This window comes from Macaca mulatta, chromosome 4 (assembly GCF_049350105.2).
Source record: "Macaca mulatta isolate MMU2019108-1 chromosome 4, T2T-MMU8v2.0, whole genome shotgun sequence".
NCBI classification, from domain to species: Eukaryota; Metazoa; Chordata; class Mammalia; order Primates; family Cercopithecidae; genus Macaca; species Macaca mulatta.
Window position 1 is genome coordinate 132587738 of NC_133409.1, and position 144179 is coordinate 132731916.

Here is a 144179-nt window from a genome sequence, read left to right on the forward strand (position 1 = left end):
CACTTGAGCCTGGAAAGTCAAGGCTGCAGTGAGCCGAGATCATGCCACTGCACTCCAGCCTGGGTAACAAAGCAAGACCCTGTCTCTAAAAAAAAGAAAAAAAGAAAAAGAAAAAGACTTTGATTTTGGTATATTTTCAGGTCACTGAGTCAAGGTGATAAAGTAGGTGAAAAACTAAATTAATTTGTTTTGTTTGTTGGAAAAAAGTAGGCACTAGCCCAGTTCTGCCTCCTGTGATATCACATGAATAAATAAAAAGCTCTAGAGAATAACGATCTATATCTGTTTCCATTATGTGAATTCACACATCATATAATATAATCGCTTAACTCTCTGAGTCGTAGTTTTCTAAGTGAGAAAATAAAAATTCCTGCCCCATTACTTCAGAATCTTGTAATGTCACAACATTATGTTTCTGAACATTTTGTGATGGTAAACACTGTGCAAACATTACACATCATTATTATACTGCTTAGACTACATGAAGATATTATTTTCTAATGAAGGCATTATTTTCTAATGTATGATTACATTGGAAGTTTTTAATAAAATATGACTTAAGGGAAAATACTTGAAAACCATGACCTATTACAAATTCTTTTTTTTTTTTTTTTTTTTTAATTTATTTATTATTATTATACTTTAAGTTGTAGGGTACATGTGCATAACGTGCAGGTTTGTTACATATGTATACTTGTGCCATGTTGCTGTGCTGCACCCATCAACTCGTCATTTACATCAGGTATAACTCCCAATGCAATCCCTCCCCCCTCCCCCCTCCCCATGATAGGCCCCGGTGTGTGATGTTCCCCTTCCTGAGTCCGAGTGATCTCATTGTTCAGTTCCCACCTATGAGTGAGAACATGCGGTGTTTGGTTTTCTGTTCTTGTGATAGTTTGCTAAGAATGATGGATTCCAGCTGCATCCAAGTCCCTACAAAGGACTCAAACTCATCCTTTTTTATGGCTGCATAGTATTCCATGGTGTATATGTGCCACATTTTCTTAATCCAATCTGTCACTGATGGACATTTGGGTTGATTCCAAGTCTTTGCTATTGTGAATAGTGCTGCAATAAACATACGTGTGCATGTGTCTTTATAGCAGCATAATTTATAATCCTTTGGGTATATACCCAGTAATGGGATGGCTGGGTCATATGGTACATCTAGTTCTAGATCCTTGAGGAATCGCCATACTGTTTTCCATAATGGTTGAACTAGTTTACAATCCCACCAACAGTGTAAAAGTGTTCCTATTTCTCCACATCCTCTCCAGCACCTGTTGTTTCCTGACTTTTTAATGATTGCCATTCTAACTGGTGTGAGATGGTATCTCATTGTGGTTTTGATTTGCATTTCTCTGATGGCCAGTGATGATGAGCATTTTTTCATGTGTCTGTTGGCTGTATGAATGTCTTCTTTTGAGAAATGTCTGTTCATGTCCTTTGCCCACTTTTTGATGGGGTTGTTTGTTTTTTTCTTGTAAATTTGTTTGAGTTCTTTGTAGGTTCTGGATATTAGCCCTTTGTCAGATGAGTAGATTGCAAAAATTTTCTCCCATTCTGTAGGTTGCCTGTTCACTCTGATGGTAGTGTCTTTTGCTGTGCAGAAGCTCTTTAGTTTAATGAGATCCCATTTGTCAATTTTGGCTTTTGCTGCCGTTGCTTTTGGTGTTTTAGACATGAAATCTTTGCCCATGCCTATGTCCTGAATGGTACTACCTAGGTTTTCCTCTAGGATTTTTATGGTATTAGGTCTAACATTTAAGTCTCTAATCCATCTCGAATTAATTTTCGTATAAGGAGTAAGGAAAGGATCCAGTTTCAGCTTTCTACTTATGGCTAGCCAATTTTCCCAGCACCATTTATTAAATAGGGAATCCTTTCCCCATTTCTTGTTTCTCTCAGGTTTGTCAAAGATCAAATAGCTGTAGATGTGTGGTATTATTTCTGAGGACTCTGTTCTGTTCCATTGGTCTATATCTCTGTTTTGGTACCAATACCATGCTGTTTTGGTTACTGTAGCCTTGTAGTATAGTTTGAAGTCAGGTAGCGTGATGCCTCCAGCTTTGTTCTTTTGACTTAGGATTGTCTTGGAGATGCGGGCTCTTTTTTGGTTCCATATGAACTTTAAAGCAGTTTTTTCCAATTCTGTGAAGAAACTCATTGGTAGCTTGATGGGGATGGCATTGAATCTATAAATTACCTTGGGCAGTATGGCCATTTTCACAATATTGATTCTTCCTATCCATGAGCATGGTATGTTCTTCCATTTGTTTGTGTCCTCTTTTATTTCACTGAGCAGTGGTTTGTAGTTCTCCTTGAAGAGGTCCTTTACATCCCTTGTAAGTTGGATTCCTAGGTATTTTATTCTCTTTGAAGCAATTGTGAATGGAAGTTCATTCATGATTTGGCTCTCTGTTTGTCTGTTACTGGTGTATAAGAATGCTTGTGATTTTTGCACATTAATTTTGTATCCTGAGACTTTGCTGAAGTTGCTTATCAGCTTAAGGAGATTTTGGGCTGAGACAATGGGGTTTTCTAAATATACAATCATGTCATCTGCAAACAGGGACAATTTGACTTCTTCTTTTCCTATCTGAATACCCTTGAGTTCTTTCTCTTGCCTGATTGCCCTAGCCAGAACTTCCAACACTATGTTGAATAGGAGTGGTGAGAGAGGGCATCCCTGTCTTGTGCCAGTTTTCAAAGGGAATTTTTCCAGTTTTTGCCCATTCAGTATGATATTGGCTGTGGGTTTGTCATAAATAGCTCTTATTATTTTGAGGTACGTTCCATCAATACCGAATTTATTGAGCGTTTTTAGCATGAAGGGCTGTTGAATTTTGTCAAAAGCCTTTTCTGCATCAATTGAGATAATCATGTGGTTCTTGTCTTTGGTTCTGTTTATATGCTGGATTATGTTTATTGATTTGCGAATGTTGAACCAACCTTGCATCCCAGGGATGAAGCCCACTTGATCATGGTGGATAAGCTTTTTGATGTGTTGCTGAATCCGGTTTGCCAGTATTTTATTGAGGATTTTTGCATCGATGTTCATCAGGGATATTGGTCTAAAATTCTCTTTTTTTGTTGTGTCTCTGCCAGGCTTTGGTATCAGGATGATGTTGGCCTCATAAAATGAGTTAGGGAGGATTCCCTCTTTTTCTATTGATTGGAATAGTTTCAGAAGGAATGGTACCAACTCCTCTTTGTACCTCTGGTAGAATTCAGCTGTGAATCCATCTGGTCCTGGACTTTTTTTGGTTGGTAGGCTATTAATTGTTGCCTCAATTTCAGAGCCTGCTATTGGTCTATTCAGGGATTCAACTTCTTCCTGGTTTAGTCTTGGAAGAGTGTAAGTGTCCAGGAAATTATCCATTTCTTCTAGATTTTCCAGTTTATTTGCGTAGAGGTGTTTATAGTATTCTCTGATGGTAGTTTGTATTTCTGTGGGGTCGGTGGTGATATCCCCTTGATCATTTTTAATTGCGTCGATTTGATTCTTCTCTCTTTTCTTCTTTATTAGTCTGGCTAGTGGTCTGTCAATTTTGTTGATCTTTTCAAAAAACCAACTCCTGGATTCATTGATTTTTTGGAGGGTTTTTTGTGTCTCTATCTCCTTCAGTTCTGCTCTGATCTTAGTTATTTCTTGCCTTCTGCTAGCTTTCGAATGTGTTTGCTCTTGCTTCTCTAGTTCTTTTAATTGCGATGTTAGAGTGTCAATTTTAGATCTTTCCTGCTTTCTCTTGTGGGCATTTAGTGCTATAAATTTCCCTCTACACACTGCTTTAAATGTGTCCCAGAGATTCTGGTATGTTGTATCTTTGTTCTCATTGGTTTCAAAGAACATCTTTATTTCTGTCTTCATTTCGTTATGTACCCAGTAGTCATTCAGGAGCAGGTTGTTCAGTTTCCATGTAGTTGAGCGGTTTTGAGTGAGTTTCTTAGTCCTGAGTTCTAGTTTGATTGCACTGTGGTCTGAGAGACAGTTTGTTATAATTTCTGTTCTTGTACATTTGCTGAGGAGTGCTTTACTTCCAATTACGTGGTCAATTTTGGAGTAAGTATGATGTGGTGCTGAGAAGAATGTATATTCTGTTGATTTGGGGTGGAGAGTTCTATAGATGTCTATTAGGTCTGCTTGCTGCAGAGATGAGTTCAATTCCTGGATATCCTTGTTAACTTTCTGTCTCGTTGATCTGTCTAATGTTGACAGTGGAGTGTTGAAGTCTCCCATTATTATTGTATGGGAGTCTAAGTCTCTTTGTAAGTCTCTAAGGACTTGCTTTATGAATCTGGGTGCTCCTGTATTGGGTGCATATATATTTAGGATAGTTAGCTCTTCCTGTTGAATTGATCCCTTTACCATTATGTAATGGCCTTCTTTGTCTCTTTTGATCTTTGATGGTTTAAAGTCTGTTTTATCAGAGACTAGTATTGCAACCCCTGCTTTTTTTTGTTCTCCATTTGCTTGGTAAATCTTCCTCCATCCCTTTATTTTGAGCCTATGTATGTCTCTGCGTGTGAGATGGGTCTCCTGAATACAGCAGACTGATGGGTCTTGACTCTTTATCCAGTTTGCCAGTCTGTGTCTTTTAATTGGAGCATTTAGTCCATTTACATTTAAGGTTAATATTGTTATGTGTGAACTTGATCCTGCCATTATGATATTAACTGGTTATTTTGCTCGTTAGTTGATGCAGTTTCTTCCTAGCCTCAATGGTCTTTACATTTTGGCATGTTTTTGCAATGGCTGGTACTGGTTGTTCCTTTCCATGTTTAGTGCTTCCTTCAGGATCTCTTGTAAGGCAGGCCTAGTGGTGACAAAATCTCTAAGCATTTGCTTATCTGTAAAGGATTTTATTTCTCCTTCACTTATGAAACTTAGTTTGGCTGGATATGAAATTCTGGGTTTAAAATTCTTTTCTTTAAGAATGTTGAATATTGGCCCCCACTCTCTTCTGGCTTGTAGAGTTTCTGCTGAGAGATCTGCTGTTAGTCTGATGGGCTTCCCTTTGTGGGTAACCCGACCTTTCTCTCTGGCTGCCCTTAAGATTTTTTCCTTCATTTCAACTTTGGTGAATCTGGCAATTATGTGTCTTGGAGTTGCTCTTCTCGAGGAGTATCTTTGTGGCGTTCTCTGTATTTCCTGGATTTGAATGTTGGCCTGCCCTAGTAGGTTGGGGAAGTTCTCCTGGATGATATCCTGAAGAGTGTTTTCCAACTTGGTTCCATTTTCCCCCTCACTTTCAGGCACCCCAATCAGACGTAGATTTGGTCTTTTTACATAATCCCATACTTCTTGCAGGCTTTGTTCATTTCTTTTTCTTCTTTTTTCTTTTGGTTTCTCTTCTCGCTTCATTTCATTCATTTGATCCTCAATCGCTGATACTCTTTCTTCCAGTTGATCAAGTCGGTTACTGAAGCTTGTGCATTTGTCACGTATTTCTCGTGTCATGGTTTTCATCTCTTTCATTTCGTTTAGGACTTTCTCTGCATTAATTACTCTAGCCATCAATTCTTCCACTTTTTTTTCAAGATTTTTAGTTTCTTTGCGCTGGGTACGTAATTCCTCCTTTAGCTCTGAGAAATTTGATGGACTGAAGCCTTCTTCTCTCATCTCATCAAAGTCATTCTCCGTCCAGCTTTGATCCGTTGCTGGCGATGAGCTGCGCTCCTTTGCCGGGGGAGATGCGCTCTTATTTTTGGAATTTCCAGCTTTTCTGCCCTGCTTTTTCCCCATCTTTGTGGTTTTATCTGCCTCTGGTCTTTGATGATGGTGATGTACTGATGGGGTTTTGGTGTAGGTGTCCTTCCTGTTTGATAGTTTTCCTTCTAACAGTCAGGACCCTCAGCTGTAGGTCTGTTGGAGATTGCTTGAGGTCCACTCCAGACCCTGTTTGCCTGGGTATCAGCAGCAGAGGCTGCAGAAGATAGAATATTTCTGAACAGCGAGTGTACCTGTCTGATTCTTGCTTTGGAAGCTTCCTCTCAGGGGTGTACTCCACCCTGTGAGGTGTGGGGTGTCAGACTGCCCCTAGTGGGGGATGTCTCCCAGTTAGGCTACTCAGGGGTCAGGGACCCGCTTGAGCAGGGAGTCTGTCCCTTCTCAGATCTCAACCTCCGTGTTGGGAGATCCACTGCTCTCTTCAAAGCTGTCAGACAGAGTCGTTTGCGTCTGTGCAGAGGTGTCTGTGTGTCTTAGTTTACTGTGCCCTGTCCCCAGAGGTGGAGTCTACAGAGACAGGCAGGTTTCCTTGAGCTGCTGTGAGCTCCACCCAGTTCCAGCTTCCCAGCAGCTTTGTTTACCTACTTAAGCCTCAGCAATGGCGGGCGCCCCTCCCCCAGCCTCGCTGCTGCCTTGCCGGTAGATCACAGACTGCTGCGCTAGCAACGAGGGAGGCTCCGTGGGTGTGGGACCCTCCCGGCCAGGTGTGGGATATGATCTCCTGGTGTGCCTGTTTCCTAAAGCGCAGTATTGGGGTGGGAGTTACCCGATTTTCCAGGTGTTGTGTGTCTCAGTTCCCCTGGCTAGGAAAAGGGACTCCCTTCCCCCTTGCGCTTCCCAGGTGAGGCGATGCCTCGCCCTGCTTCAGCTCTCGCTGGTCGGGCTGCAGCAGCTGACCAGCTCCGATCGTCCGGCACTCCCCAGTGAGATGAACCCAGTACCTCAGTTGAAAATGCAGAAATCACCGGTCTTCTGTGTCGCTCGCGCTGGGAGTTGGAGACTGGAGCTGCTCCTATTCGGCCATCTTGCTCCGCCCCCCTATTACAAATTCTTGAAACACCAAGGGAAAAGATTGGTTTTGTAGGAATCTGAGAGCCATCTGCAAATCTCATTATATTGTAATCCCTGTCTACTCATTATGATTGTGTTATCTCCACAAATTCAGTTCATCATGTACACTGCTACCAAACTATTCTTCCTGGCTCATACTTATTATGTGTTTCTCTTCTGCTTAAAAATCCTCCAAAACATTATCTTTCCTATAGAATAAAGCATTTAACTGGAAATATTATGATCGTTCATAAACTGTCTATAAACCCTATTCCCAACCTTTTCCCCTTCCCAATAGTTCCCAATGCAACAATTTGGGAGTCTATACTAGTCCTTTCTCACACTTTTATAAAGAAGTAACCAAGACTGGGTAATTTACAAAGAAAAGAGATTTAATTGACTCAAAGTTCCTCATGGTTGGAAAGGGCTCAGAAAACGTACAATCATTGCAGAATGGGAGACAGGTTCCTTCTTCACAAAGTGCCAGCGGAGAGTGAGAGCATGCAGGGAAAACTGCCATTTATTAAATCATCAGCTCTCATGGTAATTCACCCACTATCATGTAAACAGCAAAGGGGAAGCTGCTCCATAATCCAATCACTTCCCTTCCTCGACACCTGGGAATTACAGGTTCTCCTCTCAACACAATGGGATTACAATTCTAGATGAGATTTGGGTGGGAGCACAGAACAAAACCATATCAGAGCCCCTGTCAGATAGCATAGTAAGAATAAGTAGTTTCTTCTTGCTGTAGTACTCCAGGTTTTTCTGCTTTATCTCTGAAAGGAACGATATGATGTTCTATTTTCCTTTTGATGTCACCAATACCTAGAACATAACTTGCTTTTAATACATGTCTGCCGAATCCAAGATCTGTAATAGATAGCCTATAAATGTGAATTTTAATCTTACCCATCACAGTGTCCAATTTCAAAATATCTTCTTTAATGTAAGCTCCTAATTAACTACATAGATATATTAATGCTCTTTTGTTGTAAAACTCAGAAAACTTAATTCCAAATGACTTAAACAAAGCAGGAGCTTTTTCTGACTTCATATGACTAAAAAGTCCCAAAGTGGGCACACTGTTGGAGCCAAAAGTTTTCAACATCATCAAGTCACCAGATTCCCTTCCCTGTGGTCCTATTGATTCTGTCTTCCTCCATATATTAGATTTACCTGAACATTATGTTATAATCTTATTTAAAAACATGTAATTTTAAACATGAAACAAAGAGCAAGATATTTGACTTTTCAGTGAGTGGATTTTTACACAACAGCATGGCATGAAAAAAACAGATTTAATATCATCTCCCAGCCTCCGTAGGCCAGACTTCAAAGAAATAAGATCTTTAACTCAAGGGTGAAGCAATATAGCCTTTCAACACTTTAGACAGGGCACGAAACTGATGGCAGAGAACCATATAGGTTAGTGAATATGTTCAACATTCTACTGATTCTGAGAAACTGAGGTGTTCCTGTCTAGTTAAAGGACAAAAAGAAAGGTCACCAATCCATGTTAACTGATCTAAAAGGACAGGCATGGGATTGAGTATCCTACTGCCTCAGACTTCCTAGAAAACACAACCATGGCGCCATGGGAGACAAGAAGCAATGGACTTCTTTCTTCTATGAGACTAATTATTACATATAGTCACAGCTCTTACAAATAATGACCTAGCATTAATAAACCAGGTCATCCATGAACATGTGATCCCTCCATTTTTTAAATTATATTTTTAGTAATTGCATTACATTTTAAACAGTATTCACCCTTACGTTATTATTATATTCTAATAAGTAGGTCAGCCTTCATTTAATACAAAACCTAATGATTTCAAGTAGTTAAGGGGACACTTTGGTGATCCAAGAGACGGTGTTTTCAACAGAAGTTGTATATACAAGCAAGGCCAAGACACACAAAACGTTTTTGTTTTTTCTTTTTTTTAATTTTATTGCACTTTAAATTCTAGGGTACATGTGCACAACATGCAGCTTTGTTACATAGGTATACATGTGCCATGTTGGTGTGCTGCACCCATCAACTCATCATTTACATAAGGTATTTCTCCTAATGCTATCCCTCCACCACCCCCACCCTCCCAACTGGCCCTAATGTGGAATGTTCACCTCCCTGTGTCCATGTGTTCCCATTGTTCAAATTCCACCTATGAGTGAGAACATGCAGTATCTGGTTTTCTATCTTTGTGATAGTTTGCTCAGAATGATGGTTTCCAGCTTCATCCATGTCCCTGCAAAGAACATGAACTCATCCTTTTTTATGGCGGCATAGTATTCCATGGTGTATATGTGCCACATTTTCTTAATCCAGTCTATCATTGATGGACATTTGGACTGGTTCCAAGTCTTTGCTACTGTGAACAGTGCCACAATGAACATACATGTACTTGTGTCTTTATTGTAGAATGATTTATAATCCTTTGGGTATATGCCCAGTAATGGGATTGCTGGGTCGAATGGCATTTCTAGTTCTAGATCCTTGCAGAATCGCCACACTGTCTTCCACAATGGTTGAACTAATTGACACTCCCACCAACAGTGTAAAAGTGTTCCTATTTCTCCACATCCTCTCCAGTACCTCTTGTTTCCTGACTTTTTAATGATCACCATTCTAACTGGTGTGGGATGGTATCTCATTGTGGTTTTGATTTGCATTTCTCTGATGAGCAGTGATGATGAGCATTTTTGCATATGTCTGCTGGCCATGTAAATGTCTGCTTTTGAAAAGTGTCTGTTCATATCCTTTGCCACTTTTTGATGGGGTTGTTTGGTTTTTGTTTTTGTTTTTGTTTTTCTTGTCAACTTGTTTAAGTTCTTTGTAGATTCTGGATATTAGCCATTTGTCAGATGGGTAGATTGCAAAAAGTTTCTCCCATTCTGTAGGTTGCCTGTTCACGCTGATGATAGTTTCTTTGGCTGTGCAGAAGCTCTTTAGTTTAATTAGATCCCACCTGTCAATTTTGGCTTTTGTTGCCATTGCTTTTGGTGTTTTAGTCATGAAGTCTTTGCCCACGCCTATGTCGTGAATGGTATTGCCTAGGTTTTCTTCTTGAGTTTTTATGGTGTTAGGTCTTACATTTAAGTCTTTAATCCATTTGAGTTAATTTTTCTATATGGTGTAAGACAGGGATCCACTTTCAGCATTCTATATATAGCTAGCTGGTTTTCCCAACACCATTTATTAAATAGGGAATCCTTTCCCCATTTCTTGTTTTTGTCAGGTTTGCCAAAGCTCTGATGGTTGTAGATGTGTGGTGTTATTTCTGAGGGCTCTGTTCTATTCCATTGGTCTATATATTTGTTTTGGTATCAGTACCATGCTGTTTTGGTTACTATAGCCTTGTGGTATAGTTTGAAGTCAGATAGCATGATGCCTCCAGCTTTGTTCTTTTTGCTTAGGACTGTCTTGGCAATGTGGGCTCTTTTTTGGTTCCATATGAACTTCAAAGTAGTTTTTCCAATTCTGTGAAGAAAGTCATTGGTAGCTTGATGGGGATGGCATTGAATCTATAAATTACCTTGGGCAGTATGGCCATTTTCATGATATTGATTCTTCCTATCCATGAGCATGGAATGTTCTTCCATTTGTTTGTGTCTTCTTTTATTTTGTTGAGCAGTGGTTTGTAGTTCTCCTTGAAGAGGTCCTTCACATCACATCCCTTGTAAGTTGGATTCCTAGGTATTTTATTCTCTTTGAAGCAATTGTGAATGGGAGTTCACTCATGATTTGGCTCTCTGTTTATCTATTATTGATGTATAGGAATGCTTGTGATTTTTGCACATTGATTTTGCATCCTGAGACTTTGCTGAAGTTGCTTATCAGGTTAAGGAGATTTTGGGCTGAGATGATGGGATTTTCTAAATATAAAATCATGTCATCTGCAAACAGGGACAATTTGACTTCTTCTTTTACTAATTGAATACCCTTTATTTCATTCTCTTGCCTGATTGCTCTAGCCAGAACTTCCAACACTATGTTGAACAGGAGTGGTGAGAGACGGAATCCTTGTCTTGTGCCAGTTCTCAAAGGGAATGCTTCCAGTTTTTGCCCATTCAGTATGATATTGGCTATGGGTTTGTCATAAATAGCTCTTACTATTTTGAGATACATTCCATCAATACCTACTTTATTGAGAGTTTTTAACATGAAAAGCTGTTGAATTTTGTTGAAGGCCTTTTCTGCATCTATTGAGATAATCATGTGGTTTTTGTCTTTGGTTCTGTTTATGTGATGGATTACATTTATTAATTTGAGTGTGTTAAACCAGCCTTGCATCCCAGGGATGAAACCAACTTGATCGTGGTGGATAAGCTTTTTGATATGGTGCTAGATTCAGTTTGCCAGTATTTTATTGAGGATTTTTGCATTGATATTCATCAGGGATATTGGCCTAAAATTCTCTTTTTGTTGTTGTTGTGTCTCTACCAGGCTTTGGTATCAGGATGATGCTAGCCTAATAAAATGAGTTAGGGAGGATTCCCTCTTTTTCTGTTGATTGAAATAGTTTCAGAAGGAATGGTACCAGCTCCTCTTTGTACCTCTGGTAGAATTCGACTGTGAATGTTAAGAATTTATAAGTAAACAAAACACACATAAATCCTTGTCCTTGTGGATTTGGAGTTGGAGGGAGATAGACAATTAAGAGGAAAAATTCAGGAAAATACATGATTCATGGTAATAAGCCACAAGGAGAAAAATTGAACAGGTAAGGGAGATAAGGGATACCTGTGGTCTGAGAGGAAGTTACAGTATCAGGATATCCTGGGAAGTCCTCACTGCAAAGATAACATTTGAAGAAAAAGCTGAAGGGGGATAAGGCAATGAGCCACGTGGAACTCCTCGGAAGAAAGCTATAGGGAAAGAACAGCAAGGGCAAAATACTCAGGTAGGAGAGTGTCCACAGTTCAAAGCAAGGAGGCTGGTGTGGCCGGAATAAAGTAAGCAAGGTGGAAAATAGTGGGAGATCAGAGAACTCGAGGGGGGAAGGCAAATCATGTAAAACCTTGAGGGCCATTTGTAAGGACTTTGGCTTGGTTTCACAGTGAAATGGACGCCATTGGAGAGATTCAACAGAGGAATGACATAATATAATTGATGTTTTCATAGGATTATTCTAGTATTATAAGATTGGGCTATGTTCAGGCAAGAGCTGAAATAAGGAGACAAGAAAATATGGTAAATATTATAGACAAGAGATGAAAGTACCTAGGACAAAGTAGTTGCTGTGCAATAATTAGAAAGTGTAAGATTCTGAATATGTCTTGAATGGAGGCTTATCAGGATTTGCAGATGGATCTGATGTAGAATGTAAGAGGAAAAAGAAAAATCAAGGTTACATTTAAGATTTTTGGACCGAGCAACTAGAATCGGGGGATTGCTATTTCATGATGGAGAAGACTAGAGGAGAATTAAAGAATAGGACACAGGGACATTCATAAAAGATTGCAGATCTTGATTTAGTCCAGGTGAGTTGTACAACTTTGCATCCCAATTGAGGGAAATTTAACCTATGAAATCAATTGTGTTAAATTTATTGTTGTATATCCCATGTTAAGGGTTTAGGAATTTGCAATCTTCCCTAAAAGGAGATATAAAAGATGATTGGGGTTGGAAGTCTCTAGGCTTTGCACAGAATCAAATTATATTCATAATAAGAAACACAGACATGCCTCACAACTCCTCTGTGTCTCAGTTTCTTCACACTTAAACAGAGGGGTTTGGGTTTCAGAATTAACGTAATAATCACAGGCTGTTCTGATCATGTGCTAAGGTGAACACAACTGATTTCAAACAATATTATCCAGACTAACCTTTGAAGTAATAATCATTACTGGGCAATATGATGAAGAAGGAGCTGTTTATATACAACTTTTCAAACCAGTATTCTCTGTGCCCTTTTTACAACTGTGTATAAAACCCTTTCTCTCTGGTATTTGACTACTAGGGCTTTTGTGTTGTAAGAGATCAAATAAAAAATTTCTTTACTACATAACCTAATATTCTCAATAAAGGATCCAAAAATACTCACAGTAACATTTTAGACACTGTGTTCTCTCCCAGGTTTATTTGCATTTTTCTTCTTCTTTTCCTCCTCCTTTTTTAATGTCACTAAACATTAATTGAACCCATGCTGTAAGGTAGACACTGTGGTGTGTACTGTAGACATGAAGATAAATGAGATAGACATATTAATAGCTCCTGCTCTTAGGCTGTTCCTGTATTATAAAAGAGATGAACATATTGTCAGCTAATAATAACAAAATGTGAGTGAGGGAAAGGGACAGGGAAAAGAGAATTCTTTTTTTTTTTTAATTTTAAGTTTGAATGTATATTTTGAAATAAAAATGGAACATAAAAAATTTGTACAAAATTGTCACACAGGAACACACTTTAAGATACCATTACATGCTATGTGTATTTAGAAAAGTTACACATCTAGTAAGAAAGAAAACAAACTGTCATTGACAAATGCAAGTTCATTTTTTTAATTATTATTATTATACTTTAAGTTCTAGGGTACATGTGCATAACGTTCAGGTTTGTTACATATGTATACTTGTGCCATGTTGGTGTGCTGCACCCATCAATTCGTCAGCACCCATCAAACAAACAACCCCATCAAAAAGTGGGCAAAGGATATGAACAGACATTTCTCAAAAGAAGACATTTTTTGAGCAACAAGAAATCTCCCGTGAAATGTCAGACTGAAAGCCAGTGAGACTCGGTGAGTGACGGCTCAGCACCTTCTGAGGCCTGGAGCTTGCCTCCCAGGCTGGGTGCTCAGCTCTGGTCTGTGGCTGGATGCCATCTAGAGTCCTATATGCCATGGTCTTTTTCTTTCGGTAAACAGTATAAAACATACTATTTTCCTTTGATTGTAAACTTCAACAGAAAATAACACGCTTAAGAATTGTGCTACAAAGAGTATTATGATTTTTATTGTAACTCACCACATTTAGAACATTTCCACTTCACAAGTTTCTGATTTGCTTCACTTTCTTACTTGGCAATGGTGCCCTGGCAGCATCGTCCACACACACCCGTGTGTATGGAGAAGTGGGCTGCAGGCCCTTCCTGAAACCATGGTCCATGGCTCTGCCTTCACGGAACAGGCCGAGTCATGTCTCTGCTCAAGATCAAACCATCTGTTCTCAAATTAAAGGCAGCTCAGCCCATCCATGTATTGCTTTCCTTATATTCCACTTTATATTATTTAAGTTGTATTTTCATATGTTCCTATAGAATTTATTCACATTACCTGGCTAATAATCAATAGTTTGGGCTTTTTATATAACAGCTCTTCAGATATATTGCTGGTATGTGAACCTCAATCGATCTGCGTAGGGACAAATCAGAAGGTATTTATGCTGGTAGATCAGCTGCATTGCAGCACCTTACAGTTAAAAGTCCACCCCTCTACGAATGTTATGTTTTAGCCTTAAAAGAGTTAAGTTTGCTCACACTTCCTCTCACATAAAATACTTAGTTTCTTTCTCAATATTAAATATTATTATAATTTTTTTTTACAACAGAAGTGTTCAGGACAGACATCACAAAACCATAATCCCAGATAAATAGTCCAAAAATGCGGTTAGGTCATCTTTGTATATCAATACAAAAAAAAAGGTTTGAGCCTTTGACCATGCCCATAGATGCCTAAGTTCTTCCACATCTTCATTTCTATAGTTTGACAAAACTAGAATACACAGTCTTAAGTGGGGGGAATATCATAAAAATTCATTACTTCAGTGTTTAACTTTTTCACGATTACTTGAAAATTCATAGCACAGCATCACTGTAACTTGCTAATCATGAAAGCTGTAAATTAATAATCATTGCCTCTCATAATGACTGCACCAGTGTCCATTTTTATTTATTCCTAATTTAATTCAATTGCAACTACCTGGCTGTAAATTTGAGGTAGCTTCACAGTGGTTCCACCTGATGGAAGGAGTATGACTTAAAGTACCCTCTGCGGCATGAGACTAGGTCAAAATGAGAGGGAAATACAGTACCAAATATACCGTCTTCTCACCTGGCATACAAACTAAAAACAACCACCAACCAACCATTTCTTTAGTGATAAAAATACAGTTCTTTTGTGAGCATGGAAACAATACATGGAATCTATTTCTTTGCATGAAAAGTAGCATCAAGGGAAAAGGACTCAAATTCTGTTGCCACCTTTCGGTTAACCCGGGTAAGAATGTGCATAAATTCAAGCTTGTCGGCGTACTGTTTCAGCATGGCATAAAGTGACTGGATGAACCAGGAGTCATCCTTTGAATTTCGCCAAGAATAATAACCAGGTGCTGTGGAGTATGCATACAAGAAGTCGGCCTCCACTGGTATTTTACGACACGCCATGTCATCTCAACACCACTGTCTGTCTCAATGCCACAGTCCAGTTCTGTACCACAGCAGGCCTGAATAATGAAAAGTTTGGGTTTTCCAGTTAGACTTCTACAACAATCCCCTCTGAAAAAGCTTGTTATTTTTTTCAGGTCAACAGGTCCATTTGTTCCAAAACTTATTCCTTCTTCACTATGGCTCAGAAGCACACAAACAAAACTGCGCCTTCTGCTGTGATCTTCTCTAGAAACATTGCGCATCAATTCCACAATTTCTTCACATGTAAGATCGTTTTTATTCCTGACTTCATATTTCAAGTTTATGAATGTTTCCCTGAGGTTTGCTGCATCAACATCTGTACCAGACCGAGATCCCATTCCAGTGCTTTTATGAAAATTCTTCTTATTAATTATTATACATAAACCCATCTCAGGATAATCCATTTTATAACTGTCGTCCAGGGATATTCCAGAGTCCACTGATTTGCTTCCATGTATGATCTTTGGTTCCAAACTTTTAATGGATTTTGAATCCACTGAGTTTTCAGTGTTCTCCGTGGATACCTTTATTAACTTCCATAACCGCCTTGCAGCAGCAGCCACCCCCTACGATCCGCGTCTGCCAAGAGAATTCTTAGAAATACAGAAAGGAGCAACCATGAGAACAGCAAGAATTCACAAAGAAATCAACATTTAATATTGAACGATGTGAGGCAGCTTATTTACCAGGAAATGAAAGATCTATGTGTGTCTTAGAGAGTGAAGGTAACATTACCATAGGAGGGAAAAGCATGAGCAAATATTTGAAGAACGACAAGTATTTTGTTGCAGTCAGACCTTAGATTATGAGGCCAGATATCAAACTTAAAAGATTGTAAGTAGATTTGCATGGCATGCTGAGTAATTTTTGTATGTCTTACAGACAGTAGGGAACAAGTAAAAGTCATTTACATACTGTATTTTTATAAGCATACCAGGAAGTAGAATGGGAGACGAACAGATTTGAAGAAACTGACAGGAAGCTATTGCACAAGTTTAGGTAAGAGGCAGTAGTAAATGGTGCTATTTAAGAAATATCCTTACAGTAGAACAATGTGCTGTGACCTGAGGATGAGGGAGAAAGAAAAAAGACAGAGCAAAGATGATTCAGAATTCTAACTTGGGAGAATAGGCGGAATGGGATGCCATCAGCTGTGACTGGGAATATGCAGAAGAAGCTGGTCTGAGACAGAAAATTGGTGACTTTGATTTTAGATACCCTAGGTTTTAACTGTCTGCAGAATATTCAGTAGTTAATTAGACAAAAGACTCTGGGCCTCAAAAGAAATGGCAGAACAGGAAATTTAGGTTTTTACATTAAAACCACAGAAGTAGATAAAGTGTGCCTGTAGAGAGGAGAAGGGAAAATGTTGAAATGATAAGGAACTACAAGTTTCTCTTTTTCTAAATGGAAAAGAATGCAGTTCTTTGTAAAAAATTCACACTACACAAAAGTCATAATCTAACCATCTACCTTTCCATCTCACCCAGATATAATTCCATTCTTCATAAACAACGATGACTCAGTACCCATGTTTAATTAATTTTTTCTCGGATTGTGGAAGAAAAGACCCCTTACTAACAAGAAATTTGAGGTTCTAGAAACTGGAACCAAAAGTAAAGATAAACTCCAGTTTCAAGTGCCCCAGAAGTCTGAGTTTTATAAAATAGGAAGCTATTTCCCCTGCCCACCGCTAATACAGAATTATTCATAATAAGTTCTGAGGGGCATCAAAAACAGAAAGAGATCATTTCTCTAACTGCATATGAAAAAAAGAATAACACATAGCTTCCTAGATATAAATATGAATTCAGACATTAGAAAGCTGTATTAATTTTTGCCAAACTTGTGGGAAAACATTAGGCAGCAAAAATCTTACTTTTCAAGAGTTGTCATAATTGCTTTTACCTCTGAGGCAAACTTGTCTGATAGTGGTCATGCCCTGCAAGGTCCTAGATGATGAAACCCCACCTAAATCTCTGACCTCAGCTCCTAACATCCTTCCTTGGTTACCCTCTGCAGCCTAGTTTGTCCTCTTTGTGTTGCTCTAACATGAAAATTTCTTTACTGTTTTAGGACATGTTATTTCCACTACCAGAAATACCTTTCCCCAAATATATGCATGTTAGCCTGCTCAAATGTTAATAATCTCCTCAGACTTTCCTTGATACATTCTCTCTCTCACAGGTACATAACATACACACACATACACACACTCATACACTCCCTCACTCTCTTGCCCCTTACCCTTATGTCACTATTATTGCAAAATTCTGTTATAAAATGTTTGTTTGTTGTGTTTCTTGCCCACAAAACTGTAAGTGGCAATAGCATGAGGATAGCATCTTTGTCTTAATTCACTGTTGTATCCCCAGCCCCTTGGCTCATAACACAGGCTCACTGGAGAAGTTTTTGAAAGAATGAATGAAGAAATGAATGATAATTTATTGCATTTTAAACCTCAAATCTCCCTCCATGACTTTGTATGCACTATGGAAAAAATAGGTTTACATTTGTACAAAAATTAACAAAAACAGTTCTCGCCTCATTTTGCCTCTAACTTGTAGAATTTAGATATGTTCAACAATGAGCCCCACTCTAAGTGAAGACAGACTTGGATATACAACTTTTGCATATACTCCTATGACAAAATAATTAAAATGCAAACTCACTGAAAAGTGAAATGGAACCCTCATTTGTTTTTTGTTACTGTGTATTTTCTTAATTAATAAATTCTAAAACTACCATATTGTATATAAGTCGGTGAATATTTTTAATATTAAGGAGGTGTCTTTACACTGAAAATGGTGGTGATCAGCTAATGATTAGTACTTTTAGAATCTATACAATGAAACCATACTAATATACACTCAGCTGCTGAGCTAACTTGCCTTTTCACATGATTTGGTTTTCTTGTTTGTATTCTTTCAACATTAATACAGCTAAAAATGCTATGCTGATCAATTTTTGGTTTAGTTGTTTGTTTTCAATAAGAGTAGTCATGACATCTATATATAACTAAATTAATTTAAATACATCTCAGTTTTCATTATTGATACATCAGTCCAATATTAATTCTGGTTCTCCAAGTATATTAATATATATTATAGCCTCATGTGTTTTCTTGAGACCACTAAAAATGTGTAATGGGAAAAGTAATGAAAATTACCATCCCCTGACAACTTATTTTATGACAATCACAATAGAACATCTCCCAAATTTTTTTATTTTTATAATGTAAGTATTTTCAGCTTAAAAAATGATAAAACTCAAAAAAGTTATCTAACTTGTCCAAGTTTTTCAAAACTGGTAAATTCCCAAATTGATATCTTAAGAGTGTTAACTTAAGAAGGCTTACCTCTTTATATAATTATCATGATTTGTCAGGAGAGAAAATTGAGGCACAAATTAGAGAAATTACTTACATGAAATGACAAGAAGGGTCAGTAATAAAACGAACCGACATTTGCTTTTCTCCTGTGGATTTCAAATCTGTATGCATATGTGTTCAAAAATGTCATGCTCATCTTCCTCATATGGGACATAAACTTTAAATAATTTTTCTGATAATCTTCCTGTGTAAATGCTATAACACCACATTTATAAGATGACTGTGTTGAATATGCCTCCTGTGTCACAGGAAGAGTAAAAGGTAACAAGAACTCATAGAATTTAGCTTCATCTGAGTATCATTCTAAAACTCAGAGCTAACCTGCCCCATCAGAAAGCATTCTCGCACCTTCCTCAGAGATTTCAGAAAATAAAAGAGGAAAGTTAACATTTGTAGGGCAGGAGATTTTTTACTTGGACTTTTTTTTTTTTTTTTTTTTTTTTTTTTTTTTTTAGAATGGTCTACAAAGGGGCAGAGTGATTGTCTATTACTTGAATGTTCTTAAACTAAAGTGTCTCCCAGACAATTTTATGTGTTACCACATTAGTCTGCCCCATGTTTATACTCTAAGAAATATTTTTCCAAAAGCAGCCTGAGATAGAAGAGATTAGGAAAAGATAAAACTCTTCCTAGTCCCAGGATGTGCAAAGCCATACCTTTTTACCTCACACGGTCTCAGGAGAGGTTTCAGAACCATCAACTGTTTCTCCCTATCTCCCCAGCCAAATAGGCGGCGACAACAGAAACAGGCATGATGTACCTGCAATCTTTGCTCCTGTGTCATTACTGTTGTAAACAGTAGGAGGACAGAAAGTTCTTGTACATTGGAGTAAAAAAAGATGCAATTACAATTGAGCCAATGTAATCAACTGTGATTTTTAAAAAAACCTAGTAAGGTTTGGAAAGAATTCAATGTTAATTAATTTTTTTTATTCTAAATGCAGTTTCAAATAAAGAATCTCATATGCTATATATACACAATTGCAGAAACAGAAAATGACCAACTCATGCTAACTTTCCAGAGAAGCTCAAGGAATTTTTGCTTCATTCGTAAAGACAACATGAATAGCATTTTTATAAATGATGGACACTAACATCAGAATCAAACCAAGGATGGTATTAGTTGAAAACTTCATAAATTTATTATTTAAATAATCCTGGTGGTAACACATGGAGGTTTGGAGATTAATATAAAATCTATTTTCTTCAAATTGTACATTTAATTTTAAGCACTATTTCATTTTCTCTCCTAGGAAGATAATTACAAGGCATATTATTCTCAATGGGTAAAATTAAAGTCCTTAACTGACTCTTTAAATTTATAAATAGTAAAATACTCCTTTGGAGTATACATTAAAATTAAAATTTTATAGCCAATCTTATGGCCAAACACAATTCTCTCAACTAAACAAAGAACCTTGGAGAAAAAGAGAAAATAATGTTTTTAAGGCCAAAAAACCCAAAAATATTTTGCTGAGAATGATGGTTTCCAGTTTCATCCATGTCCCTGCAAAGGTCATAAACTCATTCTTTTTTATGGCTGCATAGTATTCCATGGTGTATATGTGCCACATTTTCTTTATCCAGTCTATCATTGATGGGCATTTGGGTTAGTTCCATGTCTTTGCTATTGTGAACAGTGCCGCAATAAACTTACTTGTGCAAGTGTCTTTATAGTAGAATGATTAATAATCCTTTGGGTATATACCCAGTAGTGGGATTGCTGGGTCAAATGGTATTTCTGGTTCTAGATCCTTGAGAATCGCCACACTGCCTTCCACAATGGTTGAACTAATTTACACTCCCGCCAACAGTGTAAAAGCATTTCTATTTCTCCAGATCAGAAAACCAAACACTGCACGTTCTCACTCATAAGTGGGAGTTGAACAGTCAGAACACATGGACACAGGGAGGTAAACATCACACACTGGGGCCTGTTGGTGGTTGGGGGGCTAGGGCAGGGATAGCATTGGGAGAAATACCTAATGTAAATGACAGGTTGACGGGTGCAGTAAACCACCATGGCATGTGTATACCTATGTAACAAACCTGCACGTTCTGCACGTGTATCCCAGAACTTAAAGTACAATTTAAAAAAATTACAGAGAGGCTGATATATTTTAAAGAGTTAATTATAATTTCTATTACTTTTTTAAATAACAAATACACTTGTATGGGTCATGTACAATCTTTAAAATAAAATTAAATGTCATTTTAAAAGAAGTTGCATTTCATATTTTCAGAGCTTAGCAACATTTCTCTCTTAACAGTTCATTGAATGTTTTGATACAGTATTTGTAGAGTAAAATGCACAGTACAGTAATTATATAGAAAAAAAGACTTTTTAAAATGATAATCTACTCCACTTTAAAATTCCATTATTATAATGTCCCAAAACACTTTATTTGGTTAAATGTAATCATTTGCTGTGCAAACTATGCCTATCTTGTTTTTTAAAGAAAGAAAATTGCAGGCAGGCAGTAAAAAGGGATGGAGGGAGCGAAGGAAGAAAGAGAGGAAATAACTTAAAAAAACACAAACGCAGTGAGAAAATAGCAATACTAGGCACTTCTTTGTACTGGAATGGAAACATGTTCTGAAATGAGTTGTCGGAATTATATGACACGTGTGAGTGATGAATGATAAAAACCATTCCAATAGGATTCTTAAAACTGTCAAGTTTAGAATGCCACCAGAATTTTTTTTTAAGTATGAAAGCCATCTTGATGCAAAATTCAAATTGCAAGACTTCTTTTTTTATGTTTTTAAGTTTCACAATCCCTTGCTCCACTGCTGGTGACAGTTTTTCCTAATGTGAGACAGTGGTTTGTTGAAAATTTTTATTTTCTTCAGAAAAAAATTCTAAACTGAAGGAACTAAGTGACACCAGCAGCCTGCTTCCGTGGTATTATCTGGACTTTAGAAATAAAGGAGCCATTAATGGAAGCTCTGACAGGTGATAGAAACAGAGCAGTCATTAACAAAAACTTTGTCCAGAAGGTAACAGGGGGTGCTTTATTTTGCAGCCCCAAACAGTACTATTATGAGAAAAATGTACTAAATTAATTATTGATAAAATGCTGTGTTAAGGGAGTATTTTAAGCTCTACTTGTGATCAGAAGATACCTCCAGCTATTTTGAAGGTATGTGGAGCAAATTGCTGGCGGGGGCAGGGGGAGCAGGTTTAAAGTTGTGGTAAATTATACAGAACATGAAATTTGCCATTTTAATCATTCGTAGATGTATGGTTCAGTAGCCTCAAGTACATTTGCATTGTTGTGCAGCCACCACCATCATCCATTTCCAGAACTTTCTCGACTCCCCAAACTGAAACATTGTAGTCATTAAACAATAACTCCTCATTCCTCCTTCCCTCCAACTCCTGGCCACCACCCATTTTCTGTCTGTAAGGTTTGACTACTCCAGATACCACATCTAAATGGAATCATATACATACAAAATTGTCCTTTTGCATCTGGCTTATTTCATTCAGCATAGTGTCCTCCAAGTTCATCCACATTGTAGTATGTGTCAGGATTTCATTCCTTTTTAAAGTTATATAATATTCCATTGTATATAATACCACATCTGCTTATCCACTCATCCATCAATAGATATTTGGGTTGTTTCCACTTTTTGGCTGTTGTAAATAGCGCAGCTAGGAACATCTGTGTGAGAATATGTGTTCTAATTCCTGCTTTTATTTCTTTTGAGTACATACTCACAGTGGGATTGCTGCATCATGTTACAATTTCATGTTTAATTTTTAAAGAACTATCATATTAAACATATCAACATTCCATTTTTGATTGTTTATTTTCCAAAGTGGCTGCACCAGTTTACATTCCCACCAGTAATGTGCACGTGTTCTAATTTTCCCACTTCCTTACCCACGCTTCGTATTTTCTGGGTTTTTGTTTGTTTGTTTCATTTTGTTTTGATAAGAGCTACCTTAAAGGGTATGAAGTGGTATCTCATTGTCGTTTTGATCTGCATTTACTTAATCATTAGTGTTGTTGAGCATCTTTTCATGTGCTTATTGGTCATCTGTATGTCTAAAATCCTATTTCTCAACTGGGTTGCTTGGGATTTTTTTGTAGATTTGTAAGAGTTCTTTATATATTCTAGAGATTAACTCTTTATCAGCTATGAGTTGTAAATATTTTTTTCTCATTCCACAGGAAAAAAAAATCTGATAGTGTTCTCTGATAGACACAAATTTTTATGAAATACAATTTATCTATGTTTTGTCGTCATTGCCTGTGCTTTTGGTGCAATCCAAAAATATATATATCATAGCCAAATCTAATGTCATGAAACTTTCCCCTGTTTTCTTTGAAGTTTTACCATTGTAGCTCTTGTATTTAGTTAGTTTGTTTTATATGGTGTTACATTTTAATTTTATATAGGGGTAAGGGTTCAACTTCATTATTTCACATGTGAGTATCTAGTTTTCCCAATATCATTTGTTGAAAGATTGCCCTTATCCCATTAAATGGTCTTGGCACCCTTGTTGGAAATCATTTGCCCATCTGTGTGAGAGCTTATTCCTCAACTCTCTCTTCTTTTCCTTTGGTCTATATGTCTGTCATGATGCCAGTACCACCTTGTTTTGATTACTGTAGCTTTGTAAGTTTTGAATCAGGAAATATGATGCCTTCAACTTTGTTCTTTTTGAAGACTGTTTTGACTATTCAGAGTACCTTGAGATTTTACATGAATTCTAGGATGAATTTTTCTATTTCTGCCACAAACATCATTGGGATTTTCATAGGGATTGTGCTGAATCTATAGATCACTTTGGGTATTATTGACACCTCAAAAATACTGTTGGCCAATCCATAAATACTGATATTGTGAAGTGAATTCACTATGCACTTGTAACCAACTTGTCTGAGTCCAGTGAGACAGAACACTCATACACATAACAAGTTACATAAGGCAGGCTTATTATTACTTACAAATAGGCAGGAAGGGACAACAGAAGACTAGGATTCATTACAACCCAGCCTCCAAGGCTCAGGAAAGCCACCTAGGGTAAGATGGAATCTTGTCAGAACATAATCCTTTTGTACCACAGCTGAGAGGCCCAGGAGAGTAGTTCATCTCTGGCTTTAAACTCTAAGGGTAATAGAATTTGCGAGGCTAAAACATTGAAGGACATCCTGTTTCTAGAGGAGGCTGGCACAGGGCCTGTACTATTCCAGTCACTTCCTCCTCTATTCGTGTGTTGCATCCCAGTACATTCTACAGTTATTCTTGAGAACTACAAGTGAGAATAGTGGAAGAACTGGGTTGGTTCAAGGCTGCCTGGAGAAGTTTCCTGTGGATATCTTTCCATTTATTTACACCTTCTTTAATTTTTTTCAGAATTGTTTTGTAATTTTCAGTATACAGTCTTTTGACTTCTTGGCTAAGTTTATTCCTGAGTATTCTTTTCGATACCATTGAAATGGAATTGTTTTCTTAATTTCCTTTTGGTATTGTTCCTTTTTGGTGTATATGAATTTAATTGAATTTTTGCATGTTAATTGTGTGTCTTGAAAGTTTACTGAACTTATTTGTTAGTTCTATCAGGTTTTATTATGTGTGTGTTGTATTTTTAGGGTGCTCCACATGTAAGACGATGTCACCTTATTATATAATTTTATTCTTCCTTCCAATTTAGATGCCTTTTATTTATTTTTCTTGTCTAACTTCTCTGATTAGGTCTTCCAATACTATGTTGAGTAGAAGTGGCAAGGGTGGGCAACTTTGCATTTTTCCTGATGTCAGGAAAAAAGCTTTCAGTTTCTCCTCACTGAGTATGATGTTAACTCTAAGCTTTTCATATATAGCCTTTGTTATGCTGAAGTAGTTTCCTTCTATTCTTAGATTTTTAAATTTTTAAATACAAGGGAATTAAATTTTGTCAAATGCTTTTTTAAATGAATAACAATATTTACTTGTTGTCTTCATTTTGGTTATGGTTCATATTACACTGATTAGTTTTAGTATGTTGAACTATTGTTGCAGTCCAGGAATGAATCCCACTTGGTCATGCTGTATAATCCTTTGACGTGAATTTAGTGTGCTAGTATTTTGTGCAGATTTTTGCATCAATATTTATAGATGTGTTGCTCTGTAGTTTGTTTTCCTGATGTGTCTTTTTTTGCTTTAGAATCAGGGTAATTCTTTTTAGATAATTATTTTAGTAGCAGCTCTTTCTTATAATGTTTGTAATAAAATGTTTGAATGTATATAATAATATATATATAAGTAATTATATAAGTAGTTTTCTTCTTTTTTTTTTTTCCAGACAAGGTCTCACTCTCTCAGCCAGGCTGGAGTCCAGTAGCACTATCTCGGCTCACTGCAAACTCCACCTCCCAGGCTAAAGTCATCCTCCCACCTCAGCCTCCCAAGTAGCTGGGACTACAGGTATGCACCACCACGCCTGGCTAATTCTTGTGTTTTTTCTAGAGATGTGGTCTTGCCATGGTGCCCAGGCTGGTCTTGAACTCCTGAGCTCAAGTGGTACGACCACCTCAGCCTTCCAAAGTGTAGGGATTACAGGCATGAACCACTGCACCTAGCAGTGGTATAATTTTCTAAATTTATTTCATTTTATTATATTTAGATAGCTAACACAAACTAACCATGGAAATTGTAAGGGAACTGACAATATGATTTAATGCCCAAAGATGTGGGACCCTTACTGCTGACTTAATTCTCTAGAAATGGCCAAATTTCCAAATGCCTAATCAGATATAGTTGTAGGTAAAACAATTAAATTAATAAAGTTTACTTTATATCTTCTCTCTCTCTCTCTCATCTCTTAACAAAAAAAAATCCTTCTCCTTTTCAGAGGCTCTCTCATCTGCTTTGTCTCAATCAGTTACCTGGGAGCCTCAGGGTTCCAGTCCCACATCTGCTAGGTCCCTAAGAACTTGTTGGGAAATTGTTGGCTGTATCATCCTTCCCAGAGATATTTTTTACAGTCTTTGTGTTGGCAAAGAACATGAACAGGCACTTCTCAAAAAAAGACATACAAGCAGCCAACAAGCATACGAAAAAATGCTCAACATTACTAGTCATTCTAGAAATGCAAATCAAAACTACAATGAGATACCATCTCACACCAGTCAAAATGACCTTTATTTTAAAAGTCTAAAAATAACAGATATTGTTGAGGTTGCAGAGAAAAGGAAAAGTGTATACATTGTTGGTGGGAATGCAAATTAGTTCAGCCACTATGGAAAGCAGTTTAGGATTTCTCAAAGAACTGAAAATAGAATTACCATTCCAGCCAGCAATCCCATTACTGAGTATATATTCTGTATATGTGGGATTGCTGGGTATATACCTAAAGTAAAATAAATTGTTATACCAAAAAGACACCTGCATGCATATGCTTATTGCAGCACTCATCATAATAGCAAAGACACGGAATCAACCCAGGTGTCTATCAATGGTGTTACACATGTGCTATACAATTCTATGCAGACATAAAAAAAGAATGAAATAATGTCCCTTGCACCAACATGGGTGCAGCTAGAGGCCATTATCCAAGGCAAATTAATACAGAGACAAAACCAAATACTGCATGTTTTCACTTATAAGTGGGAGCTAAACATTACGTACAGGTGAACATAAAGACAGAAACAATAGACAATGTGGGACAATAGATATTCTGGGAAATATTGTAAATAATTCACGGAGTGACAGAAACGAAGAAACAGAAAAAGAATCTGTATAAATCTCAAATGCACAGAAAGTTATTTCCACCTAAAAATACTTTTTGGCAATTCATGAAGATAAGAGAAATATTAAAGGTTTTGTTGTTAATTTCTATCATTAACTTTATTAAATTTTATAGACTTTCTTTTCAACTCTGTTGTATTTTGGATAGCGTCTTTTTGTTTCCTAATCTCTCATTAATTTCATTTTTTCTACTATCATTACCACATGGATATTTATTGAACACATACTATGTCACAATAATGTTGAAGAGTTGTGTAGATTATCTAGTGACAAATAGGTTTGGCCTCTTTGGTGAAAAATCTTACAATCAAGTTATGGTATACATTAACACAAGAAGACATGAAGGTTGGGGTGTGCAAGTGACAATTATAGTAATCCTTTTCTGAACCCGTGATTTTTTTATGCATTTAAAATTATAAAAATATGATATTTTGTTGTAAATTATTTTACTATGTCAATTGCCTGTCAGTGGGTTAATACCATGTGAAAAATAACATATTGGTAAGTAAAAAGAAAACTATCTTTGTAAAGTTTTATTTCTAAAGAACATGAGCAGAATTTTTGTCATTTGAGAACTGAAATACTGGAAAAAACTTTCCCAAACGCCCACACTATCAAATTTAGTTAAGAATGAACATGTTTAAAATATAATCTGGATGATATTTGCCTTTTCTCATAATCTAGAAGGTAAAAATTGTTCAACAAAGAGAAATGTTTATAAATTTCCTGCAGTTGCCTCCAAAAATTGTGCATGTAAAAATATTTTGCTATACAGCTAAAAGTAAAGGGCTTATCATTTTAACCCAATAAAAGTTCTAGCTGTTTTCAGGGAAATAGTATCATAGGAATGTGAAGAGAGTATTTAGGGTGTCCTCTTGAGACTTTTTGATAATTCTTAAAATTAAAATAACCTGCTAGAGATAGCCTCCAGTTTTTGACATTTTACCACAACCTGTTTCAGAATTATAATAATTCAACCTCTTAATTGGAAAGATAAAAATTTAAAGTTCAGGGTTGCTGACTCTAAAATATCACACAGCCAGACAGTATCAGTGCTGAAACTCAAATCTAAATGTTCCAGTTCAGAACTTTTCTCATTATACCCATCCATCTTCTGCACATTTAGAACTGATATTCATCTTCATTAGTATACAGGCTTAAGGAGGAGAAAATTGCACATTGATAGCAAATTGATAATTGAAATGTACACATTGATAGTATACTTATCATTAATTTTTCAAAAATGTCAAAGATCATAAAGGAAGATTCTGCTTTATACATAATCTATCTCTTTGCTGCTGAGCGTTTGAAGACTCTTTAGAGAAAGTCTTCAGTGCTGTCAACAGAAGATAACGTATTAGCCTGTGATCTGAATGATGTTTAAAATATTCTCTCCAATAGTATGCCATTTGAAGTATCTTTTTAATTTAAGCAGGAAGTGTAGGCAACTACAATTTTTAGAGGAAGTAATTTCTTTTTTAACCTAGTTTACTGTTATTTCAGCTGTTTCAATTCAGCTTAGCAAATATTCATTGAGTGCATATTTTATAAGAATTCCAAAGATGAACATGACACAATTTTAGATCACAAATTTATCAGCAGCTAAGAAACAATTATATATATAAATGTATATAATATATATGTGCATACATATGATGACATCAGTCTTTCTGATCTCTTCTGAGAGTAATACAAATTTTAATGAGTTTTAAAATATGGAAATAGGTAATAGAATTATTTTAAGCTCTAATAGGGTAAATATTGGCGGCTGTAAGCCACGTAAGCTAAAGCTCTTTGAATCCTCACTAATTTTAAAAAGTATGAAAAGGTTCTGAAACCAAACGTTTGAAAACCACTGCCTTAAGGCATTCATCATGCGTAAGAAAGTAACCTCATTTTTATGCATCTAAGATAGGAGAATAGAGAAAATAGTCCCTCTAATTTTCTGTCTTCTTCCAGAAACACAGGCATACAGTGCCATAGTTTGCCAGTATGGAGAATACAATTTATTTTAAAAAACTTTCTAGCACATGGCTAATGTTCAAGAAATATATTCAGGAAAAATATATTGACTTGGAAAACAAATTAAAGTAAGAAAACAAAACCTAGATGAGAAAGAACGAGTACTTCAGAACTTCTAAAAATCCAAAACACATCCAGGTGGATTTATCGCTGCAAATTACATATAAATAAAATAGCTCTTGTGGTTGAGGGAGAAGCCATGGGAGGATGTAAGCACACTGAGATCTGAATGTACTGTTCAAGTAGCTATCAACCTTGAGTACGACTAAAGATTATGTGAGGAATTTGTTTAAAATTCATGTTTGTCATCTTCAGAAATGTTGATTATGTAAGATCTAAGAATCTGTTCAGAAATGTTGATTATGTAAGATCTAGGAATATGTACTTCAACAGGCATCCTGAATGTTGCTGATGTGGGTTCTCTATAGACTATACTTTGGGAAACACTGTACTATACTCAGCAAAATTGAGATAATAGCTTAATAAGCTCATGAGACTCAAATGCTGAAAAAAAAGTTATAAGTTGTGAAGGATTATTACTTTTAGTGTTTGTATCTAAGAAGAGGTAAGTACTAGACTGACATCAAAATGATCATCATCATCATCAGTGTATTTCTCATTAGAGAAGAATAATGAAATGAATTGTTTGTGAGGGCATATGTGGGGTTAAACTGAGTGATGGAGGCTCTGCGTGGAGGAAGGCTACTGTCGCTACTTGTTCCTGGGGGATGACAAATAGGTCATTCTGGGAGAGGTGCAAAATAATTGCAATTATTAAAAACAGGTTTCTTCCCCTCTTTTGAGGATGTCTCTATTCCATCTGCTACTATGTGTGGTCTCTGTTCTTCGTTACTCTATGCAACAGGTAGGATCCAAGAATATAACACAGAAAAACACATTGAAATTGTCTCTTCACAAAGTCCCTTGAAGGGGTGGGAAGCCCCTATAAATGTTTTGTCATCTCCTAATTCTTACAGCACACTTTATTAATCTTTGAGGAGAAATAAGAAGAAAGATATTGAGAAAGAAAGGATGAAAATGTACAAATTTATATTTTAAAATAGCAAGCAAAATACATATGGCGTATATATACACAAAATATATGCAACACATATATATACAGAGTACTATAAATCTAGTTCAATCTAGTAGTATAGATTTAAATCTAGTACTGTACTTTAATACTAGATTTTAAACCGAGAATTCAAAAATTCTGCCTGAAAGGAATAATTTTACATCCCTGGCTTTCTGCCTCCTTTCTAGCAATAATATGCCTATCTAATTATTTGATAACTTAAAATTATCAATTTTATAAAATGTGGAATATATACCAAATGGAATATTATTCAGTTTAAAGTACTCCTGCCATTTGTGACAACATGAATCAATGTGGAGGACATTATGTTAAGTTTAAAAAGTCAGACACAGAAAGAGAATTAGTGGATAATTTCACTTACATGTGGAATCTAAAATAGTCAACGCCACAGAAGCAGACAGTAGAATGGTGGTTGCCAAGGGAAAGAAGGAGGAAAAATCTGGGAGATGTTGTTTTAAGGTACAAAGTATCAGTTAAGCAAAATAAGTAAGTTCTGGAGATCTAATGTATAGCATGGTAACTACAATTGACCACTCTGTGTTGTGTGCTTGAAATTTGCTAAGAGAGTGGACTAAGTATTCTCATTACAAAAGAAAAAGAAGAAGAAGAAAGAGATTGGACGTGGTGAAGAGAGACAGAGAGAAAGAAGAAAGATAGAAAAGAAAAAAGAAAAGAAAAGAGAAAAGGGAAGGGAAAGGAAGTGAAAGAGTTGGAAGGAAGGAAGGAAGGAAGGAAGGAAGGAAGGAAGGAAGGAAGGAAGGAAGGAAGGAAGGAAAGGAAGGAAGGAAGGAAGGGAGGAAGGAAGAAAGTAAGGAAGATTATTTTTAGAGAATAGATTATCTAAAAATGTATTGAATCATGATAACCTAAACTTATTATTTTGTGAAGATTTAATGGCTCTTGATTTTAAAACCAAAGCTGGGCACAGATATAACTGAGTATCCCAAAATCTTATAATATTTTTAAATACAGCCATTTACCTACTGCTTTACTCTATCAAGAACTTGGGACTATCTTATAACTTTCAAAGCCTACAAGAATAGTAATATTGAATAAAATACAGAGAATGCTAAATTTAGAGTCAGAAGTCTTTGCTCTTTCAATTATCCATCACAATTTTCCCTTTTGAAGTAAGAGTCAGTAAAATTCCCTGCACAGAACTGCACAAGAGAAAAGGAAAACTACAAAGTGATTTTAAAATGAAAGGCATATTTTGTACTAAAGGGCACTGACAAACTTTCAGGAGTACTGCGATAAGTGCTGGTCTTCTTCCTTCTTTCACGGTAACAAAAAACTCTTTCAGTGTAGGAATGACAGTGCTATTCTATAAATACTGATTAATTTGAGGGCTGTGAATGATTGTAGCTAGAGCTAGATTAAGGACAAAATGTCTTCTGCCTAAACAAATAGAATTGCATTTCATGGTACTCAGGATACAATGGTTATGCAAACATTTCCTGTATATTTGGTTCCAGAATAAAAGATGGTCAAAAGGAAAGGGGTGCGTAAAAGAGTGTGCACTTTCTGTCCAAACACATGTTCTCTGAGTGCAGAGTCATTCAAAATCAAAGTGGTAATATAGCATCATGATTATGGGAAGAGGCTCCAGAGACAATTCAATGAGCTCAAATTCTAATTCCAACATTTACTAGCACTGTGACTTAGGTCAAGTTCCTCAGTTTCTTGGGCCTTGAGATTCTTTATTTAAGAAAAGAGAGTAAAATAATGCCTATTGTATCAAGTGGTTATGAGGATTCAGTGAGAGAATACAGGAAAAGTGCTTATCAGCTAACAGAGTTATAAGTGCTCAATAAATTATCATATTATTCTTAAACTTTAATCTCACATGGCACTGATTGTCATTTCACCTTGAAAAACAGTTTCCTCAGGTAACCTTTTATGAATGGGCAGTGTTCCAAGGCATGTACAGTCTGTAGTTTTGCTACAAGGGGGAGTGTTTTTCATAATCAATGTTATTAAATAATTATTCATCAGTGGTATTTAAAAGTCTCTGAAAACCAGATCTGAGACAATCTTGCATCAAAGCAAGTTCTATGAGTCATATCTGAATAGACAAAATATAGAGAAAATTGTCATATTTCAATAGACAAAATAGAGATAAAATTATGAAGATTATTAAGTCAAGAACTACTTACCCTATATGCTCTGTTTCAGAGGTTTTTATGCCAAAGTTCATGGGAAAGTTACTCTGAAAGATTCATGAATCCTTTGATAGTGTATGCAAAATATTGCAGAAATGAATATTTGACAATTTCTCATGAAAAGCAATAAAACTTTTCATTAGATTCTCAAAAGTCTCTACGGCACAAAAAAAGGTTAAAAAATCTCTGGCCTAGCCTAGTTTTACAAATTTTCCCACCTGTGTCTGGATTGGTGTAAGCAATAGTGTTGAGAAATGTAAAAGTGTTTTAGCATTCCTTGGAATGCTATACTTACTATCTAGTTCAACGTGAGCAAGATAAATGCATAACACATATTCTGCTTCTCAAAGTCTTTAAACTGATTTGGAACACTAAATATATATGCAAAATAATAAACAATATCAAGTGGTTATGATTAAATGTTAAAATTGAAGAAAAATATAAAAGGGGTAAGGGTGTAGTAGGTCATTGAAGGGAATGGGGAATGGAGCACAGCCATCCCTTGGTGTCTATGGGGATTTGTTCCAGGACCCCCTCAGACACCAAAGTTTGCAGATGCTCAAGTTCTTATGTAAAATAACCTAGTATTTGTATATAACCTGTACACATCCTCCTGTAAACTTTAAATGATTGCTAGATTGCTTGTAATATCTAATACAATGCTTACACCTCATTTCATTTGCATAGATTCAATATGGAATTTTTTTCTTAATATTTTCAAATCCACAAATGCCGAACCCACAGATACAGAGAACAGATTGTAATTAGAAAAGATACTGCAGAGGATAAAAATTGAGTGGGGACAATGATAAATGGATGGAAGATAGTTTTTTAAGAGGACAGTGATGGCCCTCTTAGACAGTAAAAGTAAAGATTTAAATCCAAAACAAAAGTCACGGAAAAAAGAAGTGACTCTGGCCTAGCTTTATTGTGAACAGCATACTTAAGAAGGTATGTGTAATGATTTGACTAGGTAGAGAAGATCTAGATTTTGAGGAGCTCATTGTTACACTTAATTATTTTTGGCTTAAAGTGTTAAGGAGCAGAAGATGCTGAACACGAGACTTGTAAAGGGAAAAAATAGTATTTAAAAGAATAGAACATGGTTGGACTGTGAAGAATAAACAATTATTCCTGAGAGAGGGGAAGTCTGGAGTAAGTTAAGAGAGTAGCAGTTTTCAGGAGTGTTCATAATTTATACAGTATATAATGTATAATGCAATACATTTCTGTATTTCTGTAAGGGTTGGACATCTCAAGCTGCTACATCAGCTCAGAATATAGTAGATACATATAGCATGGCAAACAGTTCACCAGATGAAAGACAAGTTGATTGTAAGTCATAGCAGTCTCCAAGGCACTGTATGTTGCAGATCACTAGCAATACCTTGAAAAAAGGCCTTTTTGGAGGAGGATGTGTAACTCTCCATTGATTTCACACACATCCAGGAGTCAAGCAATACCAAAAAAGCCTTGTCCCAACATTTGATATCATTCAGAGTAGTAAAAGAACATTACTGTTTTGTCTATGAATATTATGTGACATTATCCAAAAGTCGCCTTGCCTTCCCTCTTAAGTCCCCCGCCTTGACAGAAATCAGCTTTCAGAAGATAAAGTTATCATGTATTCAAAAGTTTAAAAACAACGATGAAACTAAGGCTTTAAATCATCTCTTTTTTTCCTCAACTTCAAATGTTTTAATAACTTCATTCATCTCTTTCTCCTACCTTGCTTACTTTGAGTAATAGACCACTGTCTTGCACCCTTTCAAAGATTATTCTCTACTTTTATTTCTTGACCAATCAGTATTTTGGCATGACTCTTAATGCACACAAAAGTTTAAATTGGGAAGTAGAATTACCCAAGTAGAGAAAAATTTAATTCATGTTTTAAGCAATTAAGGCACAGTTATTAATTCGTTAAATAGTCTTACTGGGCTTTATATTAAATTAAGACCTTGCTTTCCATTTCACTATAAAAGATGGGGGGCAGTAGGCAGGAAAGATATTACCATAACTTTTCTGTATGTGTATGTGTGTGTGTATATATGGATATATATATATATTATATATATGAGTATATATATATATACTCTTAATAATAGCACATTCTGAAAGGCCTTACTATGTGCTAGGTTCTGTGCTAAGAACTTTAAATGCATTTTCTTGTGTGCACAATGCTAGATGCATCAGTCACATGCACTGTCTCACATGTAATAGCCTTTTAACGGCACAATAAGTTGAAAACTATTATTATTTTCATTTCAGAGATGAGGACAGATTAAATATTGTGCCCATAGATACTGAGCTAATAAGAGACGTAATCTAGATTTGAACCTGGAGTCCAACACCAATGGCTAACTGATATGCAAATCTCTCCTTACAATTCTTGTCTTTTAACAGGGTGATTCACCTTCTGTTCAAAGTTAACCTGTGTTCTGAGCCCCAACCCTCCTCTCTCCTGGAGTTTACTTCATCCATTATCTATCCTTTCTCCACTCTCTTTGATATCTCCAACTTTACTGGTTTCTTTCCAACAGAATAAAGGTAATAACTGTCCATTAAGTTAAAAATGAAAGATCTAATTCACTGATTTCCATAAAGCTCCATTATAGGTAGCACCTTGGGAACACTTGTATTACAAAGCAATACAGAGGATAGAGGAATCATTCTGTGCCCACCCTGACATCTGCTCCTCTGCTTTCATCACTAACAGTGGCATGGGCTGAGCAAAGCACCTAGTGGGAATTGCTATACCTGGTGAAGCAGCACTGGTGCTGCCATGCCTGGAGGAAGATGCTGGCATCAGGAAAGACAACAGGGCTTGGTAGAGAAAAGCAAAGTAGTAACATGATGGAAGACCAACAGAAACTATTAGGGACTTCTGTACTCAGCAGGGGATTGGGAACCACCAGGTAGAAACTGTTGTCCTAGAAGAACAGCAAGAAAGGTGACAGTATTCAGGGGAGTATCCCTTAATAGCTGTAACTAACAAGAGTCATGGGTTTGCAATATCCCCTGGGGCACTATAACCACAGCAGAAACTACAAGGTGATTACAAAGGAAGAAAATTATTGCGTCTGAGCGAGAACACAGGTGAAGTAACAGCAACACTCAGAAACTACAGGACCCAGTAGAGCCACTACCATTCTATCATGTGAAGCAGAATAGTGACTACTGCTGGCAAAATTTTCTTCATCACTGTAGGTGAGACACCACCCAGAAGGTCCTCAAAATTCTTGGGAGAGAATGTATAATATTAAAAAAATTACTGTTTTTATAAAATAACAAAACATTAATCCTTAATAAAATAGTTCATGATAGAGAAACTTTTCAAGGAAGCTGATACACTAGAAGAATTTATTTCCTAGTATGACTCTACATGTCTTAATTTAAAATTGTGTCTGATTTGTACAGTAAATCCAAAGATGAAAAAAGTTTTGTTGTAGGATTTCCCAAATTGTAGATGCTGCTTCTGTCTGGAAAAGACCCATTTCAGCAAGGGAGCCCTGAGAAGTATTCCATGCTCTTTCTTTTGAAGACGAGGACAGGAAAACTATGAAACTGGGTAGCTGCCATGTTAATTTCCTAGGGCTGCTGTAACAAAGTACCACAAACTGAGTGGCTTAAAACGACAGAATTTACTCTCTCACAAGTCTAGAGACCAGAATCCAAAACCGAAGTATAGCAGGATAGTTTCTTCTGGAGGCTGTGGGGAGAGAAACCATTCATGCTTATCTCCTAACTTCTGGTGACGGCTCTTCTTGGCATTCCTTGGTTTGTAGCTGCTTCACTCTGGTTTCTGCCTGCATACTTCACCTTGCTGTCTGTCTACCCTCTGTGTGTGTTTCCTCTGTTTCTTCGAATCTCTCTTTTTAGAAGGACACCAGTTATTGGATTTAGGCCTACCCCAATTCAATATTACCTTATCTTAATTTGATTACATCTGCAAAAACCCTATTTCCAAATGAGGTCATTCTCACAGGTACTGGGGGTTAGGACTTCAACCTATCTTAAGGGGTGGAGACAGAGGCACAATGTAACCCACAACAGCTGGTTTTCCTTCTTCTTTTCCTCCCTCTCTCTCTCTTTTTCCCCTGTCTTTTTCTCTTTTTTTTTTCTTTCTTTCTTTCTTACTTGTTACTGAAACCAATTTTTCTCCCATAATCCCTGCCTCCCAATGCCGCTATCTCTCTGTTAGCTGGGCTTGTGGGTAAAAACAGTAAGTCACAGATTATAATTATGTTGATCCTTTCAACTGGTTCAGTAAATTGAGTTAGGTGGAGTAAATTTTGAGTAAATTGCTGGTTTGTTTAATTAGCCAGTTTAGGCAAAAAGGTCAATACAGTTGTAGATATAAACAAATATAATTTTAAAATAATAATGTATTTACTTTTTTAATAGTTATCTAAAACAATAAATTTGATGTTCTTTAACTTTTAAGTTTTCTGATAGCTTGAATAAATTAACTAAACTGGGTAGGAACCAGACACAATCAGAGGATGAAGAATCTTGATGTTTCCATTCTAATTTTCTCTTATTGTTGTTGTTAGGAAACAAAACAATATATTTAGCCTCTTATTTTCAACTTAAATTGAGGATAACTGTAGACCTTGATGGGGAAAAGGTAAACTCATAAATAACTATTTGCTAGTTATAGATCTGATAAATGGACTTTTAAGATATTAATCAATGGTACATATAAGCAAGAGCAGTCTTTCTTTAGTAAATCTATGCTCACTGATTTTTATTTAACTTACAAATTGTCCAGAAACATTTCATTTTTCCACGTGGCCCTTGTATTTCTTTTCCAAGTAGTTGGCCCTCTCTTTCATAGTAGCTAAAAGCCAGATATAGAGATTTATTTGCTTAAAATTAAAAAAAAATGCCTTATATTTTGCTGATATCCCATTTGCCTAAATAACAGCCAAATTCATTGTTGTATTAATGATGATTCAGTCACATTGTGACTTGCAACTGAAGGGGTCTGTCATAAATGTATTCATTAACTTAAAACAATCTGTTTTCTCCAACTTCAAGAAACACAATATGTTGTGTATCCACAAGCCTAAATATGAAAGAGTAACTTCCTGTGTTTGCCTATGGGGATAATAGGTACACTGTTAAATGAGATGATGAATCAAGGTGTACTGCAAGCCATGGAGCTGTTCCAAAGTTAGGCACATTCCTGGGCTAAAGAAGGCACATAAAGATCTTTAAGTATTTTTATGTGACTTCACAATTTTGGTTCCAAGGCCTTTCATTTTTGCCACGAATGAGAAATAAAACGTCCTTTTGAGTTAGAGTTTGCAAAAATTTTAGCTTATTTTTATATCCCTACTGGTTCCTCTAACATATCAATGTTTTTAAATGTTTATAGTGTCTTCATTACTATAAAAATAATGCATATAAGTTTAAGAAAATTTGAAAATATAAAAATATAAGAATCACATTTATGATTATCCATAATCCTGCCACCCAGAAATTATAATCAAATTGATCACTGGTACGATTTTCACCCTATGATTAGACCCCATCCTACAGATTGTGGGAACCAGAGCAAATCAACCAGCGTGTTGACTTCTTTCATTCAAATATTTGGATAAAATCTGGTTTATAATAACAGTACAGGGAAGCATTAAATGGACCACAAAAACTCTAAAGGAAGTGATCTTTCCAAGCAAAAGGTAGAGGAAGCATAATGGACAAATTAATATCAGTTTTTCACATAAAATCTGAGGTTTCCTTTCTGTAGTTGAGAAGTTGGGTTTGAGTCAGATAAAAGGGAAAGAGTCTTAAGCTGATGCATTGTGTCGGCAGAAGCCACTGTAAATTTACAGACTGTTCTAGCCATAAGAATAATCCAATGCCAATTTGAAAGGGAGTCTGTAGAAATTCAATCAAAACCAGAAATTACAGTTATTACACCTGGATAATACCTACTAATTTGCTTTTCCTACATGCAAAATGATTGCAAAACAAAATTACTGAATTAAAAAAAACTTTTTAAAAACATTAATAGACAAAATTTTTTATTTAGCTTAACATGACTTTCTTTTCTCCAGAAATGTGTGTTTATAGATAAACAATCTCTTGATTCTGACTTGCAAAAACACCCTAAATTCAACCTCTCTGAATTTGTTATGGAGAGGCAATATCATATACTGTAGATTTTTTTTTCCAATACAGAGGAAGTCCTCAATAAATGTTTTGAGTGAATAGTGAGATTACAGAGGGTACAGAGACGATACTGAATCACCAATATTCTTAGTTACAAACTACAGAAACCAAATCTCTGTGGAGAAAATGGCGTTTGTTGGGAGGGTACCAGGAAGCTCACAAAATCAACTTCAGCCTTGAAACCCAAAGTCACGAAACAAGTCCCACCAAAGCAAGCTGATGTCACAGGCTAATAATACCATAAGAATATTCTAGTTTACAAAAATGCCACTACTGCTGTCACAAACATCCCCCAAGTTTTCAATTCCCATGCATTCTTCATTAACTGCCTTTGAAATTCTCTAAGTTCTAGACATGAGAATACAACTAACCAAGCTAAAGTCATAGATTTTAACCTGGCAAATGGCTGGAGGCGAGGATTGGAAATATCTGCCCCAATGAGAGACTCAACAGTAGGAAACAAGGCTCTTATTTTAAAATTCCTTCAAAATAGAAAGAGTCTTGAATGTGGGTAGCCAAAAATGACAAAATAAAAGTAATATTGCACTTACTGTGTCCCTACTGTGTCTCAGGCTTTCTTTGTAATTTTGTACTCAGTAACATTATGATCCTTATTGTGACTTCATTATGACTCTGCAAAGTCATTATTATTCGCATGTTTTAGAGAACGAAACCAATTACAGAATTTGTGACTTGCACAGATTCACACATCAAGTCAACACTGTAGTTAGGATAGGGAAATAGGAAGTCTGGGTTCGAGGTCTGAGGCTCTAAGCATTGATTTATACTGAAGGCTCCAAAATACTCCTAAACGTCTCCCTTCCCTGCTTGTTATAATCCCTGAAGTTTCAGCATGCGTTGTAATCCTCTAATAAAAACCTTTATTGATGTTCTATCAAAATATCAATACATGTGACCCATCTATGCCATGAAATATGTTTACCATCTTTAAAACTAAAAAGGTAAAACTGATATACCAAGACACGTGGTGAAGTTTTTAAAGTATTATATTATAATGTTGATATTATAAAATCAGAAATATGTATATGAGAACATATTTATGTATAAATGTATAGAAGGAGATCAGAAAGATGAATATCAAACTCTTGCCAGCAGCGTAAGAGTGAATGAGTGGACATTCATACTTTACGTTGTTCTGTATGGTATGAATAATTAAAAAAAAAACTTTAGATTTTATCATCTAAAAACTATAAATATATGTAAATATAGATCTATAGATCTATGTAATTATTTATATTTCTATTAAGAGAAGCACTTTTTCTAGGATATAAGTAATATCTGAAAGACAGTAGAAGAGCATTAAAACCAATTTAGTCGAAGAAAAAGAATGACACAGTTTTAGAGTCAGACTGACTGACTTTCATTTTAATGTGGATACTGGAATTTTCTAAATGGCATTAGACTTCAACAGTCATTTCATGTCTTAGTTTTCTCATTTGTATAATGACAATAGGAGAAAAAAATTTAAAACCCTATTTTGCTGCACTGTTTTAAGGATTGTAGTTAGCATGGGTAAAGAGCCTTGCAGGTATAAGGTGCCAGTAGATGTTAAAAATGCCACCAAATGCTTACTCTGAAGACACATCTGTGTCTAAGGCTCAGCAAGCTGAGGCATGCTGATAAAATACAGTGGGGAATGAGACCAAGTTCTGGAAGAAAAAAAAAGAAATAAAGATCTGTCATATTTTCTGGGAAGTCCTTCCATTCTAACCTTATCTTTGAAAAGCAGCTTGCTCAAGGCCGTGTCTGGTTTATGTGACTTCCCCTTCACTTAAGCTGTGTACTCCCATGGGCCCAACTGCCAGGACACTAATCAGGCGGGATCTCTCTGGAACCCACACGTAGGTTTCTGTCCCCTTGCTCTCCTTCTCTACCACTTTCTCTTTCTCTAGCTCCTCTTTCTCTTTTGTTCTTTATTTTATTTTGTGTAGTGGTTACCACAGTCATTTATTATTAGTAAAATTAGGAATATATGTTTGGGACATAATCCTCTCTTGCCAAGGCTGTGGAGAGAGAATATTTCAAAATTAAAACTCTTCTCTACCTTGACCAAGTAATCAAGATTTATGTCACCAATGGTAATGCATATTTATATCAAGTACCCCCTGATATGATATGATGACAAGGGCATTCCACCTCTGTAATTGTCAACCCAAAAATGTATAACCCCAGTCCAATTATGAGAAAATATCAGCAAACCCCACCTGAAGAATATTCTACAATATATCTGACTAGTACTCTTCAAAAGAGTCAAGATTATGAAAGACAAGGAAAGACTGAGGAACTGTCATAAAATATAGGAGACTAAGAAATTGTGGTGACTAAATGCAGTGTAGGACCAGGATTGGACTCTGGAACAGAAAAATTATTCTAGTGAAAAGTCTGGTGTTTAGTTAATAGTATTATAACAATGTTAATATCTTGATTTTTGTCATTATACTATGATTATGTTAGATGTTAACATAGAGGAAAGTGAACATAGGGCAATAAGAGACTCTCTGTTATCTTTGCAACTCATCTGTAAATCTAAAATTATTCAAAATAAAACATTTAAAAATGTTGTCTGATTGCTAATGTTTTGTTTCTTTGTGGGTTTTGTAGTTGTTAGTGTTGTTTATTTGGTTGGCTTTTGAGACAGAGTCTCATTCTGTTGCCCAGGTTGGAGTGCAGTGGCATAATCACAGCTGACTGCAGCCTCCACCTCCCATGCCCAAGTGGTCCTCACCTCAGCCTCCTAAGTAACTGAGACCACAAGTGTGTGCCACCACTCTTTTGTTTTATTCTGTATTTTTGTAGAGATAGGGTCTCAACTATGTCGCCCAGTCTGGTCTTGAACTCCTGGGCTCAAGCAATCTTCTCACCTCATCCTCTCAAAGTGTTTGGATTATGGATTATGGAGTGAGCCACCGTGCCTGGCTTGATTCCTAATATTGATGAGCTATAACCATTTTGATGACTTTATTGCCTAAATAGTATTTCTTCATTTTCACAGTTCATTGTACTTATACAATGGCTTTAATTTTAATCCAAAACACTGTCCCATCTATTATCACCATATTTCTCTTTAATAACTTAGATTTTTCATCTCTTTAAAGTATATAAATTGCCTTTATATACACTCTCTCACCAAATCTTACAACAATTGCTTCAGGTGGACAAAGCAAGAATCCTCACTGCCACATTAAGGATGAGAAAAACAGTGACAAAGACAGTTTAAGAGATTCACTTTATGGTATATGAGTTAGTGACAATCTTAAGAAAACGTGGTTTGGTGCAATTCAACAATTCTTTTTTTAAAAAGAGCAAAGAATCTGAACAGACAGTTCATCAAGAAAGATATACTATACAAATGGACAAAAGCACACAAAAGATGCTTGACACCATTAGTTTGTCAGGGAAATGAAGATCAAAAGCACAAGAACACATCACTTTACACCCACCAGGATAGCTAGAATTAAAATAAAAACTCAATAATATTGGTGAGGATGTGAAGAAATCAGAACAGTCATACACTTCTGGTGAGAAGATAAAGAGAAAAGTTACTTTTGAAAATTGTTGGCAATTCTTCAAATGATAAATTGTCAAGTTACCATAGGATCCGGCAATTCTACTTAATATATATTCAAGAAAAATGAAGACACATGTCTACAACAAAAACTTATACATTAATGTTTCTATCAGCGTTATTTATAATAGCCAAAAGTTGAAAATAATCCTAATGTTTGCCGAGAAAATGATGAATAGACAAATGTGTTATAGCCATATAATGAAATATTATTTGGCCGTGAAAAGTAATGAAGTACTGATAGGTGCTACAAATGGATAGACCTTGAAAACATTATGCTAAGTAAAACACACCTATCACAAAAGACCTCATACTATATGATTCCACTCATATGATAGTCCAGAATAGGGGACTCCATAGAGAAAGGGTAGATTTGTGGTGGCTTAGGGCTAGGAAAAGGGTGTAGGAATTGCTAAAGAATATGGTGTTTTTTGAGGTGACGAAAATGTCTAAAATTGACTGTGGTAATAGCAAAGACATGGAATCAACCTAGATGCCCATAAATGGTGGACTGCATAAAGAAAATGTGGTACATATACACCATGAAATACCACACAGCCATAAAAAGAAATAAAATCATGTCCTTTGCAGCAACATGGATGCAGTTGGAGGCCATTATCCTAAGTGAACTAATACAGGAACCAAAAACCAAATACCACATGTTCTCACTTGTTAAGTGGAAGCTAAATATTGAGTACACATGGATACAAGGAAGGGAACAATAGACGCCAAGATCTGTTTGAGGGTGGAGTGTGGGAGGAGGGTGAGGACTGAAAACCTACCTATCAAGTACTTTGCTGATTACCTGGGTGACAAAAGTATCTGTACACCAAACCCCCGTGACATGCAATTTATCCATGTAAAAAACCTGAACATGTACCCCTTGAACCTAAAACAAATGTTGGGAAAAAAAAATAAGATGACAAATGGGCAAAATCTACAAACACATAATTCATAAAAGAAATACGGATGCCTAATAAATACATGAGAATTTTTTTAAATGTACTGTGGTGATGGTTAAACATATCTGTGGATGTACCAAAAACCATTGAATTGTATGCTTCAAATGGGTGAAATGTATGATGTGTGAATTATATCTCAATAAAATTGTTTTGAAAAATGTAAAATTATAACATTATTTTCCACAATGAGTCAAATCAGAAATAAAAATAAGTGAATAAAACAGTTGGCTTTCCTCATGATGCTCAAATCTAATGGATGAAATAATAAATAATTGTGTGAAAACTGTGGTCTAGACATTCTAATTCTTAAACCAGGAATTTTTTTTACATGTAATATAAATCATCCAGCTAAGAAGTCAGGCAATTATCCCCATTTTCAAAGCAGGAAAGCAACACATATGCTCCATAGAAGATCCATTTCTTTTTTTTTCTTTTCTTTTTTTTTTTTTTTTTTTTTTTGAGACGGAGTCTGGCTCTGTCACCCAGGCTGGAATGCAATGGCGCGATCTCGATTCACTGAAATCTCCACCTCCTGAGTTCAAGCAATTCTCCTGCCTCAGCCTCCCGAGTAGCTGAGATTACAGGCGTGAGCCAACACACCCAGTTAATTTGTGTATTTTTAGTAGAGACAGGGTTTCACCATGTTGGCCAGAATGGTCTTGATCTCGTCGCCATCTCCTGACCACGTGATCCGCCCACCTCGGCCTCCCAAAGTGCTGGGATTACTGCATTGACCCACCACGCCCGGCCCATTTCTTCAGTTCAACAATACCAGACCAAGATGAAAGAAGAGAGAAGGAAATATTAGCCATGTACTTAATGAAACATTACCTTCAGCCACAATCCTGACACTTTCAAGGCTCTGTTCATCCCTGCTACAGGTAAGATGTCTGGTTCTGAAAATTCTGGAAGTGTCAATAGTGAAGAGTAACCCACAAAAAAGGGGACGCCTTTATAGAATGTAAACTCTAGCTCAACACTTACACATGGTGAAGATCATATTTGAAAACACTTTGTGCCTGATCTTTGGTTGATGACATTTGTCCATTTAATATGCATGTGGAGGTAGAGTGAATCGCTTTCCCTCGGAAAAACTACATATATATGTACATACAATTATATATAATCATATATAATTACATTTAAATATGTAACATATGTTATATGTAATATACATAAGTTATTGTAACATGTTACATATATAAATATGTAACATGTTATATATAATATACATATGTATATATAACAGTCCCCAACAGAAAAGAGATGTAGTTTCAATATTCTCAATTTTAAAAGCACATACATATATTTTTTCTTAGTCTGCAAAGTTTGAAATTCATATCAATTTTAGGATTCTGTAATTAAGCCTAAGTTTGGGAATATCTATTGAATATCTAAATGGAGATACACAAAGGTTTTCTGTGATCTAGATCTCTCCTAGTTGAGAAAAAAGTGTTCCAAGTAGAAAAGTTGATATCGTCATTTGATAGCACATTTCAAGCTAAAGTAAAATAAAAAACTGCAAACAGAAAATAGTTCTAAAATTTTTTATTCCCTTTTTATGTTTCAGAAGTTTCTTTGATATTGTCAGCACCTTGAGATCAGTGTGAGCATGTTATCTCACATAGAAAAACAGTATGGAGTATATGAGATATCTTGGTGCAAGCAATTATGTAGCCATATAAATAAATAATAAATGGTTATAAAAAGAAAAACAATATGGTATAGCAGAAAGAAGTACAATTTAGGAAATTGGGCAAACCTGTATTCATTCTGGCTCTGCTATCTACCTGCTGTGCAACTTTGAACAAGTTGCTGAAACTCTCTGAGCCTTAAGCTTATCATCTGTCCGTAGAGTTCTCTTTTAACTTGGAGAAGTTAGTTTTGTTGTCTTTGCTAAAGGTCACTTCAGAGGCGCTGTAGCTCTTCTTCTGCAAAGTTAATCACAGGAAAGGTGAAAAATCAACTTGTCTAAAGAATACAGGGGCCTCCTAGGAAGATTTTGCCTGATATTCTTCAACGTCTCCCTGGAATTCAGAAGTAACACAATTCATTGACATAAACTGATATGTCCGTGAGAATTACCAGGGGCAAGAAATGAGAGGAAGCCTCCTGAGACCGAAGAAAAAGCGAAATAAAGCTGTTGGCTATAGTTAAAACAGGTGTGTTTAAACTGGGGTTCTATAAATGTAATTCAGATGGTCCATATATTTAAATAGGGAAACAAGAATACATTTAACTGAAATTTAATATTTTTTCTATTGTGAATATAGAAAATAAACAACAGCATCATTAATAATATTGATAACTGTCACTAATAGACATCACAGATATCTCAAAATATTATTTATACTCATTACTCCAACTTGGAAACTATTAGACATGCCACTAGATGTTATTTCATTCATTACAGAGAAGCACCTATATCAGATAATTGGCTATTGGTTCTTCTTTTACATTACAGTATTTGGTCAGTGTATTTCACTATGACTGGTTTCCCTGGTAATCCTATGTATTTTATTTTGTGCATTTAAAATATATTTTGATATGAGATTCAGAGGCTTGTGCCAAAAGTGTCCATAGCACAAAAATGTTAAACATTCGTAGTTTAAGACAAGTTCCAAAGCCTTGGGCAGCTGCTTTGGAAATGCTGGTGCTGATTTGTCTGGTCCTGTAACCCTGCTCAGTTCCAGTGTTCTGTGAAATAATGCTGAGTGCCACCAGGTAGCTGGAAAGAAAGCCCTTCGTGAGGGCACAGGGCCATCCACCATAGACCCAAGAAAGTGCAAAGAGCCTTTGTGGAAAGAAAGACCTTTTTTGCACCACATACCCTATGGCAGCAAGAAATGTTTGTGTCTGCTCCCCACTTGGGAAGGAAGACAAGTTAGACTGGCCATCCTGTTAGACTAAATAAAACCCAAGGTCTCTTTTTAGAAGGAAAACATGAAAGAAGCACCAAAAGAGAGTCACTGGACCTCATACCAGTACGGCAGTTGGGTGCTTGGGTAGCTACATATGTAAACCAATGGAGCAAGTTATGCATGCAAAGAATAAAAATATATCAAATTGCAGGCCAGGCGCAGTGTCTCATGCCTGTAATCCCAGCACTTTGGGAGGCCAAGGTGGGCGAATCACCTGAGATCAGGAGTTTGAGACCAGACTGACTCACATGGTGAAACCCCGCCTCTGCTAAAAATACAGATATTAGCTGGGCATGGTGGTGCACACCTGTAATCCCAGCTACTTGGGAGGCTGAGGCAGAAGAATCGCTTGAACCCGGTAGGTGGAGGTTGCAGTGAGCTGAGATCGTGCCATTGCACTCCAGCCTGGGTAACAGAGCAAGACTCCGTCTCAAAATAATAATAATAATATATGCGTGTGTGTGTGTGTGTGTGTGTAAAACTGCAGTGGGACTAAACAAGGTGGGTAAATAGCCACCTACCACAGTGTCCAGAACAGAAAATGCTAAAAATATTTTAGTACCTTCATCTTCCTAAATACTTCCCACCCTCCCACCACTATTACAGATACACAAAGGTAGAGAGAAAGAGACAATTTAAAACAGTGGTGGTCCTCTTTCAATTATTCTTTGCTATTAAAAATAAGCAAACTCAAATTAAAATTCCCAACAATAACAATTAGCTACATTTTACATATATTCAGAAAATAAGATAAAGGAATTATGTTTATTTCCTAAAGTCGCACAGCAAGTTGAAGATCAGTCTGAGATCCCACTGGCTCCTGCATTAACCCAGGAATACTTCATTTGTATCTGTGTATTTAGCTGGGAACTTGAAGGTTCATTGGCATGGTGTGTGTTTTATTTTGTTTGGTTTGGTTTGTACAAAAACATAGCTTATCTATTCATGATTCTTTCCGATTTTACCTCATTTACTGAAGGCACTAGAAGAAAGCCATCCTGCAGTTTCATAGGCAGACAAGGCAACAGATAAACCATTTCCACTTTAGGACACCCACACCCTCAGCCTATTGCCTTTGTGATTCAGAACTGTCAGGAGAGAGATTTCTAAAATGCTGTTGAAATCTTCAGGTTCACACTACCATGTGTTGGTCTGCCAGGAATTTGACCCTCCCAAGTTTTATGACTTGAGCTTGATCCTCCTTTTTGTTCCAGGCACAGAGAACCTGATGATAAGCCCTCATCGATGGAAGTAATGAGACAGTAGACAGCAGTATGAAAGCTACTGTCAGGATTCTACATATTTATAATTTAAAATGAAATGTATTAAAGTTATTCCTCTCTCCCTTCCTCACACCGCTGACCTGCCTGCTGAGTGTTTCTCCCTTCAAGTCTGCCTTTAATTCAATTCACTCAAATGATGTTTATCAATTATATATTGTGCTAGACATGGTATTATTCACTCTAGATAACAAATGAGGTGCAAAAGAGACACAGCCCCTGTCCTGGAGCTAACAGGCCAGTAAGGGAAACGGCCATTCTTAAAAATTATATGTAAATACAAACACTACATAAATATAGCACACACAGCCAACTGTACTAAATGCAAAGACCACAATTCAATGAGAGATAATAGTGGAAACCTGGTTTAAGGTAGGAGATCAAGAAAAGTTTTTCTGAGGAAGTATCATTTTATCTGAAAACTGAAGAATGATGGATGATGTATACAGAATAGGGGGCAGAGAATATGTGCAAAGATTTTCAATTAGAAAGAGAAGCTTATGTGAAGAGCTGAACAAGAGAAATATTTTCCCGATGGTACATGATGCAGCTTATTTCAATGCAAATGTCTACATTCAGAAGAAGGCAACAAATCTGAATTCCTCAGAGTTAAACAGACTGAAGTCAAGTCCTAGCACAGTCCCATTACCTACATGAGTAGAATCGTCTACTCCCCATGTGTTGAGTGGTTGCTGAGCTGCTGCAAATGTCCCAGAGAAAGAGAGTTGCCATCGGTCTTGGGTTAATATATTGTGTCACTTTTTGTTAAAGAGTTTAAAACAACTGATTTATGATATTGTTTAGATGTTCTTGCAATTTATAATTTGATACTTGGTTTTCACAAGTTTATGTATAGTTTATTAACATATATACTTTTCATTTAGGGTTTGTTGGAGTTCTCATGAACACTTTTTAGGCTACTGCAAAACCAAAAATTAAAGTGTGAGATGTACACAAGTATTTTCATAGCTAAGAATGTGAACCCACTCCTCTTGTACTATCCTGTAAGGAACAACGGAAATAGTCATTTTTCAAAGTATTTGTATATTTATCAAATTTCAGAGATCATTTAGTCCTAATATATCATGTTCTACTGTGAAAAATCATACCAGAAATACCAAAAAAATATTGCTGCTTTGTTTTATACACATTTGTTATAATGTAGACTTTGTCTTGGCAGTCATTTGCACTCTCTCTTCAAATTCTACATAGAATCTTTTGGAAATTGTATTTCATGAAAGAAATTTCATTTAACTGGTAGCTCTTAGTTCTCAAAAATAGGTTTATTCTGCTAAGAGAACAATTCCAAAGTGGAGACAAGAATTCTTCCACCCATATGGTAGTTTTGAAATGCTTAGCATCTTATTTACAATTGACTATCTATCAGTATGCTAGATTAGTTATGTTCCTGTTTAAGTTTACTCTCTTCCTATTTAAGACTAAAACATATATCACAACTCATTTGTTTAAACCAGAGTAAGGAGTCAAGAAAAACTTCATAAATACACAAAACTGCTCCTTACAGTCCTATATATTCCCCATTGCTCATGGATAATATTTAACATCTAGCATCCTTAGTATTGAATGTGAGGGTCTTTACAACACAGCCCCCTCCATTACAACATTATCTCTGCCACTTCCTCATTTTCTCCTCATCTCTTTTATATTCCAGCTTTGCCTGACTAATTGCCATTTCCAAAACATGCCACGTTCTTCCAAGTTTTGTACCATTCTCTCTATCTGTTTTACTTGCAAACCCCTATTTATTTTTTAGTTCTCATATCCGTATTATTTTATATACTACTGTTCTTGGGCTAAGGCAAAAAATGTCACTGCCTTATTTATGTTTTATAATACTTTTATAACCACTATTATATCACATATTTGTTTTTATATAATCATTCACTTATGTTTATGTTTTCCCAGCTAGATTCTTAATTTTCTCAAGAATAGACCAATTCTATATTTTGCTTTAGATTCGTGCCTTCTACAAAGCCTTCCACGATGTTTGGCATACAATAAGCCCTCAAAAAATGTCTACTGAATTAAGTTAAACATGATTCTAGAGGCCTGTGCAATAGATCATTGGCATCATCCAGCTTCTCACAATTTCAATGCATATTCTTCAAATCAACACTTAGAATGACAATTAGATTACACAGCATAATTTTCCCCAATGGGTGGGGCATTTTAACCAGTCTTGCCCATTTTTTTTTCTTGTGATGTCATGGGGGTGCCTTGAACATGCAGTCGAATTCCACACACAGAGCAGTCCTTTGTTCTTATCAACATCTCACAGCCTGTGAAGCTCTCAGTGTGCCTCTGTCCTTTGCCACAAACATGAGGCTCAAATTCCCTCTCATGGCCATAGTCCTGGAAATTGCCATGATTGTTTTATTTGCATTATTTGTTGAGTATGAAATGGACCAGACTACTCCCCAGCAGCTCAACATCACCAACTCAACAGACATGGGCAAATTCCTTGAGTTATATCCTCGTGAGTAGGCAATTTACTACTTACTATACATTTTTGGGTTCTTCAGTTTCTCAGAATGTGAAACAATTGACTACTATAAACCCTTGAGCTCCTTGTAGAATTACATGATGGTTATGAGTGCTAAGATATTACATGCTTGTGCTGTGACATCTGGTCTTCTTCTCTGTGATTAAGGTGTTTGGTTAGAACTTTTTCCTATGAAAATATCAGAACAAGAAGCTGAAAATTAAAATAACTTATTCTTTTTGTATTGCTTATTTACTGCTAACTGACCTTCTTTTTTCCTTCAGTTGGTCACTAGTTCTGCAAAGAAAAGTATCACACTTCCTTTGCATTCCCCACTAAAAGCGCCAAGAGTAACTTTCGAGGAGAGAGAGTGCTAAGAAAATGAAATTATAAGAAGGGAACCCTAGATTTCTTGTGAAGACCCTAAGGAATAAGAAGGGGTATTTAGCATGATGTAGGAAGTTAATGGAGTTTTAATCAAAAAGGTGTACTCAGAGTTTTACAATATTCTGAAAGGAAGTCAGTTTGTTCCTTTGAGATGAAAAGAAATGTGTGAATACTTAACATATTTTATAAACAACATCCTTCCTTTGGAATGATGACTAAGCAAAGAGAGAAATTTAGTTTCAAGTTTGGAAGGGTAGGCTGTAAAATAGGTAATATAACAATGATAACTACCATTTACTGAGTCCTTATTATAAACCAACACATCCATTACCTCATTAACCAAGAAGGGAGACAGTAGTAGGTAACTATCATATAGACTATTTACTTTTCTTAAGTAAGGTTAAAACAATCTAAAAAAAATAAAAATTATTTAAAATGGTATAATGTTTATTAGACTTCATAGCATACGTCTAAGCTTTTTAAAAAAACAATTTGACACTCTTTTTTTTATTCCTACTTTTTATAGGGAATTAATGTAATGGGGGTATTCCCATGTAGAAATAATGGCCTAGAGTTGCTAAGTGACATAACAAAAATATAAAATTGAAAGTTAAGGACAGAATTAGGATAATAAGACAGAGAAAACTAGACTCCAAGTCTAGTTGTCTTTACACTGCATAGATGTCCAAGAGGGTTCTTGATTAAATTAAGTTTTATAATTTGCAAGTTAGAGAATAAAACAGAAAAATATTCTGTTCAACTATGTATGCTTTTGTACATTTCATTCATTCATCCATTTATTCATTTAGTAAATATTTTATTAAGCACCAAGCATGTGCTACAGCAAATTTATTCAAAAATAAAACAAATATGATTATTTTATTCTAAGACTCCACTATCTAATACACTTGTAAACAAAGAGATGAAATACAATGTTAAAAATGCCAAAAATATGATCTAAGATTAATATAGTTTAAAAAAAGTTATCTTAAGACTTTAAGAGCTTAATAATTGCGTCATTGAAGCTGAACTTTCTGAGTTTCAGCATCAAATCTCCTAGGTAAAACTTCAGTTCACAATTTGAGATCAAGACCAGGTTGAAGGAAAGTCACTAAACATGGTCATTTTTCAGTAACCTAGCAATAGATGAGTAAATTTTGGACATCTGGTGTGCAGCATAATTGATGATAGTTAACAATACTGTATGGATACTTGTTATTTCCTGAGAGGATATAGCTTCAATTCAATCTGATCATCCCCCGTCCCCCCCCACACACACAGGTATACACACACACACACACACACACATACACACAAACACATACAGGTATACACACACAATGGTAACAACGTAGAGGTGATAAATGTGTTAACTAGCTTGACTGTAGTGATCATTTCACAAAGTATACGGATATCAAAATATCAAGTTGTATGCCTCAAATGTATATAATTTTATATGTCAATTATATCTCAATAAATCTTTTTAAAAATATAGTTTAGTAGTCATATCACTCTTCTACACCACTTGTAAAAACATGAAAATTTTTTGATTTTATGATTCATGAAGAAAATGTTTATTAAACTACCAATTCTTGCAAGCAATCTTCAGTCTCTTAAGTTTGTAGGCACTAGGTAGTGAATAAAACAAACAAAATGGGATTCCATTGTGTATATATGCCACATTATTTATAATCTGTTCATCAACTGATGGATACTTAGGTTGATTCCGTATCTTGGCTATTGTGAATCGTGCTGCAATAAACATAAGAGTGCAAACATATCTTTCATTTTCTTTGGAAATATCCCTAGTAGTGAAATTGCTGGTTCATGTGATAGTTCTATTTTTAGTTTTTTGAGAAACTTCCATATTGTTTACATTATAATATACATTCCCACCAACAGTGTGTAAGAATTTCCTTTTCTCTGCATGGAGGTAGAGAGTAGAATGATGATTACTATAGATTGGGAAGGGCGTTGGAACAGGGAAAATGATGAAGAAAGTTTGGTTAATGGTTACAAATATAAAGTTAGATAAAAGGAATAAGTTCTAGTGTATATAGTACAGTAAGGTGACTGTAGTTAACAATAATATATTGTATATTTTGAGATAACTAGAAGAGAAGATTTGAAATGTTTCCTATACAAAGAAATGATACATGTTCAAGGTGATGGATATCCTGAATAACATGACTTGCTTATTACAATTCATACGCATTTATCAAAATACCATCCACATATATCACACAGATGTGTATAAATATTATGTATCAATTTTAAATAGAAAAGAAAATGAAAAAAAAAAAGACAAAATGGGCAAAGTACATGTCCTCAGGAAGTTTACATTCCATGGGGGAAGGCAGACAAGGAGATGTGCGACCAGACACATCTGAATGTCTAAATGTATACCATATATTTAGATGGTTAAAAAAAAATGTCATGGCTGTAAATGAAGCAAGATTAGAGACATAAATGCATTTGGACAAGAGATGTTTTTTCAGCCTCTCTCCACCAGGGTTATGTGAGAGAACAAAATCCTAATAACTCAAGGCATCCACTGCATGCAATTAATTAACTTGTCTCCTATGCACCTAGAATGCCACAAAGTGGAATTTTACATGAAAGGTAGCCTTCATTCATTCAAAATGCTGTCCATAGCCCAGTCTATACACAATTAAAAGTTCTCTCTTCAGTAAGGGTGGGTCTCAAGACTCAAAATTCTGGAAAGTTCTCATCTTCCAGTTCAGTTATATTATTCCTGCTTAAAATCGTTTGTAGAGTAGACTGAGAAAGTACATGACTGAGGTGTTATATACATATATATAATATATATTTTATATATATATATATATGTATTTCCCTACATTTCAAACAATTGACTTACACAAAGTTTATGTAATGGTATAAGTTAATGGAGAACAGATTGTTTATATTCATTAATAGAAAATAATGTTCAAGTCAAATGAGTATTTTGGGTGCCTACCTAGTTCCATGCCCAGTGCCAGTGCAGGGATTCAAGCATAGAAAAGGTTCGTTTCCTCCCCCAAGAAGTTCACAGTACGTTATGATAGTTCTCAATTGCAGTGTGGTAAAAGATTTGAGTATTTCAAAAATAAATGAAGTTGTATATTAATCTACATTTTAAGTAAACTACAGAAAATACAAATTTATTCTCATCACTTGTATTCTGTTATGCTTTTTGAATGGGAGAGAAGGGAATTATGTTACAGAACCCTTGGATTTGCACACAGCCCTAAGCACTCTGAAACTATGTTATGTACCTGAATATCATGTTTCATGCCATGAATAACCTCTGAGATACTCATCTGATAAACTAGCTATACTCCATGGTTTTTGGCTTCCATAGCACCTATCAAAGTGCTGGTCACCCTGTTGAGTCAAATAATTTAAAAAGCACTGAAGTTTGACTGTGTCTGTCAGCTACTCCTTGCTAACATGTAGATGGACTAGAGAAAATTAAGGTTAAAGAGAAAGCTCTCTGGGGACTGTTTACTTTTTTTTTTAGAATTCCACAGATGCTAGGTATTTAATATCTAGGGGACATTAAAATCATGTTAATGATCGTTTTATACTCCGTGGCATTAAAAATCCTTTAGTTTATCTTATACTTTGATTGACTCATTTACTCATGTGTCACTCTGTAATACTGTTATATTGTTCATTTGAAAAATATTGATTCACTGACTTATACATATCTTCCAAATGTTGACATATTTCCATATATAACATTAAAAAAAGAATATCTGTTAATATCATCAACAATCTCTCTAGAAAAGTCTTGCCAAGTATCAGGAAGTTGATAAGCTTGTCATAGCAGAAACACATTTTCTGAAATTCTAATTGTTTAAAAATTGAGAATATATCACAGCTATAAATACTGTCAGTTCTTTAAATTGGGATGATAGCCTCATTTCATGCATTTTTCAGAAAATATCTGCCAGATACTCAAGTCTGAGAAGCAGCAATGTATGTGTCAGTCTTTCTTTCAAGAAACAATGGAATCTTATTAAAATGTTTCTTGTTCAATTAGCAACTCAATCAATCACAAAAGTGCTTTTTTTCTGAGATACCATCACATTTCAGTAGTGCTTTACATATATTTGTATTTCACCAGGCTGATTCATACGTATTAAAAAGTCATGTCATACACAAAAGGCAAATATGATCCTGGAATTGTAATGAAAATAGTTTTAACTTCTCAGACTCCCTGGAAGTTGGTCTGCAGGACACCCAGATATCTGTGGATCACACTTTGGGAACCACCGAAGACAGAGGTGAACTGGCAAAGGATCTACATATCACTTGAAATCATTTCATGACTTTCACCAAAAAATTCAGCAAATCTTCATGTTACAAATGAAGGTAGCTGATTTGTGCTGTGTAAACCATTCCTAGGAAATGGTTTGCTGCTGTTTTGTTACCTGGAATTGTCATGAAAACTGAATTAATATACTGTCCATAATATATGACCTAACATAAAATACTAGTCTAGCAGAACCGATATGGTGCCTTTGAATTGAACAGTTTTGCCTATTTAAAAGACCTGGAAGCCATGGGCACAAATAGTACTAAGACCTTGGATTTGAAGTATCGTTCCCCACTCCGAGACTCATTGGAGAAATTGCTGGTTCCAGGTTGGGGCAAAGAAAGCACAAGGTAACCCATGTGCTTAAAGATTAACAGGGCCATGTGAAAAGGACGCAGGATCCTGCTTGAAGGGGCATCAACAGGCCAAATTAGGAATACATAGAGTGTTAAAATAATAACGACATAATGGTAATAGAAATTCAAATAAGGAAAAAGGGATTCCATAAGCCCATAGAAATATTGCACAAAAAGGAAAAAGAGGAGAAGGAGGAAGCTCTTCTTTACGGAAGAAAACTAATTAATACAAAAGGAGAATAGACATAGAAAATTGCAATTTTGAAGTTACCAGTGTAATAATCCATTTCAGCAATGTTCATCATGGAATCTAAAATCACTGGGTGAAAAGTTATTGGACAGCATGGCAATCACATGGTCTGAAAGCATCACCCAGAGATTACTTGATATTTACAGGGTCAAAGTTACATTTATAATGGAGAGATCTGGCAACACAGTCTTAACCAAGTGGTCAAACCTACCATTATCAGTAATAGGAAAAACAAATTACGTGCTTCCTGGTGTGATCTAGTGGGAAGTACACAATACCATCTGTATAATATCTCGCCAAAAATGTTTAGTCTGATTCTCATCATGGTGAAACAATCAAACAAATCCAAATTGTAGGGCATTCTACATAAAAAATGAAATAATACCAGCAATGAAAAGCACGTAAGAGAACTGCTCTAAATCAAAGGCATCTAAAGACATATGACAAAGAAAATGTATGAAACTTGAGTGAATAATTAATCCAGAAATTTTATAAAAAGACAGTCTGGGGATAGTTGGAGTAATCTGAATATAATTTTATATTAGATCATGTTATTATATCGATGTTGGCATTTTTTGGATGTGATGCTGATATTATGGTATTTAGAATGTCCTTTTACTTAGGAGATGTACACACACACAAACACAGAAAGCAAGTGTGAAAATATTAACTGATAAATCTGAGTGAATAGTATATAAGTGTTTATTGTATTCTCTTTTCTAAATATTTGAAATATGTAAAAATAACATATTTAGAGGGAGGAAGGAAGATACTGCCCTAAGGATACTATTCTCTCAAAAAAAGATGAGTTTAGAATACAACCCACTGGTTCAAAAGACTGGAACTCACTAAGGCCAAAAATCTATATGTATAGCAAACTACCTTGCCAGCCTTGAGCCACTAAAAAGCAGAACAGAATGAAACAAGAAAGCTAACCAAACTTTAAATGGAAAATGAACTTTGTGATTTTCACCAGTTAGTCTACAAGCAAAATTTTTCTGAATAAGACCAATATAGTGCCAATTAGATGAATTTGCAATGGCCCTCACCGGTAATCTATTTATTTATGAATAACTGAGGCAATTCCTAAAAAGTTACAAGTGGCAGACTTTCTGTTGAGTTCTCTGAGACAAGCCACCCAATGACTCCTATCTTAAGGGTTGCATTCACTTTCTCCTGCAAAAGTGTCTAACTGGCAGTGGTCCATCAAGTCTATTTAAATAACTGATAAATGAGGACACAGAGCAACAAAGCAGACAAACAAATGAAATAAAACAAGAGGGATATGCACAACGTGGCAACTGTGTCCAGTAACACTCAGAGAATGATTCTTAAAAGGTATCTAGAAGATTTTCAGGTAAAGGAGTATTGGGGCTGGGCTCATGCCTGCACTTTGGGAGGCTGAAGCAAGAAGATCACTTGGGCCCAGGAGTTTGAGATCAGCATGGAAAACATAGTGAGATCCTGTCTCTACAAAACATAAAATAAAAAATTAGCTGAGTCAGGTAGCGTGCACCTGTAATCCCAGACACTCAGGAGGCTGAGGCAGGAGGAGGTCAAGGCTTCAGTGAGTTATGTTCACATCACTGCACTCCAGCCTGGGCAACAGAGCAAGACTCTCCCTCTCTCTCTCTCTCTCTCTCTCTCTCTCTCTCACACACACACACACACACACACAAAGTGTTGGGTGTGGGATGGAGTGGACATCATTCCAAGCAGCTGGCATATATACATACATACATACATACATACATATATATATATACACACACATACATATATATATATATATGAAATAGAAAGAAGGGAGAGTTTTGTTTCATTTGGGTGGTAGAGAGTGAGTTAGAATAATCAGTTATATTTTAACATGTTGAGTTATTAAGTGATATAGTTTGGCTGTGTCCCCAACCAAATTTCATCTTGAATTGTAGTTCCCAAAATTCCCACATATTGTGGGAGGGACCTAGTGGGAGGTAATTGAATCATGAGGGCAAGTCTTTTCTGTGCTGTTCTTGTGATAGTAAGTCTCACAAGATCTGATGGTTTTACAAATGGGAGTTCTCCTACACTAGCTCTCTCACCTATCACTATGTAAGACATGAGTTTGCTCTTCATTCACCTTCCACCATGATTGTGAGGCCTCCCCAGTCATGTGGAACTGTGAGTCAATTAAACCTCTTTCCTTTATAAATTACCCAGTCTCAGGTATATTTTTATTAGCAGTGTGAGAACAGATTAATGCAGTAAATTGGTACGGGTAGAGTGGGATGCTGCTGTAAAGATACCCAAAAATGTGAAAGCAACTTTGGAACTGGGTAACAAGCAGAGGTTGAAACAATTTGGAGGGGTCAGAGGAAGACAGGAAGATGTGGGAAAGTTTGGAACTTCCTTGAGACTTGTTAAACGGCTTAGACCAAAATGATGATAGTGAGATGGGGAACTTGTTGGGAACTGGAGTAAAGGTCACTCTTGCTATACAAAGAGGCTGGCATAGTTTTGCCCCTGCCCTAAAGATCTGTGGAACGTGAGAAAGATGATTTAGGGTATCTGGTGGAAGAAATTTCTTAGCAGTAAAGCATTTGAGAGGTGACAGAGCATAAAAGTTTAGAAAATTTTCAGCTTGCTGATGCAGTAGAAAAGAAAAACCCATTTTCTGGGAAGAAATTTAATCCAGCTGCAGAAATTTACATTAAGTAATCAGGAGTCAAATGTTCCCTCATCACCGAGATGAGGGGAAAATGTCTCCAGGGCATGTTAGAGACCTTCACGGCCATCCCTTCTATCACAGGCCAGGAGGACTAGGAGGGAAAATGGTTTCATGGGCCAGGCCCAGGGCTTCCCTGCTCTATGCAACCTCAGGACATGGTGCTCTGTATCTCAGCTGCTTCAGCTCTAGTCATGGCTAAAAGGGGTCAATGTACAGCTCTGGTTGTTTCTTCAGAGGCTACAAGCCCCAAGCCTTGGCAGTTTACCTGTGGTATTGGGACTATGGAAGCACAGAAGTGAAGAATTGAGGTTTGGGAACTTCTGCCTAGATTTCACAGGATGTATGGAAGTGCCTGGATGTCCAGACAGAAACTTGCTGCAGGAGAAGAGCCATCATAGAGAACCTCTGCTAGGGCAGTGCAGAAGAGAAATGTGGGGTGCAAGCCCAAACACAGAGTCCCTACTAAAGCACTGTGTAGTGGAGCTGAGAAAAGGGCCACCATCCTCCAGACCCCAGAATGGTAGATCCACTGACAGCTTGCACCGTGCACCTGGAAAAGTCACAGACACTCAACTCTAGCTGTGAAAGTAGCCTGGAGAGGGGGCTGTACCCTGCAAAGCTACAGGGGCAGAGCTGCCCAAGGTCTTGGGATCCCACTTCTTGCATCAGCATGACCTGGATGTGAAACATGGAGTCAAAGGAGATCATTTTGGAAATTTAAGATTTAAGGACTGCCCATTGGATTTCAGGTTTGCATGGGGCCTGTAGCTGCTTTGTTTTTGCCAATTTCTCCCATTTTGGTTGGGAGTATTTACCCAATGCCTATACCCTCACCGTGTCTAGGAAGTAACTAACTTGCTTTTTATTTTACAGTCTCACAGGTGGAAGTGACTTGCCTTGTCTCACATGAAACTGTGGACTTTTGAGTTAATTCTGAAATGAGTTAAGACTTTGGAGGACTGTTGAGAAGGCATGATTGGTTTTGAAATGCAAGAACATGAGATTTGGGAGGGGCTGGAGTGAAATGAGGTGGTTTGTCTGTGTTCCCACTCAAATCTCATCTTGAATTGTAGTTCCCATAATTCCCATGTGTTGTGGGAAGTAACCAGTGGGAAGTAATTGAATCATGGGGGCCAGTCTTTCCTGTGCTGTTCTCGTGATAGTGAATAAATCTCATGAGAGTTGATGGTTTTATAAAGGAGAGTTGTCCTACACAAGCTCTCTTGCCTACTACCATGTAAAACATGACTTTGCTCCTCCTTTACCTTTCACCATGATTGTGAGGCCTCCCCAACCTTGGGGAACTGTGAGCCAATTAAACCTTTTTCTTTTACAGATTACCCAGTCCTGGGTATGTCTTTATTAGAACTGTGAGAACAGGCTAATACATTAGGGCTTGCAAGATATCCTATTGCGAGACATAAAAGTAGAATAGAACAAAATTAACAACATAAATTAAACTCTACTAATGAATGAGATGATGCTGAGGATGCTGACGCTGCTGATGGTTGTGGTGATGGCAGTGATGATGGTGAAATTGTATCCTGTCAGGTTCTGGTTACCAACCTCCAACCCAAATTTATTTTTAGCAGAAAAGTAGGACAAATTTTAAATTATAATAAAACCACTGATTATAATGATGCTTAATTTGTCATAGGCACTGTGTGAACTTACTGTGTATTTTCTAATCCTCAAAACAACCCTTGGAATACACATGTTAAGAAGCAATACCTATGATAAAATTGGGGTTTAGAAAGATTAAGCAATTTGTCCAAGGTCAAATGTTTAGTAAATGAAAGTGCTTACCCAGATTGTCTGCCTCCAAAACCTGTGTTTTAACCACTACGTTCTATAGGCAGCATAGTTTATCAGGTAGGAATTTAGGCCATATTTGTCTACATGGATCTATTGTCTCCAACAGATTTGCCAAAATATTTCTTGGTCTTCACTAACATCAGTCGACTTTTAAAGGGTGAGAATATATTATTTGTGGGGAATATGAGTTTACTCAGTGAAAATATCAAGTTGAGTGATCTTATATCCTTGTATTCTAAACAAAAATTGTAGAATTCAAAGCAATTGATGTTTTCCAAGATAAGGCACTGTGAGCTTAAAATATATAAAGATATATACAGACAAACACATATTTACACATAGAAAGAGATGAAATTGTGTTTTACACAGCTGATAATATGGGGGGTTTTATGCATGTCATCAACTAATAGCAAAGAAACAGGTTTGGCTATTTGAAAACAGCTAAATATAGTGGTCTCCTCTAACATTGAGCCTAAATGTGATAGTCCTTAATATACACCAATATCAAAACATAAAAGTTTGTTAGATGTTAGATGTACACCAGAGTTTACATGTTTATTCTGGATATATTTCACACGCACACTGTACCAGATACTGGAGACATGAGGAGGTAAATAAAACACATGCCCTCATGGAGCCTTATGAAGTATTAGTCCCATTTTACAGATGAGGAAACTGAGGCTCAGAGCAATTCACTGGTTATCCAAAGACACACAGCTAGTAAACAATTAGAATGGAATATAAATTACTAGCTGGCGTTGAGCTGACACAGTGTTTTTGATCAGTGTGATGCCTCTCTAAATGTGAAAGATGCCAGGCACAGTGGCTCATGCCTGTAATCCCAGCACTTTGGGAGGCCAAGGCTGATGGATCACCTGAGGTCAGGAGTTCGAAACCAACCTGGCCAACATGGTGAAATCCCACCTGTACCGAAAATACAAAATTAACCAGGTGTGGTGGCACATGCCTGTAGTCCCAGCTAATGGGGAGGCTGAGACAGGAGAATCGCTTGAACCCAGGAGGCAGAGGTTGCAGTGAGCCGAGATCGTGCCATTGCACTCTAGCCTAGGCAAGACAGAGCGAGACTCTGTCTCAGTAAACAAACAAATAAATAAATAAATAAATAAATAAATAAATAAAATAATAAATAAATAAATGTGAAAGACACAACTTATCACAGCCAGGGAGATGGGAATGCTAAGAACAGTGTAGGATTCTAATGCCTTGAGATTTCTTCGCTTTTATAGTTTTCACTATCCTCTTTTATTTTCTGTTAACAACTTTCAGGAAAATGCTTGAAATAAAAAACACTGAGTTGCTATGATCTCAGGGGGCAGCAAGGAATGGGAGAAGAGAGCAAGGAAAACGTAGGCACCTGGTTCCCTCCACCCTGCTATCTTGGCCCAAAACAGAGTGCAAAATTTGCTGTGCTACTGGGCAGAAATTTGTAAGTAAATCAAGCCAGCATTTTCTGTTTTGGTATAAAACGTTTAAAGAAAATGAAAGTTTTACACTACTTACTATTAATCCTTAAAAGCATAGTTGATTTAGATGAGGATTTCTCCACAGCAGCATCCTTAACACTTTGAGCCCAATACTTCCTTGTGGGAAGCTGTCCTATTCACCACAGGATGTTTGGCAGCATCCCTCAGGACATCAGTGGCACCACTCTACCTACTCGAGTTGCAACAACCACAAATGTCTCCAGACATTGTCAAATGTACTCTGGGGGCTAATATTACCTCTTGTTGAGAATCACTTATTTAGACAAGACTTGACAATCCTTAAAACCTGTTGGAAGTCTTCTCCAAAGTGCAAACCCCTAAAGGAGTTCCTTTTCTTCTATAAAATGGACACTATTCCTTCAGTGACAGAGCCTTGTACCACACAACTATAGTTGTGGCCCTCTCCCTGGTTCCCACCCACAAACTCTTAAAGCAGGATAAATGATAACGCAATAATCCTAGTTGTTTATAAACCTTTTTATTCATATCTTTCATACTGAATCATTATCTGTCAAGAGCCTCCACAACTTTTTAAGCTTACTAATTTAAATAATAAATGAGGTTCTTAAGCCCCCTTGTGGCGAAAAGCAGTAACAAGAATTACATCAGAAGAGGGAAAAATATTGAAGCACAGTCAATATATGAAATTTCTTTACCCCAATATAAAATATCTGGTTTTCCATCAAAGGGGAAGAGGGGTGAATGCTGCAGAACAATTGTTCCACTAAGGGAAATTATGAAATTAGATAAAACAATTTCTTAAATTAGTTGGTGTATTAGTTCATTTTCACACTGCTGATAAACACATACCCAAGACTGGTAATTTATGAAAGAAAGAGGTTTATTTGACTTACAGTTCCACATGTCTGAGGAGGCCTCACAATCATGGTGGAAGGCAAGGAGGAGCAAGTCACGTCTTACATGGGTGGCAGCAGGCAAAGAGAGAGCTTGTGCAGAGAAACTCCTGTTTTTAAAACCATCAGACTGCCGGGCGTGGTGGCTCACACCTGTAATCCAGCACTTTGGGAGGCCAAGGAGGGTGGATCACAAGGTCGGGAGTTTGAGACCAGCCTGACCAACATGGTGAAACCCTGTCCCCACTAAAAATATCAAAATTAGTCATCCATGGTGGCCCATGCCTGTAACCCCAGCTATTTGGGAGGCTGAGACAGGAGAATCACTTGAGCCTGGGAGGTGGAGGTTGCAGTGAGCCAAGATTGCACCACTGCACTCCAGCCCACTCACTATCACAAGAACAACACGGGAAGGACCTGCCTCCATTATTCAGTCATCTCCCACCGGGTCCATCCCACAACACATGGGATTATGGGAGCTACAAGATGAGATTTGGGTGAAGACACAGAGCCAAACCATATCAGTTGGTAACTGCGCAGTTTAAAATCAATAGATTACAGGGAGAACCAGAGTGCTCTAAGGAAAAAAAAAAAAAAAGTTAGAAAAACTTTGTGTAATTAAAAAAAATGAACAAAATGAAAAAAAACTGAGTCCTTATTTTTATTATACTTTGTGACTATAAACAAGTCACCTAACTTCTGTGTGTCTTAGAGTCCTGACCTAAATGCAAAATAAAATAAATTGTAGAGCTAAGACACTTTAGACATCATGTAATCCGAGTATTCCTTAAAAAAAAAAAACTGAGTACCATAAAGGTTTAGTAAAACCATAGTAAGAATCATGCATATACTCTAAGTTCCCCTCCAACTTATTCTATGATCTAGATCAAATTTTTACATATAAAAATTAAATGGCTCAAGCCTGTAATCCCAGCACTTTGGGAGGCTGAGACGGGAGGATCACGAGGTCAGGAGATCGAGACCATCCTGGCTAACATGGTGAAATCCCGTCTCTACTAAAAAAATACAAAAAACTAGCCGGGCGAGGTGGCGGGCACCTATAGTCCCAGCTACTCAGGAGGCTGAGGCAGGAGAATGGCATAAACCTGGGAGGCAGAGCTTGCAGTGAGCTGAGATCCAGCCACTGCACTCCAGCCTGGGCGACAGAGCTACACTCTGTCTCAAAAAAAAAAAAAAAAAAATTAAATGGTGGCAAATCAATGTGTAAAGAAAAATGAATGATGTGGTTATCTATACTTCAAAAAGCAGAAAGGGAAACAGGTTGATATTAACTGACATGACAAGTGCCCGTCAGCGAGTCAGGTAAAATCTCAGTTCCAGGGTACCCTGGGTAGGTATGGGGTGGGAATCAACACCTTAAGGATCAACACCTGAGGGAAAAGGATTTGAGGAGAGAAGTAGAAGTCCTCAGCTGACCCTGCAGGAGGCTCTGAAGCTAGGATTGTCCAGGTTTAGGTGGTCATTTTCTGAAACAAGGGGTTGCTCATGTGAATCGGTTATTGTGTCCAGACTACCCTAGAGAAGAGCTATGACCTTGAGCAAAACAGCAGCATTTTCCAGAGAGAATTGAGACCTTAGGGCTTCATCTGGCAGCACTCCTGACAGTCAGGGAAAATGGGAGGAATAAGTCTTTTGATCTGAAGGGAGCATCTGGGTAGCGCATCTCAGCATCCACTGCAGTAGACAAGCCTGAGTAGTGTACCATACTCTCTTACCCTCAACACACTACCCTGAGCCTGATGGCAGAACAGAAGTAGAGAGGAGCCAAGAAGTAGTAACGTCTCTGTGTGCCTCGGAAGCCAGAGCTCTGCTTTGGTCATTTTATACCCCTGCAGTGCTCAATGAACAGAGAAATCAGGAAAGTCAGGTTGGAGTTCAGATCTTGAGTTCATAGTCCCAGCTACTCGGGAGGCTGAGGCAGGAGAATGGCGTGAACCCGGGAGGCGGAGCTTGCAGTGAGCTGAGATCCGGCCACTGCACTCCAGCCTGGGCGACAGAGCGAGACTCCGTCTCAAAAAAAAAAAAAAAAAAAAAAAAAAAAAAAACAAAAAACAAAAAACAAAACAAAACAAAACAAAACAAAAACCAATCCTGAGTTCACCCTTTGGGCAAATTAATTGACCTTTAATGTCGGTTTCTTCTGGGACATATTTTCAAGGCATATCCTTCCTCATACCTATTTCCACTTAAACCTCTGGCCACAGTGGTGATGTTTAATTAAAAAGAGACTATGGGGCCAGGCATGGTGGGTCATGCCTGTAATCCCAGCACTTTGGGAGGCCGAGGAGAGCAGATCACCTGAGGTCAGGAGTTCAAGACCAGCCTGGCCAACATGGTGAAACCTTGTCTCTACTAAAATACAAAACTCAGCCAGACATGGTGGCTGTAATTCCAGCTACTTGGGACGCTGAGGCAGGAGAATTTCTTGAACCTGGGAGGCGGAGGTTGCAGTGAGCCGGGTTCATGCCACTGCACTCCATCCCGGGCAACAGAGCAAGACTCCATCTCCTCCCCACTCCCCGCCCCACCACAAAAGGAGAGAGAGAGAGACTATGGTACCCCACTCAGGTTTGTCCACTGTAGTGGATGCTGTTATGTACTGTCCAGATCCTCCCTTCAGATCAAAGGACTATTTCCAGTCAAAAATGTCAATTTCATATATGGCTTATCCATATATATGTCTTACCAACTTAGTTGTCAGTTTCTTGAAGAGTTCATGTTTTCACTATCTTGCATTTGATCGTATGTTTTATTGGTATAATACTTTATTGTATGCAAATCCTCCTACACAGGTGATCCCACTTGGATTATTCTGTGAAATAGGGCCTTTACAATGTTGCAGATGAAAACACTGAAGCCCATAGAGAGTAAGTGACTTGCCCAGGGTCACACAATCATATGATTGAATTCAGGTGCCTGAGCCCATATCCCCAGACACCAAGTTGAATATTTGTTACTGAAGAGGATACACCCTTTATGTTTATTAATGCTTCATGGTTCATAAAGTGCTAACAGAGATTATCCCATTTGACTCAAATAATGATCTGGTAAGATTTTTGTGGCTGGTGCTATTATACACATTTGGTGAATGGAGACTCATCCATCAAAGAAACATACTGCTTCCTATCTGATATGCAAGCTACTAGGCCGAGTTAAAGAGAGCCAAGTATGAATGTGTCCAAACCCCTTCAATCAACAAATTCACAATCGAGTGCAGGAGATGGACACCTTATCGACTATTATCGTTTGACAAATGCTAAATAAATGCTAATATAGCATGACAAATGATAAAGCTGAAGTATATACACAAAGCTGTGTAAATGAAAAGATAAAATATTCTGTTTCCTGGGAGTTTTGGTAAAGTGCAAGAAAGGGTGATGCTTGCTCTGTGCTTTGTAAGGCTATCTTCACGTGGAAAACAATGTAAAATTCCTCAGGAACAGGATGAAAGGCACACTGTTGTAATAGTGCATAGTCTTCCCAATAAAAAGCTCCAACGCTGAATAACTTGCCAAAGTCTCTTGGTTGGTAAGTAGTCAAGCTGGTGTTGGAACCAAACTTTTGCTTCCCAGCTAATGCTCTCTTTTCCCAGTGTGTTATACAAAGGTGGTAGCACTTAATACATGGGATATACTATGATGCAATACTTTCTTCATGCTCTCCTAATGCAGATTTTTTTTCCTTTACTCTTTTCCAGTGTTCCAAGATGTACATGTTATGATATTTGTTGGGTTTGGCTTCCTCATGACCTTCCTGAAGAAATACGGCTTCAGCAGTGTGGGTATCAACCTACTCATTGCTGCTTTGGGCCTCCAGTGGGGCACTGTTGTACAGGGAATCCTGCATAGCCAGGGACAGAAAATTACCATTGGAATCAAAAAGTGAGCATCCTTACTATGGGCTGAATGTTTGTGTCCTCTAGAATTCATATATTACACTCTTAACCTGCAACATGATGATATTAAGAGGTGGGGGATTTGGGAGGTGACCAGGTCATGAAGGCAGAGTGGTTATGAACGGGGTCAGCATCCTTGTGAAAGAGGTCCACAGGAGACTCCTCACCCCTCCCACTATGTGAGAACATAGCTGGAAGGCACCACCTACCAATCAGAAAGGGAGCCCTCATCAGACACCAAGTCTGTCAGCATCTTGATCTTGGGCTTCTCAGCCTCCAGAACCGTAAGAAATAAATTTATGTTTTTTATAAACAACCCAGTTTATGGTATTTTGTTATAGCAGTCCAAACAGACTAAACAATTCTTTATTTTTCAGCCATTGCATTTTCAGATCAATCGTTTCTCTGTTAGTCCACTATCATTTACTGTGCTGGCTGGCAAATTGCCTTCCTTATGTAACAGAAAATTGTTGAAATTCAAAAATCTGAATCAATGCCTTGCTCTACTGAGCTGGATAATACATTCATGTCTGTAATATCTCTGGTTTGACTTTGAGGGTATGAGAAACCCTCTTCCATAAAAGTGTTATTCCTTCCACCTCAGCTACAGGGAGCAAAAGTTTCCCATTCATTATTTTTCAGATTGTTTCTAAAGCGTAAACATGTATTCTTGTTGTGCAATAGTAAACACATACTCCAGAAATAATTCACTGATTAAATCAACGAATATAAAGTAAAACCCTAAATGAGATAAAAGGTAAATTAAAATATATACATTAGAGCAACTAAAGAAACTCTTTAGTTGGAGGAGGAGTAAGGAAGTGGGAGATGATGAGTAAGTCTGGGAAGCACCGGATGGGCCTGGTGGGAGATGGGATTGCACTTTGGTCAGTTTTATGTTAGGTGTGCATTACTCTTCAATTTATTCTTGTTTCCCCTCAGCATGATAAATGCAGACTTCAGTACAGCCACGGTTCTGATATCTTTTGGAGCTGTCCTGGGAAAAACGAGCCCCACCCAAATGCTGATCATGACAATTATAGAAATTGCTGTATTTGCTGGCAATGAATATCTGGTTGGTGAAATATTTAAGGTAAGAGTTAGAAAATTTATACTTACCTAGCTTTGGACATCAGTTCTGGCTACAAAAAAACAATGGGTGTCTATGGTATATGGGAGCAAATCTTGGTGAGAGTGATACCATAGCAAATACTAACAATAACCATCATTTACTGAGTGCCTACTGTTAAGTAGGAGTTTTGTAAACATTATCTCATTTCATCTTCACAACAACACTGCATGGTAGGTATTATTTTTATTATCTCATATATACACCATAAAAACTGATTATCACAGATACTGAATGACTTGCCAGAGTCTGAATTCACCTCCAGATTGTTCTAATTCCTCAACTCTTCTTTTGCCTATCAATGATCAATTCCTTTTTATATTTTTACTACTAGGTGAATAGCCCTATATAAAGCCTTATAGTGGTTTTTGTTAAGGCCTCAATGAAACTTTTTTCTCCACAAATATTTCATTGATTCCTCCCAGGAATAATAAATAAATAAAGAACACTTTGGGGCACTCTCTAGTACTTTGTGATTTTGTTTATATTTCTATTAACATCAATTGAACTGCAAATATTTTTGACAACTTTCTAGATGTTGGGGACTCAATGACAAACAAAACATGAAAGTTCCTGCTTTTATAGAGCTTACACTCTAGTGGGAGAGACAGAAAACAAATAAAGAATTGCACATTCATCTACCCACCCAAAGACACAAACACACAAATGTTATTATAAATTGCAATACATGCTATGAAAAATATGTATGGTGGGACATTGAGAAAGTGTAACTGGAAGATTAGTTTAGATTGTAGAATGAAGGAGGGGTTCCCTGAGGAAGTGACAGTTACACTGGACCTAAAAGATACCTAGAAGTTTTCAAGTAACTAGTGGAGAGAAACGTCTTCAAGCCAAAGTAACAACAACCACAGTCTTGAATTGGTGATGAAGAACTAAAAGAAAACTTTTTTAGAGTAAGGTGAAAGGACTTGACCGATACCAGATGAAACCACCAAGGTAAGTGGGTCCGATTAATAAAGACTCTGTCAACTCTGTGTGCTAGCTGAATGAAGACTTATTCGATGATTCCAAAGGGAAAAATAGAAGGTTATTTTGCTTACAAATATGTGAGCATTTCAAGAGAGGCACAGGCTCACATGGTATTTGGAAAGTCCAAGCATGATTAATCACCACCTCCCATCTTCCTGAAGCCACCTGGTGAAGCAAAGCAAGGTTTCCCAGCTGGGAGGGGACTAAGTGTTGCTGGGAGGGTAAAGATTGCTAGATAGCTCATATATGCTGGGAAGATATTTGACTCATTCCAACCACGTGTGGATCTTCAAGGGGACTGGGTCTGTCTGTCTAGCAAACAAAGGAACAACAACTAGGAGACCATTTTTACTTAAATTTGAAAATCTTTCATAAATAGATGTGTGTCATCTTACTGTCTATAAGTACAGATGAATGTCTAGAATTTGACCCTCTGAGTATTCCCTCTAGGGGATGGAAATGTAGAAAACTGGGTCAAATCCACACCATATCCTAAAGAGGAATCTAAATCTCTTCAAATGAATCTGGGACCTCAACTGGTTTTCAGGTCATCATAGAGCCAAATAAAAAAACAAATATGGGTAAAAATTCTGGTTTTTTGAAGTTTCAAGTCTTGAATTACAATTAAGTGAGCTTTAACTGCAATTTCAAGTGAACATATTATCTTGGTTTTTTATCACAAGCAATATCTTTTTATTTATTTATTTATTTATTTTGAGATAAGTTCTTGCTTTGTCACCTAGGTTGGAGTGCAATGTGACAATCATAGCTCACTGTAACCTCAAACTCCTAGGCTCAAGTCATTCTCCTGCCTCAGCCTCCCCAGTAGCTGGGACTACAAGGCAGGCACCACCATGCCAGGCTGTGCAATACATATTTCACTCAAAATCTCCATCACCTAGAGAAGTAAACTTGCATGTCTTGTGTGCCCACTAGGGAACTAGTGCTTTAGAAATATGAGGTCTTATCTAAGTCTCACCACAAACTCTGTTGAGTGTGGGTAATATTTCCCCATTTTACAGAACCCTTAGATCAGAGATGTTTAATAATTTGTCTAAAGTCACATTGCAAGGAAGTAACTGACCTAGGATTGAAAGTCAGTGGTGTGTGGCCTCAAATTCTGTGCTATTTCTATTTTACTCCCTGTTTTACCCCTCTTTCTCTGACACAATCTTTCTGTCCCTCTTTAATTTTTTTTAAGTTGTTTAACCAACAATGCAATTCTTTCATTGACTTTCCTCCCATAAATGAGTCTCAGGTTCACCTCTATTTATATGAATGTTATTTTGTCCCTTCAGGCCTCTGACATCGGAGCATCAATGACGATCCATGCCTTTGGGGCCTACTTTGGCTTGGCTGTAGCAGGCATCTTGTATCGATCTGCACTGAGAAGGGGGCATAAAAATGAAGAGTCCACTTACTACTCAGACTTGTTTGCAATGATTGGTGAGTGTGGATAAACTTGCTTGAATCTTATCTATTTGAAAAGGGGCCAGGGAAGGTTAACTTCAACACAGGTGTGAGATGCTCAAAAAAAACATCCAAGCCAAGCATGGTAGTGAACGACAGTAGCCTCAGCTACTCAGGAGACTGAGGTGGGATTGCTTGAGCCCAGGAGTTTGAGTCTAGCCTGGGTAACACAGTGAGACTCCATCTCTAAAAAATAATAATAGTAAATTTAATTAAACTTTGAAAAAAGGAGCATCTTTTGCATACTACTTTATGCTGGCTCAATTCTCCTCTTTTCTCCTAACAGTAGATAATCAAGCCTAAAGAGAGACATTGTCAGTGGCCAAAGGAAACTACATCCTCCAGGCTGGGTGCAGTGGCTCACACCTGTAATCCCAGCACTTTGGGAGGCCAAGGCGGGTGGATCACAAGGTCAGGAGTTCGAGACCAGCCTGACCAACATGCTGAAACCCCATCTCTACTAAAAATACAAAAAAAAAAATTAGGTGGGCATGGTAGCCCGCACCTGTAATCCCAGATACTCAGGAGGCTGAGGCAGGAGAATTGCTTGAACCCAGGAGGTGGAAGTTGCAGTGAGCAGAGATCAAGCCACTGCACTCCAGCCTGGGTGACAGAGGGACACTCTGTCTCAAAAATAAATAAGTAAATAAAGCAAGCTGCATCTTTTGGACTGTCTTCCATATTCAGAACTAATATCCCCTCTTTGGGTTCACTACAGGGACTCTCTTTCTATGGATGTTTTGGCCCAGCTTTAACTCGGCCATTGCTGAACCTGGAGACAAACAGTCCAGGGCCATTGTAAACACATACTTCTCTCTCGTTGCCTGTGTGGTCACAGCCTTTGCCTTCTCCAGCCTAGTAGAGCGCCGAGGCAAGCTCAACATGGTAAGTGCCGCCTTAGCCCTCATGGAAATTTCACTTCACGACACTGACAGTTGCTCAGATAAGTAGTAGGTAATTTCCACATCACTGCTGAACTCCCAAGACAACTCAGAAGCACACCTTGTAGAATGTTTAAAAATAGCAACATTTATTCATTAATTCACTTATTCATCAAATCTGTACCCTAGGCTGGGTGCGGTGGCTCATGCCTGTAATCCCAGCACTTTGGAAGGCCTAAGCAGGAGGATTACCTGAGGTCAGGAGTTCGAGACCAGACTGGCCAACATGGTGAAACCCTGTCTCTAATAAAAATACAAAAAAAAAAAAAAAAAGTTAACCCGACGTGGTGGCGGGCACCTGTAATCCCAGCCACTTAGGAGGCTGAGGCAGGAGAATCGCTTGAACCTGGGAGGCGGAGGTTGCAGTGTGCCATTGCACTCCAGACTAGGCAACAAGAGTAAAACTCCGTCTCACACACACACACAAAACAATAATAATAATAATAAAAATTACCCTGGAAAATTAAAAAATGTTCTCAAGGAATTTACGGTCTAGTAGAGAATGAAGGTAGTCTTGTAAAAATCTTTGATTTGAGGTATATTTCTTTAATAATAGAGTTAACTGCTCCCAAGTTCTGAGAAAAGATTTCTTAGAAACAAGATTTATCAAACAGCAGAAAAAGAGGGTGGGATGATGCACACTGATTCTATTTTCCCAACTGCAAACATTCTTCTCAAAGAAATAACAACCAAATGCAATGTGGGATCTTCAATAAGATACTGGAAAAAATTTCAGTGGGAATAATGGTGAAATTCAAATAAGGTCTTTATTAGTATTTTATCAATGCTAATTTCCTTTCCATGGTTATGTAAGATTAACATCTTATTTGAGAAAATGGACGAGGGATATATGGAAACATTCTGTAGTATTTTTACAACTTTTATGTGTCTGCGATTAGTTCAAAATAAAATATTTTAAAAATTTCCCCAGATTAGTCTCTTGAGTTTCTTGCCTATGAGCTAGAGAAATACCAGTAAAGGAGCAACCCGTCAGATCAGCCAGTCTACCTTTCTAGCTGGGTGGGGCAGGTGGGGTGGAGTGGGGAGGAAAAGGCTATTGTAATTTATTTTTTAAGCATAGCTGAGGACATGTATCTTAATTCTCCACAAATTGTCTCATGAGAGGTCATTAAAAACGAGAAAATAAAAAATTGCACAGTTCAGTGTTTCTCTTTTAAAAGTACGATGACCTCTGCTTCTCAGACAGAACAGCCAGACTGTAATTTTTCTGAGAAATTCTGCTAAACAAAAATTGATTCCTGGCCGGGCACGGTGGCTCATGCCTGTAATCCCAGTGCTTTGGGAGGCCAAGGCAGGTGGATCACCTCAGGTCAGGAATTCCAGAATAGCCTGGCCAATATGGCGAAAACCCATCTCTACTAAAAATACAAAAATTAGCTGGACATGGTGGCGTGCACCTGTAATTCCAGCTACTAGGGAGGCTGAGGCAGCAGAATCACTTGAACCCAGGAGGTGGAGGTCACAGTAAGCCAAAATCAGGCCACTTCTCTCCAGCCTAGGAGACAGAGCAAGACTCCATCTCAAAAAAAAAAAAAAAATCAATTCCTCTTTCCTTCATCCTCAAACGTCCTCAATCCAGTGACATTTGCAAAAACTATTGTCTTTCATATGTTATGTGTACATTTCAACGTCTCTACATTTCCTCTTTGAATATTGGAATATCATAGACTACAAAACACACGGTGGCCATAGTCATCTTTTGGCTCATGATAACCACAAATGTGTTCCCAAAACTGCACAAATAGACAAAACATTGCGAGAATATTTACTCTAAACACTCCTACCCTCCCACTACAACATCTTTTGATTTTCTCAAATGCCTTCCACCACTGGCCTTAATGAGTTAAACTGATGACTCATTCACTACCAAGGCACTGGCAAGAAAGATACCAAATGTCACCTTCTTGAAAAAAAGGCCTTCTATAAATCCAAACAACCCTCTTTTTAAAAAAGAACCAATAGCCCTTTCAGCTGAAGAATGTGATACGGGTCTCTTGTACTCTAGAATCCTCTGATCCTTCTGAATTCTCCGTCATCCAGCTTGCCTCATTTATGTTTCTGCTGCTCACGCAGGTTCACATTCAGAATGCCACCCTTGCTGGAGGAGTTGCCGTGGGCACTTGTGCGGATATGGCAATTCACCCATTCGGTTCTATGACCCTTGGGAGCATTGCAGGAGCGGTCTCTGTGATTGGATACAAGTTCCTGACTGTAAGTACAGCAGATATTCTCAGTCAAACTCTGAATATGCACCATTTTTCTCACATGTCTCACCAGCAGAAAAAAGCTATAAAGTTTTATTTTATAAACATTTTTTATTTTGGAGGCCACTTGCCTTCTTTTAGGAAATACTACTCCCATTTCAGTGGTTCAGTGGTTCTACACTGCCCTAACTTCTGTGTAACAGGAAAGAATCTGATATCAATTATTTACAATTTAGTTTGAATTAAATGTTAAGTACATGGACATTACTTTCCTTTGGGGTTGTTCCATTGAAGTTGTTGTTGTTATTTGTCTTATGCAATTAAGGAGTCTGCTCTTTTAAGAGATTTAGGATGTCGGCCAAGCATGGTGGCTCACACCTGTAATCCCAGCACTTTGGGAGGCTGAGGCGGGCGGGTCACCTGAGGTCAGGAGTTCAAGATCAGCCTGGCCAACATGGTGAAACCCTTGTCTCTACTAAAAAAAAAAAAAAAAAAACTACAAAAATTAGCCAGGCATGGTGGCAGGCGCCTGTAATCCCAGCTACTGGGGAGGCTGAGGCAGGAGAATCGCTTGAACTCGGGAGGCAGAGGTTGCCATGAGCTGAGATGGCACCATTGGCCTCCATCCTGGGCGACAGAGTGAGACTCCATCTCAAAGAAAAAAGAAAGAGAGAGAGATTTAGGATGTCATCAGTAGGTGAGAAGGAGTAGGATGTGAAATGACTCCCTTCAAACCCATCCACTAAAGACTGAAATGGGCAGTTTTGCCACAAATATCTACTCAAATCCTTTAACTTAAGTGGACTTCAGATGTGGATGGAGATCTGTACTATACACAAAGTTTCTTCTGGGTGGAGAAGAAAATGGGGAGATGTAGGTCAGAGAATGCAAAGTAGCAGAAATACAGAATGAACACTTCTCAATGCACAGCATGAGGATTATAGTAGTAAAGTTGTATTATATATCTGTATACAAGATTTATTCTAAATGAGGAGATTTTTAGCTGCTTTTACCACAAAAAAAAAAAAGAAACTATATAAGGTGATGGAGACGTTAATATTCTTCACTATAGTGACCTTTTCTTACTCTCTATGTGTACCTCATAACATCATGTTGTATACCTTAAATATACATAAAAATACTTATAAAATAATTCTGAATGGAAGAATAGAGCTCAGCTATAGCTCTGTTTCAGTTCTATACATGTAACAAAATAATAAACTTTCCTCCTTTTACAATTTTAGCCACTTTTTACTACTAAACTGGGGATCCATGATACATGTGGGGTCCATAACCTCCACGGCTTACCTGGTGTAGTGGGAGGCCTTGCAGGCATTGCGGCAGTAGCATTGGGCGCCTCCAACACGTGAGTAAAAGAATGGGTTTTCCATCCCCTGTGGTCCCATGATGTTTTCTCTCACTTTGAGAAATTAGTGATGGGAGAGTTTTCATTTTAGCAGTTCTGACCATGGTCTGTATTGTCTTTACTGGAGCCAAAGAGATGCACCTGAGAGAGAAGATCATTAGAATAAAATTACATTGGAAGAGGCATCTTAACTGAAATTGTTAATTTAAAAAATTAATAATTGTATTTTAAATGTCTTTACCAGAAACAACTGTCTCCTAGCAGATGGGGAAATTTGATAATCACAGTTAGATTATAGAAGGCTTAGTCTTTTTCTTGATCCCTCCAAAATGGAGGAGGAGGCACATATGATGAACTGAACAGTCAGTTCCATCCCATCCATACAAGGAAGAATGAGTTGGAATAATACAGAAAGCAGTTAGTTCTACAGAATCAACAACACTGGTATATGGCCCCAACTCTGCTACTAACTAGTTACGTCACCTCTGAGGTATCACTCAGCATTTCTGGTTTTCAGTCTTCTCCTCTGTAAAATAAGAAGATTGGAATATTTATTCTCCAAAATCCCTTCTAGCTCTATCAGACGTAGATTCTTCCCTGAGTTGGGTATACATGTTTACTTAAATGACCAGAGGAAGAACAACTATCAAGCAAACGCCGGAGAATGGAAGGGATGCCACAATATTGGAACGACTTGGTATGAATGTCATCCATGTGAAAAAGCTAGGAAGATCGTAGAGTCCAGATCCCTCAGAGTAAATAAAGAGGAATCGGAATGCTCAATTTTTTAAAATTGTGCATACTTTAAGGTCTGGGATACATGTGCAGAACTTGCAGGTTTATTACATAGGTATACATGTGCCGTAGTGGTTTGCTGCACCCATCAACCAGTCATCTAGGTTTTAAGCCCTGTGTGCATTAAGTATTTGTCCTAATGCTCTCCCTCCCCTTGTACCCCACCTCCCAACAGGTCCGGTTGTGTGATGTTCCCCTCCCTATGTCCATGTGTTCTCATTGTTCAACTCCCACTTATAAGTGAGAACATGTGGTGTTTGGTTTTCTGTTCCTGTGTTAGTCTGCTGAGAATGATGGTTTCCAGCCTCATCCGTGTCCCTGCAAAGGACATGAACTCATTTTTTTTATGGCTGCATAGTAGAACACTCAATTTTTAAATCCCATTGAAAGCATGAAGAAGAGGGAAATGTATGTCTAGAAATGTCTGAATGACCACTAATTTAAAAAGAAAAATCTTATCTTCAATTTTAGCAGATTAAAATTTAACCCCGTTGAGATAAATAATAGTACATACTTGAAAAACTCATTTAATCATATCTCCTACTACGTAGTTTGCTTCCTTCTTCATGTGTACAGTTGACACATTTCTTCTATATGTTTTTTAACCCTTTTTGCAAATTTAGAAGACAACTCCAGAATATGCACATCTTTTTCAGTTCCTGAGACTGCAGAAATCAAACACGAAAATATTTTAATGCAAATTAAGCATGATAAAAGCATGTGTGAATGAGCTCAACTGCTCAGTGTTGCAGTGTGCATACACTGTGCAAACACACTAGGAGGTGCCTATGGTTAAGAATTCTTGAGCATCATGCCTAGACCAGTTTCACAGATGCAATAAAACTAGTCTATTTGGCTCTCAAAGGGCAGGCCTCGCTGGGTGGTCAGACATTGGGTAAGTCTCAGAGTTGTGGGTCTAGTCCTTGGAAATGCAGATTTAGAAACATCTTCTCAGTTTATTCGTTGGTGGGGCCAGGAGGTAGAGGAATATCAGAGGGGAAGGGGGGCAAGCCTTGAAGGTCCATTCACTTGGGTAAAATTTACATATCTCACACCAAATAAAATACCACCTGAGAGCCAGGACTACTTACATGTATCTCTTCAGAATATTAAAATGCAAATCAGGTTTTTGATAAGCATAGAACAAGGGAAAGTTAATATTCTTAAGGGACATTTTTGCAAATTATGGCAGCATAACTTTAGTAATGCTGTTAATTTTGTATAAGTCATTGTTTTCCAAGTTTATTTGATCACAGAACACTTGTTATCAAAAATATCTTTTAAGACCTTGTAAAAGATCTTGGCAAATTCCTGTAAAAATAACAGGAAATTTACAAAAGAAGAAAATCAAATAAATAAGTATATATAAAATACTCAACTTCATTCATAATCAAAGAAATGCAAATTAAAACAAGCTACCAGTTTTTCTCTTATCAAAGTGATAAAGCATGAATGAATAATAATAATACTGAATAGTGGCTAAAGTAAAAAATTGGAATCGAAATTGTACAATTTTCTATTTGGAAAAGTTCTTAAGAAGTATACAGGCCGGGCGCAGTGGCTCAAACCTGTAATCCTAGCACTCTGGGAGGCCGAGGCAGGTGGATCATCTGAGGTCAGGAGTTTGAGACCAGTCTGGCCAATATGGAGCAACCCCGTCTCTACTAAAACTACAAAAAGTACCCAGGCATGGTGGAGGGTGCCTATAATCCCAGCTACTTGGGAGGCTGAGTCAGGAGAATTGCTTGAATGTGAAGGGAGGAGATTGCAGTGAGCTGAGATCACCTCACTTCACTCCAGTCTGGCAACACAGCGAGACTCCGTCTCAAAAAAAGAGGTATATGTAGCCTTTTACTAATATTCTCATTTCTAGATAGGTTTTATATTAGGAAAATAATCAGACAAGTTCATAAGCTTGTTCAGAAGAGATGTTCTCACAGCATTTTTAAAAATATGAAACACTGGAAGCAACCAGTACTTTGCACAGTGTAATACCCTGTAGCAATTCAAACTGTGGTCCAGATCTACATTGACTCACATAAACAGACCCCTAAAACATATTTAATGGGAAAATAAGTAATATAGCATGATTGCATTTTTATAAAAATACGTGTTTTTATTTTACATTTTTATTCTGATACAATCTGAGGAATATTAAACTTTTCTGCTTCTTTTTGTTCTCTGCAGTTTCTAATGTTTTCACAATTATATGTTACTTGTGCAGTTTTTTATATATATTAAAATATTTAAACCTTTCAAATAAGGAGAAAAAAAAAGGAATCTGAGTTTAGTGCATCCTCTCCCTTGGATGATGAGACTGGAAGACTAACAAAACTCTCATTTTCCTATTGTTCTATTCATTGGAGTCACTCATTCAATCTTTAAACAGCTCTTTATTAACTGCCTGCTATGAGTAAGCCACTTTGCTAAGAAGATTCCCACATTCCTAGGTCATTTGTCATTCATACAACACCTTTATGCACTTCAATGGCCTTTTATCACATTCTTTCATTATCAAAATTACAAGCAATCCTTTACTAATTTCAGTTTAAAGCAATGACTTCTAATATGACATATAGAGATATACTTAAATATCTTCAATGAGGTATCTCTACAATATTTGTGGAAATTAGCTTTTCTGAACTTATTGATAGATTTTTCTAATTTTGTCATAACTATTTCATTAAAATGGAGTGAGGATAGATAGTAGCTCATGTGGTTTTATTTATTACTCTATCCTCAATGCCTAGGAAAGAAACTGACAGAGAGTGGATACTCAATATTTATTAAATAAATCAGATCAGGGATCAATTTTTTGAGAGTGCTAAACCCTTTCTAAGGAAAGTCTTACTTCCAAAGTTTACATTAAAAGATGATTCTCTTCTTTTAGGTGTATCTCAGAATTTTCTAACACTGCTCAAGAGTTTCAAAGAAAAGAAGAATATGAAAGAAAAATTGTAACAAATGCTTAATTTGCTGGTGTGTAATGTTACACTCTGGCCTGAAGATGGCAGTCATCCACACCTTCAGTGGGTGAGACTTTCTTTGGTTGAGGTCCAGGAAAGACACTGATTCTTTTTTGTTTGCTTCCTTAGGTCTGTGGCCATGCAGGCAGCTGCACTGTGTTCCTCTATCGGAACAGCAGTTGTTGGAGGTCTGATTACAGGTCAGCATAAAAAGTGAACACTTCCCTGTATCTTATGCTCTCAGATTATTTACAATAGATAATTAGTGAGCAAGACAATTGCTAAATTCAAAAATGTTCTAATCTTCTGGCAGTAAAGTAATTATGCCAGCTAAAGGGGATGATTTTATAATAGGATGTTAACTACTATGCAAATAGATTTTCCTCTTCAGCATCACGACATGACTCATTTTCCCTCTACCATCACAGGTTTAATTCTAAAGTTGCCTTTTTGGGGACAGCCATCTGACCAGGACTGCTATGATGATTCTGTTTATTGGGAGGTACCGTACAGTATTCTAAACAAGAATGTGAATGATGGCTTCATTAGTGAAAGCTTTACTCACTTCAAGCCTAGATATCTGTGTGGCATATGTGTGATGAAATTGAATTAGCCTGGCATGGTAGCTCACACATGTAATCTCAGCGCTTTGGGTGGCCGAAGCTGGAGGATTGTTTGATGCCAGGAGTTCAGGACCAGCCTGGGCAACTCTCTACAAAAATAATAAATAATAAATTTTAAAATTTTCTTTCCATGGGATGTCAAGTGTAAAAGAAAAATCAATAAATAAAAAGGAACTGAATGAACTACCTATATAGAGAGAGAAATTGAGATGATGTGCCCTGCCAGATAAAATCAGAAGTTATGGTATTTTCTAAAGCAGAGGTTAGATAAAGAAAAGAAAGAATTTAGTTAGCAAATGTTGTTTCACTCCTCTGAGAGCCATAAAAAAGCTATTCATAAAAATAATATGAATTATCAGAAATAGTGTGAGATTTTATACCATATATGGTCCACAGGTTTATTTGGTTAAAAAAAAAAAAGGAATTTAACATAATTATAAACTATGCCATAGGTAAAAGTAGTCAAAAGCAAGTGAAATACATAAGGTTGAAGAATTTGAGTGAGTACACATCAAAAGTGAGTACACATCAAAATGAATAACAAAATATCAGCCTCTTTCTATCCTCCAGTTTCTCTTTACTCTATTGATACTTTTCCCCAAATTATTTCCTGCAAAGCTTGAGAAGGATAGATGTTTGGGTGTTCTCAGCAAAATTTCAGGGAGAATTAGTTTGCAAAAGCAGGAATGTAGTCAGGGTGGGTGAGATAAATATTTTATTCTTTTATTTTTCTTCAACTCAAACAATTTTTATTCCCAGTTCTTTCCAAGCTTGAATAATAATTACCAAAAATATTTTTATTTCAATACTAACTTCTGACAAGCACAGTGAAATAAACTATTAAGTGCCCCCAAACTTGTTTTTTTTAAGGTACCTATATTGAGAGAACCTGACCATCACTTCCATGGACATGGTGACCACAGCCAGCTGGAACCTGAAGTCTAAACACCATTCCTGCTCTCCAGCTTCCTTTCCCATTATCAAGAATCAAGTCAAAAAAAAAAAAAAAAAAAAAAAAAAAGGCAGTAACCAAAGAGAGTATGGACCAGAGTGAATAGATCTTAAGTCTCAAATGGCCAGTGTAAAGAGGTCCTTATGTCTGATGCTGTCTCTTGCTCTTCAATGACTAATTGAGGGGATGTGACTCATAAAACAGATAATCGAATAGATCTTCTCCAGGATTCCCAAAATGCTTTTGGCAGTGAGTAAATACAGAGTAAACATGTCAGTTTCTTAATGTAGACACTATGTCTTCAATTCCCAAAATTATAAAACTGAAACCCGTGAAGCAAGAATAGACGTGAGAAATCTATGTAAAAAACAAATTAAAGAAATGCATGTGTGTAAAGTAGTAATATGATGATTTTAGGTAGTGCTTTTTATTTTAAAAATGGTCTAGTTAGTAATGTTGTATCCTTGCCTGAATATTATTCTGAATTCCTTTTGCATGTTTACTATTTGCAATGAGCTCAAATGCTATCTGATCAAAGTCTATTTTGTATAAAATGTCCAATAATTAAATATTGTTATAAAATAAAACATTAGTCTTTGACTCTCCTTTCTTTGGTAGTTGGAATTCATGTCAGTAACAAGCACATGTGCGCACACCACACACACACACACACTTCATATTTAGTGCACACTCAATTTAAATATATTATTTATCATGTATTTGCTATTTTTAAAAACTCAAGTTAATGACTCATAGAATGTTGTAAAAAGTTAAGTTTTAGAAAAGATAACTGACATAGTCAAAAGATCATTTTTAAGAAAAATCAAGTAACTTATTTTTTCTAACTGGAAGCTTTTAAGATTTTTCTTTTAGCCTTGGAGTCCTGAAATTTTCCCAAGATATATCTAGGTACCAACAAGGCAATCAGTCCTCCCATAATTAACAGAACGCCAGCTTCTGAATGAACTTAAAAATTATAACTAAGAGTGGATTATTTAATATTTTATTCCTTGAAAAAAATACATCATGTATATTTTATTCATGTATCTTACTTGACATTGTTGACTTCTTTTAAACACACATCAGAACTTCTTTCAAATAGGTGTTTTGGAGTGTGCTCACTTATAAAGTCCACTGTTCTCTCCCTTCTGATCCTTACAAAGAATCGTTTCATTACCAGGGTAATGAGACCTCCTCCCCGCTCTGCTGGTCATAAAGCAAATCTTGGAGGGCCTTGGGTATACTCAGTAACATGTAAGCAAGTCTGTCATTTTTATGTGCTAAGGAACTGGCTCATGATCATCTTCACTCTCTGGCTTGTAAACATTCTCTCCTGCCTTTCTACAGGGCAGTTCTTGTCAGTAAAAAAGCCTTATTTTTCCAATTCTGTGTTAGTGGTCTTCTTTTCACAGTAGAATAATATCTTTTTTATCTATCTTGCCTGGAATTTGGTGAAACATTTCAATTATAATACTTGAGTCTTCTGTTGAGATACGTTTTGTTCTACTATTTAGTAACTTTGTCCTCTTCAACTGTTAATTTTTTCTTTTTCTGGCGCTCTTGTTATTCATATGGAAAGTCTGCTTGGACTCTTATCCAAGATCTTCCCGATCTTTATTTCATTGGTTCTATTCATCCATTTCATCAATTTATTTTTGTTTGTTTCATTGTTTGCAAATCATGGTCCGTTTTTGTAGGTCCAGCAAATCTGTGTGTGTGTGTGTGTGTGTGTGTGCACGCGCGCATGCATGTATATATGCCATGCTTGAATTTCCTTACTTTTATAATTTTGTTTATTGGAGAGGGGTGCTACTTTTGTTCAAGTTCAAAATCTGTCTGCAAAACTTACATAACATTATACTTTATCTGTTCACACACACAAAAAAAAAACATTTAGGATGTTAACTAATACTCTATTTATGATAATAGAAATCTCAAGCTGTACTTAACATGATCAATTTCAGGAAGGTTTTTTTTTTTTTTCTTATCTAAATCTGAAAGATTGACTCATGATTACTAACTGCAATTTCAGACCCTTTGGTGAAAGCTACAATCTTCAAGCTTCCCCAACCCTTTTTTCCATAGTCTGTAATCTGTTTCTTGCACAAGACAAGAACACTCTCCTGAACAGGGGTGTAGGGGGACTTCTCTAGTAGCTGTGTTTTGTTAGGACCCACTTACTTTGTGTGTTTTCTTGATTCTCTTCACTTTGAGTGCTGGAACCATTAGGTGGATTGTCCGTTTTCTTTTTGTCTATTCACTGAGGGTTAAATTCCAGCTGCTGAGTTACCTTGGGTGACAAAAATCTTAAAAATGAAGGAAGGAACAGTAATCTCTGGCTGAATGGATTAAAGTTTTGCCAGATGCCAAAACAGAACTCCCCTGGATTGGCACCTAAAGGAAATCTCTTTTTCTTTAGTTTTTTCAGCTGCCAAAGCTTCCTGTTATCTTAGAATCAGGGCCAAAAGAAGCTCAATGTATCTGCCAAGCCCTCCTGCCACCTATGGGGGACCAGAAAGACCACTGTCATTTCAGGAACACTCAATTGAGAAGCTATATCACCATCCATTGGGAATTCACAAATCTCTGCAAACCAGCAGAACATTACCCCATGACTCTCTACAACTGCCTCCAGACTTTCCTCCAACACAGAGGAGGGAAGTTCTCTGTAGGTTTTGTCATTGGTGTATTCCCAGAATCTAAAGGTTTCACATCCTTCAGGCCAGGTTAATGCTTAGCTCAGGAGAGGTCCTATAGTTTAATTGTGGACAAGGTAAGAGGGACACATTGAAGCTCCCATCTCCCCAATTAAATAAGGTTTAAAGATGTCACTCCATGTATTTTACAACTCGATAATGTTCCATGTTCCATTTAAAGTCTGCTCTTTTAAGACTTTATTCAGACTTTATTCAGAAAAAATTTTTAAATGACATAAAAAAAGCATACAGCTAAGCAGAGACTGGATTAAGGACCAATTCTACTGAAAGTAAAACTGATACTCTTTTCTCTGGAGACCACCCTGCTCATGAAATGAAAGATTGGAAGTCTGCTCAATCAATTTCTTCTTCTGTTTTTGAAGATAGAAGTTATTTGTGTAAGAGTGTGAGTGCTAACGTGGAGTAGGTCGGCGGGGGAGATTAGCAAATGGGAGGAGTTAACAAACCCATGAACTATCGGATCTCTCCACTCTTCCCTTTACTTCCTGAGCCACCTTCCTCTATCCCCGTCCAACTCCAGACCTAAGTTCCCTTCTATTTTAGGAGTATAAAATCGAGTCTTTTCTAACTAATAATTTGGGGTTTTATCTTGGCCTTATTTTGATGGGTGTTCATTGAAAATCTCTCAGAATAGTATCTATTCCAGCTTCATCTAACTGAAATGACAGCAGTTATAGTGCACCCTGGTTTTGTTAACCAGACAGACACTTCCAAGAATTAATTTGATAGAAAGTATAATTCCATCAGGCTGGGCGCAGTGGCTCACACCTGTAATCCCAGCACTTTGGGAGACTGAGGCGGGCAGATCACCTGAGGTCAGCAGTTCGAGATCAGCCTGGCCATGGTAATATCCCCCCCTACTAAAAATACAAAAATTAGCCAGGCATGGTGGCATGCACCTGTAATCCCAGCTACTCAGGAGGCTGAGGCAGGAGAATCACTTGAATCCAGGAGGCAGAGATTGCAGTGAGCCAAGATCATGCCATAGCACCCCAGCCTGGGCAACAGAGCAAGACACCATCTGCAAAAAATATATATATATAAAATACATAATTATATATATATATAATTATATATATTCTATATAAATATATATTATATATAAATATATAATAATATACAATATATGATATAATGTATGATATATTATATGTTATATGATATAATGTATGATATATTATATATCATATATATGATATCATATATTATATATAAAAATATATTATATATTATATAATATATATAAATTATATGAGACCTTCTTTTGAACAAAGTCCTTCTCCCTTCTTTTGGCCTTGAATTTAATCCTTTCTTAGTGTTTTACTATTTAAGTACCTTTAGACAAAATACTTTCTCTCTAAGCCTCTTTATTCAGTTATAAGAAGAGATAATACCTACTCTGCAGAGGTATATTGAGGACGGGGTGGGACACACAATTCAGGCTGTAACAACCACGGGATCCTGATACCCCATTCAAGTTTTACCAAACATTTTAATGATGTCCATTATACCAAAAGGATCTAGTTCAAGGTCCCATTTTATACCTAGTTGCTTGCCTCTTTAGTCCTTCAATCTGGAACAGTTCCTTGGTGTTTCTCTGACTTTCATGACCTTGACACTTTTGAAGATCGTAGGCTAGTTATTTCATAGAATGTCCTCAATCTGGGTTTTTCCGATGTTTCCCCATGATTAGATTTAGTTTATACAACTTTAAGAGCAATATCACAAAAGCGAGCCTATATACTGAATTGCATCCTACCAGGTGGAATTCTTTTTGAACTTGTTCCATTATTAATGATTATTCACTTCCATCATGATGAAGAGCATGTTTCTCCGCTATAAAGCTTCTTGTTTTGTTTTATAGTTCATTTTATTTTCTGTGAAAGCAATATGAAATGTCCCACATCCCTATGTCAATGTCCCGTTCCTCCTTAATCTTTCAATGCATTCATTTATTAACTTTTATCACAATAGATTCATTACTTTTTTATTTTATTAAATTATTTACAATACATTATAAAAACATTTGTTGTGATGGTGAGATTGTCCCAGATTTGCTAGTGTAAGTCTATTCATGCTGGTTCCTATGTCTCTCTAAGATGTGTTCATCTTATCCTTTTCCTATTGTAGCTCTTTTTCTCAATTCCTAATTTCTTTGTTTTTGTCTCTTTTTGTTTGTTTGTTTGTTTTTTGTTTGTTTGTTTTTTGAGACAAAATTTTGGTCTTGTTTCCCAGGCTAGAATGCAATGGTGCAATCTCGGCTCACTGCAAACTCCACCTCCCAAGTTCAAGAGATTCTCTTGTCTCAGCCTCCCGAGTAGCTGTGATTACAGGAGCCCGCCACCAAGCCTGGTTAATTTTTTGTATTTAGTAGAGACAGGGTTGGTCAGACTGGTCCTGAACTCCTGACTTCAGATGATCCACCCGCCTCAGCCTCCCAAAGTGCTGGGATTACAGACATGAGCCACCGCACCTGGCCTCTGATTTCTTTTAGTTGTATTTAGAGTCTGAGATCTGCAAGTTAGGTGTGCTCATTGCTACTGGGATGTTGCCTTTCTCCAGCCCTCTCAGTTGTAGAGATAGGGAATATAAATGTGTCTGAAGGCATATATTTTCATCTACAATTATTTCTATATCTATATATATTTTTAATATTCAATGAGTTCTGCTATAATGCTCGTTTTGAAAATGAGAATCTGTTTCAGTACAGTTGACATACGAAGGAACAAATTGAGCATAGTATATATATTTTGTGTTTGCTTATGCATTATTTTGTTTATAAGAAACACAAGATGAAACCAGAAAACTGCATCCAGCTGAAACAAGCCTGGACATAAAGTATGCACACATGCACAAATCTCTATATTACCTCAGTTCATCTCATGTGCTATGAGCTATACCCAGCTCATCTAATGTCACAGCTTTCTGTCTGATTTCAAGTAAACCTCTTCCGCCATTTCATAAGTTGCAATTCTTCTGTTTCCCACTTCCACAAGCAAACTTCAGGTCCTTTTCAAGGTAAAGTGACGTATTTAGTATAATATTTATGTACTTCTTACCCACTTACCATAAGTAAACTCTACTATCATTTTTAAGTTTCAATCTTTTGTGTGTGTGTCAGTAAGGAAGTATTTGAGTTTTGTGCTCCATAAGCCTTGTGAGTTTTACTGTGTAATTCTGCGTGGCACAATTTTAAGTAATCAGCATGTCATGTCATAAAATAACTGATTCTATCCAAAACCATAGGTTTGTTGCTGTGCATGGTGGCTCACACCTGTAATCCTAATACTTTGGGAGTCCAAGATAGGAGACTCCCTTCTCCAACAGCAACAAATCAGATTCCTATCTTCCTTACTATAATTACTTAATTGATCAAGCTCCTGTATGTAGCCAGTCTTTCATCACTATTGTTGCCCCATTCTCCATGCACATGGCTTCCACACCACTCACAATCAGGCTCCATAACCAGGGTTTCCCCTGTGTGTATGCCACTTCACCCTGCACAAGGCTATGACAACGCACACCAGACCACTCTTCCCTGTGGTCACTCTTCTCACGTCTCCTGGCTCTTATTCTCTCCAGGGAGCAGCCCTCTTACAGGCACACACTCCTCACACTGCTCAGGCTGCAACATGTCGTGATCTCAACCATCACATCCCTTCATCACCAGGTGTGGACACCTACCTTGTTCTACCCAACTCAATGGCTATGTAACTGAATTGTTCATTAAAAGAAAAAATGAGAGAGGAAGAGCGAGAAAGAGAGTTGCCATTTTGGGCAGAGGAATAAAGAGTAGTGAACCATAACCCTGGGAGATTTCTATTTCCTGGACTTGCGTTACAGAAGTAGCTCTATTTTACTTCGGAAAAGTCTTTTATTCTTATTGAAGGAGTGAGCTGGGGACAAATTCCTAGCCATCCTTCTTCCAAAATTCTAGTGGAATATACACAAAATGGGGCATAAAATGACTAAAAAGTACTGCTCCATAAACTGGTGGTTTAATAATTGTGGATGTTTAATGTGTTGTGCATTAAGGAAATTCATTTTATCCTTGATTTCAACCAGAAAGTGATTTTTTAGTTCAAAGTGAGTTCTACATGTCCATGATAAAAACATATAGAACATACTTCTTTTACAGATAAAATGCTGCCAAGGAGGGAGGAAGGGTACGCAGGGACCAGAGCACACAAGCAGTGAGCTGTTACGATGCTCCACTATATCCTGGTTATCTGTTTGTTGATTTCACCAGCAAACAGACAGCCAGGATTTAGTTTGTAATAGAGAAAAACAAAACACACATTCATTGATGCACACCTCTCCATTATTCTTTGAATAAGTGAATTACATTATTTAATTAATGAAGGCTAAATTTAAAATCTCAGGGCAAAGTATCCTAAAGCAAAATAGTGTAAGAAGAAACAATTGGGAGACATAGGAGTATCTTTAGGATCTGACCTATAAAGAATCTAGTTCAATCCAAAACTAGTCTCCTAGAAACATTATTGTTTGTTTGTTTGCTTGTTTGTTTGTTTGCTTAAAATCACTAGTTTTTTAGTGAGCTAGGAATGGGAACTTAGGTAGGGCCCAGCGGCTCACACCTGTAATCCCAACACTTTGGGAGGCCTAGGTGGGTGGATCATGAGGTCAGGAGTTTGAGACCAGCCTGCCCAACATGGTGAAACCCTGTCTCTACTAAAAATACAAAAATTAGCCAGGCCTGTAATCCCAGCTACTCAGGAGGCTGAGGCAGGAGAATTGCTTAAACCCAGGGGGCGGAGGTTGCAGTGACCTGAGATTGCGCCATTGCACTCTAGCCTGAGTGACATAGCAAGACTCTATCCATAGCCCACCCACCACCAAAAAAAAAAATAAAAATAAAAAATAAATGAGAATTTATATCAGATCGCAAAATGCATTCCTTTTAATGTATTGACCATTCATGCATGTAGTGAATTGTACAATTTTGCACTATGATTTGTAGGTTCAGTCACTCTGTGCGAGACCTTTAGACATCTTCAAAAGTCCAGGGTAATATATTCCTTTCCGATATCATTATATATTTATACACAATGATATTAAAAAGTCACATGTCTGAAGTGAGCAAAATCAGGCAAAATGATCTTCTCATCATTTTTTTTAACGAGCACACAGAAGTTTTTTGTTTTTCTTTTTACTGACATGCATTTTACTTAACTCGTGGAATTAAGCCAAGCTGTCCATCCCGTGGTAAAATACACCACGATGTCTTGTAATACAAGGTTTTCGAATAAATGCATATATGTGGATCTTTGTTCTCTAAATCTTTTTTCTCATTTTAAACAAGTTTTTCAATTAACGTGGCAAATATTAAACAGTGGAGATTTGACGATATTTAATTTTACCTGAGCCTGGTGCTCTTAGAAAATGGTGAAGGTTAAAGGGATTCCCTCCGCCACCATACACACACCGTTTTGTGTTCCAGAATGACTTACTGCAAGAAAGCACCCTTACCTATACGACTTAGACAAGACTCACAGATACTCCCTTGTTTACCTATGACAAGGTCAAGCACAGACCCTCCAAATTCCTATACTTTACTGCATAAATGCTTAGCTGAACTACTTGTTTTTACTAATCAATTGAAACAAAAATGCACATTAACCAAGTTGGTTAAGCTTCTCTCCTCCTCATAGGCTGCTGAACTTTGGCTCACCCTCAGCCTAACTAGCTTAGAACCTCTCCTGAGAATATACTGCCCCATAGTGAAATACTCTCTGATCTTGTCTCCAGTCATGCCACTCTTTTAGGCTGCTTCTCCAACCAGTTCTTTCTGGCCTTGTTTATATCTCTCCAAACCCTTAAGACAGTAATAGACCTATGGTCTCAGCATTCTCCATATTTCAAGAGTCCCTCCTACTCTGTCACAATAGTCCGTTTTCCTTCCTGCCAATAATCCTTTGGAATTAAAGCCGCTCCTTACTGTGTTGGATTTGTTTTTTATCTGACAGATTCTACTGAATATTGAGGCTATATAGATTATGGGGTACATTTACATATAAATTAATTCAAGTTAATATTCACACTAAAGAAGAATGTGGCAAGAAAAATAAGGTAAAGTTCAATAGTGAATGTGAAGATCCAGACTTACTCCCACTCATTTGCTTGAAAGACTCTGGGGTGATTTTAGGATGAGTGTGTGTATGTATGTGTGGCGAATATTCATGAACCAAAAGATATTATATATGTGTGTGGATGCCGAGGCCCTTGGCTCCCTAAAAGCCTGCTAAAAAAAAATCAGTGACATGAGACAGATTAATTAATAGGAGAAAAGGCATACAAATTTTTCGAACATGTATACACTGGAGCCCTCAGAATGAAGACCCAACATTCTAAAAGAATGCGGCCTTTGACACCAAAAAGATCTGAATTTGAATTCAAGTTCGCTCCTTTTATGATGATGCTTGCGGCAGGCTACAGGGGAAATTTCCATTTTTATGCTTAGGTTTAACAAAGTATTGACAGTCATGAAGAAATGATTGGACAGAAAAGGCATGACCTAATGCTTACAGACTAAGTGGGAAAACTCAGTGTGTTCGTCTGTCCTTGCATCACTCTGAAGAAATATCTGAGACTGGGTCATTTATAAATAAAGGAGGTTTAATTGATTTGTGGTTCTGCAGGCTGCACAATCATGGCACCGGCATCTGCTCAGCTTCTTGTGAGGCCTGGGGGAGCTTTTACTCATGGCAGAAGGTGAAAGGGGAGCAGGCGCAACATATGGTGAGAACAGGAGCAAGAGGGAGAGGGGGGAGGTACCACACACTTTTAAACAACCAGATCTCACAAGTATCATAAGGACAGCACCGAGCTATTCATGAGGGATCTGCCCCCGTGACCCAAACACCTCTCACCAGGCCTCATCTCCAACATTGGGGATTACATTTCAACATGAGACCTGGGGAGCAAACACCCAAACTATATCACCCAGCGAGGCCTGTCTGTCTAGATTTTTCTTGGTTTCGCTGTGTAGCGTTCCTTTCTTCTGAGTATGAGGCAGGACCCTTTCTGAAATGGACGTCTTATGACCTACAGTCAAACAAGGTAGGTCAAATGATTTCATTATGGCCAGTTTTTATACGGAATAATTTTAGGTTTTATGGCTGGCATTCGGGAAAAGACATTCTTGTTTCTATGACATGCCTTGGGGAAGAGAGTTTCTTGTTTCTATAGTGTCAGGGGAGAATGGGACTGAGAGAAAGGAGGCCTGGAGAACTTCAGAGAAAAGCTATTGTTTTTGAGGCTGCTACTGTAGTCTTCATTTTGTTTTCTGAGCCCCGTATTTGTTTTCTGAGCCCCGACATATGGTATGGCTATCTGTGAATCTAGAATTGTTTTTATGTCTTTTCTCATTTTTTCCTTTTTTTCTATTTATTTATTTATTTATTTATTTATTTATTTATTTATTTGAGACAGGATCTCCTTCTGTCACCCAGGCTGAAGTGCAGTGGCGCAAGCATGGCTCACTGCAGCCTCCACCTCCCAGTCTCAAGCCATGCTCCCACCTCAACCTCCCGAGTAGCTAGGACTACAGACACCACCAAGCCTGGCTAATTTGTAAAGTTGCTTTTTTGTTGTTGTTTGTTTGTTTGTTTAATCAGGTCTCACCATGTTGTACAGTCTGGTCTCAAACACCTGCGCTTAAGTGATCCTCCTGCCTCAATCTCACAAAGTGCTGGAATTACAGGCATGAGCCATCACACTCGACCTCATATATATTTTTTTTTAACATTCTTCCTTTCTTTCCCATCTCCACAAAAAAAAAATAAATAAAAAATTGGCCAGATGTGGTGGTGTGCGCTTGTAGTCCCAGCTACTCAGGAGGCTGAGGCAGGAGGATCACTTGAGCCCAGCAGGTTGAGGTTGCAGTGGGCCATGATTGCCTGGACAATAGAGCAAGACCCTGTCTCAAAAACAAAAAACAAACAAACAGCCCAGTTCATTTCTGGTTTTATGCAAGCTTCATTAAATAGGCAAAATTGATTAAGTACTGGCCATTCGTGATCAACTTAACCTTCAGCCCCTCTCCTTCCATAGGGGTTGTGAGGTGGAGTTGAAAGTTCCAACCCTTTAGTCATAGCCTTGGTCTTTCCTGTGACCATACCTCACTCTGAAGCTACCCAGGGACTGCCAGCCACCAGTCAACTTATTAACATACAAAAGGACACTGATTACTTTGGAAATTCCAAGGAATTTAGGAGTTGTATACCAGGAGATGGGGATGAAGACCAAATAAATATTTCACAAAATCACATCTGCCTATGCAGGAGATAATGTGAGACTCTGGGTTAAATAATATATACAGGAGTCCAATTTACTGACAAGGTCACCAATTTGGGGAATAATGGGCATATTTTTCTGTATTTACAGATTACTATGTAACCCAGATTCCAATTATATGTAACCCCCAATAAATATTTTGAGAAAGTTTGTTATTCTGGTGTCCAATAGATACTGAAGTTACTTCGTAAGTGAAACAATTATAGAATCACGGCTGATAGTCTTGGCTGTAGTGAGAAAGACTTTAATAATAATAATAGCACATTTTATAAAGAACCAAATATTGTGTGGAGGTTCATGTCTGTATTCTCAGCACTTTGGGACGCTGAGGTGGGCAGATCACTTGAGGTCAGAAGTTCAAGACCAGCCTGACCAACACGGTGAAACCCCACCTCTACTAAAACCCCACCTCTACTAAAAACACTAAAATTAGCCAGGCATGGTGGCGAGCACCTATAATCCTAGCTACTTGGGAAGCTGAGACAGGAGAATCACTTGAACCTGGGAGGCAGAGGTTTCAGTGAGCTGAGATGGCACCACTGCACTCCAGCCTGGGCGACGGAATGAGACTCTGATTTTAAAAAAGAGAGAGAGAGAGAGAAAGAGAGAGAGAGAACCAACTATTTACCTAATAATTTCTATCTACAAATCTACCTAAGTGGATCAAATTTTGGCGATCAAATTGCCCAGCTTTTAAGTTGGAACTGTGGTCATCTAATGCCCTATAATTACAGAAAACATGCCCATTCATTAACAAATATGGACAACTGGCCAAGAAATCAGGGGTATATACAAACATGTATTTACATATGTATTGATAAATTCCCTAGATGAGTAATACTACATATTGAGTCATACAGTTTAAGTAGCTTACCACAAGCAACATAATAAAAGGGGCAAAATTGAATTAAAATTCAGATCTTTTTGGTGCCAAAGGCCACATTGTTTTAGTTATGATGCTGAATCAGGCCCTTCCTAGGTGTAATATTTTGGGATTAAGGGGAAAACATTTTGGATCATACTTCAAGAATCCAGGCAGTAGGTTATGTTTGTAACATCTAAGGTTGTAAAAGCAGTTGTGATTGATATATGTCTATAATCAAGCCCTGCATATATTAATACAAATCAAAATTGTATAATTAGTATTAAGGCAGAGTTTTAAAATATGAAAAGAAAGTACAAACAGAATTTTGAGATCACTTTCACATACCTTTTTACAAGGAAAAAAGTATGAAAAGGGCCAATTAGAATAATAAACCATCTTCTTTCTCATCAACTTCAGCCCAAAAAATTTTGGCTTAGTGGTTGGTGCCCAAACAGGTTTGTGACTTCCATAATTCTCTACCTGCCTGTGCCTTAATTTTCAGTAACCTCTTATGAGCTGAATTGCATTCCCCAAAATTCATACATTGACGTCTTAACACCCAGTACTCAGAATGTTCTTGTATTTGTATTTGGATACAGAGTCTTTAAAAGGTAATTAAGGTTATATGTGGTCATATGTCTGGGTCCTAACCTAATATGACTGATATCCCTATAAGAAGAGACAACTAGGATACAAGCACACACAGAGAAATGATCCGTTTGATGACATGGAAAAGGGGACCATGGATAAGCCAAGAAGAGAGGTCTTCGGAAGAATCCAGCAATGTGGACATTTCAATCTTGAACTTCTCGCCTGCAGACTTAAGATAAAACAAATTTCTGTTGTTTAAGCCAATCAGTTTGTGGTACTTTGTTTCGACAGACTCAGTAAACTAATGTGTATGCTGTCTGGCTTAAAGAATTCTCCAGGCACTCCCAACTGCCTCCTGTTTCCAATCTTGCGTGTTACCAGGTTTACGTATATTTAGCCTGTTGCTTCTTGCTTTAATTTCCCCTGCCTACTTAGAAACTTATATAATGGTGCCATGGTTACCAGGCCCTAGAATAGTTTTAAAATGCATTTTTGCCTGCAGAATCAGCCTCTTGGTTTGGACCTTCAGACACTGAAGCTCATGGCCAGTTGCTGCTCATTTTACATCCTGATATTGCAGCCAATTCTAGTCATAGCACCTTAAGTGATTATCACTTAAATTCAAGATAAAATGGTTGTCATGAAGGACACTTAAATAACTATGAAAAGAGTAAAATGTTGTGATTGAAGTGTAGATTCTGGAGCCAGTCTGCCTAGACTGGATCCCAACCCTGTCTTTTACTTGTTACGTAACCTTAGAAAGTTTACTTATTTCTATTTTCTCACCAAGGATGACGGTAACAATGCCTAATCTCACAGGCTTATTGTGTTTATTCTGTACATACACATAAGTATTTATAATAAGCAAGTATGTTATAAACTCATAGGTATTATCATGTTAATATAAACAATTAAATTGCATGTTATCAAAACTATATGTCTCAAGGATGACTCTCCATGCTCCATTAATTTTCAGACATGACAAATTAAACATCTCCCCAGAATTAACACCCCACCCCTGACTTGCCGTATCACACAGCCACACACACATACACACACACAAACACAAGCAAAGTCTTAACTTATTATGAATTAGGAAGAAAAAACAAACAAGTTTTCTTCACAGCTTCCTTAATTCTGAGACAATTTTTAAAATTACGAAAATAATACACATTTATGGCAAGTATATGGCAAAAAATCTAACAGTACTAATTATTTTTCAAAATGACAAGTGATAGCTTCCCTTTCCTTTACCACCACACTGATGCCCTTTTCTTCCTGACAGATGCTGCTACGACTACAGTTTAGTTAGATCCTTAAAAAGTATACATAAACAAATGTTTGATTTCCTTTGTGTAATCGAGATAAAACTATACACTCTTTTGCCTATTGTTTATATTTTCACTTAATATATTTTACAGGCCTTCCAACTTCCACATCTGACTGAAATGTATTCGTAGGAACCAAACTTGAACCAACCAAACAAACAAAAATAGGAAAAATATACATGGCAAGACATTGGACATCAGGTAACAAAGCACAGTTATCCATGAAAGATGTGAAACAAATGAGGTAAAGTCTACTATCTTCTCAACTTACTGCCTTATGAGAGTTTTTAGGTTGCAGTCCAGGAAGTGGAAATCCAGCAGATTCCTGAGTTGAGAACGCATTGCTTTGAATCCAGGGAGACAGTACAGTTGAAGTGTGCAAAACAGATAGCCAGAGAGAACTGTAGACAGAAAGAACCCTTCTGATCTACATAAGGTCCCTCAAGTATTCAGCAAAATACTAATTAGTGTATGCATGTAGGAAGAACTACCTGAGGCCAGGGAAAGCACCACTAAAAAGGATTAGAGGGAGTAGTGCCTGATATTTAACAGGGTAGGAAATAATAGTGCCTGTAACCACCGCCCAGATGAAAACTTCATAATTCATAGGGTATTGTATACAATACTCAGAAAGGTCTTGTCTCAGAGGTGAAAAATAACTAGTGCAAGATGGCCAAACATGGTGGCTTATGCCTGTAATCCCAACACTTTGGGAGCTTGAGGTGGGAGGATCACTTGAGGCTAGGAATTTGAGACCACCCTAGGCAACATAGTGACACCTCTTCTCTACAATAAATTTAAAAACTAGCTGAGCATGGTGGCACATGCCTATAGCCTCAGCTACTCAAGAGGCTGAGGTAGGAGGATTGTTTGAGCACTGACGGTCAAGGCTGCAGTAAGCAGTGATGGCGCCTCTGCACTCTAGCCTGTGAAGCAGAGGAAGACTCTGCTTCTCAAAAAAAAAAAAAAGATTAATTAGCCCAAGACTAAGACAGTTCTGAAAATGACTACCAAATCAAAAAAAGCAAGACCCAAATTAAACTGTTTCCAAATAATTTAATGTCATTGTAGAATAAAGCCCCAGAATAGTTAAATAAATATAAAAATATTCGGTACCTGACAAAGTTTAATTCACAATGTCTAATGGCAAATCAAAGATTACCAGGCATGCAAAGAAGCATGAAATACAACCAATAATGAGGATAATCAAAAAATCTTAAATATATTGAGGGCTTCTTTGCCAATATTTAAAAGAACTTCAAAACTTCATGATACTAAACTAATGTTCTCCATGATTACATGAATATTTTATTCTGTGAAAGATACAGTGACTTCTGTGGGTCCTTAATGTCCTAATACTGTATTCTAAAATGTAAAATTTTAAATGTAAAGATGAGATAGTCTGAAGAATCACATATTTGTTATGAATGAGTTCTATGTAATGCATGATTCATAGAGTAACATTATACTAATCCAATAATTCAATGACAGCAGAATCTAATCATTGGTATCCTTTCAAAGGAAGGCCTGACCTTACGTGAGGTGGCAACAGCAACTCTGGAGTTTCTATTCCTTCATGTTGAGATCATATTGCCCCATTTCTAACACCTAGGTTGCCTTAGTCTATTCTAGTTTTTCTATTTCTGGTTACCAATCAAATTTTAAAAATCCTCCCATGTCTTTTGCAACTCTATAGAAAAATGCAAATAAAAGAAGGTCTGGGGCTAGGACTGACACAGAAAGAATAATGTCACTTTCACCACAAATTTCATCATGAAAAGATGTTAACAACCTTAGCAACACTCTCCTTCCTTATTTTTCTATAAAGTGTTAGCATCTGCTCAAACTCTTCTAAGAAACTTTGCTTGACTGATCATTTTTATTCCCTCTAGCTATGCACAGATTCACATATCTGTTAATTCAGTAAACATTTATTGAGCATCTATGTGCTACAACACTGTGTCTCTAGATATTAGTATGTATAGCACTGATGTAGAAATTTGGCTATACTTCTTGGTAATTATTTATTTCTAACTTTTTACTTGGGTAATCTGCATTTTACCCTGGCAAAAAATACTTTGTTTGCTATTGTTCATCAACTGCTTAACTACAACTCGCATGATGTAAGCATATAGCAGGTAATCAAGAAATTTTTATCAAATGTGTTGAGCAACTATAAATAAAAACAAAATCTTCTCCCAACCCAGAAATCTTCTCCACAAGAGTGACACAGACAGAAAACACTTTCATTATTGAAGAAGCATTAAACCAGAATAATGTGTATCACTATCCACTAAGAGACTGCAAAAACACAAAGAAATCTCACCTTTTTATATGGCCAATCAGATGCAAACCATTAGATACATGTCCTCAAGATAAACTAGTCCCTAAATAAGAGGACTTGACCACACTATTTATCTCAGTGTTTATTCTAGATTCACCTGGCAATTGGGATGACCATTTATGTCAATTGGCTTTATAAAAAGGAAAAATAAATTTATCATCTCTTTGTGACAAGAGGTAGTTTTGCAACTTGAAGAAGTACCCACTGAAGTTAGGCTCCTAACCTCACATGGAAACTGAGAGATAGGGTGCTATCTCCTTTGATGTTTATATTCAAAAAGATTGTCCCCAAGTCCCTGAGAAAGGTATTCTTGAGTCGTAAAGTTGATAAAAGAACTATCTTGTTTCAAAAGGATTTATGAACATTTCAAAGAGAAGAGAAAGTACTTACAAAGTTTTTTAAGTAAATGCTCTAAGTAAAGAAAGGAGAGACGGAGACGTTTTTTCTTTTATTTTCAACAGCGAGAATTCACCTCTTAGTTTTAACTTTTACTTGTACTTAAAAATTAAATTTCAAAAAGCCTAGAAGTAATAATTTAAGGACATTTTCTTCATTATAAGGAATTGCCTTCTTTCATGGTGAAACCTGGAAAACTATGAGATGGTTCAGTCTGACCCCCTTACAAAATTTTGGAATGGACGAGTGGATCATAGAAGACACAATTATAGAGGAATGCCAGAATCTCATACAGAACTCTGAGTTTCACAGAGGTGTGTAGGGTAAATAAAACCATGTCTTATTTTTCATGAGAAATAAGTCAACAAAGGATATATTTTAATTATTTATTTTGTCAAGATAATAATAATTTCAGGCTTATAGAAAAATTCCAAGAATATACAAATAATTCCCAACTACCATTCTATTCTTCTCCAATATCCTCCACATCAGCATTTTACATTTGTACATGTTCTGTCTCTCTCTTTCTCACGCTCTCTCACTCTTGGTCTATGTATGTACCTATATAATCTATATTATTTTTTCTGAACTGTTTAAGAATACTTTGAAGAAATACTTTGCCTTTATTCCTATATGCTTTAATATTTCTTTACAAAAAGTAAAAACTTCCTCCTACATAAACACAACACAGTTCTCAAAAATCAGAAAACTAGCATTGACATATTATCATCTAATCTGCAGACCTTATGCAGATGTTGCCATTGTCCCAATAGTATTTTTAAGAACAAAAGGAAATCTTAAATTATGATTGCATTCAGTTGTCATGTTTCTTTTGCTTCCTTTAATCTAGAACAATTCCTCAGTAACGAGTGTGTTTCTGGTCCTTTTCAATAATAAATGGGAATTAATTCTGTATTAGTCCATTCTCACGCTGCTATGAAAAAACACCCAAGACCTGAGACTGGGTAATTTATAAACGAAAGAGGTTTAATTGACTCACAGTTAAGCATGACTGGGGAGGCCTCAGGAAACTTACAATCATGTTGGAAGGGAAAGCAAACACATCCTTCCTCACCAGACAGCAGGAGAGAGAAGAATGAGAGTAGAGTAAAGGGGGATGCCCCCTATAAAACCCTGAGATCTCATGAGAACTTACTATCACAAAATAACATGGGGGAAACCACACTCATGATTCAATTACCTCCCACTGAGTCCCTTTCATGACACATGGAGATTATAGGAACTACAATTCTAGATGAGATTTGGGTGGGAACACAACCAAACTATATCAAATGCCATATTATTTTTTGCAATATATGGGATGAACAATCTAAAAATCTCATTTTTAATGTCAAGAGTTTTACTCATTTCCTCATTAAACTGAGCTCATTCCTTATTCAAAATGAGCTAATTTGAATATTATCTATACTGATGCAGGAATTAATATGAAGTGAAATGATCAAAGGTAGACAACCTGGAAACACAAGGAGATGAGAAACAAAGGACTCAAGAACTCATGTGTTAAATTAGCAGTATCTGTATGTTTAGGAAGAGTGGCTCTTGGCTGTCTGGAGGAATTATATACACAAAAATGACAATTCCTCCCCCAACATTAAACTCCTAATGCACATTAATTCCTCAGGGCTCGGTTTACACAGTTTCCCCCAAGCTCTCCCATTTGTATTGAAAAAGAAAACGTATTGTCCATTAGACATCCCCTAGGCTTTCAGCCTCCACATTTAAGATGGGCAGTGACCCTCCCTCCCTCCCTCCCTCCCTTCCTTCCTTCCTTTCCTTCTTTCTTTTAGAATTCTACTCTGTCGTCCAGACTGGAGTGCAGTGATGTGATCTCAGCTAACTGCAACCTCGGCCTCCCGGGTTAAAGTGATTCTCCTGTTCAGCCTCCAGAGTAGCTGGGATTACAGGTATGTGCTACCATGCTCAGCTAATTTTTTGCATTTTTAGTAGACACGGGGTTTTGCTATATTGGTCAGGCTGGTCTCAAACTCCTGACCTCAAATGATCTACACGCCTTGGCCTCCCAAAGCGCTGGAATTACAGGTGTGAGCCGCTGTGCCCAGCTGGGTGATGATTTTAAGAGGAAATCTTAGCAACTACAATACTCTTCACTTACAAATGTATCCCCATTCACTGATATATGTTAAGTAATCTAAGCAGTCTTTAATGATGCTGAGAAAAACACAATGCAGTAACAGAGGAAACTGAAGCAGGGAACTGCCCTGGATGAAGTTTTTTTTTTTTTTTTTTTTTTTAAATGAAACCATTTTAATCATCTAGATGTCCTATTTTAAACTTGAATGCAGCCTATTAGGTTGAAGTGACATTTTCCCAGATATTATGCATTACCCATCCACTCCCAAACACACATGTATGCATTCACACACACACACAGAAGCTGCAAACACACAGACACACACACTACACAGGCACTAAAATGCCCTCACCTGGCACAAAAATAACATGGGGGAAACCACCCTCAAATGCAGGTTTCCTTTGACATATAGTTTTAATTTTCCTCGTGGCAATCTTCTGAACAAATTCTGGGTATTTTTCAAGGCCTGTTCAAGTCTCATCTCTTCCTTGAAAATCATAGTCATCAATAATCCCTTTCTTTTATAAAATTATTTCCTTGACAATCTGTCCCAATCAGTCTAGAACTGATTTAATACTATATATGCTAATATTCCTAACTTGATTAATGAATTATCTTGTAGGAAAGTCCTTTGAAATGAAAACAATAATGAATGCTTCTGTTGTTAACATCATTGTGTTAGTGTTGCCTGGAAAATGGTTTGACTACAAGACTCCCAGTTCCTGAGACTCTTAGCCTTGATTGGTGAAAATGTGAAACTCATTGGAGGTCTTAGAATTGCAGTAAACTGTATCATAGTTATTCACTTTTAATTTCTCTGAGGGACACTTGATTGTTAAAACTGACTATGAAAAAGTATTAGAGAATTGCTATTTCACAAATGTATACTTGTTTGGAACATTCTGAGTACACAGATGTGACATGCTTATTTGGCTAACACATCTGCTAATTCTCGCATCATAAAATACTACATCAAGTAACTTATCATACAGGGATTATGAATCCCAACAATATCACATGTAAGTTCTTACAATTCTGGCTACCTACCTTCTACTTATACTGCTAGTTATGCACAGAATGTGGTAAAGGCAATGAGTGAATAAGGAACACTCAATAGAGGTCACTGAGGAGAGTGAATTTTATGAAGTAAAAAGTACGATTTATGTATGGGCCAAGGGAAAATTTCCTTTTGGCTCTCTGAAGGTTTGCTGAAAAATCAACCCTAAAAAAACTAGATTATGTGGAGAAAAGGCATAAACATGTATACACTGGTGCCTTCAGAAAGAAGACCCAAAGACACAGGAGAAATTGTCCATTTTTATGCTTATGTTCAATAAATTAGAGAGATACAATAAGAGTGTGCTCTAATGCTAATAGATGGAGTGGGGAAACCCAGCAGGCCTGTCTCTCTAGACTCTTGGTGTCTCTGAGCAGCATTCCTTCTTTCTGGGTATGGGCAGGACCCTCTCTAGAATGGGAGTATTATGACCTACGGTCAAACAAGATGAGTCAAATTATTTCCTTATGGCTAGCTTTTACACAGAAAGGAAAAGGGAAAATTTGAGTAATATTTGTAGGTTTAGGGCTTGTTTGGTTAACACATCTGATAATTCTCCCATCAAAAGTAGATTTTGGGCCGGGTGCGGTAGCTCATGCCTATAATCCCAGCACTTTGGGAGGCCGAGGTGGGTGTATTACCTGAGGTCAGGAGTTCAAAACCAGCCTGGCCAACATGGCAAAACCCATCTCTACTAAAAATACAAAAATTAGCCAGGCATGATGGTGTGCACCTGTAATCCCAGCTACTCGTGAGTCTGAGGCACAAGAATCGCTCGAACCCAAGATCATGCCACTGCACTCCAGCGTGAGTGACAGGGCACCAAAAAAAAAAAAAAAATAGATTTTGCTCTTCAAGCATCCTGAGATGCTCTGGCTTTGGGGAAAAGTGGTTCTAGTTTCTATGGCTAGGCTCAAGGGAGAAGGGGACTGATAGGAGAAGGTCAGAGAAAAACTTATGCCTCTGAGGCTGCTTCTGAGGCCTTCATTTTGGGGTATTGTTTTCTGATCCCCAACAACTACCAAGTACAAAAAACCATAAGTGCTAAATAAAACCTTAGGATTTATTCTGAGCTACAGAAGTTCACAATAGTGCTAAAATTCAATATTTTATCATTGTGAGTGATAAAGTCACTATCTTCTAGAATGTAGGAGGGAAAAGAGCCTTCTCAAATAGTTTTCATTTTGAATAGCACCACTGACAACCATATTACCTCACTTTGTAATACTTTAGGTTCTGTTACTATAAATATAGACTTACTCTAAATACAGGTGCTTGGGAACCCTGAAACAGACAATTATACTGTTTAATTTTAGATAGGACATTTTATGTCTGGTTTATTAAATCATTTGGAGGCTCATGAACTCCTTTGAGAATATGATTAAATATGACTAAGTATATAGACCCTATCTCCCCAAAAATGAATATATTAACAAACGCAAAATTTAGCAAACAATAAAGTCCTTCCTGAACTTTTTAAGAATCAGTGAATATTAGATTAAGTGGTGCTGCTCTATAGTACCTATGAATAGTAAGTCTATTATAAGTGTTTCAGTTTTTGTGATCTTACAGAAGACATTAGTGGTAAGATTATTGTGTTAGGTAGAACTAAATTAGTTTGATTATTCACCTGCAATCACTCAAGATTTTGTAAGAAAAACACTTGGATTTGTAGCTCTTAACATAAAGCCAATACTATTTTCATGCCCCATCTAACCTCTAATTTAGAGCTATTGCCACAGGAATAACATACGAAACACTCTGGGTACATAGAACTTAGTGTAAGCCATATCAATATTCATTGTAAGTTAGTTAATTCCAAAAATTGAGGAAATCTCATCTAGTTCAGTCTGCCACTGCTATTAGGTTGGTGCAAAAGTAACTGCAGTTTTGCTCCAACCTAATAGTTGAAGTAAAATCCAAGGTGCTATTTCTATAATCCTTTCAGAAATAATGTTCTTTGTATTGTCACACGTTGTACCTATGTATATTTAATTACTTTTTTAAATTATTCTTTTAGCTTTTCAATATGTTTCTTTTTGGGGGGTTCTCCTAAAAAGTCATAAGACAGTATTCAGAAATAGAGATGAATTGTTTTCTTTTATAAGGATTATCTTCCTAGATCACTGTCATAAACTTGACAAAAATGATCCAAGAAGTTTCACTGATGCCTTTTTGGTCACACAGCAGGAAGTGATGTTTTTTTCTTTAGAAGTTTCCATAGCCTATTGTTTGTCATTTAGTTTAATAGCATCTGAAGGAAAAACACTTCTTGGCCGGGCGCGGTGGCTCAAGCCTGTAATCCCAGCACTCTGGGAGGCCGAGGCGGGCGGATCACGAGGTCAGGAGATCGAGACCATCCTGGCTAACACGGTGAAACCCCGTCTCTACTAAAAAAATACAAAAAACTAGCCTGGCGAGGTGGCAGGCGCCTGTAGTCCCAGCTATTCGAGAGGCTGAGGCAGGAGAAGGGCGTAAACCCGGGAGGCGGAGCTTGCAGTGAGCTGAGATCCGGCCACTGCACTCCAGCCTGGGCGACAGAGCGAGACTCCGTCTCAAAAAAAAAAAAAAAAAAGAAAAGAAAAACACTTCTTTTGAAGAAGAAAGATGACTTTACTCAAGTTACTGCTAACTTGTACACTCCAAATAATGCTATTTATTACATTTTACATTCTTGAATATTCCCCACCACATTTTATATCACTTTCTGAAAAAAACAAAACATATAGAAGATCTCACAGGTGTTAGTTTTTAGAATTAATATTATTTCTCAGTCTTGAGAAACATTTAAATTGGCAAACCAGAGAAAAATTATTTAATTAAAATTTGTTTAAGAAACAGTGCTGGCAATATTATAATCACTCAATTAAAACTAATTTCCAAACTTCCAAGTGGGAAACAGCCTTGCTCATTTTCAGAATTCTATATTCTAGAATGTGCTTTATCCTAAAATTCTTCACAATATTTGTATAATTTTAAAACTCCATTCAATTGATGAGAAAACATAATGCTTTGTTTTTTAAATCAATGATAAGGTACCTGTTATGGTTATCCATTACAAAATTATGTCATCGCTGGTTCAGTTTACTCTTTCAGGAGAATGACACATTTGCTGACCATTTCAGTGATGAAAATTTGGTGGCACTTGTTAATAATCTGTTCACAACAGGTACAGAGACCACAGCCTCCACGTTGCCCTGGGGAATTTTGCTAGTGATATGTCCTGAGGTCCAGAGTAAGTCTCCTAAGATTCTGAGTATTGTCTGAAAGAGAGATACCAGAAATATCTTGGACTGGACAAACGCAGAATTTTATAACCATGAAAGAGGGAAACCAGAAATATTTTGGACTGGATAAATGCAGAATTTTATAACCACAGAGGGTAACCTGTAATCTGTACCTTGAGGATAGTCTGTATCTTTAGTTTCCCTTTGATATAAGAAAGTAAATTTTGCTCTTTAAGCATCCTGAGATGCTCTGAAGGCATCACAACATGCATAGGAATAGAGGCCGAGGGGTGGAAGCAGTGCAGACAAAAAATGAACCAAAATTGGAAGAACACTGGGTTTGATTTCCACGAGTAAAGAAAATGGGGAAGACTGTTCCAACACCCACTCCCAGCTCAGACTCTAAACAGTTTAATTCCATTTTAACCAGAAAAGGTCCACAATGAGGTCACCAAAGTTGCGCGATCGGCCCAACCTTGACTTGCACACCAAACTCAAATGCCACACACAGATGCTGTCAGTCATGAAGTACAAAGATTTGCTAACATTCTGCCCACAAGCTTACCCCATGCAACACCCACAAATATATTTAAAAATTACTACATTCCAAAGGTAAGGCTTAAGAAGGGGAGGTGAGGGGAGAGAATTTCTGATGCTTACAATCACAGAAGCACTGAGATAAACTGTCAAAGACAATCCTGGCCTGCCTTTCCCTCCTTCCCCTCTTCCTCCCTTCCTCCCTTCCTTCCTCTTTCCCTCTCTCTGCCTCCTTCGCTATCATTCAACAAAAGGTAACTGAATGTCTATGTATGCATATGTGATAATTATTGGATGAATTAGTGGATAATTAAGGATAATAATTATTCTGTGAAACTTTATAAGACAGTATTACATTTTATGTTATAGTTGGGAAAACTGGGGTTCGGAGAGTTCCAGCAAGTGTCAGGAATGCAAGGTTGGTCTGTAGGGACCGGAGTCCCAGGTAAGGTGTGCTCCTCTCAGAGCCTGTGCTTTCCCCACACAGTCCTCTTGCTAGGATTACCTCCAGGCTTCACTTCCGTCCTCTTACAGAGACATTCTCATGCCCTCTGCTTCCTAATATTGTGATATCCAGATGCACCCCTCTGATTTCCCCTGGTAAACTGAGGAACTATGTGTAGATCTTTCCTAAAAATAAACTGAAGGCAGAAATTGGCATAAATTTACATGGTATGCCCATAGTGCTAATTTTTTTTTCTTGATACCTAGTTTCTTCATTGCTTCTTGGCCCACCTCTGCATAAATCCACAAAATCACTGGTTATATGGGCCCCTCCCCTTACTATCACATCCTATTCTCTAAGGACAAAAAGACTATATCCATCTTTGAGCTTCTCTTCTCAGCACACATTAAGCACACTGTTGGACTGAATGAATCAGATTAGCAATGAAATAGAAAACAAATATAAACTATGTCAAAAGAAATTTTAAAGACCATAGAAACAGTAATAGTGGCAGGATTGTAGTTCCAGCCATTTACCTTGCTGTGAGCTAGGTAGAGCATTGTATTAGAAAGGGGGCCAGGTACAGTGGCTCACGCCTATAATCCCAGCACTTTGGGAGGTCAAGGCAGGAGGATCGCTCGAGCTTAGGTGTTCAAGACCAGCCTGGGCAACATAGCGAGACTTTGTCTCTACAAAAATATAGCCAGACATGGTGGCATGCATTTGTAGCCTCATCTACTCAAAAGATTGAAGCAAGAGGATTGTTTGAGCTCAGGAGTTTGAGGCTACAATGAGCCATGATTGCACCACTACACTCCAGCCTGAGTGATAGAGCAAGACCCTGTCAGGAAGGAAGGAAGGAAGGAAGGAAGGAAGGCAGGCAGGCAGGTAGGTATAGGGGGTCTGACTCATTTGCTACTGAGACTCAGCCTCAATCATCTCTTTTTTTGTTTGTTTTATTTTGTTTGTTTGTTTTGTTTTGTTTTTGAGATGGAGTCTCACTCTGTTGCCCAGGCTAGAGTGCAGTGGCACGATCTCAGCTCACTACAACCTCTGCCTCCCAGTCAAGTGATTCTCCTGCCTCAGCCTCCCAAATAGCTGGGATTACAGGTGCACACCACCAAGCGTGGCTATTTTTTGTATTTTTAGTAGAGACGGGGTTTCACCATGTTGGCTAGGCTGGTCTCAAACTCCTGATCTCAGGTGATCTGCCTGCCTCGGCTTTCCAAAGGGCTGGGATTACAGGTGTGAGCCACCATGCCTGGCCTCAATCATCTCTTTTGTGAAATGGAAACAAGTAGTACAGTTGCTATGAGGAGGAGAAAGTCTGCAAAATATCGGGATACAAATAATCAATCATAGATAGATAGATAGATAGATAGATAGATAGATAGATAGATAGATAGTTTTTTATTTTATTATTATTATTTTTAAACATAGGGTCACACTATGTTGCCCAGGCTAGCCTTGAAACTTCCGGACTCGAGCGATCTTCGTGCCTCGGCTTCATGAGTAGCTGGGACTACTGGTGGACTACCCAGCCTAAAGTTTTAAAACAGAACATTTTAAAGCAGTTGTTTGCTTTTTGTAATTTGAAAAACTATACAGATTCATGTTGTAAAACAGCTAATCACCAAGAAAGTATTCCAAAGCCTTCTTAAAGAGGCAACTGTAGGGCCAGGTGTGATGACTCACACCTGTAATCCCAGCAGTTTGGGAGGCCAAGGTGGGTGGATCACTTGAGGCCTGGAGTTCAAGACCAGCCTGGCCAACATGGTGAACCCCATCTCTAATAAAAATAGCAAAAAAAAAAAAAACAAAAAACAAAAAATTAGCTGAGTGTGGTGGTGCACACCTAGAAAGCTGAGGCATGAGGATCACTTGAACATGGGAGGCAGAGTTTGCAGTGAGCTGAGATCATGCCACTGCACTCCAGCCTGGGCAACAGAGGGAGGCTCTGTCTCCAAAAAAAAAAAATTAGAGGCAATTGTAATGAACCAAAATGAAGTAGAGAAGAGAATATTGTTCTTAATTTGGGGGAGAGATTTTGCTTTTTATCATTATTTTATTTCATTTATTTTAGTTCTCAGAATATCCTTTCCCACATCACAATTAAAATTCCTTTCTCTTTTGTAGAAAGTTGTTTCCCAGTATGCAGCAAGCTCTGGAAGCAGGGAAGTTTGTTTTTAAGAAAGTTTAGACGGGCTTGTTTGGTTTAATATCCACTATCGTAGTCACTGGAGGTAAAAACCAACCTTCACTGAGCCGCCAAACCTTCCAGGAACTGTGCCAGTTTTGCCAGTTTCTTTCACATGTATTCTTTCCTCTAAGGTTCAGTCTCAAATGAAGACTATTTAACTCTCATCATACAAATTTAGAAAGTGGGGTTTATCGAAAGTTAAATGACATGCTGTTATTACATAGCCACTACACGACTAAGTAAGAATTTGTTCCCAGTTCTGAGTCCAAGGCTTGAGTTTTTTAGTAAGCACGTGAATAAACATGTGGTTAGACAAGCGAATATTCTACACCAAGCCTCAAGTCCACCTGCCACCTTTTGGCTTCCCCTCTTCCATTTCCCTCCAGAACACCCTGCTTCTGAAAAATTGCCAACCAAGATCATGATATGTCTTTAGAGAGTGACCTTTCTAGGAAGAAAGTTAATCTCTGTGACTAATACAAACATTTTTATTTCTAGGCCACTGAGGTTATCATCTTGCTGGCTTCAGTACGTCGGGATCAAGCACAGTGGGAAAAACCAGACACTTTAATCCTGAGCATTTCCTCACCTCTAAGGGAAAGTTTATCAAGAGAGAAGCATTCCTGCCCTTTACAGTGGGTAATGGATCTTACTTGAGAAAGCTGGTTTGAAAAATCTGGCAAGACTTAATCTTGGCCTCCAAGATTGCTCCTAATTCTGCAAACAGCATTTCTTTCTCAAACGAGTAAGGTCGGCCGGGCGCAGTGGCTCACGCCTGTAATCCCTGCACTTTGGGAGGCCAAGGCAGGCAGATCACCTGAGGTCAGGAGCTCGAGTGTGCTAAGGTTTTGTACTTTTCTATATGGCACTAAAACTTCAGAACTGGTTCTAAATTGGCTGTGGGACGTTAGGCACTAGAGCAACATTTTCTAAGGGAATCTTTGAAGATTCCTTGTGGCTGAGGCTAGGTAGAACCTCAGGAGTTTGAGGAGAAAGTTAAGCAGCAGAAAGACAATGGGCAGCAACTTCACCCCAACCAAAAAAGTTCTGCCTTAATATGTGTAAATAGAAGTTTCTTGTTATTGTTGTTTTGTTTTGTTTTTAGAATTTCTTTGGGGAAGGTGGGTGGCAGGAAAGAGCTTTCTGCTAGTGTAAATTTTGAAATTCAGAGAACGAAATGAATTTGTTCCATAAATGTCTGAAGCCTAAGAGCTTGAAATAAATTCTCTGTTGCTAGCAGAGTCACAGCAAAGCTGCACCACACGCAGTTTGTGATTTGGGCCTTTCTGCTTATACAAACAATGACTTAGCATTCACTCAGATATACACTCAGTGATGGAGAAACAGCAGCCACCCAAGAATAGGCTTTCTTCACCCACTGGTAACTAAGTAATACAAGATACACAGTACAATTCAGTCTGCTAATTTTTACAAACGCACAGACACACACGATGATACATGAGAAAATATTACATGCATTAGTGACTTTCAAGTAAAGAAAGGTAATATCACACCTGGAACAAGAATTTTAAAAAATGAAAAACAATCTGCATATAATTTGCAGTGTTATAAACTCAATTTCTGTCAACAGTTCTTGATTTGTATTTTCTAAAAAACAAAATAAAAATAGCCTAGAAACAAACAATGGTCTCTGGAGTGCACGTTATCAACATCTGACACTGAGCCATCATTTTGTAAGAGAAGACATGGAGCAATAATTTCTTCACGCATGAAGTTTTTTTTTTTTTCCAGACTCTTTTCCAGACTCTTGGACTTACTGCAGTTAGTATTTGGAGGGAAGAAATTATGTTTTCCTTAACCCTCCCTTTTCACTGTGAACAGCAATTACTTTTACTCTGTCTCTTGAGCTCTAATGAATATTATATACAAGCTCTTCCTGGTTTCTCACACAACTGGATCTGGAGGCTTCTTTGTACTAAGAGACAAGTAGCAATAGTCCAGATTTTCACAGAGTGGCTTATTCTCAAAGGGTTTTCCTGTTTACTTCAGGAATTCTAAACTTCCCTAGTTATACTGGACCTTTTGTTTTCTGTTTTAATCCAGTAATAATATTATTTTTATTTTAGGCAAAAATGCATATATATTCCTTTTTTTTTTTTAAGACGGTCTTCTCTGTTGCCCAGGCTGGAGTGCAGTGGCGTGATCATGGTTCACTGCAGCCTCGACCTCCTAGGCTCAAGTGATCCTCCCACTTCAGCCTCCCAAGTAGCTTGGATTACAGGTGCATGGCACCATGCCCAGTTAATTTTTGTATTTTTAGTACAGAAAGGGTTACACCGTGTTGCCCAGGCTGTTCTCAAACTCCTGGGCTCAAGTGATCTATCCACATTCCAAAGTCCTGGGATTACAGGCATAAGCCACCATACCCAGCTGGAAATATTCTTAAAATACAATCATCATTAAACTGTTACAGTCAGAAAAAATAATATTATAAAACAAATTTTGTGCTTCAACCATGAGTGCTACAATCTCTTCAAATCTTCACATTCCTCTAGTGTTTAGGGCACTCTTTTCCTCCATTATTTCCTTAACATTTATTACTTACTGCATTCAGACAGAAATTTTGCGAGGCAGGCAGATCATCTGAGGTCAAGAGTTCCAGACCAGCCTGGCCAATATGGCAAAACCCTGTCTCTACTAAAAATTCAAAAATTAGCTGGGTATAGTGGTATGCACCTGTAATCCCAGCTACTCTGGAGTCTGAGGCCAGAGAATCGCTTGAACCTGGGAGGTGGAGATTGTAGTGAGCCAAGATCCTGTCATTACACTCTAGCCTGGGTGACAAGAGCAGAACTCCATCTCAACAACAACAAATAATAATAATAATAATAATAATTAATTAATTAAAAAAATAAGATCATCCTACTGTCTCCCCTTATTCTCAAGAATAAACAATAATAATATGTGATTTATCTTACTGGATAGCTAGACTCCCGCCATGAAACTGAATAAGGCCTAAGCATAGGGTATATAATACACACCCTAAGATGCTTTATTTATCATTCAGTTGGATGACACCACTCAATTATGCATTTATTTCTGGGCAGGTGGGAAAATCTAACCCAAATAGCTAGATTAGGCATTCCTTCCATGGGCAACCCCAGCACTCTATCTTGTAATACTGATAAAAATTATAATACCTATTTAGCCGGGCGCAGAGGCTCACGACTGTAATCCTAGCACTTTGGGAGGCTAAGGCGGGCAAGTTGCTTGAGCTCAGGAGTTCAAGACCAGCCTGGGCCATATGGTGAAACCCTGTCTCTACTAAAATACAAAAAATTAGCCGGGGGTGCTGGCTCATGCCTGTAGTCCCAGCTACCCTGGAGGCTGAGGCACAAGAATTGCTTGAACCCTGGAGGCGGAGGCTGCAGTGAGCCAAGATTGTGCCACTCTAGCCTGGGTGAAAAAGCGAGACTCTGTCTCCAAAAAACAAACAAACAAACAAACAACAACAACAAAAACTACCTATTCACTATAAGATTCACCTATTACACTGCAGACCCCTTGAGAGCAAGTCTCAGAGACAAGCTCAGGTGACACTGACATTAAACATATCAGTCTTGTTGACATTAAACACATATTTGTGAAATGAATGGTTAGCTTTTGTTTAACAAACATTTCCAGGTAATGTCTGTAGTCTTTCACCTCCTAAAAAGCTTGCTTTATGATCAGAGGTAGTGAGAAAATGTTTCTCATTCTTGGAGTTAATCTATCTGCTGGAAATCTATTTGTAAGTGGTCATTTAGGATACTAGGATACTTTCCCTTTGTTGTAAAATATCTGCTTCTTTTTTTTTTTTTTTTTTTTTTTTTTTTTTTTTTATGGAGACAAAGTCTCCCTCTGTTGCCCAGGCTGGAGTGCAGTGGCACGATCTTGTCTCATGCAACCTCCGTCTCCCAGGTTCTAAACGATTCTCCTACCTCAGCCTCTGGAATACCTGGGATTACAGGCACATACCACCATGCCTGGCTAATTTTGTACTTTTAGTAGAGACAGGGTTTTACCATGTTGGCTAGGCTAGTCTCAAACTCCTGACCTCAGGTGATCTACCTGCCTCGGCCTCCCAAAGTGCTGGGATTACAGGGGTGAGCCACTGCGCCCGGCCAAAATATCTGCTTTTAAGTATTTTTCTGAGCTTTGATGTCTTCAGTACACTTGTCATACTTACCTTGTAAATTAAAGAAACAAAAACATGAAATCTAACTAAATTATCTGCAACATTTTACTGACCATAAAGCAAGCAGCAGGTTTAGAATTTACAGACTATGGGAGCAGGAATTAAAAGACCTGGTTGGGTCTTCTGAAGGACTGGAAGTAGAAACTTTTAATAATGCCACATTTCAGTGCAATAGACTATCTTTGCTCTATACAACCACCACAAAGTTCATTAAACTTAAGCTGAAAAAAAATACCATTCTCAACACAACACGTCTTAGGAAATACATATATATACAATCATTAAGACCTCAGTTGTTTTAATAAAAACCTACCTAGAATGTTTCCCTCCTCAATTTTAACTCATTCCACTTTTCAGACACCTTGACATTTCCCAAATAATTCATGTTTCAAAATAATACTAATCAAGTCTCTCTCCTCAAGGTGCTTTGGCAGCTTCTTAACATTGGTTTCCAAGGTCCCATGATATAGTTTCTACTCATTCCTCTGGCTTCAGGTCTGAGAACCTAGTTCATGCTCTATGCCCTAGCCAGAGTCAAATTTCTTCCAGCCCTCAAATCTATCATGACCCCTTCCACAAATTTCCCATCTTTGCCTGGCCAACTTCTCATCCTTTGTATAAAAGTTTAGATATAAACCTCTTGTATAAAGCACGAGCCCTCCCTGACTCTCCAAGCCACATTAGACACCTTTACTATGTTCCCCTGACACACTTGGTTTTACTTGTCATTATTTATTGTGTGTCTTTTCCATGCAGCTCATTAAGCAAAGCTGACTTTTGTGCTTCATTATGTATTTCCAGGGCTTCAACTGGAAGATAGAGCTCATGAGACTCAGGGAAGGTTAAGTGAGTGATTTACACATTCCAAAATAGAAGCAATCACATGTGGACCGTTTTTGTCTTTGTCTAGATTGTTTTTCAGATTTTTGAGAATGTCTTATAACCCCCCAGCATGTCTGTGTCCAGGTCGCCGGATGTGTGCTGGTGAGTCATCAGCAAGATGGAGCTTTTCCTGTTTTTCACCAGCCTCCTGCAAAGTTCACCTTCCAGCCACCCCTTGGAGTCTCCCATCTGGACCTGGACCTAAGCCTGGACATTGGTTTCACCACTTGACCAGTGCCTCATAAGATCTGTGCTCTGCCCAGGCCTAGGCTCTGCATATGCCCCAGAGCCTCAAGTGTCACTGTTATCTTGTCCTTAGCATGAATTTCTCCTTCCTGCATTTCGCCGGCCACAATATTCTGCCAAGTGATTGGAGATTATTTAGGCGGTCAGCTGCACTGTCACAGAGTGCTCTCACATCACATCAGAATGAGTTCCTATTCTAATTGCTGTAGTGGAAACATACTTACTGCCATCCTCCATCCAACAAATAAATAAAACATTTGACAAATGGAACCTTCACTTAGAGCTTTAGGGTTTTTTCTTTCAAACATGAAACGTTTGGTCCTTCTGTCACCAATCAGTAGTTGTAATTGATATGTGTTTGTGAGGGGAAGGTACTTTATAATAATTTGCCCTGAGATCATGGACATCACCAAAATGGCAATGAAAAAAACTGCAATGTAGAAAATTCAGCTCTTAAGTGAGGATCACATCATACTAAACATGAGGCAATGATTTTATTCTATGAATAACTAAAAAGCAATGGTTAATAACAAGAGAATTGTTTGGGCATACAGCCAGCTTGCTGAAATCCAAAGTATTCACTCCTGGCTGGGCACAGTGGTTCATGTATGTAATCCCAGCACTTTGGGAGGCCAAGGCGGGCAGATCACTTGAGTCCAGGAGTTCAAGACCTTCCTGGGCAACATAGCAAGACCCTGTCTCTACTAAAAATACAAAACAACAAAAAATAAAAATTAGCCAGGCTTGACCATGTGCACCTGTAATCCCAGCTACCCTGGAGGCTGAGGCATGAGAACTGCTTGAACCAGGGACGCGGAGGTTGCAATGAGCTGAGATTGTGCCACTGCACTCCAGCCTGGGTGACAGACTGAGACTCTGTCTCAACAACAACAAAAAAGTATTCACTCCTTTTCTTAGCAAAATTGGAACTTGAAGACCCCCATGTCCCTGTTTTCGGTGTTCTGAAGTCCCAGCAAAGGCATGAGCAAGGGACTCCTATCAGCACAATAAAGAAATCATTGCCAGTTCCCTTGAGACACAAAGCATCTTTAGCCTTTATGAAATCAAATACTTCCCATTTATCAACATAAATCCTTCTCCCCTACTGTTAGCTGATTCTTGTCAACGGAAAAATTGCACTGGATAAAGTTAAACAAAGAAGACTTTATTCAAGGCTATTGCAACAGAGAGGCCAGAATTGTCTAAATGCAACTCTGCTGAAACAAAGAGCAGAAGGATTTGAAGCAGTGGGGTGAGCTATGAAAAAGTACTGAAGGAGGTGAGGGAGAGTTTCATCAGTACGATGTGCCCACAACATTGTGTTACTCCTAAATTTACAAATATTTTCCCCTGCGATAAGATCATCTGTGCTTGCTAATTCACTCACGTTGAAATCAGGCTCCTACCCTTCTGGAAAGACTGGGAGTTAGGAGGGTTTTATCCCTTGATAACTACTTTTCAAAAAGATGGTTCCTAAGCCCTTGGGAAAGACATTTCTGGAATGTAAAACTAGCAAACTTTTTAATAGATTTACATCTCAAAGGAGAAGAGAATTTATAAACGTAAATTTTCCCAGGAAAACTGTCTAAAGTTTAGTTAAGTTGAGAGGAACATTAAGTGATCTTGGTCATCCCCAACCAGTATTTTCTATAAAGCATTTTTTTTTAATTTTATATTTTTAATTTTTGTGAGTACATAGTAGGTGTATATATCTATAGGGTACATCAGATGTTTTGGTATAGGCATACAATGTGAATTAGATAAGTCCATTGGAAAATACTCTGGTTCCCTGACTTCCCAGTTGAACTAAATGAAACTGTAAATAATTTTTAAAAATGGAAGCTGCTAATCTTAGTTCATTGTTTGAACATATTTAAGGGGTAGTTCCATTTTCTGAATTACACTTAGTTCACAAATGGTGTTCAATAATATATCAGTTAATTCTGAATCCAAAGTCAAAATTAATTAGTGCTGCAGTCCCCAACCTTTTTGGCACCAGGGACTGGTTTCATGGAAGACAATTTTTTCATGAACCAGGGGTGGGGATGGAGATGGTTTTGGGGTGATTCAAGCACATTACATTTATTGTGCACTTTCTCTTATTATTACATTGTATTACATAATAAAATAATTATACAACTCACCATAAGGTGGAATCAGTGGGAGCCCTGAGCTTGTTTCCTGTAATAGTCCCATCTGGGGGTGATGGGAGACAGTGATACTGAAAGTGTGTTCCATATGTCCAGGCTACTCTGTAATCTCATTTTGGTTGCAGCCACTGCAGAAAACCCTGCTTCACAAAGATAAGATATTGAAAATGGAAGTAGGCTTTTCAGTGCTTTCTTTTGCGGGAATCTTAGGATATTCCACCTTGACTTTGATCCAGAACATATGGAGATTTGAAGTTGTTTCAAACAGACTTAAGGCCACCAGATGCAGCTGTACAATTGAAGTACAACTCACTTGCCACTACAAAGCCTGCTACCAGATGCAGGTTAATTGTCACTTGCCACTCACCGATAGAGTTTTGATACGAGTCTGCAAGCAACTGATTATGGTCTCTGTGCAGTCAACCCTCTCTGCTAATGCTAATCTGTATTTGTAGCTGCCCCCCACTGCTAGCATCACTGCCTCAGCTCCACCTCAGATCATCAGGCATTAGATTCTCATAAGGAGCACTCAGCCTAGATCCCTCACATGCATAGTTCACAATAGGATTCATGTTCCTAGACGAGAACCCAATGCCGCTGCTGATCCGACAGGAGGCAGAGCTCAGGCAGTAATGGGAGTGATGGGGAACAGCTGTAAACACAGATGAAGCTTGCTCACTTGCCTGCCGCTCACCTCCTGCTGTGTGGCCTCATTCTTTAATGAGGAATTCCTAAATGAGGAACTACAGAGCAATACCAGCCTGTGACCCGGGGACTGGAGACCCCTGAAATAGTGGACTACTTTCTCTTGCAGGGAATATAACAGCTTTAATTACAGATCAAGAAATCTAGCCTGGGCAACATGGTGGGACCCCATTTCTACTAAAAATACAAAAAAAAAAAAAATAGTAGCTGGGTGTGGTGGTGTGGTGGCACACACTTGTGGCCCCAGTTACTCGGGAGGCTGAGGTGGGCAGATCACCTGACGTCAGGACTTTGACACCAGCCTGGCCAACGTGGTGAAACCCCATCTCTACTAAAAATATAAAATATAGCCAGGCATGGTGGTGCAAGCCTGTAGTACCAGCCACTTGGAAGATTGAGGTGGGAGGATTACTTGAGCCCAGGGGGCAGAGGTTGTAGTGAGCCGAGATTGTGCCACTGCACTCCAGCCTGGGTGACAGAGTGAGACACTGTCTCAAAAAAAAAAAAAAATCTAATTTTAGTTGCAACCCTATCTTCCTTCCATATTTAGGACTCTATGACTGTATATTGGCAGTGATGTACTTAGTGTATCTGCCATCAGAAACAGTCAATTTTTATATTAATATGAGAAAATAACTTTTAGTAATCATAAAGTAAAACAAATAATAACTTTGCTCTTTTGGTTACAGTCTGATATAATAATATTTCATGTAAATGTCAAGTTAATAAGTAAATTTTAATAAAACTGAAATATCTGCAAAAGAAATGTATTAGTCCATTCTCACACTGCTATAAAGAAATACCTGAGAATGGGTAATTTATAAAGAGAAGAGTTTTAACTGGCTCATGTTTCTGCAGGCTGTACAGGAAGTATAGTGGCTTCTGCTTCCGGGGAGGCCTCAGCAAGCTTTCAATCATGGTGGAAGACAAAGTGGGAGCAGGTTGTCTTACATGGTGGGAGCAGGAACAAGAGAGAGAGAAGGGAGGTACTACACACATTTAAACTAGATCTTGTGAGCACTCACACACTGCAAGAGCAGCACCAAGGGGATGGTGCTAAGCCATTCATAGGAAACCACCCCCATGATCCAATCACCTCCCACCAAGCCCCACCTCTAACATTGGGGATTATAATTCAACATGAGATTTGGGCAGAGACACAGATCCAAATGATATGAAGAAACAATTAAGACAACTAAATCGTACCAGTCATGCAATGTTTTATTTTCTTGATTCATTCCTTAGCTTAAAAAATAATAACAACAAAAAAGGATAGCCAGGCATGGTAGCTTGTGCCGATAGCTCCAGCTACTTGGGAGGCTGAGGTGGGAGGACCACTTGAGCCAAGGAGTTTGAGGCAGTGAGTGACAATGATGCCACTACATTCCAGACTGGGTGACAGAGCGACACTCCATCTCTATTTTTTTTTTTAAAAAAATACATTTTAATTAAAGACATTACACAAATCCAGTAAAACAGCTCAGCTGTGAAATAAATTTACACTGATCAAAAATAATACATTTTGGTGTTTCCTTATTTAAAATGTTACACATAATAAGTCATATATAATGGCATGATTGAAGTAACTCAAGTTCTCTTCCTCAGATGCCAAAATTGCTGTGGTATTGTTTATGTTAAATTTGTTCTTGAAATGCAGGTGTTTATATACAGGGATTGGAGACACAAGGTACACTCAAAGTGAGCTCTAAAGATCTGAACCCAACCAGGCGCAGTGGCTCATGCCTGTAATCCCAGCACTTTGGGAGGCCAAGGCAGGGGGATTACCTGAGGTCAGGAGTTCAAGACCAGCCTGGTCAACACAGTAAAACTCTGTCTCTATTAAAAATACAAGAATTAACCAGGTTTGGCGGCACGCATCTGTAATCTCAGCTACCTGGTAGGCTGAGGCATGAGAATCTATTGAACCCAGGAGGCAGAGGTTGCAGTGAGCTGAGATCATGCCACTAAACTCCAGCCTGGGCGACACAGCAAGACTCTATCTCAAAAAGAAAAAAAAAAATTACTCTCACAATGAATGCATTTAATTGAGTCTATGTGTGAGACAGATTGAGAGAGAGAGACAGACAGACAGACAGTGACAGAGGGATAGAGATATTAGGAGGACAACACAGAGGATTTTCAATGATCTTCCACATAGAAAAAATATAGTAAAGAAGAATTAAAATATGCTAATTTGAAAATTACATCTGCTTTATTAAAATTTAAGCAATAATCATGAGAATTTTTTAGAATTTAAAACAATAAATTTGTTTTCAGATAGAAGCATTTTATCACTAACCACATGACAGTAATAAAAAGAGAGGCCAGGCTCGGTGGCTCAAGCCTGTAATCCCAGCACTTTGGGAGGCTGAGGTGGGCAGATCACCTGAGGTCAAGAGTTCGAGACCAGCCTGGCCAACACGGCAAAACCTCGTCTCTACTAAAAGTACAAAAATTAGCCGGGCGTGGTGGCGCATGCCTGTAATCCCAGCTACTCAGGAGACTGAGGCAGGACAATAGCTTGAACCCAAGAGGCAAGAGGTTGCAGTGAGCTGAGATTGCGCCATTGCACTCCAGCCTGGGCAACAAGAGTGAGACTCCATCTAAAAAAAGAAATCAGAAAGACTTTTAGTCTGGCTTTATCATTGTTTTAAAATCTCTAATGACAAGCACTGCTTATTGTTCTCTCCCGAGCAAACCCCACCCATTGTTTGGTCCTTGGCATGCCACTGAATATACAGGTCAGAGAATCCCCTTTCTTCTACTCCAACAGAATCCCAACCAGGGAGAGAAATGAGCAATCTCTTTCTTTTTTTTTTTTTTTTTTTTGAGATGGAGTCTCGCTCTGTCACCCAGGCTGGAGTGCGGTGGTGTGATCTCAGCTCACTGCAACCTCTGCCTCCCAGGTTCAAGCAAGTCTCCTGCCTCAGTCACCCGAGTAGCTGGGATTACAAGTGTGCACCACCACATCTGGCTAATTTTTTCTATTTTTGGTAGAGACAGGGTTTCACCATGTTAGTCAGGCTGGTTTCGAACTCCAGACCTCAGGCGATCCACCCACGTCAGCCTCCCAAAGTGCTGGGATTAAAGGCATGAACCACTGCGCCCGGCCTTACCAATTTCTAATAAAAGGTTATTTATTTCATTTGTAACTTTGTACATTATTCCACCCAGTTAGGATAGAAAGACTATAGCATAAACCCTACAACCTCAGGGGCCTGGGATAACATTGAGGCTGGATTGGAAAGTCCACAGGTAGGCTTAGGGCTTTTCCTGACACAGGGACACCAGTTAGAGAATCCTTACAGAAGTTGACTGTATTCTGAAGTCCTCCCTGAAAGTTCTCTAGCTTTGTTAAAAAGCCGGTGGTACCCCTTATACCTCATTTGTCCTCTTCCAAGTAAGTCGAATTCAAGATATGCAGTTGTGCCCACTTTTCCATGGACCTCATGGCCTTTCCAAATACGCTCAAAGTCACAAGATGTTTTGAAGGTAGAAAATGGCCTAAGGATGGTCCACTGGTCACACAAAGCAAATTTAACACTCAGGGGTTTGGGCTAGGAACAAGTCATGCAGTCTTAAGGTAATGCTTATGTATGCTATAACCCCAGTGACCACTAGGTAATACCCCATGCCTAGATGGACTTACACAGACTTGACTTTGCTTTCAGTAGGTGGCACTAGTCCATTACATAGCATTTTGGATGTCAACAGGATTAAACTATGCCAAAGCATATTTCACCTCCATAAAAAAGCTACTTGCAAGGCCGCATTCTGGATGTTTCTAATAAACAAGTATAATGTGATTATCTCCATAAAATAAATCTGTGACTAAATCTTCCAGAATTTTATGACTGGATTTTTCAGTTTCTAGCTCGGTCTTCAGGGTTGGTTTAACACAAATGAAAGCCTGAGTATATGTATGGACAATGACCAGATCATATATGGTGAAATATTAAAAAAGACAGAAAAGAGTCTTATTAAAACCACTGGTTTGGATTTGATTTCTGCGTGTGTGTGTGTGTGTGTGTGTTCTATGTCTTCTGCTCTTTGTCATTAAAGACTAAAGCCTAATAACTAGAATGAAAAGTAAACTGAACAACACATTACCACTACCACTACTACTAATTATAATAATAGTTAATTTTGAGTATTTACTATATGCCAGATACTGTTCTAAGAATTTTTTTATTCACCTGAATCCTTGAAAAAAACTTATGAGATTGATACCATTTATTACAGAATTCCAACCTACAAGTTTTGTGACAAAGTCACAACCTGGGAAGTCAAACCACAGCCTCTGGAGCAATCAGCTCAAAAGGTCAGGACTTGGTCAGTGACTGCCAGCTTCTCTCTCTCTCTTTTTTCCAACTCAGGGCCCACCTAAGAAATCCCTAAACCAGTCATATAAGAAGCTGTCCTTCTAGATCACCTGCCTCCAGCTCCCCCATGCCAATAGGCTCCAAGCAGAGCATAACTAAAGCCTTTCTTTTTCCACTATTGCTAAAGAGTAATTGCATGGGACAGAGTTAAATAAGCAAGGAAAACTTTATTCAAGACTATTGCATTAGCGGCCAGGCATGGTGGCTCACACCTGTTATCCTAGCACTTTGGGAGGCCAAGGCAAGTGGATCATTTAAGGCCAGCAGTTTGAGACCAGCCTGGCCAACATGGTGAAACCCCATCTCTACTAAAAATAAAAAAAGTGAAAAAAAAAAAAATAGTTGGGCGTAGTGGCATGTACTTGTAGTCTCAGCTACTCAGGAGGCTGAGGCAGGAAAATCGCTTGAACCCGGGAGGCAGAGGTTGCAGTGAGTCAAGATTGCACCACTGCTCTCCAGCCTGGACGACACAGCGAGACTCTGTCTCAAAAAACAAACAAAAAAACAAAAACTATTGCATTCAGGAGAGAGATTGAACTCAATTCCTTTGAAACAAAAGGTGGGAACGTTTTAAGCATTAAGGTGAGCTAGTGAAAAACTACGAGACAATGTTAAAAGGGACACTGGTCAATGTGATTATGCCATCTATGTTTGCTGATTGGCACTTTGAGAAGCTGGGCTTCCACCCTCCCACAGAGACTGATAGTTAGGGACCTCTGGGTTTTTTGTTTGTTTGTTTTTGGTGATTACATTTCAAAGGAATGGCTCCTAGGTCCTTAAGAAAGACATACCTGGATCTTTCTTAGACTTACATTTCAAAGAGGCAGAGAAAGAATTTACAACTGAAAGTCGTTTAAAGTAAATGCTCTAAGAAAGGGAAAGTCAGGGACCTAAGTCAAGAAGAAGCTTATCTAAAATTTAGTCAAGCTGAGGAACTGGTAAGATCATCTTGGCCACTACAAAGCTTTCCTATTGCCCTACCTGCCTTTGCTTCCCTGCCAAGCACAAATGATGCTGGCTGACTCTTTTATTATACCAAGCTCTGCAAACACAGCCTCTGTTTGTTCTATTTTTGGGAGGGCTGCAGTCTCCTCAAAGACTCTTGTTCCGTTTTTTGTTTGTCTGTTTGTTTTTGAGACGGAGTTTTGCTCTTGTTGCCTAGGCTAGAGTGCAATGGCACGATCTTGGCTCACCGCAATCTCCATCTGCCGGGTTCAAGTGATTCTCTTGCCTCAGCCTCCCGAGTAGCTGGGATTACGGGCATGCGCCACCACCCCAGCTGATTCAGTGTTTTTAGTAGAGACAGGGTTTCTCCATGTTGGTCAGGCTGGTCTTGAACTCCCGACCTCAGGTGATCCACCAGCCTCGGGCCTCCCAAAGCGCTGGGATTACAGGCGTGAGCCACCACGCTCCGCCTCTTGTTTTGTTTTAAGGTTAGAAATGTAAGTTTGAATTTGGTTAATTCCTTGCTTTGAAGATAACCAAGTCTTAATGTTTTATTTGTGACTACCGGCTGCATAATGCCTGAAAACCAATCATAACTCCTTACTCTCTCCAAAGTAATCTGGACTTTATCTTCATCTAGAGAAGTATATTCACAGATTTGCCCTCCCTAATTACAGAGCAAAGTACTGACTGCAGTTATAGAGATGTCACGGTGTTCAAGAGGCACAGCCCTTTGTTTACTTATCTGAATCAGTTGATTCAAATTCTGGCTCCACCTTTTCCCCACTCCTCTCAATTCATCACAAGTGGCTGACAAGTTCTGACTCAGCCTGCAGAGTTGCAGTTGTGCAATATGTTAATGACTTCCTGCTTTTTCACCCTTACAGGAGTTTTTGATAACGTATTATTTCATATTCCTGGAGAACGAAATAGCCACATTTCCGAAATAGTTTGAAATCCAATGGTGAGTCAATGGTTCATTAGGGCTAACTTTCAAATAATAAGGCTCTTTTAAAAAGACACTATAAAACTTCATAGAGATCTCTTTGCCAATTTACCAATTCATATCCTCTATCTTTCACCCTCCTGTAATCTTTAAGTGTTTTCAAAATTCTACAAATTATTATCTTCATGGCATTGTTAACAATTAATTGGGAACACAGAATAAAAAAAAAAAACCCTTTTAGTTTTGGTAAGTGACAAAATAGAATACAGAACTAAATATGAGAATATGTCAATGCTTCTCAAACTTTAATGTGAATCATCCAATGATCTTGATAAAATGCGAATTCTGATTCAGTAGATCTAGAATGGGGCCTCAGATTCCACGTTTCTAAAAACCTTCTTGGAGATGCCCATGCTGCCGTTTCACAGAACACATCATGAGTAGCATCAGTATATGTTTGTTTATATAAAGACAATATTCAGGAATATACAGAGGTTACATTAATACTACTTTACATAGTTTAGAAAAATGTATGTATATATGTAGGTATATACACATGAAGATATAATAAAATAAAACCATACTTGGCCAGGCATGGTGGCTGATGCCTATAAGCCCAGCGTGTTGGGAGGTCAAGGCAGGAGGATTGCTTGAGTCCAGGATTTTAAGACTAGCCTGGGCAACATAGCAAGGTGCTGTCTTTATAAAACAAAAACAAAACAAAACAAAAAAACTCATATTTGAAACTTGCCAAATATTAAAAGAGATTTGGGGTCATCTGTAAGTTTTTGTTTCCTTTATTATAATTTTCTTTGTCTTCATAACATTTCCCCAATTTTTATGCAGTGTGTATAACTTTTTCTTTTAATAAAAAGTTTTTTTTTCTTTTTCAAAGCAAAGAGCCACATCAAGTTTTATCGCCAAGCACTGGAAACGTCCAACAAAAATAAGCAGCAAGTCAAATGTAATGATTCCCAAAAGGAGATCGCGGTTGTAAACAAATATTTTTAAGAGAGGATGACACTTGCCTGATCCTGGTGGTTATGCGATTCTGACATTTGTCTTATGGTCACTGGAGTGGCTTCTGGAAGTCTTTGATGTGGTTCATCCACCTAACACAATTTTAGATAATCGTATTTTTCAGTGGAGTAGAGGTAAGATCAAAGAGCCAAGACCCAGCCATTCTCGGAGATTTCTTAGTATTGAGGATGCCCAAGTTTCACTTTGGATGCACTCCCAGGACACTTCTAAATGGGATAAGATTTCTCAGGCTCTTCAAATAACAGGGTTCTGCTTGGATCAGGAACATCTGTGAAGCAAATTCAACAGTATTTCGACTTTACTACTTTTTGTTTCCAATGAGAAAGAACTCTATATTAAATGAAATCTATAAACGTGTTGCATGCGGTTAATCGGGAAGTTCAGTAAGCACTTTAAAAATAAATTTTCTTTGCTTGAAACACAGTGAGGAAAGGAAAAAAAAATAATTAGCTCAAACATATTTGGTTTAAAGGAGTTAAGCTAACCTGGCTAAACACATTTTTGGCTGAAAGACAAAATGCAAACCAATTGTGTCTATTTTGCTTTTCTAGACAACAGGGCATCAGATTTAAAGCCCCAGAGGGAAAACAAACTAACCTGACAGGTTAAAGAAAGTATTCAAAGCTCCCATCTGCCCAGAACTAGGCAGTACTAAAATCTCTTCAATGACTGTTAAGCATAGTGTACCTTAGTCCTTTGAGCCTTACCATGAGTCCCTACACAAGACATGAAGGTCATTTCTAAGGAATTTAAGAAATATACTTACTGATCCATTAACGGTTGGGAAAAGCTAGAAATAAGTCCTTGCTTTCAGGAGTACAGAACAGTCTTATTAAAAACCACTGGTTTGACTTTAATTAGATTTCTTGTGTTATACAATTTCTGCTCTTTGTTACTAAACAAAAGACTAAAGCCTAGTTAGGATGAAAAGTGAACTAAATAATAACCATGCTAATAATAAAAAATTTAACTAACTTTGAGCATTTATTGTATGACAGGCAAGGTTCTAAGTATTTTTGTTTAACTTAACCCTTAAAAAAAAAAAAAAAAAAAACCCTCTATGAAGTTACTACTATTTATTGTCCCCACTTAACAAATCAGGATACAGAGGCACACAGAGATAAGGCAGCTTGCCCGAGGGCACACAGTTCATAAAGAGGTAGAGCCAGTTTTGAACCCAAGCAGCTGACCTCCAGAGCTTGCCTCCAGAGAAAGCAGCTGAGTGATGCTACTTGCCATTTTTGGTTATTGGGAGAGACTTTTTTTGTTCTCCATATTCAATGATCAGTCACCTGGGCATGTGATGATTCAACCAAATAAATAAGCTCAGGTCTGAAACTTACGTGCCAAACAGGTTAATCTACCATTGGAGTCAGGCAGGGTTGTTAAGGAAAAGAGATTCACCTTAAGGGATGAATCTTTTCTACCTGTCAAGCAGTTTTGAACACAGATGAGCTCAGATGCTGAATTCCTCTCCCAAGTGAGGGGCTCACAGGCCTAAGAACTGCTAGTGATGATTCTCCAGCCAAGAGGCCTTGCAGGATTCAGGAACATTAAGGTGATTCTCTAGTACTTCTCACAAACATGAGTTAGAAAACCTAAGATATCGGCCGGGCGCGGTGGCTCACACCTGTAATCCTAGCACTTTGGGAGGCCAAGGCAGGGGGATGACCTGAGGTCAGGAGTTCGAGACCGGCCTGGCCAAGATGGAGAAACCCGGTCTCTAATAAAAATACAAAATTAGCCGGGCGTGTTGGTGCATGGCTGTAATCCCAGCTACTCGGGAGGCTGAGGTAGGAGAATCTCTTGAACCCGGGAGGTAGAGGTTGCAGTGAGCCAAGATCCTGCCATTGCACTCCAGTCTGGGCAACAAGAGTGGAACTCTGTCTCAAAAAAAGAAAAAAAGAAAACCTAGGATATCCTCAGTCATCTTTTGACCCCTAAGTAAGGGTCAAATAAATCCTCTAAAGGCCACCCCAAACCTTTAGGAGGGAGATTACCACATTCTTCATCCACTTGGTAAGCATATGCAATTACTAGCTGTGTGACTTAGATATGCTACAAGACCTCTAGGCCTAGATTGGCTCATGAGTGAAACAGGAGCGTCTTATCTATCTGGCCTGCCAGGAGGCAAGAGGTGGATCAGATGATCTTTTGAGAACATTTCAAGCTCTAAACTAAAAATTAAGGCAAAAGGGAAGACTGGGGAAGGAGGCACCTTGCAATCATTTGCTCATCAAAAGCCAGAGTCCTACCTGCTTTGTTAATTCTTGCAGTAAATACTCCTTCAGGTGGTAAAGTGAAGTAGTTCACCTGGAGAGGGCTGCTTTGCTCCTCGCAGAGCTTCAACCAGGCCAACTACTAAAGAGTTAATTCAGATGGTATTTAATAATAAAGAAGAATAAACAAAATAAGAAAAATTAGTTGTTTCAGCAATACCAGAAGAGATTTTTTTAACTACACCAGGAGATCGGTATTTTCAATCCATTCTTGACTACAGGTCTCATTAATGAAGAACTGAGGAAAAGAATAAGATATGCATTCATTTTATGGCAAACTACATATTGTTATCTACCTTTAAATCAGAACATTTGCATGCAGTATTTTTAATATTAAAATTAAAAATGTATGATAAATGCATGTTTACAGGACTAAATGAGCTATTGTTTGCGGTAAAGCCTTGTAAATGGAATTTCATGTTGAAATCTTAGTCTTCTGTCCCAACTCCTTCTTTCCCTAGCTCCTCTCTTTTTCTTTCTAACACTGAAATGTGGGGAAGAAAAATGAAAAGTGCACATCAGAAGAGAGTCACTTGCTGCTTTGGTTTTATTTTCCCATTTCTTCTTACTTTCTGTTTTTGGCTTTTAAAACAAGCCTCTCTCCTTCACCCACTCCCACCCTCTTTGCAGAGAGCAGACTTCAAACTTCACTTCTGTCTCTAGGTCCTAAAGAGAAACAAGAGTGCGGGGTGGCGTGGGGGGAACAGAAAAGAGATCAATTGAGTTATTCCAAAATGCAAATTAACAACAGGTTTTCTCATCTCAAAACTCCCACATTCTGTCAATCTGAAAATATTTTTTCTCCCCCTCTTCTGAATGACTTAGGTCCCCACACCGCCAAGGAATTCAAGCCACAAAGGAGGTATTATGCTGCTTACAGTTCTTAATCTGCCTGCCTGAAGCTCTGCGCCAGCCTCTCAAAAGGTTCCTTCTGCAGGTTAATTGCTGGTTGGAGTTCCCAGAATAGCATTTTCTTTTAAGGATGATCGCTCATCCACCATCCCGGAACATTTCTCGGGTTACTCTTTAGAGTTTAATCTCCTCGAGCAAGGTCCCTGGAGACGGTGAAACCCTCCTCTCCGCGGCGTGAACGCGGGGTGCCCCTGTTCGTTCCTGGAGATTCCGGGGTTCAGCAGGGGCCCGGTGTCCCCCAGGCTGTCCCTCTCTACTGCTGCGAAAAGTGAGCGCGGTCACGGAGTGCTCCTCAGTCCTGGTGGTCATGCGACCCTTGGCCCACGAGGTCTGCAACACTTCTTGTGTTAGCTGATAATCCTCCACCCGCACAAGCACGTATTTGGGTGGGTCTGCTGGGTCCCGCGGCGGGGCTACACGCCTGCCAGAAATTCGCTTTTCTCGTTGAGAGACAGAAGGATAGCTGGGCTCCTCGCCGTGGTCCTCTCCACCCGCCGCGTGAGGAAGGTCCTTTGCACCGGCCACCTTTTCCCTTTCAGGGTCCCCTTGAGTCCCTAACCACCTCTCTGGGTGCAGGAGAAAGAGTACTTTCTCTCTGACCCAGGACTCACGGTCCAATTCCTCTCCGGCCCAAGGTCCGAGGGCCCGACCTGCCGATCTGTCCTCGTGGCCGCCGCCCTGGCTTCGGCTCGCCCCCGCCGTCGCGGGATTCCGGGCGCCCGGAGCCAGCGGGGCCCCGCGCCCCACCTCGCGCGGAAAAGACCCGAGGTCCCCCAGGCTGCGGGAGGAGTCCATGGGATTCGCAGCTCCCTGAGGCCCTCGGGTCTCCATCCTGGCAAAAGGGTCATTCATTCGTTCCTTCTTTGGCCAGTTCAAGCAGCAAGCGCCTGCTGAGCTCGGGAAAGCGCGGGACCAGCCAGCCCTGGGTGTGGCCTCTGCCGCTGCCCCGGACTCCCAGCCCGCGAGAGCTGAAGACTGGATCAGCCCCAGGCCAACCGCGTGTGGAACCCGCCTCCTCGTCCTCCGCCTCTCCCACCTGGCAGCTGTCTAACCATTCAGAGGAAGCTTGACACAAGCCCCAGTCACTCCTCTTCTTCCTCCTACTCCTGTGCGGAGCCCTGCTCCCTTTGTCATTCGCTGATTCAGTCCCCTTTTACTTTTCACCTCTATCCTAGTTTCCCACCCACCTTTCGTTTTTCTCTGGAGCTGAGGCGCAAAGGACACCCTTTCACTGCGCCCCCCTTGAAATGCCCCAAAGTGTGTTTACTTTCCAAGGACGCTCCTTGAGGTGAAGGAATAAAGAAGTTTGTTTGCATTTTAATTATCTGATCTAATCCTGAAAAGGGTCTGTGTCCACTCCGAATCCACTCCCACCATGCTACCAAAATAATGGAATGTAGATCAAAGGGTCAGACTGAAAAGTTGAAGCCTTGGATAAACTGGTTTTGGTTTCTTTGTCCTTCTTCCTTTAGAATGCCAGAATCTGTATCTCTGGAGGACAGTGTGTCACAGAGTGTCCTCGTCGTCCTCCTCCTCCTCTCCCTCCTCCTTCTCCCCCTCCTCCTTTTCTCTCTCTCCCTCTCTGTCTCCCCGCTCCCCCTGCCTCTTCCCTCCCACCCCCCCCCCGCCCCATGAGTCTCGCTCTGTAGCTCAGAATACAGTGCAGTGGCTCGCCTCGACTTTTCAGGCTCCCACCTCAGCCCCTCAAGTAACCGGGACTACAGGCGCGCACCCCAATGCCCGGCTTTTTTTCTTTTTTCTTTTTTTTTAGAGATGGTAGGGGTGGGGCTCTCCTATATTGCCCAAGCTGGTCTGGAACTCCTGGACGTGAGAGATACCCAGGATCCCCACCCTACCCCCACACCCACCTGGGCCTCCCAAAATTCTGCTATTACAGGCTTGAGCCACTGCCCTGGCCAGTCTTGACTTTGTGTGTAATCAACGCTTGTCTCAGGAAGGTGTAGTCTTTGATTTAAAACAAGCTATAAAACGGAAGCAAAACAAACATCCAAATGAATTTTTTCAGGATTTGAAATTGTTTGTGTTTGTGTCGTTTATAAAATTCCCTCTGCACCCACCTGTCCTCTTTAACCACAGGGGTTAAAAAAAGTAAGTGTCTCTGGCGAGGCTTTCAGAATTTACCCATAGGCAGGCCCCCTGACACACTACTCTTTGCCTAAGGTTAAGTGCGGAGGCTAGGTCATAGAAAAAGAGCTCGTTTGTGGTTTCCAGTTCATCCTTGGCTGTTTGTTTTATTAAAAACCCACTGTTGGCTGAGTGTGGTGGTTCACACCTGTAGTCCCAGCATTTTGGGAGTCTGAGGCCGTCGGATCACTTGATGCCAGGAGTTTGAGACCAGCCTGGTCAACATGGTGAAACCCCGTCTCTACAAAAAGTACAAAAATTAGTCAAGCATGAAACCCCGTCTCTACAAAAAGTACAAAAATTAGTCAGGCATGGTGGTACACACCTGTAATCCCAACTACTTGGGATGCTGAGGCACAAGAATCACTTGAACCAGAGAGGGAGAGGTTGCAGTGAGCCAAGATCATATCATACCACTGCACTCTAGTCTGGGTATTACAGCAAGAATTAAAAAAAGAAAAAAAGAAAAAAAAGAAAGGAAAGAAAGAGAAATCTAAATCCTGCCTGATTTAGAAAAATGAGTGCAATGGTGAAAAATTCTGCCCATAGTAGAAAACAAAGCAGTATAGTGAGATATTTGGAAAGGGAGGACTTCTGATATCTGCCAAATCATATAAAGAAATAAAGTGATGGAGGAGGAGTGAGAAAATCTGTGTCAGATTTGGCTAATTAGAAGCCTGACCTTAGTGGGCACAGTGACGCCTACTGGTAATCCCAGCTGCTTTTGAGGTTGAGGTGGGAGGATCCCTTGAGCCTAGGAGTTGGAATCTGGCCTGCACCATATGCTGAGACCCCTTTCTCTTCAACAACAAAAACAACCAAAAAATATACATGCCTGAACTTGGTCTGATTACTCCTCAATCAAAATTAACTCAAATTTTTGAGTGTTTTAGCCAAGAGTTGTTCTAAGCACTCTATATATTTAAACACATTGATTCTTTACAACAAACTGTGAAAGTAGTACTGTTTCTTTGGTCTCTTCGAAATTTTTGAAGCACAAAGAGGTTAAGTGTGTGCCCAAGGTTAAAACCAATAAACAGTGGAGCCAAGATTCTAACTTATTTAAATGCTTGCTCCAAAATGACCTCTAAATTACCTTCATATTTTAAGCCTGTGACCTCATGCTCTTTTCTGTTCATTTACATAACCACTAATTACTAACTATAAGCTACTCTTCTAGGTGATAGAGACATCTGGAGGAACAAGCCAAATTGCTTATCCTCTTAAAGGTTTTATTTATTTATTTATTTATTTATTTATTTATTTATTTGAGACAGAGTTTCACTCTTTTCGCCCAGGCTGGATTACAATGGCGCAATCTCAGCTCACTGCAACCTCCACCTCCCAGGTTCAAGCAATTCTCCTGCCTCCGCCCCCTGAGTAGCTGGGATTACAGGCATGTGCCACCGCACCTGGCTAATTTTGTCTTTTTTGTAGAGATGAACTTTTACCATGTTGGCCAGGCTAGTCTCAAACTCCTGACCTCACATAATCCACCCACCTTGGCCTCCCAAAGTGCTGGGATTACAGGCATGAGCCACCACACCCAGCCAAATGTTTTTATTCTTATCTATGCAGTAACATATATCAATCTTCTGTCCAGAACTAGGAGATAATAAATTAACCTTAATATACATGAAAATTACCTACAGCTCAATGTCTTACACTCCTTACAAAGATTCTGTTCTTATAGAGATTTGGATACAGATTTTTAGCAAGTCCCTCAGTAATTCTAAACCTAGTGGTTCATGGACATTGTGAGAAGCATTTCCAAAAACATGTGTAGATAAACTCTAACACTTTTTTGCTTATTTAGAGTGGCAACAACAATACTATATTTTCTTTCCTTGAAGAATATTGGGAGAATTCCAATAAGGTGTCTGTATTTTAAGGGAAATATAATGTAAACCATAATGTTTATTGCTTTCAAATAGTTTTCTTGCCATTGGGGATTGTATGAGGTATTAGAGTGGGGCATGAGAAAAGAGGAAAAGTTATTTGCTGAAGAATGAAGCAGACTCATTTGTCATATTGCATTTGCATTTCTAGATGTCAAGAAGTTATGTATTAATGCATGAAAGAACATGAAAGGGAAATGCTAAATGAATCAATCTTCAAAAAGGTGAAGTCTGAAAAGCATATCAACCAGAAAAACAGACAGCTTGCCTCTAGGATAGTGGTGTCTGTTGTGCTTTAATATCTCAAAGTGCCTAAAAGACTGATAAAGGATGCTAAAGTGAACCCATTTACTTTGTCTCTGATGTGCCCATAATAGCTGCAAATGTGCAGGCCAATGAGTAATAAAGCAATTTATATTCCTGGGGTCTGTAAAGTTACTGGGGATCATCAGCACATGCTTTGCCCTGGTAGGGCCAAAAGAGCAATCTAACCCACCTTGGCCTCCCAAAGTGCTGGGATTACAGGTGTGAGCCACCACACCCAGCCTAACCAAAGAGCAGTCCCTCTTATTTTGCCTGTTAGAACTAGAAGTTATTTTACATACTTATGACACTCTCATAAGTTATTTGAACAATTCTGCCTTTCGAAGGTTTACTCTTCACTTGCAGACCTCTGCCTTTAATTTACACCTGTAGCAATATTTCATAGCTTTTTTTCCCCTGTCAGATACAACATTCTTGAGTTGAAAAACTCATCTATTGAACCGTTTTTAACTTCTGAGAAAGCAAAAAGTGGCCCTTCAGGTAGCCAGGCCATGGTAATCCCAACTGAACATTATGAAAACTCAGAATAGAAGCATCGTTTATATAAAGCCAGTCTGTGACCATGTTTGTAACAAGACAGACAAGGACACTAAAAACTGTAAAGAAGATTAAACATCCCCCTCTTACAGCTAACAGAAATGACTATCAATCCTTTACTAATGATACTTCTGGTCTACATCTACTTTAATCCTCTCCTTTCCTGGATAAAAGTCACCAAGGCACCCCATCATGGAGTTGATCCCAGTTCTTGACAACATCTAACGCAGCACTGGCTCCTGTTTCGTTAAATCTTATTTAGGACTATCATCTCTAGTCCAAATCCTATACAAAGCCCCTCCCAAATCCACTTAGTGAATTATCCCGTAATTACTCAAGGGTGCATTCTTAACCGCTGAAGCAAGAAAAATAAACCTAACTTATTTTTCTTTAGTACACGAGTGTTTCTGCTGGTCTTTGTTTGCTAAAATTTAAAACTTGTCAATTTAGAAAGCATATAATGTTGTATTCCCAAATGAAGTAGGCACAAACATTGTGGGTAGAAAGTGAGGGGGACAAATTGGAGCAGGAATGGATTTGTAGTTACTTGGTTACAATCAGCTTGAAGTGGCTGATTAAGAAATGCAGCAGTGCATCAATTGAATAAATATATCAATCAAATAAAACAATACATTAATATGATTTTACTTTTAAATGGGAAAGACAGAGTTGTGGAAAGTAGAAGGACCAAGAAGAACTCTTCTATTTGAGCATATTAGCTACAGTTTTTGTTTCTGTATCTGGTTGTAGAGTTAATGTGACATTCTATGAGAATCTATACAATATTGGCAGATGGGTTGTCCATTAGTGCTTTTGGCAACAGAATTCACAATTCAGACAAGAGTCTTTCAGCAAAGACTCTTAGGCCCACTTACTCTTATTAGGTCAGTCGATAAATAAATATATTCAGATAATATTTTTCATGTTTAGAGATAGATGAGCCTGCCATGTTATGACAGGTTGTGCTCACTCCCATAACAATTTCATCAAGAAAAAGATTAGTGGTGGTTCTCAACTATGGTTGTACATGAAGTTCAGGCCTCACCTGATACTATTCGATCAGACTGAATGAGGGGCTGCAGGCAAGACCATTTTTTACACCACCCCATCTGAAATGATCAGTGTGTAACTAAGATTAAGGACCATTGCACAGCCAGGTGTGATGGCTCATGCCTGTAATCCCAACAGTTTGGGAGGCTGAGGTGGGCAGATCACTTGAGGGCAGGAGTTGGAGATCAACTTGTCCAACATCATGAAACCGCATCTCTGCTAAAAAATACAAAAAGTTAGCCAGGTGTGGTGGTGCACACCTGGAGTCCCAGCTACTTGGGAGGCTGAGGCACGAGAATCACTTGAACCTGGGAGGCGGAGGTTGCAGTAAGCCGAGATCACACCATTGCACTCCAGCCTTGGCAACAAAGTGAGACTCCATCTCAAAAAAAAAAAAAAAAAAAAAAAAGGATAATAAAGCTTCTTTGCATAAAGAAGATTATTAATTGGTTGCTCGATATGCATCCATCCTATATAACTACATTATTTTTGTTAAGTAAATGCAAAAATTTCTGTAACTAGAGTTTATAATCAGGTTGGGGGAACAAAACTAATAGACATAAAACAGCCAAATTTTCCAACTTGTAAATAACATTGAATTACTTCAGTAATTTTCACATTTGGCTGTGCACTGAAATCACCTAGGGGAATATTTGTAAACAAAAATGTTATTTGGCTCCCTCTGAGAGGTTGGGATGTCATTGGCGTGGAGTGGACCTTAGATCACTGGCATTTAAAAAATCCGCTCAGATGATTCGAATACGCCACAAAGTTTGACAACCACCAAATTAGATTACCTTTAAGGTTATTAAATAAGGAAAAATTAAGAATAACATGTATATTCGGGATCACCATTTACTAAAGGGAATTTAGAGTAATGAAATTTAGTAAAGGAAAGAAAGTGGTGAGAGCTAGAGTAGTTGAGACAGGCTTCGTGGAAACGAAGAAATTCTGTCTGTACTGGTTTGGATACTTTAGTTGGAAGCTACAGAAACCAACGGCTATGTACTGAATGGTATCCCTCCAAAGTTCCTAGGTTGAAACTCTGCCCCTCAATGTGAATGTATCAGGAGCTAGGGTTTTTAATGTGATAATAAGGTTAAATGAGGTAATAAGAGTAGTGACTTTAATCCCATAGGACTGTGACCTTAGAAGAAGGGGAAGAGAGATTGTTCTCAAGGAAGAAAATCCCCAACCATGCTGACCCTTTGCTCTCAGACTTCCAGCCTCCAAAACTGTGAGAAAATAAATTTCTGCTGTTTAAGCCATGCAATCTATGGTATTTTATTATGGAGCAGCCTGAGCTAATATACCAACTCTAATTCAGTTAAGGAAAATAGACTTTATCATAAGGATATTAGTAGCTCACAGATTTGTTGGGGAAGCAGATGTATCGGACTTTAAAACAGGGAAAAAGGAAAGCTGTTGCAGATGATATTACAGGAGAAATCTCATGGCAGATTCCATCACTAGCCTGAATAAATTTTTTTTTTTTTTAAGACAGGGTTTTACTCTGTTGTCCAGACTGGAGTACAGTGGCACTATCATGGCTCACTGCAGCCTCGACCGCCCCAGCTCAAGCAGTCCTCCCACCTCAGTCTCCCTAGTATCTGTGTCTAAAGTGCACACCACCTTGCCCAGCTAATTTTTGTATTTCTTGTAGACAGAGATTTGCCATGTTGGCCAGGATGGTCTCAAACTCCTAGGCCCAAGTGATCTACCTGCCTCAGCCTCCCAAAGTGCTGCGATTACAGGCATCAACCACCATGCCCAATCAATAAACTTGAACTCTCTCACTTTTCCTTGAGGCATTTAGGAAACAAAATCTCACTCAAAGGTATCCACTTGGCTGAGTTTATACCACCTGCTTACCCTTTGATAATACAGGACAATAAAAGAAAAGATATAGTAAAAAAAACTTTGGGGACCTCTTTGACTTCTATAATGGAAAAGCATTCAGCTGAACAACAAATCTGTACAATGTATTAGAAGTAGAATTTGGATATGGAAGTGAAAAATAGGGTATTCTGAACAAAGCAGCATTGTAGGCTATGATGCAATGGAGGCATATGAACAGAGCAATTTTATTCTTGATATTTCTTGTATCATAAATCTAAAATACTCGCCATGATTTTTTAACTATCTCCGTGGCTTCAACTACAACCTGTACACTGATGATTCTCCAATTTATATCTCTATTCTAGACCATGCCACTTACTTCTAGACTAGACTTGTGGTAGATTATATTATTGTCTCAAATTATTTACTTCCTCTTCCTGAAAGAGGAACATACTTACGAGCTTGTTTTTTATGTGATTTGCAATGCTTCCTCTATGGAAATACGCTTGCCCATTCCATGGATGTTGACATTGGTCATGAGACTCGCTGCAGCTTACAAGATGTAAGCAGAATGACATTGGATGCATCTGAGCAGAAGTTTAAAGAGTCATTGCAAGGCTGGCTCTGGGAATGCCCCATATCACGGCTGCTATCTTGGACATAATCCCAGAATGAAGACAACACACAGAACAGAGCTGAGTAGAATTCAATGAAGCTGTGGCAGCTGATATGTATTTTGAGCATGAAGTAAACGTTTGTTATTGAAAACCAATGGAATTTTGGGATTGTTTCTTATCATAGTCTAATATAGTGAAAAATGTTCCGTTGAGTTTTCTACGTGACTCTCTTCTGAGGGTTCTGCAGTCACTCTAAATCCAAAATGTCTAAAATTGAATTTATCATTACTTCTCTTAAATTTGTCTTCTCTTTCTGCATTCCTTATTCTCAAAAATGACATAAATGGAAATTCTATCATCTACCTCTTCCCCCAGAGGTTATCTCTATCCCATATATCTAATACTAAGCCAAGTGTTGTAGATCCCTCTTAAAAATTACTTTTTTATTTATTTATTTTTGAGATGGAGTCTCACTCCATCACCCAGGCTGGAGTGCAGTGACATGATTTCAGCTCACTGCAACCTCCACCTCCCAGGGTCAAGCGATTCTCCTGCCCCAGCCTCCTGAGTAGCTGGGATTACAGGCATGCACTGCCATGCCTGGCTAATTTTTGTATTTTTAGCAAAGATGGGATTTCACCATGTTGTCCAGGCTGATCTCTAACTCCTGACCTCAGGAGATCCACCTGCCTCGGCCTCCCAAAGTGCTGGGATTACAGGCGTGAGCCACCACACCTGGCCTTAAAATACTTTTTCCCTTCTTCTCCAATCCCTGAAGCTACAAAAATAGAGTCAAACTTTTAGACACGGCATAAAAGAGCTTCATAATCCTTCCCTAAACAATTATTATAGATGATTGAAGGTGAATGAATATTAATAAAAAGAACAAACAAACAGCCTAAATGAACACAAAGCACAGGTTTGAGGATAGAGTGAGATTACTCCATATAAATAAAATTCAACCTGATTATGGACAGACGTTAAAAACAGCAAGCCTTTAAAGTGAAAGTTTAATCATATTTCCTCTTGTAACTAAGGTTTTCATGACCTGGATAACACAGACTATGCAAAGAAAACACCTGGCTGTTTTTTCAGGACTGAGTCAGGAGACTTGTACAGGTCATGTTACCTTGGCAAGTCTCCCTGTGTTCTCATCTTTGAGGTATAAAGAATACCAGCCTTGCTTTTTTCCCAGTGTTATTATGGAGTTCAGATGAAACAATTCTTCTGATAACTCTTTGTAAACTATAAAACCTGTAAAATTTTTTTTTAATTTAATTTTTAAAGTTCATTGTTCTTTAGAATTGTGGACTCAAAGCATAGTTTTTGATGAGGTCCTCAGGGAAAGATGTAGAAGTCAAGGACTTAAGCTAGATAATGAGAATCAGACTTGTAATGTTTGGATAGAAGAGTAAATGCTGGAAGTTATAAATTTATGGGGAAAAAGGAAAAGAGGGAGAGTGACAATGCTGTAAGTATCTCCAGTGGTCTGAGATTAAATGGGAAGTGAAGTAGTTGTTTTAAAAAGGTTTCTTCAGCTTAAATTTTGAGTGACTAATATCTTTCTTTTTTCCTGGGAAAAGATAAAAGAGGCTTAGGTTTACCTAGCATGCAGCCCTGAGACTTTCTCTCTCTCTCTCTCTCTCTTTTTCTCTCTCAAAAGCACTTTCATTCCATAGAGATGTGGCAACTCCTAAATGATGTTGGCAAGACATTTTGAAATTGGGAGTTAAAAGACAAAGAATATGAGGTTAGTTAGATAACTGCAAAGGATGACTCATGTAGCACTCTGATTAGTTGCTGCTTTAATGGGATTTTAGAAGTGTAATTCCGTGTCAGCTGCCTGCATTATCCAAAGTTTTAAAGTATATTCATCATCATTGTCTCCTGCCAGAGGTTAATATTTAAGATGAGGCTCTCTGATTGAGTTTGAATAAGCAAATTACTGAACAGGAAATTGCATCACCATTAATTGAGTCAGCATTTAATGATGATAATAAAGAACCAGTGTTCTTTAGCCCATATCCATCTTGAGCACAAACAAAAATTTACCTCTCCAATAGACAGAATTTAATCTTTGACTCAATATCAGTTAATATTACGTATTTCAAAGAAAACAATCACTCATTATAGTTCTAAAAACAGGTCACAGTCTTAATATGGAATCTAGATTAGATAATAGTTTAAACATTTTTAAAAGATCAAGGCAATTTTTCCTCCAATTATATTATTACATAATCAATGTACAAGATCAAATTAGGTTAACAACTGGAGGAATCTCGAATAATATATTATATCCACAGAGACTTCATTTTCCAAATATTTAGCTCCATGTGAAGACATACAAATGTGCTATATTATATCAACAAAGCAAAGTGTGGGTGGGTGGAAAATACTGTTGTTTGGCAAGTTTGCAAACAAGTTGATCTGGAATGTCCATGAAGTCAAAGAAACTGTTAGTAATAATCCTTCATTATCTTATATGTACTTCATAATTCACCCCTCAAGGGCAAGGCTTGGGAAAAATGGCAAGGCAGGCTGAGTTGTGGTCATTGAGTTGGTCATTAGTCAATTCTGCTCCTTACCTTTACTCTTCCTTCTTTCTCAACCTCTTTGTTAAGGACAAACTTATATTATTTGCCTCTTTTCTTTTCTTTCCTTTCCCTTTTTTTTTTCTTCTTCAGACAGAGTCTCTCCCTGTCATCAGGCTGGAGTGCAATGGCATGATCTTGGCTCACTGCAACCTCTGCCTCCCGGGTTCAAGCAGTTCTCCTCTCTCAGCCTCCTGAGTAGTTGGGACTACAGGCACACACCACCACGCCCAGATAATTTTTGTATTTTTAGTAGAGATGGGGTTTCACCATGTTGGCCAGGATAGTCTTGATCTCTTGACCTTGTGTTCCGCCCACCTTGGCCTCCCAAAGTGCTAGGATTACAAGTGTGAGCCACCTTGCCCGGTCCCCCTTTTTATTAAAAAAAAAAAAAAAGATAGGATCTCACTCTGTTGCCCAGGCTGCAGTGCAGTGGCACTGTCATAGCTCACTACAGCCTTGGCCTCGCAGGCTCAAGTGTTCCTGCCTCAGCCTCCTGTGTATCTGGGAATACAGGTGTGAGCCATGACGCTCAGGTAGTTTTTTGTGTGATAAAGTGTTTCTATATTGTCCAGGCTGGTCTCAAACTCCTGGCCTCAAGCAATCCTCCTACCACAGCCTCCCAAAGTTTTGGGATTGCAGGCATGAGCCACTACATACAGCTATTTTCTTATTTTCTGTACTATAATTTTATTTTATTTTATTTTTTATTTTTTATTTTTTTTTTGAGACGGAGTCTCACGCTGTTGCCCAGGCTGGAGTGCAGTGGCGCGATCTCGGCTCACTGCAAGCTCCGCCTCCTGGGTTCACGCCATTCTCCTGCCTCAGCCTCCTGAGTAGCTAGGACTACAGGCGCCCGCCACCGCGCCCGGCTAATTTTTTGTATTTTTAGTAGAGACGGGGTTTCACTGTGGTCTCGATCTCCTGACCTTGTGATCCGCCCGCCTCGGCCTCCCAAAGTGCTGGGATTACAGGCTTGAGCCACCGCGCCCGGCCTGTACTATAATTTTATCAAGCAAACCATGGAATTAGCCCTCTCTCAGTTAAATACTAATAGCAATCTTTTCCTCTGGCTGTGATTTACATCTTTTTTACTCTTTCTCTGTAATTTCTCACTCTTCCCTCCTCCTCCTTCTTTTTTTTTTTTTTTTTTTTTTGACTTTATGTAATCCTTCTTAATCCATTTTTCCATTTTGTGCTGCCACAATAGAATAGCACAGACTAGGCAATCTACAATTAATAGAAATCTATTGTCTCATGGTTTGGAGGCTGGAAAATCTGAGACTGAGGGGCCAGCATCTGGCAAGGGCCTTCTTGCTGCATCATCCCACAGGAGAAAGTAGAAGGCCAAGAAAAAGGAGAGTGCAGGGGACCAAACTTGCCCTTTAATAATAAGCCCACTCCCTAAATAAGAACATTCATCCATTCGTGAAGGCAGAGCCCTCATGGCCTGATCATCTCTTCTTAGGCCACACCTCCCAACACTGTTGTATTGGGAATTACATTTCCAACACATACTTTCTGGGAGACACATTGAAACCATAGCACAATCCCTTCCTTACTTCCTAACGTGGTGTAGTGCAGAATTCAAGACTGAATGGTGGAGCCAAACTCCCTAGATGTAATTCCTGCCTCTGCTACATGCTAATTACGTAATCTTGGGCAGGATACTTACCTTCTCTTTGCCTTAGTTTCATCACATGAAAAAGTAGGTGAAGAAGAGTACAAATCTCATAGAGTGAGATATATGTAAAGCCCCTAGAATAGTGCCTACCACTTAGTAAATGCCTTTTTTTTTTTCCCTAGAATGTAAGTGGGGATTTTTGCTTCTTTTGTTCACTGTAGTTTAACCATTATAACTCTAACACCTAGAACAGTGCCTGATACCTTTGTTTATTTCTTATTCTTCTTATTATTATTATTAGTTGTAGAGATGGGGTCTCACTATGTTGCTCAGGCTGGTCTCAAATTCCCGGTCTCAAGTGATCCTCTCACCTCAGCCTGGGATTATAAGCATGAGTCACAGCACTCAGCCTGATGCCAATTAATTTGGTGCTTTCCTCTTTATTTCTATTATATTTATCTTACTATTTCTTTTTTCTTTGGAGTTCTGCTTCCTCTTTCCTCTGTGATTCATCTTTGTCCTACTTCTGCATTTTTTCCTTCTTAGGTTTCTATCATCTACTGCTAACACTTTTTCTTTTATGTTTGGGTTTAAGGTTTTTTAATAGAATAAAACATTAAAAAGTCAACATTTATTAATAATTAGTAGTCATAGGGTTACTAATGAAGAGATAGAGAAAGCAGAAATCCTTAGTCAAGGAAAACTAAAAATAAAATACCATTTTTAGCATAATATTTTATATTAAATTTGTGATGACTTCTATTTCAGTCTTTTGTACATATTAATCTGCTACTTTTTATCAATAGCTTTAGTTTGGCTCAAACATAACAGTAGTTCAAATAATGCTATAACAAATAGTTCTATAACCTTCATCTGGATTCATTAATTATTAACATTTTATCGTTAAAATATTTTATTTCACATCTCTCCCCCTCTCCCACCCTCCTTTACACATACAGCCGTGTATACATCCCTTCACTAAGAACAATTTGAAATTATTACACATGCCATGTTTACCATTAAATACTCAAGGATGAATTAAAAAAATAAATTTCTATGTAACCACTACTGTGTTATACCTAAGAAAGTTAACGTTAACCCAATAATATCATTTAATATAGAGTCCATATTTAATTTTTTCCAGTGGTACCCAAAAAGGGTATTTTAGATTTTAGTCTCCTGAAGGTTTATAAATTACAGTTGGTTAAGAATCCTTAGTTCCTTATAATCTAGGATGAAGGAAGCATTCAATTTTTTATGACATTGACTTTTTTTATGAGTTCAGGACAATTGTCTAAAGGAATGTTCCACCTTTTGGATTTTTCTGATTAGATTCTGCTTAAACACTTTAGACAAGAATTCTACATAGGCAACATATGGCACTTCTCATTGCATCGTATCAGAAGACACACGGTATTAGGTTGTTCCACCATTACTAATGCTAATTTTGATTACTTGTTCAAGATGATAATTACTAGATATCCCATTGTAAAGGTACATTTTACCCTTTGCAATTAATAAATAACCTGTGAGATTAGAGTTCGACACTACGTTACCCTGTTTCCCAACAGCCTCTCACGCACTGACTTAACCATCCATTGATAATCCTTTCCTGAATCAGTTATTAAACAGTTCTTTGAAATGGAAATTTTCTTTTTTTTTTTTTTTTTTTTTTTTTTGAGTCGGAGTCTTGCTCTGTAGCCCGGGCTGGAGTGCAGTGGCCGGATCTCAGCTCACTGCAAGCTCCACCTAATGGGTTTACGCCATTCTCCTGCCTCAGCCTCCGGAGTAGCTGGGACTACAGGCGCCCGCCACCTCGCCCGGCTAGTTTTTTGTATTTTTAGTAGAGACGGGGTTTCACCGTGTTAGCCAGGATGGTCTCGATCTCCTGACCTCGTGATCCGCCCGTCTCGGCCTCCCAAAGTGCTGGGATTACAGGCTTGAGCCACCGCGCCCGGCCATGAAATGGAAATTTTCTAATTTTATCATTTCTTCTTCATTTCTTAGTAGATATTCTTCTATAAAGAAGAGCTGTTGGGCCAGGTGCTGTGGCTCACGCCTATAATCCCAGCCCTTTGAAAGGCCAAGGTGAGCAGATCGCTTGAGCCTAGGAGTTTGTGACCAGACTGGGCAACATGGAGAATCACCATCTCCACTAAAAATACAAAAGTTAGCCAGGGAGTAGTGGAAGTGCCTGTACTGTCAGCTACTTTGGAGACTCAGATGGGAGGATCACTTGAGCCTGGGAGGTTGAGGCTGCCATGAACTATGATTGTATCCCTGCACTCCAGTCTCAGCAATACAGCAAAAACTTGTCTCTAAATTATAAAAGAAAAGAAGAAGCTTTTTTTTTGCTTGCTACCTATCCTACCCCTGTTTTGGTATCATTGTGGACTCAAGTATTTTTTTTAAATCAATCTGTTATTCATTACCATTATTGTTATTTTTGATGCTCAAATTATGCCAAATTTGGCAAGTTAGAGTTCTGTTACACCAGTTTTGTTTCCTTTTGACAAGATCACATTTAGTCTGCACACTTCATTACTTACTTTCTTTTTTTTTTGAGACACAATCTCCCTCTGTCACCCAGGCTGGAGTGCGGTGATGCCATCACAGCTCACTGCAAACTCTGCCTCGTGGGTTCAAGCGATTCTCCTGCCTCAGCCTCCTGAATAGCTGGGATTACACATGTGTGCCACCATGTCCAACTAATTTTTGTGTTTTTAGTAGAGACGGAGTTTCCCCATGTTGGCCTGTCTGGCCTCAAACTCATGACCTCAGGTGATCCACCCGCCTCAGCCTCCCAAAGTGTTGGGATTACAGGCGTGAGCCACTGTGCCCCGGCCTCCACTTTGTTACTTTCTTGCCCAAGATAATCTTTCCCTGCCAGGGACCTAGAAGTAGACTTTTTATCAAAAGTCTTATTCCTAACATGTATTAGAAACAAAGATCTGGATACCAGGAATGGTCACTGTTTCCCAGGGGTAGTTGTAGGTTTTTTCAGTGGATACAACTAGGGAGTATATGTCATTCTTATTTTTGTTTTTCTGTTTTAATTTTTTGTAGAGACAGAGTCCCACTATATTGCCCAGGCCGGTCTCAAATTCCTGGGCTCAAGCAATCATTCCGCCTTGGCCTCCTAAAGTGCTAGGATTGCAGGCATGAGCCACTGCACCTGGCCTGATGTTATTTTTAATCACAGGTTTATACACTGTTCAAAACTATGTAAAAGGGATATATTCAAGGGAGTGTGTCCTTAGTCCAGTCTCCACTATTTATAGGTCATTTTTTTGTTGAATGTTTCTGATTTAAATTTTTTGAGTTGCTATTTGCAAAATAAGTAGAGATCTATGTTGATATACAGGTTTTTTATTCTTGTGCACCTAGCTATATTTTTTCTTACTTAAAAATGTCATGAAGAATGTGCTCCATTGTGTGGATGTATCATAATCTATTCAACTAGATTATTAACCATGGGAATTTAGGTTGTTTCCAAAAGTTGCAATTACAAATAGTATATCAGCGTGAATTACTTTGTGCAAACATTTGTTTTATACTCATAGGGGAAATCGCAGGGTAAATTCCTAGAGGTTGAATTGCTTGAGTAAATGCATATGTACTTTATTAGATATTACTAAATTCCCCTCACTGGAAATGTAATACTTTATGTGCTCAGTACCAATGTATGTATAGGCCAATTTTCCACAATTCATCAATATTTAATTTTCAAGATTTTTGACTGTGGCCATCTGATAGATTGGAGATGGTATCTCATTATAGTTGAAATAGCATTTTTCTGTTGAGTGATTTTAAGCATCTTTTCCTGTGTTTAGCAGCCACTTCGTTTATATTTTTCTGTGACTTAACCATGTCACTTGCCCATTTTTCTGTTTGGTTTTAAATATTTTTCACCTCTCAATTTTTGGGACTGTTTACATGTTGTAGAAAATAGCCCTTTATCTCTGACATAAGATGCAAATTGTTTCTCTTAATTTGTCATTTGCATTATGGCTGTAGCTATGCTGTTTTGCAATTAAACAATTACATACATGCACCATACATCTATACTCATTGTACTGAGCTTAATTTTTTTTCTTTTATTGCTTCTGAATTTTTTTTTTGGTTTATAGTTTTTGTTATAACCTAGATAATATAACCTCATATCTAGGTTATAATAAAACGAACCCATGTTTTCTTCTAGTAAATGTGTGACTTCTTTTTAAAAGTATTTATTTACTTATTTTTATTTTAGACAAGGTCTTGCTCTGTTGCCCAGGCTGGAGTGCAGTGGCACAATCACTGCTCACTGCAGCCTTTCCCTTCCAGACTCAAGCAATGTTCCTGACTCAGCCCCCCAAGTAGCTAGGACTACAGTACAGGCACACACCACCATGCCTGGCTAATTTTTTAAAACATTTTTTTTTTTTGTAGAGGCTAGAGTCTAATTATGTGGCCCAGGCTGGTCTTGAACTCCTGAGCTTAAGCAATCCTCCTGCCTCAGTTTCTCAAAATGCTGGGATTGCAGGTATGAGCCACCTTGCCTGGCTTTTAAATTTTTTTATAGCTTGGATTAATTTGGAATTCATTGTGGTATAGGGTGTGAATTATGAATCCAATTTTATTTTACTTTTTTCAAATTACCATACAGTTGTCTCATTATCATTTATTTAAAATTGCATTTTTACCCAAGTGATTTGAGATTACACTTTTATCTTTCTCTAAACTTTCCTATTTGTTGCTATTTACAAACTTTTTTTCTGTCTTACTGTTCTGCATAATCATATACCATTCTGCATTGTTTAAAATTATAGAAGCTTTAAAGTGTATTTTAATATTGGTGAGGTTAGCCTATTCTTTTATGCTGCTGTTTCAGACCTTGTATTGCTACTCTTACCTATTTATTTTACATATGAACTCTAGAATAAACTTATCTAGTCCCAGAAAGCCAAAAATTAAAAAAAAAAACAGTATTTTCCTCAACTGACATATAATAAAGATAAACATAATAAATGTTGAGTGTCTTATTCAAAAGAAGATCTTTCCACAAATAACGGAACACTTTAAAAGAAACATCTTTTTTTCTACTTTTACCAATAAAACTGGCAAGTAAGGCAAAGTAGAACCACTTCAGTATAAGACCTTGGATATCTTTTAATAAATAGGTAAGAACTAATTATGATGAACTCATTTGTGACTTGAATACATATGCTAATACTTAAGTCATTGTTATTAAAAAGCCTCGTGTCTCTTATTTATAAATCCTGTTTGGAAAACTTCTTAATAAATAAAATTAGACCAGTTCACATCACAAACCAAAATATGTTTCTTATGTATTTAATTAAACACAAAACTTCAAACCACTAAATTTTACATATAATAATGAAAATTTAAAAATCAAACAATTAGATTTTTAGAACAAGACTTAAGTCACTGAATCTTGAGTGGAATACATTTTTTAGCATAGTCATTAAAAAAGAAAGAGGCTGGGGGCAATGGCTCATGCCTGTAATCCCAGCACTTTGGGAGGCCAAGGTGGGCAGATCATGAGCTCAAGAGTTCGAGACCATCCTGGCCAACATGGTGAAACCCCGTCTCTACTAAAAATACAAAATTAGCCAGGCATGGTGGCACATGCCTGATAATACCTGCTACTCAGGAGGCTGAGGTAGAAGAATCCGGGAGGCGGAGGTTGCAGTGAGCTGAGATTGTGCCACTGCACTCCTGCCTAGTGCCAACGCGAGACTCTGTCTCAAAAAAGAAAAAAAAAAAGGAAAAGAAAGAAAAATCGATATGGGGATCCAAAAGTGGGGAGAATGTGAGGAGGGATAATGTTGAGAATCGACCTATCAGATAAAATGTTCACTATTTGGGTATTGGGTACATTGGAAGCTCAATCCTCCCCGTGCAATATACCCGTGTAACAAACAAGCATATGTAGCTCCTGAATCTAAAATAAAATAAGAAAAATCTGTATAAACTAACATGAAAAGATACTCAAGCTAGATTGTTGAGTTGAAAACTAAGTTGCAAAGCAATATATGATGTGATTCCACTTTATAAGTGACAAAGTATATTTATGTCCTTTTATTATGTAATATGCACACACAAACACACATATAGAGAGAATTCTAGATGGATACACAAACTATTAATAATTGTTATTCTTGGAAAGGAGCAGGCATGAGAGATGAGAGACTAAAAACTCACTGTATACTTTTTATGTATATAGTTATATAGTGTTCAATTTCAATTTTTGTAATAAAGATTTATTTCATGACATTTTAAAATAGCTTTTTCCATTTTACATAAAAGCAATGCAAAAATAAAAGTAAAAGATTGATAGAATAGAAATGTCAAATATTTAGAAGATTTAAAAGCATATCTAATATTCTATTACATGAATGTTAGTCTATTACATGAATAAAAGTCTGAAATTTTTGCAGCAAATAACAAAGGGCCTTATATTCTCAATAGGTAAACAGTCTCTTGTAGTTAATGGTTTAAAAATACAGCAAGAATCTAGCAAGCATACAAAAATAATTTATATCATTGCAAAAGAGTATTAAAAATGATGACAATAATCTCTCTAAAAATCGAAGACCCATAAATTCCAATAAACATAAGGGCTCCCCTCCCAATCAAATTAGCAAGATCTTGTTATCTATCACTTACAATGTAAAACAACTACTTGGCCAGGTATGGTGGCTCACGCCTGCAATCCCAGAACTTTGGGAGGCCGAGGTGGGTGGATCAAGAGGTCAGGAATTCGAGACCATCCTTGCCAACATGGTGAAACTCTGTCTTTACTAAAACTACAAAAATCAGCTGGGTGTGGTGGTGCATGCCTGTAACCCCAGCTACTTGGGAGGCTGAAGCAGGAGAATCCCTTGAACCTGAGAGGTGGAGATTTCAGTGAGCCAAGATTACACCACTGCACTCCAGCCCGGCGACAGAGCGAGATTCCGCCTTAAAAAAGAAACAAAACAACAACAAAAAAAAAAAACAAAAAAAAAAAAAAGAAAGAAAGAAAGAAAAAAGAACTACTCAGCTCTGGGAAAATGAGGTCAAATGGGATAGGTTGGCACAATCACCTGAAACAAATGTTACACATTATATGTTGAGATTTAAAGATGTTAATATCATTTGATGTGGTAGTTAAGCTTATAGGAATCTGCTGAAAGGAAATAGTTCAAAATGAGGCAAAAATTCTACTGAAATGTTTAGAAACAATTCAAGTGCTCCCTCTATTGGGAAATAATCTAGAACTAAAATCTGACATCTAGTGTTCACTTCAGTAACTGCATAGTATTAACTGAACATCTCATAGTCCTATCATAAGCAATGTCTTGTAACAGTGCTTAAAACCTAAAGCATATTTTGCCTTGGAAACACATACAACTGTTGGTGGAAGGGAAAATTGCACATAAATTAGTAAGAGGAAAATTCAGACATTGACTATGCGTTTTGTAGTTTTTTAAGTCACTAGAGCAAGATTAAGAAGTGAGCAAAAGTTGTCTCAAGGAAAAAGTTTCCTCAAGTGGTGAACAAAATTGAGACAGTCCTGAGAACATATATGACACTAGAATTGCTGAGGTGGAAGGGGGTAAGGAAAAAAGGAGACACTAGGAGTGACTATCATCTTCCTTCTTTTATTCCATCCTTCAGGGCCAAGATCAGAAAAAGCAAAGTATTATTAATGATTAGGTTTTATTGTTGGAGCTTAGATTGAGAACCCTGGGCTATGAGAAGCTTGGGAAATGTTAACTAAGCACACTGATGTAGAAAAAGAATCTGTGTTTTATGTCTCTACTATCTTCATTTTCCCTACTGAAATAAATAATTTTAATCCAACCATTTCAGGCCAGAAGGAAGAAATAATATTGGCATTCCATGTTTTGTTACTCCATCTGCTACCTTTTACTTTCATTGTCATTTTTTCCTTGCCCCTAGTATTTATTGAGGTTAGAAAAAGGGATACAAAATTTGAGGTGTATCAAAGACAGTTTAAGGAAATTTAATATATATTTATCTCACGTTCTTTCTGAAAATTCAAATCACTGAACAAAACTTAGTGACTAAAAAAATGCAAAATTAACAGAATCAAATCTTGTATTATTAAAT

General features: G+C 38.0%; 2 protein-coding genes, 1 long non-coding RNA gene and 1 pseudogene across 7 annotated transcripts; 1 reads left to right on the forward strand and 3 right to left on the reverse strand.

The window, feature by feature from the left end:
• Positions 1–14696: 14696 nt before the first annotated feature.
• LOC706648 (caspase-3 pseudogene) lies at positions 14697–15722 on the reverse strand (annotated as a pseudogene). The gene has a single exon (XR_013417034.1). The product of XR_013417034.1 is annotated as a caspase-3 pseudogene (transcript).
• A 33128-nt stretch (positions 15723–48850) lies between these two features.
• On the forward strand, positions 48851–78610 carry RHAG (Rh associated glycoprotein). Its single transcript, NM_001032815.1, is given in 10 exon segments — positions 48851–49034; positions 64957–65140; positions 66097–66247; positions 68572–68719; positions 69462–69628; positions 71779–71916; positions 73154–73275; positions 77166–77236; positions 77465–77538; positions 78530–78610. Coding segments are annotated over 10 exon segments (1287 nt in total). The 5' UTR covers positions 48851–48877; the 3' UTR covers positions 78605–78610.
• On the reverse strand, positions 70709–86240 carry LOC106997963 (uncharacterized). Of its 2 annotated transcripts, XR_013417035.1 has the most exons (7): positions 84198–86239; positions 80793–82349; positions 77602–77748; positions 74585–74735; positions 73759–73801; positions 73218–73416; positions 70709–71914 (listed from the first exon to the last, which is right to left on the reverse strand). It is a non-coding gene; the product is annotated as an uncharacterized LOC106997963 (long non-coding RNA). The 2 variants fall into 2 exon arrangements; XR_013417036.1 differs by lacking the exon at positions 77602–77748 and having other exon boundaries at positions 84198–86240.
• A 33249-nt stretch (positions 86241–119489) lies between these two features.
• Positions 119490–124410, reverse strand: C4H6orf141 (chromosome 4 C6orf141 homolog). 3 transcript variants are annotated; one of them, XM_028847489.2, is made up of 3 exons: positions 123400–124410; positions 122498–122603; positions 119490–120510 (listed from the first exon to the last, which is right to left on the reverse strand). In XM_028847489.2, exon 1 carries the CDS (start codon positions 124283–124285, stop codon positions 123548–123550), a length of 738 nt encoding a protein of 245 aa, XP_028703322.2. In that variant the 5' UTR covers positions 124286–124410; the 3' UTR covers positions 119490–120510; positions 122498–122603; positions 123400–123547. The 3 variants fall into 3 exon arrangements, with proteins under 3 accessions (XP_028703322.2, XP_028703323.2, XP_014992005.3); XM_028847490.2 differs by lacking the exon at positions 122498–122603; XM_015136519.3 differs by having other exon boundaries at positions 120008–120510; positions 122498–124410.
• Positions 124411–144179: the final 19769 nt, after the last annotated feature.

Excerpts from the sequence above, each read along its gene's own strand:
- C4H6orf141 (XM_028847490.2), bottom strand. The coding sequence starts at position 124,285 with ATGAATGACCCTTTTGCCAGGATGGAGACCCGAGGGCCTCAGGGAGCT.